This window comes from Mustela erminea, chromosome 1, assembly GCF_009829155.1.
Source record: "Mustela erminea isolate mMusErm1 chromosome 1, mMusErm1.Pri, whole genome shotgun sequence".
In the NCBI taxonomy this organism is placed as follows: domain Eukaryota; kingdom Metazoa; phylum Chordata; class Mammalia; order Carnivora; family Mustelidae; genus Mustela; species Mustela erminea.
The window spans coordinates 103,271,615-103,376,878 of record NC_045614.1 but is presented as its reverse complement, the minus strand read 5'-3'; the positions used below and the strand labels follow the sequence as shown (position 1 = coordinate 103,376,878).

Here is a 105,264-nt window from a genome sequence, read left to right as displayed (position 1 = left end):
AATATGTTGAAGTCCTAACTCCCACTGTATTGGTATTTTTGGAGATGGGAGTCTTTGGAAGGTAATTATGGTTAAAGGACTTAAGGGTGGGGCCTCATGATGGGATGAGTACCCTTCTCAAGAGACACCAGAGAGATGGCTCTCTCCTCATGCACACATACAAGGTAGGAGTCCTGTGAAAACACAACAAGATGATGGCTGCTGATAAGCCAAGGCCTCAGAATGAAACCAACTGTGCCCAACATCTCAATCTTGGACTCCAGAACTGTGAGAAATACATTTTTGTTGTTTAAATTTTTCAGGCTATTATATTTCATTATGGTAAACTAAACTAGAAAAAACTCACAATTAATACATCAGGAAAGATATTAAATTCATGAAATAAGAACAGAAGGCTATAAAAATGAAGATTAGAAAACAAGAATGAGCTTTTGGAGATTAAAAATCTGGTAGTTGAGGGGTGCCTGGATGGTGCATTTGGTTAAGCATCTGACTCTTGGTTTCAGCTCAGGTCATGATCTCAGGGTCATAAGATGGATGGATGGAGCCCCACATTAGGCTCTTAGTGTGGAATCTGCCCCAGAATCTTTCTCCTCAACCTCTATCCCCTTCCACTTGTGCTCTTTCTAAAATAAGTAAATCTTAAAAAAAAAAAAAAAATAAATAGAAGGCAAAGAGGGGCACCTGGGTGGCTCAGTTGGTTGAGCATCTGACTCTTGATTTCAGCTTGGGTCATGATCTTGGGGTTTTGAGTTCAGGCTCCACGCTGGGCTCTGCATTGGGCATGGAGCCTGCTTAGGATTGTCTCTGCCCCTCCCTCACTTTCTCTCTCTCTCCCCTCCTCTCTAAAACAAAAATGAACAAAAAACAAAAGGCAAAGAGATGGAAAAGCAGAAGAGAAAGCCAAAGAAAACAGATGATTAATGCTGGAATTCTAGAAAGAACAGAGAGGAAAAAGTGGCAATTTTTACACAAATAATGTAAGAATTTCCCAGAACTGAAGAAAAGGAGTCTGTTATCAAGATGGCTTCCATTATGCACAAAGCTAATAAAAGCATCTACACCTTCACCAAGGCACTTAATGGTAAAATTTCAGAACAGGTGGCTGAAAAATGGTTACATGTCAACATACTATCAGCAATGGCAGGTATAAGACAATGAGTAGTGACTTTAAAATTCTCAAGGAAGATAATTTCCAACCTAAAATCCTGTGTTATCTATTAAATAAATTTTCTGACATACAAGTTCTTAAATATTTGACCTTTACGTACTCTTTTTCAGGAAATTAGTGGAAGATGTACTTTTTTGAAACGAGGGAATAAATGAAGCAAGAAAATATGGTATCCAAGAAACAAAGGCTCTAACTCAGAAGAAAAGTGAACTTGAGTTTCAGATGCCGGGGTGGTAGGCCGCCCAGCCAAGTTCCAGGAAAGAAAAAGGAACTGTCATTATCTGAGACATTTAATTGTTAGAAAATAGTCTTCAGAGGGTTTTTGCCATTTTGTAGCAAGCCTGCGATAACTTGGTTAATAGGGACATAGGACACTTTGAAGGTGGCTCAGTTGGTTAAGCGGCTGCCTTCGGCTCAGGTCATGATGCCAGCGTCCTGGGATCGAGTCCCACATCGGGCTTGGCAGGGAGCCTGCTTTTCCCTCTGCCTCTAGCCTGCCACTCTGTCTGCCTGTGCTTGCGCTCTGTATCTCTCTCTCTTTAACAAATAATAATAAAAACAAGAAACAATAAGAAAACAGTAAGAAAATTAACAATAAGAAAAAAACAGGAAAAGCAAGAAATGCTAATGTGATGACAATAAATTACTTAAGTGCACAACACTTAAAGTAAAGCTGACTACTGGGGTGCCTGGGTCGCTCAGTCAGCTAAGCCTCTGACTTGGGTTTCAGCTTAGGTCATAATCTCAGGGTGGTTAATATCAACACCCCTACTCCCTGCCACGGGCTCAGAACTCAGCAGTAGTCTGCTTAAGTCTCTCTCTTCCTCTCCCTCTGCTGCCCCACCCTACACCACACCTCTCTCTCTAAAATGAATAAATATTAAAAAAGAAATAAAATGGTTACTTGAATAAAGATTGTTACTTTTTAAAAAATAGTCCACACCCAGCGTGGAGCCCAGTGCAGGGCTTGGACACTCCACCCTGAGATCAAGACGTGAGCTAAGATCAAGAGTCGGGCACTCAACCAATTGAGCCACCTAGGCGTCCGCCCCAAATTGCTACCTCACTTAAATGGGAGACTAGATGGAATGAAATGGGAGAATGGGATGGTGTGACTGTGCCCAAATTCTCAACTGTCATAAGCAATTACTAGATAATGTAAAGTAAATTGTAGAAGTGTCGAGAAATACCTGTTGAGAAATACCTGTTGAAGTATACAATTTTGAAATGTGAAGATTGGGGCGCCTGGGTGGCTCAGTGGGTTAAAGCCTCTGCCTTCAGCTCAGGTCATGATCCCAGGGTCCTGGTCTCCAGCCCCACATCGGGCTCCCTGCTCAGCAGCAAGCCTGCTTCCCCCTCTCTCTCTCTGCCTGCCTCTCTGCCTACTTGCGATCTCTGTCCGTCAAGTAAATAAATAAAATCTTTAAAAAAAAAAAAAAAGAAGAAATGCGAAGATTAATGCCTCCAAAGAACAGCTCATCGTTAAAAGTAGAATCCTCTGTGGAGTTGGACTTGGCAGTGGGAAGTTTAAAGCTGGTAACCAGCACTGTTTATTATAATTCCTTTAAGATTATTTGGATTTTTAATCTATGTACTTTGGTTTGTTAAAAACCTAAAATAACTAGGCCTGAAAAGATACTTCCCTTCGTTCTCCTTTTTGAAAGGTAAAACTTGTTAAATAATGTAGCATAAAAAATATCTCCCTAATTAAAAAAATAAAAGCCACAAACTAGAGGGTATTATGCTGAGTGAAATATGTCAATCAGAGAAAAACAATTATCATATGATCTCCCTGGTATGAGGAATTTGAGAGGCAAAGTGGGGAGCTTGGGGGGTAGGGAAGGAAAAAATGAAACAAGATGGGATCGGGAGGGAGGCAAACCATAAGAGACCCAATCTCACAAAACAAACTGAGGGTTGCCGGGAGAGGGGGTGTAGGGAGAGGTTGGTTGGGTTACTGGGGAGGGTATGTGCTATGGTGGGTGCTGTGAAGTGTGCAAACCTGGTGATTCACAGACCTGTACCGCTGGGGCTAATAATACATTACATGTTAATTAAAAAATTAAAAAAAAAAAAGAAAAAAAAGATTCTTATTATCTAAATGCATTAGAATTTCAGGCCGAGTTACTGGAGGTATTTAAACAGATCAGAAGTATTTCTGTGGGTCTGACAGCCAGAACATTTGTAAGAAACGTATTCTAAACCTGATTTAAAAGAGGGAAGGCTCATGCTACCCATACATTTCTGGAAACTTTTCTAAATTGGAGCTCTGTAATACATTCAAAATAGTGCCGTGTTTAACAAATATTTATTCTTAAAAGTATCAAAATACTTCTTAAAAATCTATTGTCTTTATTCTTTTAAACTATTCTATCTGAAGAAAGAACTGAAGTTTAGGAAAGGGGAAAATGAACATAAAAAAAAAAGTTTATTTCTAGCCCTGAAAGAACAAAATTATTGAACAAAGTCATCAAATACAGCAGTTAATGTCAAGGTAACAATTAAATAATTGAACGGGATTAAATTAAAAATAAAAGTCATTATAAAATTTGAAGACAAAACAGAAAAGACAGACTACTTTCACTTAATTGCATTTCTATCTACCAAAATAAGGGGAAAAAAAGGTAACACATTCCTACCAAAGATGTCCAATTCTAAATAGAATTCTTTGCTTTTCTTAATACACAATGAAAATTTGTCTGACAGAATTACACATTTCTTTCTCCGTTTCATTTGGCAACATTCTAGAATGGTGAGTGAAAAGGACTTCAGCTCTCTCAAGGGCAGGCCAGTGCTTGATTCTCCCTTGTAATTCCCACAATAGCTACCACAGTGTCTTTGCCAAAGTGGTCAATAAATGAGTTCATTGACTAAAAACTGTATCTGCGTATTTTTTTCCCTTTCTTACAAACCCACATATACACACCCTGTGGGAAAACTGATTTTAATTGTCTAGCTTACCTACGGTGGAAGCAAAGGAAACAAGGAAGACAATCTTCATTCTATATAATGATAAAATTCTACTATAAAAAACCCAAAAGGAGTATGAATCTGGATTTTAACCCTAATTCTACAATGGTTTTTTATTTTTGACATTTCACTGGACATGGATATCATTATATTTTAAATTTTTAGATTAAAAAGCTGATGTAAATTCTTTAAGTACCCATTTTTTCTAGCTATACCTACAGCCCAATGAGATCTGAAATTTTTCTGGCTAGAATACAGTATATATAAACAGACATGTATTTATGTGAAGCCTATAAAGAAATACTCATAGGTAGTTTTAAATTGCTTATTAAAGGCACATGTTCATTCAGGACTGGTGGTAACTAGATACACTTTAAGCAGCTTAATATTTATGTGTGGAAGGGAAGAGAATTTATACTATGTGCCAGGCACTCAATACATGAAAAAAGAGTTGTGTTAGCTTTGGTTTCTTACGCTACCACAACTGCTCTACTTTTTTACTAGTCTCAGGTAGGATATAATATTCACTATTTTCATGGTTCCCAGTTTTAACTGTCCCTAAAAGCAGCAAAAGGAACAAGAGGAGAAGGAAACTTTAAGACCACCAGAGAGTTTGAAATACAATAAATAAGTATTATAGTAATATTGTTTTCATAACACAAGAGGAGACTAAGGTAACTTTTAGATTTAAATGGGCATTTTCATTCTAAAGTGATGACAAAAAGGGTGAATACAAAAAGCAGTTATTAAAAAAAACATGAATCTTGATTCAGATGTAATTTTTCTTTCAACAAGATCTGAACATTTTAATTTAAAATTAACTAATAAATCACAATTCCATATTGCCTTTAGGATTATTTTGTTCAAAAATGACACATTTCAGAATTAACCAAAGTATATTTCTATTACAAGTTAGTTTATCCAAGTAAGTAAAGAATAAACCACAGTGTAGCTCCCTTAACCTAGGAATCAGGTTTTAATGACAAAGTCCGTTGCCAGCAATGGACGTGCAGGTAACCCTCAAAGTTGTTGTAAATACAAATCCCAAACTGCTTCTATAAACTGAAAAGACCTTTGTTGAGTCACAGGCATAAAAATGGGGCATTGGCACTGTATTCAATGAACATGGTCTTTATGACATAGGTATGGAAGGGCCTTCTAGAGTTAATCATGACGATCAGTCTTAGCATCTAGTTGGTTTTCTAGTTCATTGGTAGCATCTTCTTTATTGGAATCCATCCAAACAACTACTGACATAGAATGTTCAAATCAGAAACTCAAGAGGCACTGCAGATTTTCATCAGAAATACACCAGCCTGTTTCTGTAATTTAGTAATAGCTGCAGGTGGCCAAAATAATCCAGAGAAAAATGAAATCCAGAATCAAACTGAAAACAGAAACCATTAAGTGCTCTAGATACAAGTTTCACTATTTTACTCAGTTTTATGAAAACCTTCTTGCATTATCAATAAAAAACAGCCACTGCTATCCTTATATCTTAACACAGATGTGATGAAAATGATAGGAAATAAAACTCTATTCGTTCCCCTAATGTATCCAAAATACCAAAATTATTTTTATTCATGACCGGTACTACTGCAGGATGGCAAATAGGTGTGAAGTTAATGATAAGTGGTAGCGCGGAACAAACCGTCTGAACCAAACCAGTTTTTTTTTCTTTTATGCGGCTTGTGGCATGTCAGAAGGGATGACACCGCTTCTAAAAGCAGTAACAAAATATAAGGAGAGAAAAGAGATCAGAAGGGGGCATGGAGAAGAAAGGATACTCTCATAACTAATGCTACAGGTCACAGACCCTCTTCAAATTTTTAAAATAAAAAAAGTATTGCTATCAACAAGCACATTTCATTTTTCTTCTCCAGTTTTTTTACACACTTATTTTTGAAAAAAATCTAAAGTAACTCAACATCTCAAATAATCCACGAATTTATCAAGTACTTAAGTGACTTAAGTTCTCATACATAGTAAAATCTTGGTAATGGGCTGGAAACAATGTTTATAACAAATCTCTACAGTTTACTAGTCAGAAGCTGCATCTCTATGTAACCATCATTTCTCTTTCATGAATATAATCTTATCTAATTATTTTAGAGCTCACTGAAGTTCTCACCTCTTACTTTGTTTCTGCTAGCTCCAAGTATTTTTCTCCTTTAAATGGAAAAAAATTAACTTTTAAATTCTGAAAATTCAATGATTATTATATTAATTACCAGAGGAGGAGGGGTGGAGTAGGGTGAGAGAGGGTTAATTAAAAAACAAACTAACTAAAATTACAACATATACAGAAACTGATTTCCAAAATGAAGGTAAAAGGACAAAGGGCAAAGTAGCGGTAGCAACCAGTCACAAAGCCCAAGTTGGACAAGAAAGAAAAAATCACTTTGGTTCCTGAAGCCCAATCTGTAGAGGACACAGTCAGAAAGAAACAAAATTGTAAGGATGTATAATGAATGGGATTCTTTTTCTGTCTCAATGATTTAGTTATAAATATAGATTATTAGTCTCTCTATACATGTAACAAATGCCAAACAACTCAACTCACTACCAGGAAATTTCTAAAACTGACTCTTTCACATTTGTTAAAAAAGGTAAAAATCACGTATTTTTCTTCCCTTCCTTCAGTTCAAATTATGAACTGAAATACTACATGTAGTAAAAGCTGGCCCTAACTTCTATACATAGCTAAGCGATTTTGAGCTCCTTTGCCAATATAAGGAGCTACATAGTTTTTATTACATCTGCCTTCAATTTAGGCACAAGAAAAATTTCTCAAAGCAACTCAAAGGAGCAAGGCAAGGAAAAAGGCTATGAAGAAGAGAGAAAAGATGACGAGCAGAGGAAACAAATACTCTGAAAAACTCGAATCTGCCATTCAAGTATTGAAAATACTCCCCAAAAGGGACAATGAATGGGATCTATTACAATGAAGTCAGCAAAATAAAATGCAAATCTCAAACACTATAAAATGGCCCTGATGGGCTGTGTGCTGAAAGAAGTTAAGGCTAGTGATTCAGTCTGCAATTCCTTTTGGACCCTATAAAGAAGGGAGTCAATAGAAAGCTGTCATTCTGTTTTGCAATTCTCTCTTGGCTGTCTTCAGGAAGTAGTAGTTTGCTTTTTCCTCCATGTTATGCAGACCATTTCTTTAAACCCCAAAAGAGTAATCATTTTCATATATTAAAAGATTTCTTTTAGAAAATGGAAGAAAGAACACGAGGCCACGACAATGATGCTAACGGTTACTCTTCATTGCTTCTTTAGCTGCCATGATCAGTGGTGTCAGACTGGACAAGGGCTTGGCCAGTTTCAGGAAGGGATGCTGCCAGAGAAGGGAGGGAAATATTTATCAGTGTCACCAGTTTAGAAGCTAAATATTTCCTTTCAATTAAGCCCCAAGACTATTTTATGGATTATAATTTATTTAACAAACATGTATTTCAGGATGTGTATAAAATCAACATAATCAATACATCACTTTTAGTTGAAAGCAGTCCTTTTAGTTAATTTAGTATTATAAAATCTCACCTAAATGACCCAGATACCCACGCCAGCAAATGACCTTGTCTGAGAAGTGACAATATGCAAAAACTCGTATACTTGATTTCAGTATTATAGCTATTTTATTCTCAACAGGTAAAATCCTAAACTACATCAACTGCCACGCTGCTGGTGATAAATTAAGAGTGAAATGTTATTAACCCTATGTAAACTTTGTTGGTTACTCAAAAAAATCAACTTTATCCAAAAACAGTATTACTTCCAAATTCACCTGTAACAGTTCTTTGGCCGAACCCCTTTTCTCCACATCCATCTCCAAACAACGGTTTAAGAAATCCCGAAATATTGGGGAAAGTTTCTCTGGATTCTGAAGTTCTGGAGTTCCATTAGTTGCTATCAGGTACAAGGCCTAAAAATATAAGAGTATCTTTGACATACTTAAGGTAGCACAACAAAGAGACAGCACTTTATAAAGTTTATGGATTTTTCACTTCTTCAATTTTTTAGAGAGTTTTTTTTTTTAAAGATTTTTTATTTTTATTTATTTATTTGAGAGAGAGACAGTGAGCGAGAGCATGAGCGAGGAGAAGGTCAGAGAGAGAAGCAGACTCCCGTGGAGCTGGGAGCCCGATGCGGGACTCGATCCCGGGACTCCAGGATCATGACCTGGGCCGAAGGCAGTCGTCCAACCAACTGAGCCACCCAGGCGTCCCTAGAGAGATTTTTAAAAATAATCTCTACACTCAATGTGGGGCTCAAACTCATAACCCTGAGACCTAGAGTTGTACATTCCACTGACTGCGCCAGCCGGGCACCCCTGGATCTTTTAATTCTTTAAGGAAATTCACCAGAAATAATAAACCGAGGTGTAGTATTATTTCCGCCCATTTGTAGCAGTTCTTTTCCCTTTACTTTTAGATGTTACATTCCCCTAATTTTTTGCGGAAATTAGCTTTATCTTTTTGGGGAGGGGTTATAAATGTAACACATGTTGATAAAAGAACTGTAATACATAAGGGTATAAAGAAAAATAAGCACAATCACACTACTGACATATAGCATCCATTTGCCTTTCTCAAGATTTTATTCCAAGTCACACTAGATTTCAAAACAAGTTTTTATTTGCATTCTAGTTAGTTAACATATAGTGTTAATACTGGCCTCAGGAGTAGAATTTAGTGATTCAGAATTCACAGCTATCCTTTTTTAAAACTAGCTGTATCTTTTTAGTTATACATGACACAGGCAGAACAGGGGACTTTTACGGCAGTGAAAACACTCTCTTATTATAATGGATATATGTTATTCATTATACATTTGACCAAACCCACAGAACTGTATAATACCCAAGAGTGAACCCTAATGCAATCTGCAGACTCTGAGTGATAATGATGTGCCAGCGTAGGTTCTCCAAATGTAAGAAATGTACCTGCTGGTGAGGGATGTTGAGAATGGGAGAGGCTCCTTACATTAATATGGTACACTGGTTACAAGTGATGAACCACTACTGATACACTTTTATTTTTATGCTATCTTTATTTATTTATTTTGAGAGAGAGAGCGAGCTAGCAGGGGGAGGGATAGAGGAGAGAGAATCCCAAGCAGATTCCCCACGGAGCTGGGAGCCAGACATGGGGCTCGATCCCACAACCTGAGCAGGAACCAAGAGTCAGTTGCTCAACTGACTGAGCCACCCCAGGTGGCTTATTTTGAAACCTTTAAACTTTTAAACTTTTATTTTTAAACCTTTTTCTCTGTTTTAAGTTCTTATTTAAACTCAAGTTAGTTAAAATATCATGGGAATATTGGTTTTAGAAATAGAACTTACTGGTTCATCACTTTCATATAACTCCCAATATTCATCCCAATTGTCCTCCTTAATACCCACCACCCATTTAACCCATTCCCCTACTCATCCACCTCCCCTCCAGCAACCTTCAGTTTGTTCTGCACAGTTAAGGGTCTCTGGTACATCTTCATTAAATAAGTCTCTGGTTTACACTGGGGTTCACACTTTGTGCTGTATAGTCCCATGGATTTTGACTAATGCATACTGTCATGTTTCTGACATTATAATATCATACAGTACAATTTCACTGTCCTAAAAATCCCTTATGCTCCACTCATTCATCTTCCCCACCCCACCCCCAAAAATACCTGGTAACCACTGAATTTTTTTTCCCTCCAAAGACACATACATACTTATTTTAGAGAAGAGAGAGCATGAGCAGGAGGGGCAGCCTGAGGGAGAAGGAATCTGAAGCAGACTCCATGCTCAGTGTGGAGCCCAACGCTGGGCTTGATCTCATGATCATGAGATCATGACCTGGGCCAAAACCAAGAGTCAGAGGCTTAACTGACTGTGTCACCCAGGTACCCCCCTCCCACTTTTTTTTTGTTTTTAAAGATTTATTTATTTTAGAGAGTACGACTGATCTTTTTTAGTCTCTATAGCTGAAATCATACAGTATGTAGCTGTGTTAGGCTGGATTTGTTCACTAAGCAATATGCATTTTAGGTTCTTCCATGTCTTTTTGCAGTTTTTGTTTATCTTTTTAATGTCATGGAATGACATTGTACCGTATGGATGTACCACAGTCTATTTATACACTCATGCTTTTTAAATAAAGTATATGTTCTTCACATCTTGGTTGGCTGCTTCTCATTTGTGGCAATTATGAATAAAGATGCTATAAACATTTGTGTGAGGGTTTTTTTTTTTTTAAGATTTTATTTATTTATTTGTCAAAGAGAGAGAGCAAGAGCGAGCACAGGCAAAGTGGCAGGCAGAGTCAGAGGGAGAAGCAGGCTCCTTGCGGAGCAAGGAGCCCGATGTGGGACTCGATCCCAGGACGCTGGGATCATGACCTGAGCCGAAGGCAGCTGCTTAACCAACTGAGCCACCCAGGCGTCCCTGTGTGAGGGTTTTTGCATGAACATCAATTTCCAACTCATTTAGGTAAGTAATAAGGAGCACAACTGTGAACTGCATGTTAGGAGCATCTTTAGTTTTATGAGAAACTGCCAAAATGTCTTCTGAAGTGGCTGTACCATATTCCATCTCCACTGGCTAGGAATGCGAGTTGCTACTGCTCTGCATTCTAACCAGCATTTGGTACTGCCATTAAAAATTTTTAGGCTTGGGGAGCCTGGGTGGCTGTTAGTTAAGCAACTGCCTTCAGCTCAGGTCATGATCCTGGAGTCATGGGATCGACTCCCACATCAGGCTCCCTGCTCCGTGGGGAGTCTGATTTCCCCTCTGACCTGTCCCCCCTCATGCTCTTTCATAAATAAAATCTTAAAAAAAAAAAAAAAGTTCAGGCCATTCTAATAGGTGTGTATCTTACTGTTTTTTAAATTTTGCAATTCCCTAACTGCATGATGTTGAGCATCTTATTATATGCTTACTTGCCATCTGTATCTTCTTTTTTTCTTTTAGTATTTATTTAAGTAATCTCCATGCCCAACATGGAGCCTGAACTCATGACCCGGGGATTAAGAGTCGTACTCTTGCTCTACCGACTGAGCCAACCAGGAACCCCATCTGCGTTATCTTCTTTAACTGTCTGTTGAGATCTTTTATCCATTCTTACATTAGGTTATCTTCTCATTGTTGAAGTTTGAAGAGCTCTTTATATATTTTGGACAGCATCTGATTATCAGATGGGTGTTTTGCAAATATTTTCTCCCAGTCTGTGACTTGTCTTTCCATTCTCTTAATAGTGTCTTTCTCAGAAAGAAGATTCCCATTTTCTTTTTTTTAAATTTTATTTATTTAAGTAATCTCTATACCTGACATGGGGCTTGAACTCACGATCCCAAGATTAACAGTAGCACACTCCTCCAACTGAGCCAGCCAGGATGATTCCAATTTTAATGAAGTCCAATTTATCAATTTATTCTCTCATGGATGGATCATGCTTTTTGATCTAAAAACACTGCCAAACCCAAGGTCGCCTGTATCTTCTCCTGAATTATTTCACATTTCTGCAGTATAACCAAAATGCCATCAAAAAAGGGATACTGACGCTCAAACCATCAGGATATGGGTGTGCCCATTTCCTCGCTATCTGCACTCTAATGCCCATCTGGCACTGCACACTCCCCTTTCTGCCTTCATTTTTTCCATACCATTACCCTACCCCTTCTCTAAACTACCCTTCCTCTAAGTCCTACCTCATCTACTAAGGCTTGGCTCTCCCCTGAAGGACTGCCTCATCCATAGTGGTCTCTAGGGGTCACCGTTCCCTCCCAGACTTTGCGCCACTGCACCTAGAGAAGGAGGGTCCTTGTGGCTTCTTATTGCCTCTCTGAGATACCTACCCTGTCCTGCAGAACTCCCAGGCTTGCAGACTCATCTCCACCACATCTACCAAACACTGCTGTCATCGCCTCTAACAGTACTCATAACTCCCAGGGATTTCAACAGCTTGAGAGGCTGCTGAGAGTTCCTTCCCCTCATCTTCTCCCATGCTCTTGTCTTTTGGTTTCCCTCAGCCACACAAGCCTAGAGTCACAGCCTGTGTGCCTCACCATCAGTACTCATGACCACAAGCCTGAATATGCAGCTGCTCTTTACCTCCTACTTATTTCACTCTGGGCGCCCCCAACACCAGCAATCCCTTTGACTCTGCTAAACATAAATCCCACTGATCTTCCAGTGTTCATCATAATCGCCTCTGATCCTCTTGTACTTCACAGCATTCACTTTGCTAAACATTAAAACTGCTTATCCTTTGCCTGTACCTGTACAGCTAAGGACAGTGGAAGAAAAAGATACATTCCTGATGACTGGCATCATTCACCTCGTCATTAACAGTCCCACAGGACGTCCAGCATTCCTACTACGTATTTCCCCGTTTCACTCACTATCCCACTCTCTGCTCTGTTTCAGGACACTCATGTCTCCTTAGCTCCTCTTGGCTGCGACAATTTCTTCAACTTTCCTTTGCTTTTGATGACCTTGACAGTGTGGAGGAGTACTGGGTCAGTTTTTATACTGTCGAATGCCCGATACTGGAATTTTATGTTTTCCTTGTGATTACAGACTCTGAATATGGGCTTTGGGAACGAAGATCACAGTTAAAGAGTGCCATTTTCACTGCATCATATCAAAAGTACATACTACCAAATTAATTTATAACTGTACGTTGACCTTATCTGAGGTCTGTGCTTGTCAGGTTTCTCTTCTTCTAAGTTACTCTTTTCTCCACTTTTAATACTCTGCTCTTCAGAAGAAAATCACTATGTGCTGTCTATACTTAAGGAGTGGGGAGTTATGCTCTATCTGCCTTAAGGGGGAACAACCACATAAATTATTTGGAGTTCTCATGAGATTTGTCCCTTCTGCCTCACTTATTTACTCACTTACTTATATCAGCACAGACACATAACCATTATACTGCGGGTTACTATCCCTTACTATTTTATTTTGTGGTTCAAACTGCTGCATCTTTGGCCACCAGAGCGCTTTCAGATGGCCCTTGCCCCTTTCATGAATTTCTAAGTGTGAGCTCTTCTCTTTAATTCAGTATGACTTATGATCCTATTTTATCTCCTTAGCTGAATTTTACCAGGTGTAATTCATTCTTTATTTTAGGGCTTGCTGAAGAGGTGAGAGGATGTGTCTTTCCATTTTCACAACCATCTCATTATTACACCAGTTCCCACAGACTGCATCAATCTTACGGTTCTCCCCCTCAGCTTTATGCTTTTGTCATTTTACTTTTATTTATGTTCTTTTCCTCCCCCTCCATTATTACTTTCATGTAAAGTTTTTTTTTCATGTAAGGTTTTACCTTTTAAAGATATGTACAGAAGGAAAAAAATCATGTATTTACTCACAGTTACTATTTTTAGCACTCTTCGATTCTTTTTATAGAGCACTATTACCATTTTCTTTCTGCTTGAAAGACTTCCTTTAGTATTTCTTCTATTGTAGATCTGCTGGTAATAAATGCTTTCACTGTCTGTCTAGAAAAATCTTTATTTCACCTCAGTTTTTAAAAAGATATTGCTGGCTGCAGAAGTCTTGATTTCCCCCCCAAACTTGGCTACACATGTATTAGAACACCTGAAGCTGTCTTACTATTGCTATTTTTCATCTTTCTAAAAATTTCATTTCTGTCCCTATTCGCTCCAAACGCTGCTACCCTTAACATATGGAATGCAGTTACAAAAACTGCTTTAATGACTTTGTGTGCTCTTCTTTCTGTCAGTTCTGGTCTGCTGCAATGGGTTTTCTCATCATGGGTTGTACTTTCCTACTCTTCTGTCTGCCCGATAAACTCTGGATATTTACGTGCTTGTTGGCTGCTGGGTATTTCCATATTCCTGTAAGTATTCTTGAGTTTTGTTCTGCAACACAAGTTACCTGGGATCTCTTCAGGTCTTGTTTTTCAGATGGGTTAGCTGGACTATAGCAGCAGGTAGTCTAGGGGTAATTATTTCCCACCAGTGAAGCAAGACTCTCTTGAGTCTTCTATTCAATATCCTGTGCATTATAAGGTTTTCCACTGTGGCTGACAGAAGCAGGCACTATTCCCAGCCTCTGTGTGAGCACCAAGCACTATTTTCCTCAATCTTATATGGGTATACCCCTGACCTTGGGTAGATTATTCACAGAGATGCACCAGTGTCTGCTGAATGCTCAAGGGGACTCCACAGATTCCGGAATCTTCTATGAGACTTTCTCCTCTCCTGATCTCGGTCTTGTAAACTCTAGCCAACTTGGTCTCCTCAGACTTTAAACTCCTTCTCCTTAATTCAAGGAGGCCATGTGTCCCACCTGGGTTCTTCCTCCCTGCACAGGGCTTAAAACCCTCTCAATACATTAAGCTGGACCAATCACAGTGCTCACCTCAAGCCTTTCCCACCTTTGGAGATCACTTTCTTCACAGATGTCCAGTGTCTTGCAAACCATTGTTTCACCTATGCTAATTTTTGCTGTTTTACTTTAGGCAAGCGTGGTGAATGATACCTGTTACTCTATCTTGACAGGAAGGAGAATTTCCTGCTTGCTAAGCTTCCAACAATTACATTCACACACTGCCAACTTGAATGATCATTTTAGTCCTCAACTTACTTGATTAGCTGTGGTTACTGACAAGCTGGTATCTCCCTTGCTTTTTGCATGGAGAATCAAGAGCATGTATTTATTTGGTTTTGTGTACCTCTCCAGCCATTCCTCCTTATTCTCCTCTGCTGGTCTGCTACATCAAGTGTTAACTATGGATCGAATGCTTCAGGATGCAAGCTGAATCCTTTCTACTGTCTGTCTATGCCTACTTGGCCTGGTGATCTTATAACTTCAATATTCAATATAACTTCAATTTCTGTAGTTAACAAGTCTCAATTTTACACCTCAGGCCTGATCCTAGATGGCCATACCCAACAGCCTATTCAAGATATTCACCTGGATGTCTCTTCCCCCAAATTTATTTATTTATTTTGAGAGAGAGGGCGAGCACTTGAGCCATGTGTGCAAGAGGGGAGGGAGAGGTAGAGGAAATCTGAAGCAGACTCCATACTGAGGCTGGGCCGTTGCAGGGCTAGATCTCACAATCCTGAGGATCATGACCTGAGCCAAAACCAAGAGTTGAATGCTTAACTGACTGAATCACCCAGGCAGCCCCTCACTTGGACGTCTTAGTAGGCACTACAAACTTGACATGTCTAAAACATGCTAAAATGTTACCACCTGATGTCCCACCTGCCACCCCCACACACCACTCTACTTGCAGCCTTCCCCAATTCAGTTAAGGTGAACTTGAATTTCATCATTCCAGTTGCTTAGGCCAAACTCTTAGAGTCATCTCTCTCTCTCTCTCTCCCCCAGATAAGCTCTCCTTTTAAAATATATCTGTAATCCAACTACTTCTACTACTTCCCACCTCTACTGATACGATTCTGGTCTAAGGTACCATTATGTCTTGTCTTCTAACTGGTTTTCCTAGATCTATCTCTGCCTCACTTGAAAATCTTTTCTCAACAGAGTAGCCAGAGTGATCCTATTAAAATACAAGTAAGACCATTTAACATCTCTGCTCCAAACTCTCCAGTTGTTTGCCTGTCTTACCTATGTAGAAGCCAGAATTCTTATAAAGTCCTGAAAAGGCACTACATAGTCTGGTACCATTTCTTCACTGATCTACCTTTTTCCTCCTGCTGTATGCTCCCTGCACACTAGCTACGGTGGAAATCCTCAATGCTCTCTGAATATACCAAACATGCCTCTGCTTCAGGGCCTTTCAGGTGCTATTCTTTCTGACTGGAATGTTCTTCCCTTTGGTAACTTGGTATAACTCTCTTACCTTATATCTTCTAATGTCACTCTAGTGAAGCCCTCTCCAAGTACTCTTGTGAAACCAAACATTCTCTTGACTCCCTCCCTACCAGTCCCAGCACTTAGTCTCTATCACTTAATATATTACATATTATTCTTATTTTTTCTTTCTACTTTCTATGAGGGCAAGATTTTTTAAAAAGATTTTATTTATTTGAGAGACAGAGAGCGCACAAGCAGGGCGAGGGGCAGAGGGACAAGCAGACTCCCCACTAAGTGTGGAGCCACACATGGGACTCCACCCCAGGACCCTGAAATCACAAGCTGAGTGGAAGACAATTAATCCACTGAGCCATACAGGAAATGGTGAGGGCAGGAATTTTTGTCAGTAGAAAGCACTTTGTATGGTGTCTACCACAAAGCAGGTATTTGAATCAATATTTGTTAAATGAATGAAATGAGAGGGTTTTAAAAATTGTCCCAAAAGTGTTCTAAAGCTAATCACCTCTATAGAAGTACTTAATTTCTCACCTGAACTTTTTTTTTTGCAAGGAGATGAAACACATTCAGGAAAAAGAGCATCAAAATCCAATGCCACCCAGAAAGGACCTCTCCTACACATACCAATTACTTGGCCTCTGGAGCCCGCTTTATAGTAAATCCAACTTAGTTGGAAAAAAATTAGGAAAAAGAGAGTCTGACAGTAAGCCTATAGTCATACATGGTAATTTAAGAACTTTTAAAAATAACTGCTTCATTAAGGGGTAAACCACGTACTACAAAAATCGCCCTTGTAAAGTGTGTAATTCAGTGTTCTTAGTGTATTCGTAAAGCTGTACAACCATGACAACTAATTCCAGAACATTTTTATCCCTCTAAAAAGAATACCCACGTGTATTGTAGTTATTCCTTCTTCCCTCTTCTCAGTTCCTAGAAACCATTAATCTCCTATCTTTATGGATCTGCCTATTCTATTTATTTATATATATAGATAAATAAATATATCTATTCAGAGATTTCATATGTTGTTGATCCTCATTACTTGCAGATTCCTTCTATGTAAACTCACCTACTCATGCTAAAATTTGTTTAACCCCCCAAACCAATACTCTCAGTGCTTCTGTGGTCATTTATGGATATGCGCCAAGAGGCAAAAAAGCATGGCGCTGATGTGTCGTCTGGTGTCCTAAGTGCAAGGAGGCTGTGATGCACCTTGTGGAGAAAACACATTTGGAAAGCTTCATTCAGGTGTTACGTATACCAGCTGTGACTTCAACATTACTCAATCAACAATATGTATGAAAATGGCTTTAAGAAGAAACACATCAAGCAAGGTTATGGACTGATCAGTTGACAAAAATTTGACTATAAGCTGGGGCGCCTGGGTGGCTCAGCTGGTTGAGCGCCAACTCTTGATTTCGGCTCAGGTCGTGAACTGAGGGTCATGGGACTGAACCTTGAGTTGGCTCTGCACTCAGCGGGGAGTCTGCTTGGGCTTCTCTCCCTCTTCTCCTCCCTGACACTCACATACTCAGTCTCTCTCTCAAATAAAGTAAGTAAATGAAACCTTAAAAAACAAATGTGACCACAGGCTTGCAGGAACCCAACCCTGTATTTCCCCTAGCAGCAATAGTTCAGCATTTAATTGGTTAATTCAGTTATCTGTGGCTTTGCAAAACCTAATTACCATGAATGACAAAAACTGACTGCAAATGGAGTCACATCATAAGTGATCTTTTGTGTAGGACTTCCTGCATTTAACATAATGCTTTCAGGTTTAATGTTGTCTGTATCTGTCCTTCATTACTTTCACTATGACTAAATAACATCCCATTGCATCGATATACCACTTTTTTTGATGTACCACTTTTACTCACTCATTCATCAGGTGATGCACATCTGGATTGTTTCTACCTTTGAACTATTATGAATAATGCTGTTTCAAATATTTGTGTACAAGTTTTTGTGTGGATGTATGCTTTTAATTCTCTTGGGTATATATCTAGCAGTCAAATAACTAGGTTATATGGTAACTCAATGTTAACTTTTGAAGGAATTGTCCAATTGTTTTTCAAGTGCTGCATGCACCATATTACATTTCCACTAGCAATGTATGAGGGTTCCAATTTCTTCACATTTTTCACTAACACTTATTGTCCATCTTTTTTTTTTTTTTAAGATTTTATTTATTTATTTGACAGACAGTGATCACAAGCAGGCAGAGAAGCAGGCAGAGAGAGAGGAGGGTAAGCAGGCTCCCTGCTGAGCAGAAGACCGGATGCGGGGCTCAATTCCAGGACCCTGAGATCATGATCTGAACTGAAGGCAGAGGCTTTAACCCACTGAGCCATCCAGGTGCCCCTATTGTCCATCTTTTTTTTTTTTTTTTTTTTAAAGATTTTATTTATTTATTTGACAGAGAGAGATCACAAGTAGGCAGAGAAGCAGGCAGAGAGAGGAGGAAGCAGGCTCCCTGCTGAGCAGAGAGCCTGATGTGGGACTCGATCCCAGGACCCTGAGATCATGACCTGAGCCGAAGGGCAGCAGCTTAACCCACTGAGCCACCCAGGCGCCCCTGTCCATCTTTTTGATTACAGTCATTTTTATAGGTGTGGTGTAGTATCCTTTTGGGGTCTGATTTGCATTTCTTTAGTAACTAATGATATTGAGCCATATATGGTCATTTAAAAGTAGAAGTAGAAGGAAAAAGACAGACAGAAAGAAGAATGAATGAACTCCTCAACTCTCCACCTCCGCTGCTGAAACGCCTAATTGTTTCAAGTCTACCAACCCCATTTATAACTCAGGACCCTCGCTCTTTTGTTTGACTGTGAGCTTTAACATTGCCATCTACACAGATTTCTTATAGATGTGACCTTGTTCTCCTCTCCTGTGTACCTGGCAGTACAGGGGCCAAGGTTCAAAGCTGACTATCTGAAGAGTACATCTAGAGATCCTTTGCGGAAAAGTAAACAAAGTCTTACTTAAGTGCAAAATTTAATACCATACAGTTTACTAAAAATCTACAAACTCTTTACGTAACACATTCAACTCAATAATCCAGAAGAAGCAAATATTTTTAGATGCAGAGACTAGGTTATATCGACTTTTATCCTAAATTTTTGCCTAGTGGCTGGTGCAATCAGATTATAAATAAATGTTCTGAAGAAATGTGTTTTTCTAAAAATAAGGCTGGTGTTTAATTGCTCTTACCCTCAAGGGATTTTCATTGAGGTATGGAGGCTCTCCTTCTACCATCTCAATAGCCATGATACCCAGAGACCATATGTCCACTTTAGGGCCATAAGCTTTCCGTGTAACCACCTCTGGTGCCATCCAGTATGGCGTTCCAACCATGGTACTTCTCTTGCTCTGCTCAGGGGTGATCTGGGCGCAGAACCCAAAGTCGGCTATAAAACAAAACAAAACATATCTATAGTTAATGGTGCCCATGGATACTTTTATCTAAGAGCTCATGATAGATGACTTAATTAATTACATTTGACTATCCAGCCTCTTCTTTTTAAAAACTGTATTCAAAAAGTAAACCAAGGGCACCTGGCTACTGAAGAGTCCGTAGAGCATGTGACTCTTGTTCTCGGGTCGTGTTAAAGCCCCACGCTATGCATAGTGCTTACTTAAAAAAAAAAAAAAAAAAAAAGTAAGCCAGAATGGGTTTCCAAGGTACAATGTAGAATGCAGAATGGGTTTCCAAGTATCTTGATGATGTTATATACTCTCACTTTGTTTACTTTTATTTCCCACAAGCAAAGGACAAATGATCAGGTGGTCTTTTATTCTAAAGAATTATCCCAAAAATATTAATAAAGTTGAAAAAGGAAAGTTACCAAAGGTGAGCATCAAAACTAAAATTCTACAAATCAGGTAAAAAGGTCAGGAAATGGGAACTATTTTTGAAGAAAACAAACAGAAGCCAGAATTACTAAGTATCTGACCTAGCAGACAGCCTAGAAAAAGAACAGCTTTAACTGCAACTGTACCTAAAAAGGTCCTCACCAGCTTACTCTACTCATTTTGCAATAGGCACAGAAAGCCTAGGTTAGCAACGAGTGTTAAATTTAGTGGGATGAGAATCTAGAATTTTTTTCCTCCCTTCTACAGACCTATTCTATTTCAAACTCAACTACTACTAACATTTAAGTTTATAAGCTTTGGACTTTTTGTTATGAATTTACACAGGTACAAACATCACCTGTGAACTGAATAGTTTATTCGACCTAGTTAGGACACTCTGTTAAACAGCTTTTTAAAAAAAAGTAAACTCTACCCCCAACATGGGGCTTGAACTCACCACTCTGAGATGAAAAGTCACATGCTCTACCAACTAAGTCAGCCAAGTGCTCCAGTAAATTGTTTTTTAAAATTTATTTTTAGAGATTTTTCCATAGTTGTAAACGTTGATCTACCTCATTACTATAACCACACAGTATTACAAAGTAACAAAATTATAATTTACCATTCCCATACTGCTAGACATTTAAGGTACTTTTTGTTGTTCTTTACAATGTTACAGAGAACAACTTTGTATTTACTGTTGTGCATATGTTCAATAATTTTATCCAAGAGAATACTAAGTGAGCAATTGTTCAGTTAAATCATATTTATAGCTAAAATTGGGTACTTGTAACAAACCAGGTACTATTCCAAGTATCTTATAGGAAATCAACACACCTAATCCTCATGATAACACTGAGATAGGTACATTTATTAATATTATTCTCATTTTACAAACTGGGAAACTAAGGCATACATATTTTTAGGTAAATTATCCAAGATCATTCATCTAGTATGTGGAAAAGCCAGGATAAATCTATCCAAAAAAGTCTAAGTCAGCTTACATGTGTATCCACCAAAAAAGTATGAGAATGTCCATTTCTATTTTGCCTGCTGATTAAGATTAGTAATCATATTTTTTGACCATCTGGTAGAACCCCTTTCCTGTGGTTGAACAATACCCAGAAGAAATATCTTAAAAAAAGAGATATTGAAAAAGGAGTCAAACACTCCAACAGAACAGAAGGAAAAAATTTTGATCTGCTGATCCAAGAAATGCCTTGAATTTTGCATAGTTGGAGGAACCTCAACAGAAGTTCTTCTTGAATCCTCCACGTGGCAGTGGTTGAAACTGACAGATTACAGCCAGCAGAGTCCAGGACTTTCCCCCCCATGATTGTATCAAGTCTGATACAGAAGATAATTAAGAACAGAGGTTTTGTTTCTAGTCATCTTTCAGGTCAGGGTCATAAAGCCTCCCCCAAATGGGCCATGCTCTACCAAATCCTAAGAAAGCTGAAGAGCACAATGAGAAAGATTTACCCTAATAACAGAGACAAATTCAAGCTTATCTTTAGAAGACAGTACCAACATGAGGACAATCCCAGGCACTGTTCCTCAGTGCTTTACATTTTTAGTTCTCAGAGTAACTGAGACAGTAACTATATTATATATCTGAGACAGTAACTATTATTTTCCTTAACATCTGAGAACATAAATACAGAGATTAAATAACTCACCCCAAATTATTCAGCAAGTAGTAGCTGATCTGCTATTTAAACCCAAGCTGTCCAGCTCAGAGTCCACATTCTTTACGATTTTCTCCCTCCTCTTCCATATATTAAGTCACAAAAATATTAATAGGTTTCTTTTTACTTAAACAAAAGGCAGAACTATAGTAATAAATGTTACTTAATCATTTGCTACTTACTAAGTTTAACGGATCCTTCCATCCCCAAAAGCACGTTGTCACTTTTGATGTCTCTGTGGATTACTTGATTAGCATGTAAAAACTCCAATGCCTGTAAACACTAACCAAGAAAAACACCTATCAATGAAACAGTCCCTGAAAAGTCTAAAGGAAGTGAGTCAGTACTTATGGCCTAAAGCATTGCTTCAGAATTCTAATCGAGCCCCTGAAAAGTAGGTAAGAACCTGGGAGGTCCAGTTCTATCCAGCTGTTCACTGATGTGATGTTAGGATATTTTTTTCATTTCTTTTAGAGCAGATTTTACATAAAGTGATTTCGACAACTTAGACACCACTGATGAAAGAGTAAGTTTCCTCTTATGCCATGTTTCAGAAAGCACAGTCAGAAGTAAGGAAAAACTCTGCCCCCTTCCTTAAAATTCAAGAACAAGATTAGAGTTTTAAGATCTGCTTGCCCCTGTTTTTGAATATTAACTGAATATAAAATGCAAGCTTGGAAAAAGTTGTATTTTTATTTCTTACCCCCACTAGAGGAGAACAACAAAATACAGTACTTTATGAGTAACAACTAAAAATCTCATTTAAGATATTCTACTATCCATTCAAGGAAAGACAGATAAACTGTACTACATTTACCAAGCATTTTTTTAAGATTTTTTTTTTATTTATTTGACAGAGAGATCACAAGTAGGCAGAGAGGCAAGCAGAGAGAGAGGAGGAAGCGGGCCTCAGCAGAGAGCCCCATGAGGGGTTTGATCCCAGGACCCTGAGACCAGGACCTGAGCCACCCAGGTAACCCCCAAACATTTCTTTTTTTTTTTTTTTTAAGATTTTATTTATTTGTCAGAGAGAGAGAGAGAGAGCACAAGCAGGGGGAGCAGAAGACAGAGAGAAGCAGGGACTTCTCAGTGTGGGAGTTGATCCCAGGAACCTGAGAACATGACCTGAGCCAAAGGAAGATGTTTAACCAGCTGAGCCACCCAGGCTCAGTTCTGCATATACCAAGCATTTAAGCAGATTCTTGAGAACAAATCCTCCCCAAAACACTTGTACAACAGAAACAAATTTGTCACAATTTGAGGAACTCCTAAAATAATTTTTAAAACAATTATAAAAAGAAATTATTAGAGAAACAAATTAAGTATGGATATATTCTTAAGTTTTTGTCAGCTTTTAAGTGACCACTCTTTGTTAGAGCTATGTTACTAAAATACCATATTCATAACTGTTAAAGAGTTCTTATTTCCTCCCCTCCTGAAACAACCAAATGGTCTACCCCTTTGGTAGAGCATAATTAACTCAGAAATAAAAATTTTTAGTTTTAGTTTTGACTTAGGCAATTTGGCAGAATTCTACTGGCTTAAGCAATGGTATGTCTAAAAATTAAATAGTGAATATCAAAAAACACCTAGCTTTTCACCTCTGAGGAGATTAATAAAGCCAGAAGCAGACTTAATACTTAAGGTGAGCATGTGTCCTGCTTTGTGAGAGACAGTCCTTGTTTCCACTGTTGAGAGGCCTTTCCTTTCACTCTTAAAAGTACTCTGTTGGGATAAGTTCTAATGACGAACTCCCTGAAATATACCTGTGAGCTGGGCTCTTCAAAAATCCATACTTTATTCCACAATTAGCATGCACAGGAAGGATTAAATGGTATAGAGACAACCTGCACAGAGTATGTAGAGAAAGTATTGCACATAGTAAAAATCACCTGTGCGAAAACTCTCCTCGTTTTTTTTTAACCTCCTAAGTACGCATGGCTGTAACTTACCGGAAAGGGAGCGCACTCACCTCTCTGCAGACAGCGGCAATCTGTGCTTCATCCATGCAGGTCTCTGTCACAACATCAGTAAGCGATCCCCCAGCAAGGTACTCCATTACCACAAACAATTCATCTCCCATCAGGTAACTAAAAAAACAAGGAAAAACACACAAAATACACGCGCGTTTTTACTTTCACACCACTCTGCGCTGAAGAATTTAAATGTCAGACTCCCTAATCAGGAAGCTAGAAAGCTGGAAGCTGTGAGGGCCAGGAAGAAAACCGGCCAGCTGCAACCCCACAGTTCAGGAAAGTAACTGACAGGCACTAGGACTTTTCTGAGTGATTTCAGAGCTAGCCTACAATTGTAACTTGATCGTTTCAATTAATGTAACACTGTAAGGTAGGAATCATTTGTTCTGTTTTACAGATGAAGAGATGGAGGCTTGAAGAAGTTACTCATCCAAGTTCACATAGCTAGTAAGTGACAGAACCAGAATCAGAAGCCAAGTGTAATGGATTCCAAAGCTATGGCTTATCTTACCTACCCTGCAATACCCATTTGACATAGTACTTTCAAAAGCAGGGCAACAGACCTAGAAAATTGATTTTTATGAACATGGCCTCCATTACTAGGGCTAAAATCTAAAAATGTATTATCTTTTTCCTGTTCTAAATACATTTAAATGTGGAAATAAGAAAATCACCTATAATCTTCTATCTCCACCACAATCACTATTTTAATTTTCATTTATTTTTCAATTCTTTCATTTGCATATATGTAACTGCTTAACAATCCCCATATAATAGTAGAATATAATTTTCTATTCTGCTCTTTGTTCTATTATTTAACATCAATTCTTAAATGAGGTTTTGACAAACTATTTGCCCATGAAAGACAGGATCTAAAATAGAAACATGATCTGAACGTTTAAAAACCATGTGGCCAGGCACTGCTGTCAGTCAACACATGAATCACAGCTCATTTCCTTAATGTTTCCGATCATTTGTAATTAATATAAGCACCAGCAGTAATGTCTTTCATTTAACTGTTCTCCCTTACTTGCCAGGTGATATACATGTAGAAAAAAGCCTGCTAAAGTACAATGTACCCCCCCAGCCTTTTTTTAAAGATTTATTAGAGAGCTAACGAGTGTGCGCACATGGCGGGGAGGGTGAATAAGGAGGGAGGGGCAGAGGGAGAGAATCCTAAGCAGATTCCCGCACTGAGCATGGCGCCCAAGGCCTGGCTCTATCCAGGCTTGATCCCATGAACTGGAGATCATGACTTGAGTTGAAACCAAAAGTAAGACACTTAATCAACTGTGCCACTCAGGTGCCCCTGCAATGTGCTATATTTTCTTTTACTTCTCTTCCTCCTTCAAGCTTACTTATCAACACTGACACCTACTCTGATCAAGTGCCTGAGTAAGCTCTAAACCACAAGATGTAAAATTTCTACTTTTTCCCCCCACTGTTTAAGAAATAATTGTATTTACCTGTCCAAGAAGTTAACTATGTTGGGATTCTTTAATTCTTTCATCACCAGAATCTCATTAATGATTAATTCCTTCTTTGGCTGTTTCTGTAAATTAATCTGTTTGATAGCAACCTATGATGGAAACAAATTAAAAAAAAAAAATCAGAACAAGTCTCCTAATTCTCTCAGAAAATTACAAACACCAACCAGATAATGATTTACTTTATTGTGTATCTACTACATTATACAATGAGACTGTAACTTACTGACAGGTAATACTTTTACTTCCACACTGCCTATGAACAATACTTTGTAATACTTAGAGCCTAATTACTTCAAGATTACTCCTGAAGCTGATTACCCAACTCAAGGTCATACCAATGCCAGGAATTAATCCTCTTTTCATTCCAAGCTGGAAAAATAATTTTTTAAAGATCTGCTTATTTATAAAACTCAATACATAATTTCTTCTTTTTTCCCTATTAAGAAAAGTGCTATAAAATACAGAGTAATTCTTTCAACATATTAAACTGAAAAAAAAAATTCCCATTGATTATTCATAGGTTTATCTAGTTTCCTCTTATACTAAAAGCTAATGGTAACACCCAGAAGTATGAAAAAGTAGCTACCTCCTGTCCCAATGCCACATCAGTAGCAGTGAAAACTGTACCAGAAGCCCTAGGGGGAAAAAAGACATAGCCAGATTTAAGGTTTCTAAATCACTATCATTTATATATCTGAAGACTTTATACTTAGAACTAGAAAGGGATTAAAGAACATTTAAGACTTAACATTTTTAAAAAGGAGTAAAAGCAAGCACAGAAGGGAAAAAAAATAAGAAAAAGGCAATCCTCCTAGCTGAAACTTGTTAGAAATTTGTCATAAATATACCTACGAAAATGTAGGAAAAAGATAAAGGAAAGAAAAAATACATACTCATGGATCTACATCCATGCTTAAGAAACAAAAACCAATGAATAAATCTGAAGTCCTTGCACGTGCTTCCCAAAGGCATCCTTCCATGCTCCCAAAGGTAATCGGTGTTTGGTGTTTATTCTGCAGTTGATGCGCATCCTTTCCATGCATCTGTCTACACTTTATGTCTATCAATGGCCTAGGTGTGTATCACTATAAAATATATTCAAAGTAATTTTTACAACTTCTTATAAATGGCTTCGTTTTATGTATTTTTCTGCAATTTGCTTTTTAATTTTTTAAACTTATTTTTTATTTTATGTTTTGAGATCTGCTTTCTTAAGTTAACACTGGCTTTAGGGTGGGTCTTATACTTGCTCCCTCATTACTATTATTTATATTATTCAATATATTAATGGATATATTGGATAAATGGATATATTGGATAAATTTATCCATCATAATGCTCAAGAATATTAAGATGATTTTCAATTTTTGTTATTAAACCAGTTATGCAACGAAATTTAGTTTTTTTTTTTTTTTTTTTTAAAGAGAGGTAGAGGTGGAGGAGAGGCAGAGGGAGAGGAAGAGAGACAATCTTAAGCAGGCTCCACACCCAGCATGGAGCTGCATGAGGAGCTGATTTCACAACCCAGAGATCATGAGCTGAGCAGAAATCGAGCCAGATGCTTAACTGAATGAGCCACCCAGGAACCCCACCTAATTTAGTTTTTAGAACAAAATTCATAAAGAGGTTTTCAAAAAAGACTTAAGCTCTCTTTCTAAATTCACAGAATACTATCCAGAGATTAATAATAAAAATTCAAAATGTTCATTTGCTTCCAGGCAACAGAAACAAGTTTAAAAACACAAATTACTGGACAAAATCAGATCAGTAGACTCAAACTTCAATACTCAATAACGTGATTAAATACACAATTTTATTAGGCAATAAAATTGCCTATCATCTTGTAGTTAATGTTCTTATTGTCTTTTTATTATATTTGGTAGTCAAAAAATATATATTTGGTGGTCAATTTTTCCATCTAATCTCTTAACCACCAATGGGAAACAACATTTAAGAAAAAAACAATGTACGTCATTGCTCAATAGGTCAATTTTGTAACATCAGGTAGAAATAAATACATTACTTATTTACACAAATCCAGGAATACCACGCATAGAATGCTCTAAGTGCTCAATGTCAACAGGCAGAAGAGATACACTATACACCCAGGAATTACTACCATACTGTTTAATACAGTCACCAATACTTACCCTTGCCCAATTTTTTCATATCTTGTGTATTTTTTCTTAGGGTCACCTATGCTCACAATAGTTCCTATTTTAAACAAAAAACAACAACAAAAAGTTGGAAGCTCTCAAGCATTTCAAATTGTAAACTAATATCATGACTTCTTTTAATAAACTCTACTGATTTGAGAACACTGGTTTTCAAACACAACTTTCAAACACAACTTTCAAACACAACTTTCAAAAATTACGTATGCTGGGGTGCCTGGGTGGCTCAGTGGGTTAAAGCCTCTGCCTTCAGCTCTGGTCGTGGCCCCAGGGTCCTGGGATCGAGCCACACATGCAGCTAGCTCTCTGCTCGGGAGGGAGCCTGTTTCCCTTCCTCTCTCTCTGCCTGCCTCTCTGCCTACTTGTTATCTCTGTCAAACAAATAAATAAATAAATAAACAAAATCTTAAAAAAAAAAAAATCACATATGTTTCAAACACAGAACACTAAAGAAACTTAAGAAAGTAACAGAAGCAAGAAGACATATTACTTCCATGAGGTTGGACCTCCTAGCTAAGGTCTTAATTATCCTTTTTCTCAAAAATGAACACTTTAAAATGACCAACTGTGTTTAGTCTGCTAAGAATAAAGGGGTTCTCAGGATGTAGGATGTTCAGTCTTAATCGAGAAGTTGGTCATTCTACTTTTCATACTCCAGTGAAATGTACTGAACTAATGGTAAATTATGAAACTACTTATTATCAGAAATAATATATAAATGATATCCAAATAAATAAGCCTAAATGGCTTTTTTGACTCTTCCCACATACCTTCTATCTTCCAATATATTTAGGAAACCACTTATTTCTATAAAGATTACTCTACTTTGGTATTAACTAATCATATCTGTTTTAGGGAAGTTCACAAAGTCACAACTAAGCAACAGTTTTCCGATTAGTATTTGGACATAAAACTATAATATATTCTTATTACCATCAAGCCAAAACATGAGAAAACCATGCTAAGTTTTCACTTGCTCAAGGTAAAAGGAGGTATGATCATCTTACGGAAACTCACACAAATAACCCAGTATCCAATCTCAGGTCTACAGCCACTTTAGTTACTTTTCTTAGTACTTTTCCGTGATCCTAGATCCCTCTATGTCAGTGTTCTTTATAACTATAGTTGCTGTAGACTTGTAATTGGACATTCTTGCTACCCTCTTCCTGGCACTGTATACATTATTTCCAATGGTTGACTCAGTCCAATGACAGTTAATGGATGAAAAGGGAGAAGAGAAAAAAAAATTCATTTAATGTTTGCACATATATCTATACAGGAAGGCCACATTGTTTAGTTTTTTGGGAACATTTTGTATTCTCGTATTGAGAAACTATAAGTATATATAAATGTATACAAATCTCCTTTGATAAGGGTTCCAACCATAACCCTCAGATTTGGCCCTTTGGGAAAAAGTGTTGCTCCCGAAGGTACTTATCACCGCATATATTACCCAACAGTCAATACATAATAAACAAGCATGAATTTGGCTTTACCAGATTTTAACGGAAGTGACCTGTTCCTAGAAGGAAACAATTTATAATTTATGTCTTTTTATTCTTTAAGATTTTATTTATATATCTGACAGAAAGAGAGACAGAGAGAGGGAGTAGCAGAGCCTGATGCAGAGCGGGATTCCAGGACCCTCGGATCGCCACCTGAGTTGAAGGCAGACACCCAACCGATTGAGACACCCAGGTGCCCCTATAATTGATGTCTTAAGCCAAAACACAGGGTATAAATTAAAATCCATCTGAGCCAAATGTGTCAAGAACTGTTAACAATTTAAGAATAATGTAAAATAGGTAACATACTTAGTTTCTCCATAATCTCTTCATCTGTCATTTTGGTCTTCTTTTTCTGTTTGTCAGAAGACTTGGCACCGCTATCAACATTAGAATCACCAACTGGTGCAGGAATAGGGTCAATTACAGACCGTGTATAAATCTGCAGAGAGACAGCTCATTACTGAGATCCGAGGCAAAGTATTTTTAGGTATTCTTACTAGTACACTATTCAGTTCTTTGATTTTTAATCAAAACTAGTTTTCTCCAGTGTTCTGAAGAATGAGAATAATATTTTCAACTTATCTTAATAAAAGACCTGTAACGAAGATGAATAAATGTTAAACACTTTTGACACATGATGTATAGATTTTTAAAGTTGTCTAGCAAAACACCAGATCTCTGATGAAATTTAAGTTTAACCAGATCTAAAAGGATATGCCAGCATTCTTACTACAAAAGAGAAATAAACAGCAAAATTACAGAAACCATGATGTTGAATTAACTATTAATTCTCATAAAAACTTTTACCAAAAAACCCCCAAAGAACAAAAAAACCCTTTTACCAAGGATGATTTTTACCGTTTCATTTTTTTATTATTTTTAAGCTTTTTTATTTAAATTAAATTAACATAAAGTCTATTATTGGTTTCAGAGATAGAGGCCAGTGATTCATCAGTCTTATATATTACCCAATGCTCTACCATTTCATTTTAAACAGCCAATTCTAGGAGGTAAAGCCAGAAAACAAAGCCCTTTACTGTTAATCAGGACCCAGCAGCAGCAGTCTTCAGAGTCCTCCCTGCTGATTGTGCCAGCACTCCACCGCACACCACCTTCCCGCACTTTCCTTGTACTGGCACAGGAATACAGGACTCTTTCTCTAAGATCATTATTTTTTTTTAAAGATTTTATTTATTTATTTGACAGAGAGAGATCACAAGTAGCCAGAGAGGCAGGCAGAGAGAGAGAGTGGGGAAGCAGGCTCCCCGCTGAGCAGAGAGCCTGATGCGGGGCTCGATCCCAGGATCCTGAGATCATGACCTGAGCCGAAGGCAGAGGCTTAACCCATTGAGCCACCCAGGTGCCCCTAAGATTATTATTTTTTAAACTGTTCCCTATCCGGTGGGAATTTCATTCTCTGCAGCCTCCTGAATGACACCAAGACACTAAGAGAAATGTAAAGTGGGAGATTATCTACACAATTTGGGTAAGAAGTAGGATTTAAGTTTTAGATATAGCAGTTATCTGCACTGAGAAAAATAGAGAAAGCCAGAGAAATAGATGAATTCTCTGGAAGAGAAGGGGTAATATAGAAAGGAGAAACAATGAGGTAACTACTTTAACTTTTAAGGAAGTCATTTAATTTTAATTAAAAACAACAACAACAACAACAACAACAAAAAACCTAGTTTTTGATTAACGATTTTTAGGTAAAGATCTCCTCATTAGATTTTCCCATACTGAGGGTTTTTGGAAAATTAATCACTGGCAGACAACTACAGACTGCCGTTTCTTAAAAACACACATGCCCTGACAACCACAGTCCAAGTACCCAGACACGCACTGATTTTGTATGATCTGGTCGTGGGGCAATAACAGGAGGAGCAGCCTCTTCATCATCATCATCTTCCTCTGTTACTACTGCAGAAGTTTCTGATCCCTTGGTACTCAGCTGTATTAATCACATGAACAAAGCAAGGAAGACAAGTCAGATATAACAATAAACATACTTGAAAAAATATATTTCTTTAATAGCTCATTTCAAAATGATAAAACCTCATTGGTTCTAATCACTTAAAAAGTAAAAGGAATCCTATAACTTATAGAAAAGTTTATGAAATGTTTACAGTAAGTACCAAGTTCTCTTAAGAGAAAATCTGTACCTTTTATATGGACAATTTTATGTCCCTTAAGTCGTAAAAGGAACCAATCACTTTGTTTGTTAAAACCAAAAATAAAGATCCTGTAGGATTTGTGTAAGTCAGTCATTTTTGGTCATTTAAGACAGCTAGATTCACCTTCAAAAATGGTGATTGAAGAAATAAAAGACGTTAATTTTTATAAAGAGCTTACTACATGCCAGGTGTGTGCTAGGTAGGTACATTTCTTATTACTGCACTTTGTCTTCATAAAACTCAAAAGAGACTGTTTCCTCCTAATTGAGGGAACTGTTTACTTAATATGGGATCCTTATTTGTTTAATCAAGTGGCTAGCTTAAAACATATTAAGTATTTATTTCTGATGGCTGTAATTTATTTTAGAAAGCTAAATAAAAACTGATATTTGTTTTGAGTAACTTAAGTTAGAACAAGAGCTACAAGAAGTAATATATTAACTTACTGCTGGTGTTCCAGAAGGGAAGCCATCTTTCTCTGAATACAAAACAGAAAATAATGCTAAGTCAACAACTCAAAAAAGAAAATGTCTATATAATAAAGAAAAGGAAAAAAAAATAAGAGGAAGAAAATACAAAGCAGAGCAAGTAGAATGTTCTTAGACTGATTACATTTGAAGATGAAGTAAACCTTGAGAAAAATGACAATACCCGTAGTCAAATATGAATTTATGTGAGACTGTATTAACAAATCTCAAATATCTTAATGGAACTCTGTAAATTTACTAAAAATCACTGACTTGCATACTACAAATGGGTGAATTTTATAGCATTTGAACTACATTTTAACAAAGTTATTAAAAACATTTGTAACTATATTTCTCCATGTGTATATATTAAAACAGAAGTTTATTCATAGCAACACTTTCTTCAGAAAAAAAATGGTCTATCTAGAAACTTAAAGCAACTATTCAGACAACAGCGACTGTGAAAAGGAAAATACTTGGCATAAATTTTGAACAATAAGAAGGCATATTCCTAAGGGCTAAACACAGTTTGTGAAGACTAAACATTGAAACATTCATTCTGGAGTTTAAAAGAGCAAGTTTTGTTTTGTTTTACTTTTCAATAGGCCCAGAGACTTTTACATTTTTATACATATATATAATATCTAGCAATATATGCTAAATAAGATCATTAATTATGTATACATTAATATTATTTAACATATACTATACATTAATAAACATATACAACATACTTATATTTGTTATTTAAGTATATAAATATATATTTATAAATATTATATTAAAGGTATATAGTTAATATAACTTTAACATATATATGAACTACATAATATGAAAAATAGGTGAAAAGAATATACCATTTTCTGGTCAAACACTGATTTAAAAAAATTCTAATTTACAGATGTACTGATACAGAAGTTCTAGGGACAAGTCTGACCTTTTGCTAAGGATACAGAGATCAAGATCTAACTAAAAAAATCAAGATTGTTTGTCCAAGTGCTCTCTATTTTTTCTTTAAGCACAGCCCATATTTCTGTGAAAATGTAATCAACTGCCATTAATTAATACTACATGTATGATTTTAGGGGTCAGAGAAACATAAAGACACCTTGGGGACATAATTAGCAAAATCCATGGGTCCATGGGTCAACAAATAAATTACAAGGAAAACAATGTGAGAATCCATGTGAGGGAGCCTAAACATCAAAAGAGAATCAATAGATACAGCAAACAACTATATTGCATGGTCTTTATTCTGACCCTGATTTGAACAAATAAACTATTTAAAAAAAAAAAAAATCCACTATACTCCAATTCTTACCTAATGATAATCTAATTCCAAGGCATAAAAATCTTCATTCTAATGCTTATTTTATGTTTGTATATTTGATAAGTTTTAATTTTTGAATGGACTTAAACATTTTTTACTTCAAAGTCTGTGTATTTAAATATGCTAACAACGCTCCTCCTGTCCTACTAACAATAAATATATTTCTAGTATGAACCGGTCTATAAATCAGCGCCTTTCTCTTTTATTGCTGGGAGTCATTCCAAAGCAGTGACATGAAAAAACAAACAAAAGACCAAAACATCCACTTTTGGCAAAACTAAGAGATTAACATACTCCCCAGACTCCAAATTATGCATAAAAGCTGCTCCAATTAGTTTACAAAAGGCAGATCTACACAAGGGCAACAATAGAGACAGGAACCATACCACAGCTTTTTACTTTTCCAAAAGCAATCTTTTTATCTAGGTGTGCTTCCCAATTCTGCAATCCCATTTGAATCAGCCTTTTGCCACAGTATGACGTCTTACCAGGAGGAGTAAAGCTCAGATATTTCTGCTTCACTGTGTTGGAGTCATAGAACTTTAAGACATCCAGCACAGCCTGAGGATTCTTCTTTTGCTCTAATTTGGTGATGTTAGAGGTCTGTAATAATCGAGCCCACTGTTCTGGCATGCCCTAACAAAAAGATATTCAGAAATTAGTTGTTTTGAGTTGCTCCAATAAAATCAATTTCCAAAAGTAAAAGACAAAACACAAAAAACAAGTCAATCAACTGTAGCCTTGATTAAATTATAAAATGTCTTTTTTTTTAGATCTATTTTGTGTAATTCTAACTAATGCGCTCAGTTCCCTAAGAAAAAGATACATCCAAACACAAACACTTTTATAAGAAATGAAAAGCACTAAGAATTCACAGTTAATATGTAGATAGAACAGTTAGCTTGAAACTGAATACTGCAAAGAAAGGTTTGGGTGCTGATACATAAATGGGTAAACTTACAGTGAATTCTCCAGTGACCGCATCAAAGCCAACATGAATGGTATGCTCAAAATCAGATGGAGGAGAAATTTCTGGCCGTTCTTTTTCCTTCTTCTTACTTCCTAGAGGGCATTCAAAAAAGAATCAGCTTATTTAAACAAGATTAATCAAGGTACTCACAAACCTGTTTCTCTGAAGAACCAATTAGGAACAAAGTTTTTTTTGAAGAAGATTTCCCCTAAAGACACTGGCTGATGGGAAACTGATAAAAGTAAAGTAACCTATTCTGTCTTCAAGCAGGGGTGGGGACAACCATGTCAGGGTCCTGATTAAAGAGGTACCTGGATTGACCCAGCACCAGGTCTGAACAAAAGAGCACACGACAGAATGAACAGCCCTTTAGAGCACTGGTTCTCATAAATTGAGGCCTACACTTCAGATACTGAGCAATCTGGAAAACAAAGTCTATGAAGTCCTATTTCAATTTGGCTCTATTCATCCCAAAAGAACAACTTACGTTATTACCACCGACCACCTAGATAGTATAGACTGTATAAACAAAGAGTTTACAATAAGCACGCCACCTTTCTTTAGCAACTCTAGCTTTTCCTTTTATTCAAGTTAATAACTGCTACATCTTTTTTTGTTTGTTTGTTTGACAGAGAGCTAGAGAGAGAGCACAAGTAAGCAGAGCGGCAGGGAGAGGAGAGAGAGAAGCAGGCTCTCTGCTGAGCAGGGAGCCTGATGTAGGGCTCGACCCCAGGACCCTGGAATCATGACCAGAGCCAAAGGCAGCCGCTTAACAGCTGAGCCACCCAGGTGCCCCAGTAACTGCTACATCTTAATGCTTCCCAGTTTTTCCATGGTTCCACCAATTATTCCTGACACACGTCTATCAACAGTATTCTCTGTAAGTACCCCCATCCCCACTCCTCAGATCTTCCCGCTCTAATCTGCAGTAGTTTATCCCTAGACTTCTGGCATAGTTGTCCTCCTAGCACATTCCTTCCCTTTTACCCTTGCTAGAATATTTTCTGGATACTTTGTTCTCCTCTTTTTGGTTTACCCCTTGATACTTCTTGACCACAAATATGTATTTAGGTTGAAAATGCTTCCCCCCCCTCAGAACTTCTTTTAATCTCTAGTGTTGATATTTAGAAGGTCAATGACAGAACAGAGTAGAGAGCCCAGATATGGACCCTCAACTCTATGGTCAATTAATCTTCGACAAAACAGGAAAAAATATACAGTGGAAAAAAGACAGTCTCTTCATTAAATGGTGCTGGGAAAACTGGACAGCTTTAAGTAGAAGAATGAAACTCAACCATTCTCTTACACTGTACACAAAGATAAACTCAAAATGGATAAAAGACCTCAACGTGAGACAGGAATCTATCAGAATCCTAGAGGAGAACATAGGCAGTAATCTCTTTGATATCAGCCACAGCAACTTCTTTCAAGATATGTCTCCAAAGTCAAAGGAAACAAAAGTGAAAATAAACTTTTGGGACTTCATCAAAATCAAAAGCTTCTGCACAGCAAAGGAAACAGTCAAAAAAACAAAGAGGCAACCCACGGAATGGGAGAAGATATTTGCAAATGACAGTACAGACAAAAGGTTGATATCCAGGATCTATAATGAACTCCTCAAACTCAACACACATGAAATAGGCAAACATATCAAAAATGGGCAGAAGATATGAACAGACACTTCTCCAATCAAGACATACAAATAGCTATCAGACACATGAAAAAATGTTCATCATCACTAGCCCTCAGGGAGATTCAAATTAAAACCACATTGAGATATCACCTTACATCAGTTAGAATGGCCAAAATTAACAAAACAGGAAACAACATGTGTTGGAGAGGATGTGGAGAAAGGGGAACCCTCTTCCACTGTTGGTGGGAATGCAAGTTGGTGCAGCCTCTTTGGAGAACAGTGTGGAGATTCCTCAAGAAATTAAAAATAGAACTTCCCTATGACCCTGCAATTGCACTCCTAGGTATTTACCCCAAAGATACAGATGTCGTGAAAAGAAGGGCCATCTGTACCCCAATGTTTATAGCAGCAATGGCCCCAGTCGCCAAACTATGGAAAGAACCAAGATGCCCTTCAACGGACGAATGGATAAGGAAGATGTGGTCCATATACACTATGGAGTATTATGCCTCCATCAGAAAGGATGAATACCCAACTTTTGTAGCAACATGGACGGGACTGAAGAGATTATGCTGAGTGAAATAAGTCAAGCTGAGAGAGTCAATTATCATATGGTTTCACTTATTTGTGGAGCAAAACAAATAGCATGGAGGACAAGGGGTGTTAGAGAGGAGAAGGGAGTTGGGGTAAATTGGAAGGGGAGGTGAATCATGAGAGACTATGGACTCTGAAAAACAATCTGAGGGTTTGAAGTGGCGGGGGGGTGGGAGGTTGGGGTACCAGGTGGTGGGTATTACAGAGGGCACGGATTGCATGGAGCACTGGGTGTGGTGAAAAAATAATGAATACTATTTTTCTGAAAATAAATTAATTAATTAAAAAAAAAAAAGGTGGTCAATGACATTTTGAACTACTGCTGAAAATTAATTGTCCATATATGCCTGGGTCTACTTCTAGATACATAATTTTGTTGCAATGATCTCTTTATCTTTATGCCAATACCAGCCTGCCTTGACAGTTGAAGTTATAAAAGTAAGCCTTGAGGGGGGCCTGGGTGGTACAGTTGGTTAAGCATCTTGCTGCCTTCGGCTCAGGTCATGATCCCAGGTTTCTGGGATCAAGTCCTACACTGGGCTCCCTGCTCAGTGGGGAGTCTGCTTCTCCCTCTCCCTCTGCTGCTCCCCATGCTTGTGCTCTCTGTCAAATAAATAAATAAAATCTTAAAAATAAATTTAATTTTTTATTTTTTGTAAACATATATTTTTATCCCCAGGGGTACAGGTCTAAGAATCGCCAGGTTTACACACTCCACAGCACTCATCAAAGCACATACCCTCCCCTATGTCCATAACCCCACCGCCCTTCTCCCAACCTCCCTCCCCCCAGCAACCCTCAGTTTGTTTTGTGAGATTAAGAGTCACTTATGGTTTGTCTCCCTCCCAATCCCATCTTGTTAAAATATTAAAAATAAATTAATAGGGAAGTATTCCTTTTCATTCAATTTTCTGGAAGATCATGTAAAACTGTTGGTATTTCTTCCTTAAACATTTGGTAGAATTCACCAATGGAGCCATAAGGGTCTGACATTTTCATTGTGGATGGTTAGTAACCACAAACTAAATTTTCCTAGAAACACTGTTTTCAAGTTACCCATTTCTTCTTGAATGAATGTTGAAAATCTGTCTTTCAAGACATTTTCCCACTTTATCTAACATGTTTGAATTTGTTCCCTAATCATTTTTAGTATCTATAAAAATGTGATCTCTTTCATTTTCAATATTGGTAGTTTGTGTCTTCCCCCTACCCCCCTTCAGTCTGCGTAGAGGTTTATCCATTTTATTGATAATCTCAATAAATCAGCTTATGGTTTCATTGATTCTTCTATTTTATTAATCTCCATTTTGAATTTTGTTATTTCTTTTCTTCTACTACTTTGGATCTTACTCGCTCTTCCTTTCTAGTTTATTAAGATGGCTTTGCTTAAGTCACTGACTTAACATCTTTTTCTTTTCTCATACAGATGCTTAATACCTAAAATTTCTTCTAAGTATTGCCTTAACAGCATCATACAGATACTGATGCTTTGAATTTTCATTTTCATCCTATTTAATATACCTCCTAAGTACCCTTTTGATTTCTTCATTTATTTGCAAGTGGGTTTTTGTTGTTTTTTTTTTTTTTTTCAAATATTCCCAGGGATTCTTCTGTTATTGATTTCTAATTTAAATACACTGTGGTCATAGAATATATTTTATGTGAGTTGAATCTTTCTACATTTATTAGGCTTTTAAAAATCTCCCTACAATGTGATCTAGCTCAGTAAGTAGTCTATGTTCACTCAGAAAGAATGGGTATTCTGCTAGTGGAGTGTTCTATAAATATCAACAAGTCAAAGTCGAATAACAGCAATTTTCTGTCTACTTGCTCTACCAATTACTGAGAGAAGTGTACTTGCATCTCCAACTATAACTGGAATTGCCTATTTCTCCTTAAAATTGTATCTGCTTTTGCTCTACTATTAAGTGCATAAATGTTTACTTCTATTACATCCTGATGAACTGACCTTATTACTATTCTAAAATAACCTATTCCCTATCTTTATCCCTTAAATATTTAGGGCATTAATTTTTGCTCTAAAATCTACTTTATCTGATTTTAGTGAGTCCAGGTTTCTTTTCACTGTTAGCATACTTTAAAGAAAAAGTCCTTTTATTTTGACCTATTTTGTAGCTTTATATACTTAAGTGGATTTTTAAAAAGATTATTTATTTATTTATTTATTTGACAGAGAGGGAACACAAGCAGGGGGAGTGGGAGAAGCAGGCCTCCCGCCCAGCAGGGAGCCTGATCCAGAGCTGGGTCCTGGGATCATGACTGGAGCAGAAAGCAGACACTTAATGACTGAGCCACCCAGGCACCCCTTTAAGTGGATTTCTTGTGGACAGCATATAGTTAGTATAACCTCTGCTTTTTATTTACTTTTTAAAAAAGATTTTACTTATTTATTTGACAAAGAGAGACACCGCAAGAGAGGGAACACAAGCAGGGGAAGCGGAAGAGGGAGAACCAGGCTTCCTGCTAAGCAGGTGCCCCTGATACAGCTGGGTTTAACCCTACTATTTCATCATTTGTTTTCTAATACTCTCTATTGTTTACATTTTTCCTCGTTTTGATTAAATATTTTTTTGGTATCTTTAGCATTTATTTATTTATTTATTTGATTAAATATTTTTTATAATTCCCTTTTATCTCCTTTGTTGGTTTTTAAAAAAGATTTTATTTATTTATTTGACAGAGAGAAAGAGATCACAAGTAGACAAAGCAGAAGGCAGGGGGGTGCGGTGGGAGGGTGGGGGGAAGCAGGCGCCTCGCTGAGCAGAGAGCCCAAAGCGGGCCTTGATCCCAGGACCCTGAGATCATGACCTGAGCCAAAGGCAGAGGATCAACCCACTGAGCCACCCAGGCACCCTCCTTTGTTGTTTTTTTAAAAAATAACTCTTTATATACCATCAAGTTCATCTGGGTTTTAGTATAGAGAGAGAGCGAGCGAGCGAGAGCTGTGCAACCATCACCACAATCTAACTGTGGACATTCTCATCATCCCTAAAAGAAACCTTGTGCTCATTAGCAATCACTTCTCATTGTTCCCTCTCCCCCTCCCAAACTCTAGGCAACCACTAATCTTTGTTTGCCTATTCTGGCCATTTCATATATACAGGACCACACAACGTGCCGTCTTTTGTAAATGGGTTTTTTAACTTAGTTTTTGAGGTTCATTTATGTGATAGAATGTATCAGAATTTCATTTCTTAAAAACTAAGTTATTTTTTTAAGAGATTTAGACAAAAAAAAAAAAAAACTTTTACCATTTCCACTGATTTCCATTCCTTTATGCAGATTCACATTTCCATCTGATAACATTTTCCTTCTGCCTGAATGGTTTGGCTTACCATTTCTTATAGGGCAGGCCTGGTGATAAACCCTTTCAGCCTTATATATTTAATATATATATACTAGGCTTCATATATTTTAAAAAGTCTTTGTTTCCCCTTCATTTTTGAAAGATATGTTCACAAGATACAGAATTCTAAGTTGACAGATTTTTTTTTCTTTCAGTACTTTAAAGATGTTCCTTCTTATCTTCTGAGATACACTGCTACTTCCATGAAATCCACTATCATATTTTGTTCCTCTAAATGTAAAGTGTCTTTTCTTTCTGGCAGCTTATTTTTTGGCTTACAACAAGGTTTTTTTGTTGTTGTTTTCTAATAGACTATTTTTTTGAGCAGTTTCAGGTTCACAGAAAACTGAGCCAAAGGTCTGAAAGCTTTTTAAATGTTCTCTTTATCACTAGCTTTAAACAGTTTGATTATGTGTCATGGTGTAGTTTTCATCATATTTCTTTTGCTCTGGAATTCACTTAACTTCCTGAATCTATGGGTTTATAGCTTTCGTTAAATGTGTAAAGTTTTCAGCCATTTTTTAATAAGCTTTTTTTTTTTTTTTTTAAAAGATTGTTAAAGTCTCCAGTTTTTGGAGACTTCATTTGCACTTATATTAGCTCTGCATGTAGTTTGTCCCACAGCTATTCTCTTTTGTTTCACTTTTCTTCTCCTAAGTTTCATTTTGGATGGTTTCCATTGCCATGGTCTTCAAATTCACTTATCTTTCCTTCTGAAATGCCTAATCGATTGTTAATCTTGCCTACTGGATTTTGATTTGTTCTTTTTTTCTATTTTCCATTGCTATTCCTAAATATGCTGAATCTTTCCTTTGGGTTCTTCAACATATGGAATATAATTTTTCATTTTTTTTTTTAAAAGATTTTACTTATTTGACACAGACAGAGAGAATGCAATAAGACAGAAGGAGAAGCAGGCTTCCGGCTGAGCAGAACACCCGATGTGGGGCTTTATCCCAGGACCCTGGGATCATGACCTGAGCTGAAGACAGACGCCAAACCAACTGGGCCACCCAGGTGCCCCAGTATTTCACTGCTTTAATATCCTTGCTTACGAATTCATCATCTGTGTCATTTCTGAATTGATTTCAATTGATGGATTTTACTCATTATGGGTCTTTGCAGGCCTGGAAAATACTAAATGGATGCCAGACACTGAAAAATTTTCCCTGGTAGGTACTAGATATTTTTGTGTTCCTATAAATGTGAGCTTGTTCTGAGACACAGATAGGCTATTCTTATTCCCCCCTCATATGGCGGAGAAATAAATTTATGAAGAGTTGATCCTTTTAGGTATTAAAGTTTTGTTAGGTAAAATTGGAGCAACATTTAATATAGAGCTAATTCTACCCCATTAATGTTTTTCTGAATAGTGTGAACAGGAAATATTCTAGGCCCTGTGGACATCGAGGATAGTTTCCTTTCGGCATTTCCAGTGATTCCTTTTCCAGCTCTGGGTAGTTATTCGCACATACAAGTGCTACTGAAGACTCAAGGGGGACTTCTACAGATCTTTCTCTCTCTTGGGTATGTGTGTATAAAAACTAGTTGCCTTGACCTCTCCCAACTTCCAGTTCTCTTTCTTAGCTCTAGGAGACCATTTAATTGTCCTCCCTTTGCTGCAGCCTGACAACTCACAGCAGACAGTAAGCTGGATCAATTGTAGGATTTACCACCATTGTTTCCCATTTCTCAGGGACTGCTTTTCTTTATTATCTGATGTACAACATCATGAAAACCATTGTTTTGTATATTTTTTGCCAGTTTTTAGTTCTTTCACATGGAGGGGTAAATCTGGTCCCTGTTACTCCATCTTGACTGAAAGTATAACAGGTTTTGCTGTCTTATCTGTGGTATTATGAAATTTCAGGATGATACAATTTGATGAGGTCTTTATTCTTTCATTGAGCTGAGTACTCAGTGAGTCCCTTCCATCTGAAAATCATATTCTTCAGATCTGGAAAATTTTTTTCTTTTATTCCTTGGATAATTTTCTTTGTTCACTATTAGTTAGATCAGTAAATCATACATTTCCTCTCATATTTTCCATCTTTGTATTTTTGTCTAATAATCTGGGAGAATTTTCTTGAGTGTCTTTCAAATCTTCTACCGACTGGTATCTTTGGTTTGGTTTGGTAATTTTAAATGTTGATTTCCCAAGAATTACTTTTCATTGTTTTCTGATCATTCTTTCTCTGAGAATATTTTCCTTATTTCACGGACGCCTTTTTGATCTTTTCGAAGATTATATAGTTTACTTGCATGTATAGGTTGGTTCCCTTTACCTCCACTGTCTGTTTCTTCTATATTTCTTTTTTATCCCCTTTGTTTTGTACTCTCTTATAACAAGGGTGTTTTTCAAATGTCTAGTAATCCTCTGCTGTCTACTCATACAGAAAAGTCTTAAAAAGTTAACTAGAAGATAAGTCAGCCTTTCACTTAAAGGTGGGGGTGGGGTACCTAAAGTATTTTTTCCCAGGGCATTTGTTTATCCAGAGAAAAATCTTCCAATCTCTGTCTGGTCCGAGGGCTTAGAAACAAATTTAACATGTTAACACGCTTTCAATCTGCCTTTCTTCCCCCCCCCCCCTTTTTAAAAAAAGTTTCAGAGATAGAGCTTAATGATTCATCAATTGCACATAATACCTAGTGGTCATTACATCATAAGGAGTGCCCTCCTTAATGCCCAGCACCCAATTACGCCATTCCCCCACCCACCTCCCCTGGTCCAGCAACGCTGTTTGTTTCCTATAGTTAAGAAATCTGCCTTTCTTACTCTTGTGCTACACCTTTCACTGACTCCTCTGACAAGGATGAGAAGCCTCGTTTAATTTCTCCTCAAATACATATGAACATTAGTTTGTTCTTTTCTTCTACTGGAGGATGGGACTTAAAACATTTCACTGGCTGTATGGGGTAAAGAAGGGATCCTAATGGGCCTCTGACACCACCTACATGATTTTCAATTAATCCCCCCCCTTTCAGCCTGAGTATTATAGCTCCCCACCCCACCACACACACATGATGTTGTGTGTCCCTAAATCCTACACCTCTGAGATTTTTACAAGGAAATGGGTTCACTTCTCACACACATTCTCATCTGCAAATGCTTAGGATAGGTCCTCGTCTATTCAGTTTAGTCAGATGTCACTTTTCCATCCTTCTTTCAAATATGTATACTATGTCTCTTCTTCTATTCTCTTTGCCCTTGTTATATTAAAAGCATCTTTTTAACTGTCATTTTACTTGGGTCTGGGGAGGGATAGTAAATAGAGGCATGTGGTCAATCTGCTGTATTGTCAATCTGCTTTGTTAACCAGAGAAGTCTTCTACTATAAATGAGCTAAAAGTCATGTTGTTTGATAGGTCTGCATATCTACAGTTGAAAGGTCACTGTACACACTATTCTTTTTTTATAAGATGCTACTGACCCAGCATTAGTAACAAACGTATTATATTTTTTTACTAGTGATGATGCATTTGTGCTCAACTGTCCATCTCCTTTTTAGGTCTCGTGACACGCAGTTATTTACAAGAGATATGACTATGGTAAGTGGGCAGGGCAAATTAGGTGTAGCAAGGAGCAGAGGGAAACGGAACTGCAAGGCTAGTATAAATTTTGCTATCTCTACAGAAATCACAGTTTCATCTATCATAAACAACCTCTCATTTTCAACTACACTGTGAGTGTTCAGAGGTCATGCCCTCTACTTCTCTTTGGAAGACTCTTTAGAAATCCCGAGACTTCCAACTCCATATCTGCAAATAGGAGGAAATATTTTTTAACCAACTATAAACTAATAGTTTACTTTTTATACGGCTCTGAATTGAAGACAGAAAAACAATTTCATACACTAAGTACTTTTTTCCTCTTCTTTTAAAAAAATCTGCTGAGCATCCCACTTTTGATTTGCATATGGTTGGCAAAGATACTATTTTCTTAAATGACCTTGATTACAGATCCAAGATTACAAGTCCAAGGTAGGCATGAAATTCAAGCCAGGTCAGCCCTTGTTCCCCCCACACTCCCAGCCAATAAGCATGGTTCAGGAGTGCATATCTAAACTAAGCCCAACTTAACACCCGAAAATCAGTCTCTCACTAGTGAATGAAGTTATAAGAAATAAACCTCAAGAACTGTTGAGGGCTGTTTCCTAACACGCAGAGGAAAAAAAAAAAAGCCAGGTAACACGGAAAAAGAAAGACCAGACATATAGCTAGAGAATTCCTGGTTCCACCTGTATCTAAGGCCCAACCATATTTTTCAACTTGGGAATGCTGAATTTAGAGACCTATATTAAAGAAAATTTCACCTATATTAGGAGTACAGAATAAAAAGTTAAAGAAGTAAAAACAATTAAGCAGAACTTGAGACACATTTAAGTACACTAGTCCACTATAAAGGAAATGACCCAATATCTTAAAAATCTATTTAATTTCATTTGTTTTTTATGTAACACACACATACATACATACAAATACTCCCCGCATTTTAGTATTCTTAAGAAGGGAAAGGGGTTGTTTTAAAAAATATCTAGAACAAAAAGATAGTGAAGCAGGTCTCAAATTAAACCATCTGTGGGAAGGCTACTATTACATAAAGAGAATCATTCCTTTATAACTCTGGAAACCAAGAACTAAAAGGACCACCACCAAGAAAACACCCCATGATCACTTATCAACAGATGTCCACCAGACAGCTGGATCACTTGCTGGGAAGTAATGGATCAAGGAAAGAAACTTCCAATAAAACCCACAACTTGTTAGTGTAGGGGGCAGAAAAAAGATTCTTAGAACCACCTTCCAACTTTATCAGACAAAAGAAAGTAAGCAGGCAGGCAGCAACTTTCAGCTAAGAGGTGGGGCCCTTATGTGATGTGTTAGTTACACAGAAGGTGCTTTAACAAGAATCCTAAGTAAATAATTGCCATATTCTTTAAGGCCACCACCTTATAGGCTACATTAGAACTGCAGTCTAAGGCTAAAAAATCCCCATCTCTTTAAAAGGAAGAGTCTTTCAGAGCACCTGGGTGGCTCAGTCCATTAAGCATCTGCCTTCAGCTCAAGTCAGGATCCCAGGGTCCTGGGGTAGAGTTCTACATCAGGCCCCTCAGCGGGGAGCCTGCTTCTCCTTCTGCCTTTCCCCCACTTGTGCATGCTCTCTCTCTGTCAAATAAATAAATAAAATCTTTAAAAGGAAGACTCTTCTATTTCTACTCTAAAAGAATCAGTGATTCTCAGCAGCTTCAAAATTAGTAAACAATTATTTCATCACAGAGAAGGGTATTCTCTAAAAAAATAGGAAGATGGGTATGGGCTACTCTTATTAATCTTAGAATTCAATTTTTAGACCAGAAGGGATAGTTACAGTTCTGTCATCTTCATCACTAACCAGAGGTGAAAGCGTGCACAGACTGAATAATTAGAAAATCACCTTGGGGGGCACCTGGGTGGCTCGGGTCATGATCGCAGGGCCCTGGGATCGAGTCCCGCATCAGGCTCTCTGCTCAGCAGGGAACCTGCTTCCCTTCCTCTCTCTCTGTCTGCCTGTCTACCTACTTGTGATCTCTGTCTGTCAAATAAATAAATAAAATCTTAAAAAAAAAAAAAGAAAATCGCCTTGGTTAGTAAGTACTATATACCATTCAACACTTATCAGTTTTTATTTTTTTTGAAGATTTTATTTATTTGACAGACAGAAATCACAAGTAGGCAGAGAGGCAGGCATTGAGAGAGGGGGAAGTTGGCTCCCCACCGAGCAGAGAGCCCGATGCAGGACTCAATCCCAGGACCCTGGGATCATGACCTGAGCTGAAGGCAGAGGCTTAACCCTCTGAGCCATCCAGGTGCCCCCGGAATAGAGCTTTTTAAAAATAAGCCAAGACAGTGGCTCATTGCCACTTTTTAAGAAGATTTTATTTGACAGACAGAGATCACAAGTAGACATAGAGACAGGCAGAAAGAGAGGGGGAAGCAGGCTCCCTGCTGAGCAGAGCGCCTGATGCAGGGCTCGATCCCAGGACCCTGAGATCATGACCTAAGTCTAAGGCAGAGGCTTTAACCCAATGAGCCACCCAGGCACCCCTCATTACCATTTTTATTAACAAAACTACTGGCCTTGTTAAGCCATTTCTCACCTGGACTACTGCAAAGTCCTCCTAACTAGTTTCCAACTTCAGCCTTAGGCCTCCAACATACCTACTTTCTATACAGCTACTAATCTCTCCTATTTAAGACAGAAATATGTCCAGGTCTTTCCCCTATTTAAAATTCTGTAATGGTTCCCTAGGAAACAGGATAAAATCTGAGCTCTGTAACATGGAATACAAGGCCCTTTATGACCTGATCCCTGCCCACCTGTTTAGCTTCTTTTCCTGCCTGTAGTTTCCTCCACACATCATGCTATTCTTCCTCCCCCCTCTGCTTTCGAGTCACAATGGACCGTGCGCAGCTCCATGAGTGTGCTATGACCCCTCCTGGATGTGGGCCACTGAAACCTGAAGGCACAGGACACACATTTTAACTATTATAATCCTCCTACCTATTTTCACTTATTAATTCTTTAGTCTTCAGCTCCACTGTCACTTCTTCAGGAAGCTTTCCCAGAAAGGACAGACATCTTACACTATCCCTACCACCACTTTTCACAGTTCGTAATTTTATGCTGTAGTTCAGGTGTCAGGAGAGCAGGGACACCATGTGCTTTGTTTATCTCACTATCTTTGATCATGCACAGGATTCCTACGATACATCTGTAACAAAATGTGAAAAGATTTGTTCAAGTTGTCATAAAACGTCTAATTTCTAATTTTCTTAACTCTTTCAGTGACACTGATTAACCAAAAATGAGTAACTGAAGATAGTCCAGCTTTTTTTTTAATGGAAACATTAGCTATCTATTAGTAAGGACAGCAATAGAGATGTAAATTTGAGTAGCATAAAATGAGTATCTCTAGATCAGGCTTTATAGTAGAGATCATCATCAAAGCAAATCATCAAAGCAAAAATCTTAGGGTAATTATGATTTCTTTAAAATAAGAATGCAGGAGCGCCTGGGTGGCTCAGTCCTTAAGCATCTGCCTTCAGCTCAGGTCATGATGCCAGGATCCCGGGATGGAGCCCCATATCAGGCTCCTGCTCAGCGGGAAGCCTGCTTCTCCCTCTCCCACTCCCCCTGCTTAGGTTCCCTCTCTCTCTATGTCTCTGTCAAATAAATAAATAAAATCCTAATACATAAATAAATAAGAATACAGGGGCACCTGGGTGGCTCAGTGGGTTAGAGCCTCTGCCTTCGGCTCAGGTCATGATCCCAGGATCCTGGGACTGAGTCCAGCATCAGGATCTCTGCTCAGCAGGGAGCCTGCTTCCCTTCTCTCTCTCTCTGCCTGCCTCTCTGCCTACTTGTGATCTTTCTCTGTCAAATAAATAAATAAAATCGTAAAAAAAAGAAATAGTTTTTCCCTTCTAGACTTCTGTTTCAAGATGATAGACTAATGAAATGCTGTAGCCCTCCTCCTTTAGAACAAATGTTTTTTTATTTATAATGGAAGAAAAAGAATGAGGAATGCCTCAAGATGAAGAGCAATTCAGATAACCAAGGAGAGAAACAACCGCTCAGGATATAGGCAGGAGAAGACCAGTTCAGAAATCTTGGGGTTGATTAAGCAGGTAGATCTCTGTGTTCACTTAAGCATGAAGCTGTGTACACACACAGGGCTCTCCTTTCCTCCTAATCATCAAAGCTTCAGGTCATAGTTGTGTTGGAAATGTCAGCTTCCAGGAAGAACAGTACGTGTGGGAAGCTGTGCTGGAAAAGGAGGGACAAGCCCCCGGGAATGAGAGGAATTAAGGAGCACCCAGCCCTCCAAACATTTTACCTCTCTCTCTCTCTTCCCATGTCTCGATTCTTCCCATGTTGCTCTGCAAATTCAATCCAATTGTAATCAAAGTATCAACAGTATTTTTTTCCCTTGAGTACATGATAAATTCTAAAATGTACAGAGAAGAGCCAAGGGTCAAAAGATCATAAAGAAGAACTTGGTTGGTTTGCTCTCTCAGATATTAAGAATTAGAAGCTATAGTAATTAAGGCGGTACAGTATTAGCTAAGGGACAAATAAGCCATTGCAATAAAGAGGACACAGAAACAGGCCCCGGCACACCTGGAAACCTGATCAACAATGGCTCATACTGCAGGTCAGTGGGGAAATGATAAAAGTGCCAATGAAAGATCTGGGTTACTGGTTTTTTTAAAAAGTGAGTATGTATCTCTACAGAAATATAAAAAACAAATCCAGATAGTTCAAAGGTTTAAACTGTAAAACTTTAAGGAAAGCATAAGAAAGTATCTTTGACCCCTAGTTTAGCAAAGATTCCTTTCTTTCTTTTTCTTCCTTCCTTTCTTTTAAGATTTATTTATTTGAGAGTGATAGGGAGAAAATCTTATGCAGACTGTGTGCTAAGCACAAAGCCCGGCATGGAGCTAGATCTCACAACCCTGAGATCATCACCTGAGCAGAAACCAAGGGTCTTATGCTTAATCAACTGTACCACCCAGACACCCCTTGGATAGAATTTTTTTAAGAAAAAAGAAAAATCAGAATTGAGTAAGAAGGCAAACTTTTTTTTAAAAACAGTCTGTAGGGGTTCCTGCCTGGCTCAGTTGGTTAAATGTTGCACTCTTGGTTTCAGCTAAGGCATGATCTTCAGGATCATGGAACTGAGTCCCACATGGGGCTCAGCACTCCCTGCTCAGCATGGAGACAACCTGGGGTTCTTTCCTTCTCCCAATCTCTCTTTCCCTGTCAAATCAATCAATCAACCAATCCATCTTTAAAACAATAAAATAAAATAAAAAAGAGCCTGTAAAGTTTTAATATTAACACTAAAAAGTTATTAGACCTTGAATGTGATTAACAAAAGAAAAAAACCGGAACTCACAAAATAAAATTTAACGGTTATTAATTACAGATCTCAAGAGCTGATAAATATAAATGCAATCAGAGCCATCCTATGTACCTTCACCCTCTCTTTGTATTGGGGGGACCCTGAGTTAGTAATAGCTGATGAGTAATGGAGGGAAAGAAAGGGAAAGTGAAGTTAAGAAGAAGGTAAAATGAGAAGATTCTCAAAATGATCAGAGAGATGAGTATGCTCTTGCCAACTTATGTAAATGCACGTTCACCTTGTTCACAAACCCTACCATTAGCCCATTTCCTTTTGTGTGCTTTCTGCCTTTCCAAGGCTGTCCCTAAGTCCCATCATGAGCATTCCCCTCCCCCACCCTTTTATTAAGATTTTATTTTTTTAAGTAATCTCTACATACAATGTGGGACTAAAACTCACTACCCTAAGAATAAGAGTCCCATGCTCCACAGACTGTGCCAGCCAGGCACCCTTCCCCCACTCCACTTTGCATTCTGTTCACTATAGGCAAGTCATTTCAACCCTGTCAGCAATTTGGTACTAACCTGCATAAATTTGTTTTCTAACCTCCATAATTATAAATACTGTGTTTACATGGACATTTTTGGGTTTTCCTACTCCATACACTAACTTACTACCATGGAAGAGAAGCATTCAGTGCTCTCCAAGACACACAATTGTCTGCCCTCTTCCCATACAGACTTAAAAAACATACTTCCGTGAGGGTTTTCAGTTACAAGCCCACATGAAATCTTGAAAGCAAAATGAGAAATAAGAGGTTTACCACAGAAGGAATAAGTTTTCAACTGTCCCATGATTATATCCTGTCTGCAAATCTAATTTCTCAAAGATCTGATTCTTTATTAGTATTAAACACATCATTCATATTTTCACTGATTATGTAGCCTTAACTCTCAAGTTAAATGTGCACTTACTATTATGTATAAAGCACTAATCCTCTTCCACTTGTGTTTACTTCTCAATGTTAACCTAGCTATAAAAGTGAAAATATATCTTTATCTTCACTTAGATGTATTACTGGCTATCAGAGCCATATGGTCATGCTTAATGTAATCAAATAAACTAATCCCTAATTCTTTTTTCTTTATTATTTTTAAAAGATTATTTATTTATTTGAGAGAGAGACAGTGAGAGAGAACATGAGCGAGGAGAAGGTCAGAGGGAGAAGCAGACTCCCTATGGAGCTGGGAGCCCGATGTGGGACTCGATCCCAGGACTCCAGGACCACGACCCGAGCCGAAGGCAGTCGTCCAACCAACCGAGCCACCCAGGCGCCCCCTAATCCCTAATTCTTACTCTGAAATCCACTACCAGTCCATAATCCCTATCTAATTCTAAAGTTGAAAAAGCTCTGAAAACCCAGGTTTTTTCTTTAGGTTTGTTATCAAGACAAATTCCGTGACTTCAACTTAGATGAGATGACCATTTAATGCAAAAGACAGAACGAAAAGTGTTATTTGGCCCCCAAATGCCAATCTTACTGAGGTTAAGAAACTCTGGACTGGACTAATGTTTGCAGAAGACACAGTGATGTACTGATCACTGAGTGCTGCCTCTGATGCTTCTCAGGGCATAACAGAATACATGATAAAAAGTGCAAGTATTACTACTACTGAAAAATCAGAAACTCTCTTTAGATCTTTCTCAAATATCCAAATCTCATTAATGTTGGGAAGCCATAAACTATGGCCCAAGTCTTAGAAAATGAAGGTGAGGATTACAGAAATTCACTGGATGTAACAAGTAGATAAGCCAACATATTTAGTTTAATTCTTTCCTATCACAGGTTAAGAGAAATTCACCTTTCTAATAGTGCCTATATACTACCATTAATAGTTTTCTCGTATCTGTTTATTGCCCTCACCATAAAAATCTCAACTGTCTATATACTTCAATTAAAAAGACATCAAAATCGGTAACATAAAATAACTGAGACTCTTGAAGTGATAATAGGTATTTACCTTTCTCCGTGCCTGAGAATATAGAGATGATTTTATTCCTGGGCTTTTTTTCTTCTGGAACAGAGGGCAATGGTTTCAAACTGTGATTGGCTGACAAAGGGTCTTTGCCTCCGGTGCTAAAAATGGTACTGCTCATTCGCACAGGAGGTGCTGGAGGCTTGTCTTCCAGTTCTCCGTTATCAGACATGATGTGGAATTATGATACGGCCTGAAATAGAAAGGCAAAATCATACAGTTAACAACAAGTTGACAGCAAGGTAAAAAATAGTACAGACAAGCATAAACAGTAGTAATTATCCTCCTTCCAACTCTGAATTAGAAAAGGTTATCCATATAGGGTGCAATCTGCAAAATTTGTAAGACTCAATGAGTAAGAGATGAAATTAGTTATTAATATAGGTAATCTCCCCTAACAAAGTTGTAAATGGTTAGTTGAGGGAGTGTTTGAAAAGCCACGTCCAGTTAAGAGGACGATGGTAAGTTCTGGGAGAGCATGATGATACCAACATATCAAAATATTCACCTGAGTCTAAGAGTATATATTCCAATGAAAAGACAGACAACATGGGAGTCTTAAAAAGAGAGAGATTTCTGCAGAGGAAGACTATGTTCTGACTGATCAATCCAAAGACGAGTCTCTGATAGGTCCATTTTTAGAGCAGAGATAGAATACTCGCTATTAAATATATCCACCAACACCACTCTCCATGAAGAATCTGACTCCACGCTCACTAGCCTTGTGATTACAACTCAGCCTTCACATCAACTTTCCTAAAGGATGAGAATGTGCCACTGATGCGATATTTGGTTTCTCTGAAAATCTGACACTCTAACTACATGTGTTAGTCCCTTTAAGCTTTGCAGATAGTCCCACAGAACCTGACCCATCTGGGAACACTGACAAGTTAAATCCAGAGTCTGGCTGAAAACCAGAGTATGGCCAAATCCCAAGATTTGGTTATCCTGTGATGCCCTGTCCAGGCAGTCTAGTTACCCCTCTTAATCCACATGTGACGAATTCAGTGGAAACTTCAACACTGTTTATATATAAATTAATATTGTAGGAAATATATATATGTACATATATATATGGCCTTTAAAAACAATAGATTATATACATTTAAAGTCAGCAAGAAAGGGAAGGAGATGCTTAACTTCCAGGATGAGTTCTTTTTTTTCCCCAGATGAGTTCTGATACAAAAGTATACATTAGGAAAACAACACATTTCCCCAGTGAACAAGATTTTGATTGGTAATTAGATCCTGACTTGATTATGATTATTTAATGCATGTAAGTGAAAACCCTGTATATGTACAATGAAAAGAAGGCCAACTGTATCTAAATAAAATTAAAATTTTAAATAATTTTTAAAAAAAATTTAGTTTGAATGTTAGTGCCTAAAAGAGAGTAGGTATCATTTGAGGAGAACTGAGGAATGAAGAGATTATGGTACCTAATTCCACTTCTAATCTTACAGCTTTTGTTTTCCTTGACAAGAGTATGTGTCCCTAGAACTGCCATATTTTATCTGCCATAACAACAGTTATTTCAGCCTACAAAAAAGGAAGGAGAGAAGGTAAAGGGGGAAAATGTACTTTTCCAGGAAGAATGAGCTACAGGAGGCCTGGGAGAAGAGAGTATAGAAAAATATCTCTCATCTGTGAGAAAGACGCCTGAAGTGAAATCACTGTTGGTGGTCAAAAGATGAAACCGGGCTGGAATCTAGGGACGTGATGCAGAAGACGCAGTTAGGTGATTCATGGGGGCGGGGGTTCGGTTTGCTCTGGAGGGAGATGCACCTGGTTGTTCTTCAGTGTGGGCTGTCACGTATGTATCATCAGAGAGGAATTACCTACTGCTACAAATGGAAGAAAGGTAAGGCTTAGTCCTGGTACTTGCAGGACTACTTGAGCACACGATCAATCAAGACAGATGTTTTTTTCTAATGTGAACATCTAGCCAGAACATCAAGACAAACCAGATGAACCCTGTACCAGCTCACTTTCATCTTAATCACCAGTTCCAACAGACACAGCATGTTAGGGTTTTGGTTACACTGTGAATGCTCCATATTTATGCATATGAAATCTGAAAAATCAGGGTAATATCATGTCTGTGTGGCATGGTCAGTTTTGGCTCAGGTGGCAATCTCAGGGTCATGAGATCCAGCCCTGCATTTGGCTCTGCATTCAGCACCGAGATTGCTTCAGATTCTCTCTCCTTTTCCCTCTGCCCCTCCCATTCATGCTCGGGTATTCATGTGCAAGCTCTTTCCCTCCCAAATCAATCAATTAATCTTTTAAAAAAATCAGGGTAAATATAGCAAAATTTCAAAATACATTTGCATAAATTCAAAGAAAGAAATGCACCAAAATATTAGTAGTAGTTATCTGTGACTAACAAGTAATTTTTAGCTTGAATATAATCATCACAGCTGTGGTTAAGAAAAAAAAATCAATATAAAATGGCACAACAAGGGTGCCTGCATGGTGCGGTTGATTGACTGTCTGACTTTTTGTTTCGGCTCAGGTTGTGGGTTGGTGATGTCCAGCTGCATGTCTGGCTACAGGCTCAGCATGGAGCCTCCTTGGGATTCACTCTCTCTCCCTCTCCCACTGCCCCTCCCACTTATGTTCACACTTTGTCTCAAGATAAAATAAATCTTTAAAACAGGGCACAAGGGCACCTGGGTGCCTCAGTCAGTTAAGCGTCTGCCTTTGGCTCAGGTCATGATCCCAGAATCCTGGGATCAAGCCCCACATCAGGCTCTCTGCTCAGCGGGGAACTTGCTTCGCCCTCTCCTACTCCCCCTGCTTGTGTCTCCTCTACTCACGGTCTCTCTCTGTGAAATAGATAAACAAAATCTTTAAAAAATAAAACAAAACAGGGCACAATAATTTCTTAATGTAAACTGACTACAAATTCTGTCCTTAAGGCTGGCTCATAGATGGATCCTGACTAGACACTGCCAGTACCCCTTCAGCCGTGTGCTGCCCAATGTCGTGATTAAGAACATGGGTTGTGGAATCAGATCCCTCAGTTGGAATCCTAGTTCCACTATTTACTTCAATTTGTGTCCTTGGACAAATTACATAACTGTATCTCAGGGTTCCGTAAAAAAACAGCTGGTTCTAGGCCTGGAACAGGGGAAATACAAGATGAGCCAAGAGTATCTTATATTGTCAGAAGGTAGAAGTACTTAAAAGGGATAAGGAACACACACAGGAAAGAGTTTTCTTTTCTCTTCTTCTTCTTTTTTTTTAATGATTTTATTTATTTGACAGAGAAAGAAAGAGAGAGAGCACAAGCAGGGAGAATGGGAGAGAGAGAAGCAGGCTCGTTGCTGAGCAAGGGCCCAACAAGGGGCTCAATCCCAAGACCCTGGGGTCATGAGCTGAGCTGAAGGCAGCAGTTAACTGACTGAGCCACCCAGATGCCCCAGTAAAGAGTTTTCAAAAGCCAGTGCTGGAATGGTTCGGAGCAACAAAATTAATAAAGTAGCATTATATTTGACCCAATGTATAGAATAAATATACACAATTCATATCAATACAAATAAATGAATAAATAAGGGGCACCTGCATGGCTCAGTCAATTAAGCATTCAACTCTTGATTTTGGCTCAGGTCATGATCTCAGGGTCATCAGGTCAAGCCCTGTGTTGGGCTCCACACTGGGCAGAGACTGCTTAAGATTCTCTCTCTCCTAGGGCACCTGGGTGGCTCAGTGGGTTAAGACTTCTGCCTTCGGCTCAGGGCTTGATCCCAGGGTCCTGGGATCAAACCCACACTGGGCTCTCTGCTCAGCAGGGAGCCTGCTTCCCCCTCTCTCTCTCTGCCTGCCTCTCTGCCTACTCGTGATCTCCATCTGTCAAATAAATAAAATCTTAAAAAAAAAAAAAAGATTCTCTCTCTCCCTCTCCCTGCCCCAAAAAGAGTAAATAAAATCGTGGGGTACCAAATCATCCTCACAAAAGAATTCCAAATAATAAATGTAGACAAATCCTCTTCTAGCAGTCAGAATTTTAACTTCCCTCCCCACTTGAATGTAGGTTGGACCTAGTGACTCATTTCCAAAGAGCAGTGTATGGAAAGGGAAAAATAACTTCATGGCGGAAAAATGTGGAAACACTGCATTAACCAAGTGATCAAAGGATAACATCTCCAATAATAACTTATGCTGACATCACTCACCATGTGATCTAATGTGATGAGAAACATGCTTCACCTTTGCAGTATTCTTCCCCAAAATCCATAATCACAGTCTAATTATGGGGAAAACATCAGACAAACCCAAACTGAAGAACGTTTTACAAAAATTCCTGACCAATACTCCTTAAAACTAGCAAGGACATGAAAAACAAAGAAAGACTGAGAAACTGTCACTGAGCAGGAGTCTAAGAAGACATGACAATATCATACTCTGGAACTAAAAAGGACATTAGTGGAAAACTGGTGAAATTCAAATAAAATGTAGAATTTAGTTAACAGTAATGGACCAATGTTGGCTTCTCTACTTTCACTGACATTTTAAGGCTTATATTAACATTAGGACAAGATAGCTGATAGATATACAGGAAATCTACAATCTCTGGAACTTCTCTATAAATCTAAAATTATTCCATGATAAAGCCTATTTAAAATGAAATTGTGTAACAAAATAAGACGAAATCAGAGAGGGATACAAACCATAAGAGACTCTTAACTATAGGAAAGAAACTAAGGGTTGCTGAATGAGTTCGTTGGGGGGATGGGGTAACTAGGTGATGGGCATTAAGGAGGGCATGTGACATGAGCACCAGGTGTTATATGCCAACTGATGAATCACTAACCTCTACCTCTGAAACTAAAAAGAGAGAGAGAGAGAAAAGAAAAAAGAATTATGTAGTAAGTTCCTCAAAAAGTTACAGAATTATCTATGATATTACTTGGCAATTCCACTCCCAGAATATACCTAAGAGGGTGTCTGCATGGCTCTGTGGGTTAAGCCACTGCCCTCGGCTCAGGTCATCATCTCAGTCAGGGTCCTAGATCGAGTCCCGCATCGGGCTTTCTGCTTAGAAGGGAGCCTGCTTCCCTCTCTCTCTCTCTCTGCCTACTTGTGATCTCTGTCAAACAAATAAATAAAATCTTAAAAAAAAAAAAAAAAGAATATACCTAAGAGAACTGAAAATATATGTCCACAAATAAATTACCTATGACTGTTCACAGCACTATTCATAATAGCCAAAAGATAAAACAACCAAAATATCTATCAACAGATGGATATACAAAATGTGGCATTTGCATACAATGGAATATCTGACCACAAAAGAGTAAAGTACTAATAAAAGCTACAATATGGATGGAACCTTAAAAACATAAGTGGAAAAAGAAAGGCACAAAAAGACCACATACTGTATGATTCCATTTATATGAAATGTTCTGAACATGCAAATCCACAAGGAGAGAAGGTAGATTAGTGATCACTGAGAAGGGAGGGGAATGGGATGTGATTACTAATGGGTGTGGAGTTTCTTCTTGGGTAATGAAATGTTCTGGAATTAGGCACTGGGTAACAGTTGTATAACCTTTTCAATATCTTAAGACCACTGAATTGTACACTTTAAAATAGTAAGTTTTAGCTATGTAAATTATATTTCAATTTTTAAAAAGGAATTTTTACTTTATAAAGATTAAGTGAGCTAATAAAGATTGAATGTTGCTGTTACAATCATGATCACTAATATTTATAAAACTCTATGCTATAAGTTAGAGAAAAAAAAAAGGAGGATCTAGTTCTTTTGCAAGAGTTCATAAGCTACTAGGGGAAAGATCACATATCTCAACACATGCATATCAAAAACCACTTAGTTTCTTCAAAAGGTAGCAGTTCTCAAAACATTTTGGCCTCAAGACCCCTTTACACTCCTAAAAATTATTGGGACTCCCAAATAATTTTTGTTTATATATCCATATTATTTATGTATTTTCTATATGAAAAATTAAAGTAAGTTAAATATTTCATCAAAAAATACTCATCACGGGCTCCTGGGAGGCTCAGCTGGTTAAGCGACTGCCTTCAGCTCAGGTCGTGATCCCAGGGTCCTGGGATCGAATCCTGCATCAGGCTCCCTGCTCTATGGGGAGTCTGCTTCCCCCTCTGACCTTCTCCCCTCTCATGATCTCTCTCACTGTCTCTCTCTCAAATAAATAGATAAAATCTTAAAAAAAAAAAAAACCTTCATCATATGTTAATATAAAGAACACTTTCATGAAGGATAGTATTTTTTGAAACAAAATATTTAGTGAGAGAGTGGCATTATTTTACATTTCTGATAATTTTTTAAATGTCTGGCTTAGTAGAATACTGTCGGACTCTCGTATTTGCTGTGTTCAATCTATTATGTTTTGGTTGACAGAAATGAAAAAAATCTGATTTTACACAGATATGTAGTGGGGAAAGATGTATTTTAATAGCTTACAGTTAACTGTGGATATTCTTTCTTTGATATTACACTAAACTCAACCTTCGTAAAGGTAGGTTGTGTAATCTAAAATCCAGCAGTAAATTTGTACTCTTACCTTAAACTCGTTATTTTTTTTATACTTTGAATGGATCTTTTACCCATTCATGAATTTTATAATGTTATAAATTGATTATTTGGAAAATATTGGTTACTGAATTATGAAGCTACTACAAATGTTGACACATTTTATGACAATAAAAATCATATTCATTAATATGTGATCTCATCAGAAAACTGTAAGTATTGGGAAACTATAAAATTCGAGAGAAGTAGATATAAGTTTTCGAGAGAAGTAGATATAAGTTTATTATTTTTAATGTAGGCTCTACACCCAGCATGTAGCCCAGTGTGGGGCTTGAACTCATGACCCTGAGATCAAGACCTGAGCTGAGATCAAGATCAAGTTGCTTAACTGACTGAGCTATTCAGGCACCCCTAAGGAAATTCCAACTTTCACTTGCAAGCTTAAATTTTATCCATTACCAGGGTAATTTTCAGCTCAGGTCATTATCTCAGAGTCCTGGGATTGAGACCTGCAGTGGGGTCCTTGCCCAGCGGAGAGTCTTACTTGAGGATTCTCTCTCCCTCCCCCTCTGCACTCCCCTTGCTCTAAAATAAATAAGTCTTAAAAATATTTTTAAAAAAATCACAACAAATTCTAGCACTTCATTTTCAGGAAGTGTCTTCTAAATACCTAGTCTGAACAACCAGTTTGTAGGCCAGCTGTTCTTTCTAATGAAAATGGTGTTCCATGGAGCTAGAGTGTATTATGCTTGTAGGGGCCTATTTAGCCAGAGCAGCCTCACCTCGGTTGAACAGCCATTTTGTTGTTATGCAGTAAAACTCAAATTGACCCTGCCCCACCCCCACCCCACCCCCACCCCACCCCCGCCCCGGCTTACTTAAAAGCAAGTCCAGGAAACCAGTCCCAGGTAACAGCCCAAATACAAGGGTGGGTCAGGTCAGGTGGAGATAAGACATTCAATCAGTGGGGGCGCATACTGTCTCCTAGCTACCAAGGTGACAAGCTAGTTTCCATAGCTATATGGGGTGAACTGTAATTCAATTAGCTACCTGTGTGTGGCCAGGCCCAACCACATGGCCTCTGCTCTATAAAAGTTAGTCTGGAAAGCAGGGAGGGGCTGCCCGCTCTGTAAGGGGCAGCCCCGACAGGTCTGTTTGATGGCTGGTCTGATTATTTATTTATTTATTTATTTATTTGACAGAGATCACAAGTAGGCAGAGAGGCAGACAGAGAGAGAAGGAGGGGAAGCAGGCTCCCTGCCAAGCAGAGAGCCCGATGCGGGGCTCGATCCCAGGACCCTGGATCATGACCTGAGCTGAAGGCAGAGGCTTTAAACCACTGAGTCACCCGGCTGGTCTGATCCTTGATGCTTGGCGTGAAATAAAGCTTTGCTTGACCTTCGCTTTTTATCAGTCTTGCTCCTCTGACCATGGAGCCATTCATTACTGGGGGACCAAACACTGGGGACCCAACAACGCTAAGTGAAACAAGTTAGTCAAGACAGACAAATACCATATGATTTCACTCCTATGTTGAATTTAAGAAACAAAACATAGGACAAGGAGGGGAAGAAGAAAGGAAATCAAACCACAGCAGACTCTCTTAACTATAAAGAACTGAGGGTCACTGGAGGAGAGGCGGACATGGGAAAGGCCAAATATGTGATAGGTATTTAAGGAGGGCACTTGTTACAATGAGAACTGGATGTTACATGTAAGTGATGAATTAACTCAATTCTACTCCTGAAACCAATTATTACACTCCATCTTAATCAGAATTTAAATAAAAACTTGAAACAAAACAAAAATAAAAATGGCATTCAATGAAAAAGGGGCTCAATCACCACAGTGCCCTCATCAAGTACATTCTTTCTTTCTTTTTTTAAAAAAATATTTATTTATTTATTTATTTGACAGAGAGAGAATGAGAGAGAGAGAGAGAGAGAGAGAGAAACAGCAAGAGAGGGAACACAAGCAGGGGTATTGGGAGAGGGAGAAACAGGCTTCCTGCTAAGCAGGGAGCCTGAAATGGGGCTCAATCCCAGGATTCCAGGATCATGACCTGAAGGCAGACACTTAACTGAGCCACCTAGGCGCCCCATCAAGTACATTCTTCAGTAAAACTAGCTTTAAAAAAACAAGAAACAAAAAACAAAAACAAAAACGAAAAACCTCCAAGTGGTGGGGGGCGGGGGAGTGTCTGGATAGCTCAGTTGGTTAAGTGGCTACCCTCAGCTCAGGTCATAATCTCAGTGTGCCAGGATTGAGCCTAGGCTCCATCAGGCTTGTTGCTCAGCAGGGAGTCTGCTTTTCCCTCTCCCTCTGCCCCTCCCCGAGCTCATGCTCCCTGTCTCAAGTAAATAAAAATCTTAAAAAAAACCCAAAACCCAAAACCGACAAGTGGGAGTGCCTGGGTGGCCTAGTCATTAAGCGTAGAACTCCTGATTTCAGCTCAGATCATGATCTCAGGGTTGTAAGAATAAGCCCACATAGGGCTCCCCACTAGGTAAGGAGCCTGCTTATCATTTTTTTTTTTTAAATTTTTTTTTTAAAGATTTTATTTATTTATTTGACAGAGAGAAATTTCAAGTATACTGAGAGGCAGGCAGAGAGAGAGAGAGAAGGAAGCAGGCTCCCTGCTGAGCAGAGAGCCCGATGCGGGACTCGATCCCAGGACCCTGAGATCATGACCTGAGCCGAAGGCAGCGGCTTAACCCACTGAGCCACCCAGGCGCCCTCATTTTTTTAATAAAACATTTTTGGGTAATGATGGAGCAAAACAGAGAGCCCAATGCGGGACTCAATCCCAGGACCCTGAGATCATGACCTGAGCTGAAGGCAGAGGCTTTAACCCACTGAGCTACCCAGGCGCCCCCTTTTTAATTTTTTTTTTAAAAAGATTCTACTTGTCAGAGATAGAGGGAGAAGGAGAGCACACAAACAGAAGGGGCAGCAGGTAGAGGGAGAAGCCAGTTCCCTGCTGAGCAAGTAGCGGGATCTGGAACTCCATCGCAGGACCTGGGGTCAATGACCTGAGCGGAAGGCAGAGGCCCAACTGACTGAGCCACCCAGATATCCCTGATGCTGTTTTTTCTCAATCATTTTAATAAACTGGACCATTCTGGGGGATGTGGGGGTGGCATGTGGTTGGCTTAGTCAGTAGAGCATATGTCTCTTGATCTCAGGGTTCTAAGTCCAAGCCCCACATTGGGTAAAGAGATTACTTAAGGGCAGAGGGTTGTGGGGGGTAGAGGGGGAAAAAATGAAACAAGATGGGATAAGGAGGGAGACAAACTGTAAGAGACTCTTAATCTCACAAAACAAACTGAGGGCTGCTGGGGGGTAGTGCAGTGAAGATAGGGTGGCTGGGTTATGGACACTGTGGAGGGTATGTGCTATGGTGAGTGTTGCGAAATGTGTAAGCCTGATTGATAATTCACAGACCTGTACCCCTGAGGTAAATAATACATAATATGTTAATAAAAAAATAATAAAATAACTAAATCTTTTTAAAAAACCCAAATCTTAAAAACAAACATATACATACGGAATCACTATGACAATGAATTTTAACTGTGCATCATTTATTATTTTAGGTGCCTTTCCTGGATTATACCACCATCACTATTACTATTACTATTATACATTATACTATCTACTACTACTACTATTATTATACATGGTACTACCTCCTTTAATGTATAACACAGATCGTTGCATGTATTAAGACAATAATTCTACTGATTTATGGTACTCTATTGCCAGATGAAACATTATCCTTCCTAAATTTGTTAGTTCTCTATCAAACAGCATTTCACTTGACAACATATAAACTACCCAATATTAACAAAAATATCACTGGAAAGATTTATACTTTTCCTCTAACAGCTGATTCATGGCCTTAGTCTTTGATCCTTTTCCATAAGACAGTGTTATTTTTTTGTGTATTGCTTCTACTGATGGTATCAAATGCCTAAAAAGTGCTAGATCATGATGCAATAAGGTTCTTTACATCTTATATTTTAGTCAGAAGCAATAAAGAATATAAAGACAACTCATGATAAAATTCTGATTTACTAATGTTTCGCTCCATCATTACCCAAAAATGTTTTATAAAAAAAATGATGTGTACAGTGTCTCTCTCCAAATCTGCTCACTTTTTGCTACTTTTCAGTGAAAAACAAGTAGGCGAAACAAAAAGCAAGCCCAAAACACACTGTACTCTTCTAACAGGCCCATTGTTTAATTGTGACACGACTCAAAGACAAACAATTCCTCATTGTCTACTGAAGGAGATTAGGGGAAGCTAAATATACAGCAGAAATGAAAAAAGGAGTGGTGTCTGGGTACTAGTCAAACTAGTAAAAATGACTAATTTTTTTACAATCTAACTTGGATCAACTATTGTACTTCAAGTATAAATCATATTATTATGACAAACATGACAATTTAAAAAAGCACAGTTTGCTTTATATTTTCACTTACATTTTATATAAATAACAAATGAACCTTAAATTTTCAGTACCTTATGAATGTAATAACAAAACAGTATTTGAAAAGACTTCTAGCAACCTCTAATAAGCTAAGAGCTCCCAAACCACTGGCCTCTCTTCCCCTCCCATTCCAAAAAAACCTCAAATGCCTTTAAGAGTAAAAGTATCCACTGAAAATATCCTAAATCACCTCAAATGGACAACACACACTATGGAAGGCAGGTCCACAAATTAGAAGGTAAGGAATGTTTTTATTTGGTGGTAATGGCCATAACATTAGGCCTATTTAGTAGCAAAGCCAGAAAGGAAAAGGGAAAGAGGGAAACAGATGTAGAAAACACAACTGGGACACTGGAAAAGAATAAAGAAGGAAAGTGGAAAGAAACTTTGCTTCGAACTCAAATAAATGAGTGGATAACCTATCAAAGGTATAAAAATGCAAAGATAGGCTAGTTAAGATGAAAAGGATGTTTCCATAGAGCCCAAGGCCGAGTGAAATCAAGAACAAAAGAGTAAGCAATTTACTAAATCCAGTTATTCTTGGGGATTTTTTTTTTTTTTTTTTTTTTTTACTAACTCCTAAAGACCTTCAACTTCCACTTTGATGGCTGTCATAGGGAGCAGGTAATAAAACCGAGTCTGCCTAAATTGAAAAATGTAATAGAAGGTCCTTCCACGTAAGACCAAGACCTAAAAAGTATAATCTATTTAAGACTAAATCAGGAATAAATCTCTCTGGGTCAAAGGGAACAAGAAAATCTTAAAATTTGGGGTCCAATATTTTTGGTTAATATGTGGGTGGGGGATGAAGGTGAAGATTTCTGAGTAATCCTAACAAGAAAATGCACATTTTTTGGTCTGAATTCATCCTACTTCTGAGGTCCCCCAAATTCCCAAACAGGTATAGTTGAATATGGTCATGCTAATAAGTGGCAAACTCAAACAAAAAGAACTTTAATACAGGTATCAAATAATAACCAAAGGTAAAATTCTGAGGAAAAAGAACATCTCACAGTTAAAATTCAGAAAATGAAACAAGGCACTGGGATTGAGAATGATCCAAAACTGACTGGTGAAATAAATGTGGAATGATCTGACAGAGAAGATGTCAAGAACCCTGAAAAAAAGCAAATATGAAAAACCACCACAGACTACTTTCAGTAAGAAAAAACCATAATAACTGAAAATGGGAACAAGACATTTGCAGTAAAAATTAGTACAGATGCAACAGAAGAAAGAATCCGTGAACTGGGAGATGTATGTATCTTTAGAAAGTCACATTAGAAAGCAGCACAGAGGCAAAGAAATAGAAAATATGAAAGAAAAGTAAGATGAATAAGTTGGATGATCTAAGATATAACTACTGGAGTTTCAGTAGGAAAGGACAGAATAAATGAGGGACTGGTTTACTAGATAAATCAGTAGCTGAGAAATTTCTAGAACTGATGAAGGACATGAATCCTTAAGATAAAGAAACCTAATAAATCAAAAGCAGGATAAAAAAGTACCTGAAGTAAAGACACATCATAGTCAAAACTAAGGTCAAAGACCAGAGTTCTTGGGGCGCCTGGGTGGCTCAGTGGGTTAAGCCGCTGCCTTCGGCTCAGGTCCTGATCTCAGGGTGCTGGGATCGAGTCCCGCATCGAGCTCTCTGCTCAGCGGGGAGCCTGCTTCCCTCTGTCTCTCTCTGCCTGCCTCTCCATCTACTTGTGATTTCTCTCTGTCAAATAAATAAATAAATAAATAAATAAATAAAATCTTAGGGATAAAAAAAAAAGACCAGAGTTCTTAAACTCAGCCAAAGGAGGAAGGTAAAAGGGCAACTGGACTTCAAGCTTACTTCTTGATACCAACGATGATAGCCAGAAGACACTGTAACATTCTCAATCTTCTGAGAAGAAGCCAACATACTGCAGATTCAACAAAACTCTTTCAAGAATGAGGACAAAATAAAAATATTTTGAGACAAAGAAACTTTTCAAAAGATTAAAAGTACTCTATACTCTTAACTGAAGTCAGTTGTTGGAAATCAGTAACAAAAATATTTAATTAGAAAAATACTCTGTTAAGTTTGGAAATTTAAAAACACCTCTAAAAAACTTAGGTTAAGAAAAGAGATCATAGTATTCCCTCTCTCACTGTCTCTGTCAAATAAATAGTAAAATCTTTAAAAAAAAAGAGAGATCACAAAGAAATTAGAAAATACTTATTAGAATTGAATGAGAATGAAAAAGCTATGTGTCAAAACTTAACAGGATTAGATAAACAAAATGTTGTATATACCTACCATCCAGCATGTTTATCTTTAAAAAAGATGTGAAGGGGCACCTGGGTGGCTCAGAGGGTTAAAGCCTCTGCCTTCAGCTCGGATCACGATCCCTGGGTCTTGGGATTGAGCCCCACATTGGGCTCTCTGCTCAGCAGGAAGCCTGCCTCCCCATCTCTCTCTGCCTGCCGCTCTGCCTACTTGTGATATGTCTGTCAAATAAATAAAGAAAATCTTTAAAAAAAAAAATTGTGAAATTTGGTATGTGCTATAATAAGGATGAACTTTAAAGACGTTAAGTAGTAGGAGCCAAACACAAAAGGACAGATACTGTATAATTTCACTTCCAGGAGGCATCCATGGACCACTTCCATGGTCACATCCATAAGTGACCATCCCAAAGTGGTCAAATTATTCATAGAGATAGAAAGATTAGAGATCATCAGGGCCTGATGGTGGAGTGAAGTGGAGACTTACTGTTTTAATAGGTAGAGAGTTTCTGTTTGGGGACAAAAACAGTCTTAAAAATGGCAAGTTTGGGTGCCTGGGTGGCTCAGTTGGTTAAGCAACTACCTTCTGCTCATATCATGATCCTGGAGTCCTAAGATCAGTCCTGCATTGGGCTCTCTGCTCAGTGGGGAGTTTGCTCCTCCCTCTGACCCTCTCCCTTTTCATGCTCTCTCTCTCTCTCTAAGTACATAAACAAAATCTTAAAAAAAAAAAAAAAGGAAAACGGCAAATTTTATGTTAAATGGATTTTACTACATGTACACAAACTTGTAGGATATGATTAAAGCACTTAAGGACACTTACAGTTCTGAAGTTTTTACTTTAAAAAAGAACTAGCGGCACCTGGGTGGCTCAGTGGGTTAAAGCCTCTGCCTTCGGCTCAGGTCATGATCCCAGGGTCCTGGGATTGAGCCCCGCATCGGGCTCTCTGCTCAGTGGGGAGCCTGCTTCCACCTCTCTCTCTCTGCCTGCCTCTCAACCTACTTGTGATCTCTGTCAAATACATAAATAAAATCTTAAAAAAAAAAAAAGAAGAATTAAAAATTAATGATTTAAGCATCTAGCCTAAGAAGCAAAACAAAAACAAACAAGAAAGTAAACCCAAAAAAGTAGGAAGAAAATAATTCAGATCAACACTGAAATTGCTTAATAGAAGACTATTATACATACGGTGGAGATGAATAAAGCTAAAAGTTAGATCTCAGATCTAACAAGAATACCTCTGACAAATTTTATCAAGAAACAGAGAAAGCACAAAAAAAAAAAAACCTATAGGAATGAAAAAGGGTTTTAGGGGCTCTGGGTGGATCAGTCGGTTAGGCATTCAGCTCTTGATTTTGGCTCAGGTCATGATCTCATGGTGGTGGGATTGAGGACCTGCTGGGCTCCATGCTCAGAGGAGAGTCGGCTTGGGTCTCTTTCTCTCCCTCTCCCTCTGCCCCCTCCCCCTCCCCCTGCTTATGCGTGCTCTTTCTAAAAAGGATAAATACATCTTTTTTTTTTTTTTTAAAGATTTTATTTATTTATTTGACAGACAGAGATCACAAGTAGGCAGAGAGAGATGGAGAAGCAGGCTCCCACCAAGCAGAGAGCCCGACGCGGGACTTGATCCTAGGACTCTGGGATCATGACCTGAGCCGAAGGCAGAGGCTTTAACCCACTGAGCCACCTAGGCGCCCCTATAAAAGACATTTTTTTACACAGTTTCAACACACACTGAATTTTCCAGCTGTGCAACCACTATGAAACCAAGAGGAGCCTGGAATTCATCTTGCTCAGTTTTACTGAGAAGTTACTGTTATTTACTATTTGGAATATCTTATCATTTAAAGGGACATGCTCACGCCGGTGGAGTTATCAACAGCTGTACCTCTGCATGAGACTGTATTAAGGCCAAGCCTTAATGAATCTAAATAGATAGATACAGGCGTTTCAATCTGATTTTTATAGTATGTCGTGATTAAGCATTTACAAATATATATTTACAAATAGAAATACGTATTTTATTACAGTTTTCCTTTATTTTTTCTGTTGATTTCTCCCTCAAAACTGATTTGGGGAGGTGAAGTAGGGCATTACATTGATTTTTTACCCTGAAAAGAGGACTGGTTTAAATAATCTCTAACTTTTATTTCATAGGAAAGCGGTACAACACAGTGTTTTGGAATACAGATCTAGATATCCCATTTCTAGGAATCAATCCCAAAGACACAATGGCAAAAATACAGACAAACATATATAAATGGACATACATAAGTAACAAGCTGTATTACCTGTAACAGCAAAAGACTGTAAGCATCTCAAATGGCAATAAATATGAGACTGGTTGAATTAGCTATGATGTACCCTCCACTCAAGTACCAGGAAGCTGTAAAAATGAGTGAGGAAATTAATCTATCCCATGGAATGATCTCAGGGTATACTACTAATGAAAATCCAAGATCGGAGAAAAATATAAGTATGATATGCTACCTTTTGTCTAAGTGGAAAGGAAAGGCATGTCAACACATACACACACATACACACACAACCTTATTATATTTTTTAAAAGAAGCATAAACCATAACTTTTCTCAATGGTTACTTTCGGGGAAAAAAGGGAACAAAATGGAGGGGACTGAATTAACAAGTCGGATTTCTCTGAATATATCTTGCTTTGTATATTTGATTTTGGAACTTTGGAAGTTATATATAATCATCAGCATAAGTAGAATGAATAATACTACTTGAAATAAATAAGATACCACAGAGACCCAATCACATAATTCACTGGACACTAAAAATATGCTTGGGTACTGATCCCTCCTTAATACTCATCACCACCCATCTAGCCCACCTCCCACCCAACCTTCCTCCATCAACCCCTCAGTTTGTTCTCAATCGTTAAGTCTTCTACGGTTTCCCTTTCTCTCTTTTTTCCCCCTCCCATATGTTCATCTGTTTTGTTTCTTAAATTCCACATGAGTGAAACCATACGGTATTTGTCTTTCTCTGACTTAGTTTCCTCAGCATAACATACTCTAGCTCCATCCACATCATTACAAAAGGCAAGATTCCATTTTTTTGGTAGCTGAATAACAGTTGTATATGTGTGTGTGTGTGTGTGTGTGGACACCACATCTTCTTTACCAATTCATCAGTCAATGAACATTTGGACTCTTATCATTGTTTGGTTATTGCTGATAATGCCACTATAAACATCAGGGTGCATGTGCCCCTCGAATCTGTATTTTTGTATCCTTTGGGTAAACACCTAGTAGTGCAATTGTTAGATCATATGGTAGTTCTACTTTTAACTTTCTGAGGAAACTCCATACTATTTTCCAAAGTGCCTGTACCAGTTTGCATTCCCACAATTGTACAAGAGGGTTTCCCTTTCTCCCTTTCTTCACAACCTCACTAACACCTGTTGTTTCTTGTGTTGTTAATTTTAGCGATTCCAACAGGTATGAGGTGGTAGCTCAAAAACTACAATAAATTAAGATAAACACAAATTTAGCAAATTTTGCAAGATAAAGAGGACTATCCAAAATTCAACTGCATTTTTGTACACTAAACAAAATCAAACTGGAAGGGGAAAAGATACCACTTATAACATAATATAAAAAAACATGAAGTTCCTAAAACAGAAGTTCCCAAACCTTCTCAATTCATGGTGTCCTTACTATTCTCAGTGATTATTCACAATGCTAAAAGAAATTCTTAAGTTTCATTTATTTAGTAGGTAGGTCCAAACAACTGTATTAGTATTTATCTCCCCAAAACTTAGTAGTTATTTTAAAAAGCAATACACATAAACTGAAGATTTCTTTTCTTTCTTTCTCAATCACTTAAAAACTGGAAACATGCACCTGATTGGCACTGCATCATACAAGAACTCAAGCACTGCTAACCCTCACTTTGTTCCACATTGATTTCTGTACCTTTAATCACAGCAACTGCTTCATAAAAACAGACATTATGAAAGGTATCAGAACTTAATGTTCAAACTGTGGAACTCCCTAGGACTGGAAGACCCCACAAAGTGTTCAACAGGTGTCGATCACCGATACTCTCTAAAATTTAAAATACCATGGTGCCTCTGAGTTCAGGGGGTATCTCAGGGTACACTGGCACGGTTTGGGAACCATGGAACTAGAATCTTTATACAGGAGGAAAATATATTAAAGATATTAAGGAGAACTAATAAATGGAGAGATACTAATGTTCAGGAACTTAAGACTCAAACTGGGCACCTGGGTGACTTGTCGGTTAAGCATCTGCCTTCAGCTCGGGTCATGACCTCAGGGTTCTGGGACCCGGCACTACATGGGGCTCCTTGCTCAGCGGGGAGCCTACTTCTCCCCATCACTTTCCCTGCTTGTGCTTGCTCTACCCCCGTGTCAAATAAATAAATAAAATTAAATTAAAATGAAGAAAGAAAGAATTTGTAAACAAAAAAAAGAAAAAAATTTAAAAAGACTCAGAACTGTAAAAATGCCAAATTTCTTCAAATTAATCTAGATTCAGAGTAATCTTAATCAAAATCCCAGATGAGTTTTATGAAAAATTGGACAGCTAATTTTAAAATCTATGTGGAAGAGCAAAAGCCCAGGAAGAGCAAAGACATTCCAGAAATAGAATAATGTAGAGAGACCTTGACAGGAACATTTTTTTATCTAAGAAGCTGGATCCTGTACTAGATACCATGCCCTTTGTTTATCTTTTCGGATCCTTTCAGCCTCACCTATCTCTTACTCAAGCTGCTACTCCACCTACCAGTTCTAGATTGGACATGGCCAACTTTTAAATGGAGGCACATGACAACGCCTCACTTCATTCCTGAGCTGCACACCACCCACTCAATTGCAACCTGGTAGTGCAGGGCAGTTAACTGTGGGATCTGTTCTCCTCATGCCGGAGAGCCTATGACCAGCATGAGGAGAACAGATCCCATCTCATTAGATATATCCTTTTTCTTATCCCCTGTTGGATGATCCTGAGAAAGACTTTCTGTAATTTCCTGGGAGGCAACACAAGGAGACTGAGCTATCAGTTCCACTTCCATACCAAAAATATCTTTAGATGAATTAAAGATTTAATGTGAAAGGCAAAATTCTAACTTACAGAAAATCATATAGGAGGGTATCTTTATGTAGAGGAGTTATCTTTATGATATAAAGGAAAAGACTGATAAATATGACAACATTAGATATGCTGCAAACCAGGAGATATCTGCAAAAGCAGCAGCTGACAAAAATTATATTCAGAACATACAAAGAATTTCTATAAAGAAATAACCTAAGGGGCACCTGGGTGGTTTAGTCGTTAAGCAGCTGCCTTCCACTCAGGTTGTGATACCAGAGTCCTGGGATCCAACCCCAGCATCAGGCTCCCTGCTCAGCCGGAAGCCTGCTTCTCCCTCTCTCACTCCCCCTGCTGTGTTCCCTTTCTTGCTGTGTCTCTCTGCCAAGTAAATAAATGAAATCTTTAAAAAAAAAAAAAAGGAGAAGTAAAAGACAAGCCATCCAATAAATAATTAGCAAATGACCAAATACCACTTCGCAGAAGACAAAGTAAATAAATAATTAAGAACATGCCCAACCTCATAAAAAAATCATGGAAATGTAAGCTAAGGCCACTAGCAGATACCATTTTTTTTTTTAAAGATTTTATTTATTTATTTGACAGAGAGAAATCACAAGTGGATGGAGAGGCAGGCAGAGAGAGAGAGAGAGAGGGAAGCAGGCTCCCTGCTGAGCAGAGAGCCCGATGAGGGCCTCGATCCCAGGACCCTGAGATCATGACCTGAGCCGAAGGCAGCGGCTTAACCCACTGAGCCACCCAGGCGCCCCTAGCAGATACCATCCGCCCATAGCAGATACATCTTCTAGATTGGCAAAAATTAAGAAGGCTGACCAAAATCAAGTACTATCCAGGATGTAGAGCAAAGAGAATTTTCCTAACTGCTAGCAGGAGTGCAAAGTAAAAACTACTTCAGAAAACAGCTTGGAAAGTTTTTACATTCTGCAACTCACCAATTTTACTCCTGGATATAAATCCAAGAAATTCTTACATGTGTGCAAATTTAAGAACATTTATAGTAGCAATGTCATACCAATAAAAGACCAAAAACAACCCTTTATCAGACCAGGCTATTGATAACAAATATATCCCCAAATCCTAATGTTTTAACACAATGAAGGTTTATTTCTAGTGGATACCAAACATGAGGAAGTTAGTTCCTCTCCTTGAGATGATTTATGGATCTAGGCTGCTGCGATCCTCAAGTTCCACTATCTTAACAAGTCACCAGCAAAATGGAAGACAGAGACTGAGAGGGCATGTGGGCCTCTAGAAGCGACATAGCTCACTTCCCACCTTGTGCTCAAAAGGCCTGCCATATAGAAGGCCATCCATGAATGTCCGCTAAATGAATGCATGTGTACAGAGGAGTGACAGATCACATCTACCCCTTCAAAAGAGCATCACTGTAACTTAAAAAATGATGTAAAGAACAGTTTGCACAGATAAAACATGGGGACAGGATATTCAGGTACTACCAGAGATGCTGACAGCCAGCAGGCTTCACTTCACAGAGCTACTCTGAAGGCTTCCGCGCAGCTGGATGCCATGTCCTGTACGCTGTGATGTGAATTCTGAGGCTGCATTCCTCTTATGGGAAGGAATGAAACAAAATAATCCAGCAAGGACAGAAAGGAAAAAAAGAAAAAAAATCCCTCCTTGCTTTAAGAAAAATGTTTTTTTGAGAAGTGAGATAAGTTAAAAAATATATATATATTCCCAGGAACCTGGGCAGGTCAGTGGGTTAAGCCTCTGCCTCTGGCTCAGGTCATGATCCCAGGATCCTGGGATTGAGTTCCCCAGCAGGCTCTCTGCTCAGTGGGGAGTCTGCTTCTGCCCATCTCCCCCATTTGCTCTCGCTCTTTCTCACTCTCTTCTCTCAAGTAAAATCTTTAAAAATATATATTCATTTTTAATGTATTTTTATATATTTTATATGTTTCTTCTTTTTTTAAAGGATTTTATTTATTTATTTGACAGAGAGGCAGGCAGAGAGAGGGGGAAGCAGGCTCCCTGCCTAGAGCCCAATGCGGGGTTCGATCCCAGGACCCTGAGACCAAGACCTGAGCCAAGGGCAGAGGCTTTAACCCACTGAGCCACAGAGCTGACCCTATTTTATACATTTCTATATTAAAAATATATTTTATATATTTAAAATATATTTATACACACACACACACACATATATATGTATGTATGTATATATATATATTTTTTTTTCCTAAACAGTATCAAATGGCATACAGAGGTTTAAAAAACCAATCACTTAAGGGGTACCTGGCTTACTCAGTCAGTAGAGCACACAACTAACTTTTAATCTCAGGGTTCTGAGTTCAAGACCCATGTTGGGCATGGGGCCCTACTGAAAATCAAAAACAACAACTAAAAACTGAACACTAAAAAGTTTTTCTTTAACTCCACTTCCCTCTCCCTTAATCCCAGCTAGACTGAATGGCTAATGACAATTATGCCGTTTTAATCTTTGTACTCCTAGCACACAGTACAGAGTATGGCACACTGTATGTGCTCAACAGATGCATACTAAAATGAATCAAGACTGGGTGTGTAAGTAAGGCTATAAAAACAAACACCACTGAGGGATATGCATCTTTATTTTAATGTTTTTAGTAATCTCTATGGCCAACATGAAGCTCAAGCTCATAACCCTCAATTAAGAGTCATATGCTCTACTGATTATACCAGCCAGGCGACCCAGGATGTGCATTTTTAAGATACCTTTAAAGAAGAAATGGATCGCCGTCACATTTTAGTAATTACATTAGTGATACAAAAACATTTTCAAAATATATCAAATTAAGATATTTGGGGAAAATGGAATACTATCAGGTAGAGAAGCTGACCACCTCTAGGAGTTGCTCCTAAAATCATCTTCAAATTACTTGTTTTAAAACTGGTTTCCTTGTATTCTGTAAACGGTGCTATCCAATATAGGTAGACATACTAGCCATACATGCCTATTTAAATAAAATTCAGATACTTAATCACATTAGCCATATTTCAAGTGCTGAGCAATCACATGTGGCTAGTGGTTGCCATACTGGACAGCACAGATACAGAACATTTCCATCATGGCAACAAGTTCAAGCTGAACAGCACTATTCTTTTTTTTATTTTAAAGCTTATATTTATTTATTTGAGAGAGGGTAAGCTTATACAAGCATGGTGGGGGGAGGAAGAGGGACAAACAGATTCCCCACTGAGCAGAAAGCTCAACATGAGGCTCAATCCCAGGACCCTGAGATCATGACCTGAGCCAAAGCCAGATGCTTTACCAACTGAGTCAACCAAATGTCCCAAATCCAGCATTATTCTAAACACTTCTACACAATTACTCATACATAATCAGAGGAAGAGTGGTTATTTTTAAATTGGATATTTCTAAGTCAAAGCTTATATCCAAAAGGTTTAAAAATGTACTATTAGGGTTAAAGCCTCTGCCTTCCGCTCAGATCATGATCCCAGGGTCCTGGGGTGGAGCCCCCGCATCGGGCTCTCTACTCAGCGGGGAGCCTGCTTCCCCCTCTCTCTATGCCTGCCTTTCTGCCTACTTGTGATCTCTTGTCTGTCAAGTGGATAAATAAAATCTTAAAAAAAAAAGTACTGTTAGTAGTTTTCTTAAATTTGTCAAAAATGGAAAGCAGGGCGCCTAGGTGGCTTAGGTGTTCAGCAGCTGCCTTTGGCTCAGGTCATGATCAGGTCCTGGGATCGAGGGCCACATCCGGCTCCCTGCTCAGTGGAAGTCTGCTTCTCCCTCTCCCGTCCACCTGTTTGTGTTCCCTCCCTCTCTGTGTCTCTCCATCAAATAAACAAAATCTTAAAAAGAAAAAAAAAATGAGGGTGGCTCAATGGGTTAAGCCTCTGCTTTCGGCTCAGGTCATGATCTCAGGGTCCTGGGACTGGGCCCCGCATCGGGCTCTCTGCTCAGAAGGGAGCCTGCTTCCCCGCCTCTGTCTGCCTGCCCCTTTGCCTACTTGTGATCTCTCTGTGTCAAATAATAAATAAAATCTTAAAAAAAAAAAAAAAGAATGTTTTTAAAAAAATGAAAGCAAACAATTCACTTCTTTACCAACCTGGTTAAAAGGTTAATAAGTCAGTAAGACTAGTCTAGAATGTAGTAGCAGAGGATTTTTCTCTGAAAATGTACCTAATATTATGTATCCTGACTATTTATATGAGTGCAGTTGTGGGTTAACAACCAAGAACTTCATTTTCATTCTCTAGAATTACTCTCCAACTTTTAAAGTATAAATGCCAATAATCAGTAATATGGTATTATAAAGTCTTTCTCTTTTATGAGAATCCTTCAGTCTTTGACAACTAGGGAGGAATTAATTCCTAAACCTCAAGAAGGGCAAGATTTATTTTTCAATTTGTTTTCTCAGATTAAGTCTGCTAGAACCCTGTTCCTACGAGGAGCATTCATATGACAATATTTGAACAAAGAGGACTAAACCATGATGACTTATAAGATGAAACAGTCCATCAATGTGATTATCTTCCTAAAGGTCATTTAAAGAGCACCAAAGTGATGTCTAGTGATTGTCTATTTGACAAACTTAAGTTACATAAATACTACATCAAAATAAAAAGCTTCTGCACAGTAAAAGGAAACAAACAACAAAATTAAAAGACAACAAAGACAACCTACTGAATGGGAGAAGATATTTTTAAATGATCTAAGTGATAAAGGGTTAGTATCCAAAATATATAAAGAACTTACACAGTTCAACACCCAAAAGCAAATAATCCAATTAAAAAATGAGCAGGGGAAAAAAAAGCAGAAGAGCTCCCCCAGCTTGTGCTCCAGCACAGGTGTGTTCTCTCTCTGACAAAGAAATAAAATCTTTAAGAAAAAAATGAGAAGACATGAACAGAGATTTCTCCAAAGAATACCTACAGATTCCCAACAGACACATGAAAAGATGCACACCACTAATCACCAGTGAAATGCAAATCAAAACCATGAGATCTCATCATCTCACACATGACAGGGGAAAATAAAAAACAAAAGAAACAATTGTTGGCAAGGATGTGGAGAAAAACGAACCCTCATGCAAACTGAGTGGGAATGGGAATGCAAACTGGAGCAGCCACTGTGGAAAACAGCATGGAAATTCCTCAAAAAATTAAAAATAGAACTACCATATAATCCAGCAATTCTACTACTGGATATTTACCCCCCCAAATTAAAAAACACTAACTCAAAAAGATATATTCACCCCTAGGTTTATTGCAGCATTATTTACAATAGCCACATTATAAGAGCAATCCAAGTGTCTACCCATAAATGAATGGATAAAGATGTGGTATACACATACAGTGGAATATTGCCCAATCATAAAAAAGAATGAAATCTTGCCATTTGCAACATGGGTCAATCTAGAGGGTATAAAGTTATGGCGGAATAAGTCCGTCAGAGAAAGACAAATACCATATGACTAAACTCATATATGGAATTTAAGAAACAAGACAAAGGACAACAAAAAAGAGATAAACAAAAAAACATACCCTTAAATACAGAGAAAAAACTGATAGTTATCAGAAGGGAGGTCGGTGGGGGGAGGATGCGTGAAATAGTTTGTGAAGGGGGTTAAGAGTACCCTTATTGTGATAAACTCTGAGTAATGCATAGAATTGCTGAATCACCTGAAACTAATACAATACTGTAGGTTAATTACATTGGAATTTTAAAATTAATACAATTCAAATATAAAAAACATTTAAAAAGAACTTACACAAACGTTTTCACATGAACACCAGACAGAAAGTTCCTCAAAATGCTAGTATATATCATTTAGCATTATTGTATTTCTTTTTTTTTTTTTTTTAAGATTTTATTTATTAGTCAGAGAGAGAGAGAAAGGGAAAGAACACGAGCTCAAGTAGGGGGAGTGACAGGAAGAGGGAGGAGCAGTCTCCCTGCTGAGCCAGGAGCCTGGTAACAGACTTGATCCTGGGATCCTTGGATCATGACCTGAGCTGAAGGCCACCCAGGCGTTCTTAACATTATTATATTTCAAAGCCAATTTTTTCTGTAAACAAATACACAAAAACAGCAGCAAACACCATCATAGAAAGCTTTTCCTCCCCACTATCTCCTCTACCTAGCTATATTTTATCAAATGATTAACAATGGTTCTCTTAAGGGTAATAGAGCTGATTGCTTTTCCCATCCTTTTACAATATACACAAGGACAAAAATAACTGTCCATATTCTAATTAATTTAAAAATGAACATGTACTGAACATGTACTGTTTTTGTAATGAGGAAAAAACATTTGTCCTCTTCAATTAAAAAACAACAACAATAAAAACAACCAACCCTGGGCAAATGGTGAAGGGGATTAAGAGGTACAAACTTTCAGTTACAAAATAAATAAGGCACAGGGATGAAAAATAAAGCACAGGGAATACAGTCAATAATATTGTAATAACCTTGTCTAGTAACAGATGGTAACCACACTTACTATGGTGAGCATTTCATAATGCATAGAAGTGTCAAATCGCGGCTCAATTGGTTGGGCAGCTGCCTTCCACTCAGGTCATGATCCTGTGGTCCTGGGAGTGAGCCCCATGTCCGGCTCCCTGCTCAGCAGGGCAGTCTGCTTCTCCCTCTCCCTCTGACCCTTTCCCTGCTTGTGTGCTCTCTCTCTCACTCTCTTTCAAATAAATAAATCTTTTTTTTAAAAGTGTCAAATCATTATGCTGTACACCTGGAAGCAATATAACATTGTATGTCATAGAAGTTCTACTCCTATGAGCTCTGACAGCACTAATATCATTCCCATGCTAGTTACTGATTAAGTATCTCTCAATTCCAAGTTCATCCTTTTTGTCTACTCTGAAAATAGATCTGGGACCTTTCAGTGTTTTTCCCTGGCTAGCTGGCACGATATTAAGCTATATCAGTAGAGGGCGCAGGAGACAATGTAGGAGAAAAGTTCTGCTTCCTGGTTCTGGTGTGTTTGCTCCCCAAACTCCTCCAGCACCAGGCTTCTGTACTGCTAGGCAACCAGCAATCACATCCGGCAGCCCACAACTTCTCCCACTCTCTTTTTGGGAGCTTCTGTGGTGGAGTTAACATATCCCTGTCAACAGCTTTCTCTGGTACCCTAGAGAGCAGATGTCCAGCAAGTTCTGCCCACACAGCACCTCTACCATTCAAGGATCCACAGCCATCCCTGCCCAACAAGATCTGGATCTCAGCTCTAGGGGAAAGATGGCTCCTTCCTGGGTGCTGAGATATTGTAAGAGCCTGCCCCTCCCAGAGGAACTTGCCTGTGGACCCCGGATGTAGGGGTGGGGCAGGCCAGGTGGAGATGTCCAATCGGTGCAGCATGTGTATATCCACTAGGGTGAATAGAGATCCGACTGGCCACCTGTATAGGGTTGGGGCTCAACCAACCGCATAAAGGTTGTTGTGCGAGGCTAGCAGGAGAAGACGAGAGCTGGGACGGAAGCAGAAGGAAGAGTCCGTGGGAGCGGAAGGGTCAGCGGAGTGGAGGAGCTGTAACAGCTCTTGTAAGAGCTATAACCACTGCGAGGGGTCCCACCACCGGCGGTCCCTGGGCCGGCAGTCGCCATTCTCTGACGGCCCTCAGCCGCAGCCTGCAGCCTCCAGCCGCCTGTGGCCCCGCCTCCAGAGGCCCCTAGCCGCCGCCTGCAGCTTCCAGGGGCCCCGCCTTCAGCAGCCCGGAGCTGCAGCCTCCGGCAGTTGTGCTGACGGTGGTCCCGAGATGCCAGTGGTCCAGTGGTCAGCAGTCCCGACGCCTGCAGCCCCTAGACGCCAGTGGTCCTGAGACACCAGCGGTCCAGTGGTCAGCAGTCCTGATGCCTGCAGCCCCTAGAGGCCAGCGGTCCTGAGACCCAGTGGTCCAGTGGCCCAGTGGTCAGCGGTCCTGAGACCCCACTGGTCCAGCGGCCCAGCGGTCAGCGGTCCCGAGATACCAGTGGTCCAGCGGCCCAGTGGTCAGCGGTCCCGAGACACCAGCGGTCCAGTGGTCAGCGGTCCCCACGCCTGCAGCCCCTAGACGTCAGCGGTGCCGAGACACCAGTGGTCCAGCGGCCCAGCGGTCAGCGGTCCTGACGCCTGCAGCGCCTGGATGCCAGCGGTCCCGAGACATCAGCGGCCCCGAGACACCAGCGGCCCTGAGATGCCAATGGCCCCTAGGCGCCAGCAGCCTCGCCACAAAATGCCTCGCCACCCCGAGCCACGAGCGGCCTTGTCCGCAGCGGTGGCTACCTCTGGGTGGCAGCCTTGTCAGAGTGGCATCGTGGGGAGCAGAGTCTGTGTCATCTGGGTTGTCCTCCTTGTCATCATCGCTGTCATCGTTGCCTCTTTGTTGTGGGGAGCAGCCTCGTCCAGAATGGCCTCTTCTTGGGAGCGCCTTGTCTGGGGAGCAACCTCATAGAGCAGCGGCCTCATCTTGGGAGTGGCCTCCATCATGGGGTGGCCTCATTTGCTGAGCAGCCTCATCTAGAGTTGCCTTCTTGGGAGTGACCTTGTCGGGATCATCGTCATTGCCTTTTCGTAAGAGATAGCCCTGACCGGTCAGTTTGATTCTTGATGCTTGGCGCGAAATAAAGTTTTGCTTGACCTTCGCTTTGTATCAGTCTCGTTCCTTTGATCACGGACCCTAACAATATAAGCTCTAGGGTTAGCAGCTGCTCCTTACCTGCTACTGCTATTTACTTCTTACTAGCTCATCCCTCATTATTCTATATTCTACTCTCTTGTTAAAGTCAGTAATTCTTTCCATGTTCAAATTACTGTGTGGTTTCTCTCCTCATTGGACCCAGAATGATACAGTGCTATCCGTAAGTTTTACACTTACACACTTCTTTGTACTTCAATCACCGGCATCTTTCTTTTCTTCTATAAGAATTTAAACTTCTGGCTTGCAAGGAACACTTTTCTTAATTTGCTGTATCCATCTGACATTGTCCAAAATAATGCTTTTAACACAGAAGGAGTAACAAATGTTCAAACTCACTTCAAATGCTTCAAAAATACTCTATCCACCCTCATTAGTTTAAGGCCACTATAAACAAATAAAATACTTTCTAATGACCCACAACTGTTTCAGACTTTCACCACCCAAAACATAAAATAATCACGATAGTGTAAGAATGCATTCCTTGGTGTCCCTAGACTAAAAGGTTTCAGAGACAGAACAGCCTGCATGCTTAGACCTCCTATAACTTTTAAGACATGCGATAATGAACTGCTCATGCTCACAGATTGTTCATGGCTACAGGGTCAGAAAGAGGTTGAGGATGAATAATGCTTATTTCCGTATAACTATAAATAATGAGGTAAGAAATTATGATGTTACAGAACATCAGGACAAGGATGTTACAGCCAAGTGGTAAGTTATTTTTACAAACAAGGAAGATAACTACGTTGGAATTTCAGGGTGACATGACTGGAAGTATATGAAGCTTTATGGTAAACCTGCATTCCGTGCTTCTGAAAACCTAGCAGGAACCTCCCCTTCACAAGCACAGTGTCGTCCACACTGAGGGAATCTCCTGTAAGGAAAACTGGGAAATGGTCAGAAGGCTGTCCTCACTGGCTGCAAATCTCAGGTGCCTTGTTTTCTGCTGAAACTGGACCCTCTAGCTTATCCCAATAAAACGTAACTTGCTTATGTAAAATCTGTATGAAATGCTTGTTTTCATCAAGCCTCAAAACCAGCCCTCTGGGGGACTACCTCAATAGCAAGTTAGAATTGGGAGTCAGAGCTGGAAGTACAGAATACACAAGAAACAAGCTATGCCTTAGTTCAAACACAGAAAAAGCTGCACTGCTTTTCAAATGCCTTTTAGTAATTTAAAGCAGTACCACTCAAAGAGTGCTACATGGACTATTTCTTTTATCAGTACTCAATGAAATACGGAAATTAAGAAAAAGTGTTTAGAAACTTTCAGAGCAATCTGACGCAATAATTTGCTGTTGACCCTAACAACAACAGCAACAACAAAAGGGGCTTATATTTTGTACGTCTGGTTTTTCTTTTATTTCCACTTTATAGTATTTTGCAAAAGTTTTTAGTTTATTACCAAAAGATTCTGAGAGGCATTGCTCTAAATCAACTCTGAACATAAAATTCTTTCCCAAAGGATCTGAGTACCTATTTCTCAAAAGATACACAAATGGCCAATAAACCCATTCAAAGATACCTGACATCATTAGCCATTAGGGAAATGCAAATTAAAACCCCAATGAGATACCATTTCATACCCAGTAGGATGGCTACGTTCAAAAGACAGAAAGTAACAGGTGTTAGTGAGGACAGGGAGAAATGGGAACCCTCACACACCGCTGGCAGGACTGCAAAATGGTACAGTTGCTCTGGAAAACATCCTGGTAGCTCTTCAAAAGGTTAAACATGAAGTTACCCTATGACTCAGCAATTCCATTCGTATGTATATACTCAAAAGAAGTAAGAATATGTCCATACAAAAACCTATAGACAAATGTTCACAGAAGAACTATTCATCTAACATGTCAAAAAGTGAAAGCAACCCTATTTCCATTAACCGATGAATGGATTAAAAAAATGCAGTAAACCCATAAAATGGAGTATTATTTAGTCATAAAAAGAAATGAAGTATTCATACATGCTACAACCTTGAAAACACTGTGCTAAATGGAAGAAACTAGTCACATAAGACCACGTTTTATGTGAATCTGCTTATGTGTCCAGAAAAATTCACAGAGACAGAAAACACATGAGTGGTTGTTTGGGACAAAGGGGGAGCAGTTGAGGAAAATGAGTGACTGCTATCGGATACAAGATTTCTCTCTGTGATAATACATTCTAGACTTAGAGAGTGATGATGATTACACAATCTTACAAATACAGAAAAACAAAATCCACTTAGTTGTATACCTTTTAAAGGGTGGATTTTATCATATATGAATTATCCTTTCTCTCTCTTTAAAGGAAAAGCAGTCACAGTGGGGCAGATGTAGACACAGAAAGAAAGGGAGTGATGGAAACAGAGGCAGAGGCAGACGGTTCCCCTCCAGGGAAGAAACAACTCTGAAGCAATTGCTGCAGTCTCCTACAGTACTTTAAAAAGATGACTTCTAAACAAATGAAGAATGGAAGCCCGATCATACAGCCTTGCAGTGGGACTACTCTCAAGGTGACAAATGACCTAAAGTCACTTCTTGCTGTGCTCGGAAAAGGAATCATCTTCAAAAGTTCAAAGCTACGCTTCCTATCTTCTACTCTGCTGGTCTTCATTTGTGGAAAAAAGACCACTGTCATCATTTAACAAAAAACCAAAACTGCTCTCTGGATTATGTGTTCTGCTGGTAAAATGTCTATCAGGTGACAAAAATATGGAAGTAAAAATGGTCAGTTTTTCCATTTTAAGAAATCAGTGTTCACAGAGGTTTTCACACTCTCTAAATATCCTAATTCTCAAAACTATCCATGCCTCTCAAAACGTCTAAGTCACTGCAGCCTACGACTTAGTCACTGTTATTTATTATTCCCAAATGCACTCTCAGCCCCTCCCAGTCTATTCTTCACACTGCAGGGGGAACGACTTACAAGTACATTAAACTCTGCCATGTCAGTGTCCCACTTAAAGCCTTCAAGTGAGAGACTGAAGACAGAGCTCAACAGTACGTGCATGAGCAGGCCCCTAACTTTCCATACTCATTTTTGTAGTTTTAAAGAGCTCTCCTGTAGCTTTGTCCATTCTTTCACTTTTTCTAACAGCCATCTCAGGCCTTACATGGGACCTTCTGGGAAGATTTTCCATTCACTAACCAATCATTCCATCTCCCTGGGACACCCGACTTTCAGCACTAAACCCAGGAAAGGCCTCAGCAAACTGGTATTGAGTTGGTCACCCTACTTTCTGTCTACCAGCTCTACCTGTCAAACACTCACTTCAAGTACTGACTAAAGGCCACTTTCTCAGAACACCTCTCCTCACTCCCAACCCATGCATATTACTTTATTTCCTTTAACATTCATCACACTGGATTTGCTTTAATGTCTATCTTCCTTAACTATGTCATAAACTCCACAAGCATGGATCCACTGAGTATTTTGTGGACCACTACATCACTAACACCTAGCATTGTATCCAGTTCATCTGTCTATATAGTAACTGCTGAATGAATAATCAACCAGTGAAAGGTCTATCTGTGATGGCATCAAAGTCAAGGGAAGGTTTTTTTCCTTTTTTAGGCCAGAGGGAACTCAGCAAAATTTGAAGTAGCAGTCACTACTCTGTCTTCTTTCAGATCACTATTCTAGAACTAAGACAATTAAATGCTCTATTTATTTTGATCCTCACAATTGATAAAACTGATCCAGGAACCTCATTTTAACCATCATATACTCAATGTAAGACCAGCACAACAATAAGCAGTCTAAATTCTGACTACCCAATCCCTACTACAATCTCAATTTACAACAGGGCACATTCCCATCTAGAAGGTGGGATTCTGGACAACAGGAATGAGTAGGAACAAGTATGATCTAGTTCATGAGACAGCAAGAAGACAAGAGGGCATATGGCAGACTTTTCACAAGTAGTGAAAAATCAGATTGTGGGGTAGGACCAAAAAGTCACAGGTGCTGGGCAACAGGGAGCACCTGGAAGTTTGAGAGGTTGGTTCTGAGTATTTCCTATTCTCAAAAGTAGTGCCCGATCATTACTGAAACAAAAACAAAAAATCCAGACCAGAATAAAATCTAAACAAAAAAATATTTGTAATTCCACTTCCCAGAAAGATCTGTTTTTTCTATTTACACACTAGAAGCAGGGAAATGACACAGTTGAAGGAAAAAACCTTAGTCTCTCCTAAGTCAGTCAAATATTTATTTTGTGCCTACAGTGTGTCAGATGCTAGAGATCAAAGATAACTATGATTAAGTGTCCCCTTTGAGCTGGCGTCAGTGGGAAAATAACAGACAACTACTCTGAAATAAGGTTAAGAGCTGATAGGGATGTGTGGAATACAATGGAAAAGAGGAACCACAGCTCCCATTTATATGAGTTATTAGGCCAAGAAATCAGACTCGACTTTTGAAGGATGAGAAGGAATTTACCAGGCAAGGAAAGAGAGGAAGGTCTCTATATAGAGAGGAAGCAGGGTGTGTAAAGAAACGTAGTAATCTAAATGTGATCCTTTTTTTTTTCTCTTTTTCCCCTTGGCCTTCACCCAATTTCCACAGTGAAAAAGTGAAACAATGACCAAGCATGAAAAAAGGGACAAGACTCAGAAATGCTTCAAAATGACCGTAAGGTAGGGAATGGGGAAGTAAGGAACAACTTAAAAAAAAAAAAAAAAAAAAAAAAAGGTGGCTTTGGTCACAAAACCCAAATGGCAATTCAAAAATGAAAAAGGGCGGGGGGCAGTAGATTTATGAAATGTGTTCAACTTCAGAAGAGATGCGAACTGAAACAAGGTAACATTTCCTACTATCACAGTGATAATCTAAAAATAAGATCTTTGACTAAAAAATGGTTAACAGCAGACAGATTACTTGATTCCTTAAACAAAAACTGGAGCCGGCTTATTCTCATAAAACAATGGTATCAAACCAGAAGCCACCCACGTGGTCTATCACAAATTTCCAAGAAAACAATTTATATCAGATCTCTGAAGGATATCCACAACAATAAGGTCAATCTTAACTAAGATTCATGACCCAGCCATGCTCTGCTTCATAAAACTAAGTTCAACCATGTGCCTAAAAGAAGATATGAAGACATGTTGTCCCTCTCTACTAGCCATCCTTTTATTTAAAGACCAAGTCAGCCTCAAAGAACTGAACTAGTCTCCCGCCCTTGCTAAGCTATTTCTTGCTATGCAGGGGGGGGTTTTCTGGCAACCAGAGATCCTTATTTTCCCCTCTGATCTTTCTACATCCAGTTAGGATTTTACCATGCAAGTTCCAAAACAAACAAACAACAAACAAACAAAACAAAAAACAAACAAACAAAAAAACCAAGTGTCTATGTGCCCATGTGTCTGTAAGGTTCACGTGGAGCTATATAAGCACAGAGAAACATGGACTAGCACATGGCTTCCTGAGAGGTGTAATCATATAAGCAAAGTGCTGTGTTGTGGATGTAAGACTAGAATCAGGAAGAGCCCTCACGGCACAAGTCAGAAACCAGGCTAGGATAAGATCCCACCAGAACTACTATATCAGATGAATGTCTATTAATCACCGGAACTCGGGCTAGGAGGTATGTATTCTTCGGCAATACACCTAAGAGGTATCATCCAGAAAACCAGCTAACTATAGCAAGGGTAACCCATGAACACCTCTAGCAAATATACACCATATAATATGTAACAATTAAAATTCAAAGATAAAGAAGCAGAAAAAATATTCAACAATTTTTGTTGATTCCAACAAAAATTTTTTGTAACACAAGAAAAGATAATACCCATCACATAAAGCAGTCTGACTTGAATGATGAATCACCTCAAGACACAGAATTAATTTCTAAACAGTATGGCAAACTAGGAAACAGGCATATATGGAGAGAAAAACCAAAGGAAATATGAAAGTAATTTAAGGAAAGGGAGTGGCACAGGTTTTTAAAGGATATAAAGAAGCTAAAATTTCAATAGCAGAAATAAAGCCTACACTGGAAGAGATAAAGGAAAATCAAATGAGTGACAAGACAAATATTTGAGAAGCTCACATAAGGGACAGAAATGACAAGCCAACCTAATTACTGTTAAGTATTTTCAAGAAAGAAAACTGAAACAAAATAACCAAAAATATTTCTGGAAATGAAAAAAGAACCAAGTACATGGACTGTAAGGAGCTAATGTATCAGGCAATATTAAGGAACATGTATAAAAGACATGATCTGTCAAAATATTTCAAACAAAAGAAAAAAAGGAAAAAGAAAAAAAGGGGCACCTGCTTGAGGATTCTCTCTCCCTACCTCCACTCCTCCCTCTGCTTGTACACTCTCTCTCTAATAAATTAAACTTAAACAAAATTTAGCTGAAAATGCTTGTTGACAAACTTAAATGAATGAATCACCTTAAATGTAAGCCCGAGTAAAACTGCAATGAGCACCAATGCCATCTAAATATTATTTAAATAATTTGTGTTAACATTGAATGTAATTAACAAGATGAAAGACTTGAAAGAAGTTGAAAACATGAAAATATGAAATAGGTAAAAAAATATACGAACAATACAAAGTTCCAAGTTCCAAGTTCACCATGGAGAGGAAAAGCAGATAAAGTGAGGGTGGATTAAGAGGAGAAGCTAGTCTTTTTTTTTTTTTTTAAGATTTTATTTATTTATTTGATAGACAGAGATCACAAGTAGGCAGAGAGGTAGGTAGAGAGAGGGGAGGGGGGGAAACAGGCTCCCTGCCACGCAGAGAGCCGGATATGGGGCTTGATCCCAGGACCCTGAGATCATGACCTGAGCCGAAGGCAGAGGCTTTCACCCACTGAGCCACCAGGCACCCCTAGTCTTCTAATTTAGGGGTAGTCAAAGTACAGTTTTATTTCAGACTGACAAACCAGAAAAATTAATTTTTTCTAATTTAGATTTATACTTGAATTCATTTAAACTATAAATCAGTGGACTTAAAAACAAGATAAATGTATAAATTCCAAATAAGTGAGATAAAAGCAAGAAACATAATTTGCAAAAACTAGAAAACACCAACAGATAACTGGATAAACAAAATGTGATATACAGCTGACCTGTGAACACCACAGGTTTGAACTGTGCACTGTATGCCAGTTTTTTGATATAGTAAATATCTTATGATTTCTGAGTAACATGTTGTTTTATCATAAGACTACAATCTATAACATATATAACATGCAAATTATGTGTTAATAATTGTTCATGTTATTGGTAAGGTTTCTGGTCAACAATACGCTATCAGGGGTGCCTGGGTGGCTCAGTGGGTTAAGCCTCTGCCTCTGGCTAAGGTCATGATCCCAGCATCCTGGGATTGAGCCCCACATCAGGCTCGCTGCTCAGCAGGGAGCCTGCCTTCCCTTCTCTCTCAGCCTGCCTATCTGCCTACTTGTGATTTTTCTCTCTGTTAAATAAATGAAATCTTTGGGAAAAAAAAAAAAACAACAGTAGGCTATCAGGAGTTAAGTGTTGGGGAGAGTAGTTACAGTTGGACTGTGTGTGCAGGCGCTGACACCCCTAATCCCCACATTGTTCAAGGATCAAACATATATATATACACACACACAATGGAGTATTCTGATTCAGCCTTAAAAAAGAATGGGCGCCTGGGTGGCTCAGTGGGTTAAGCCGCTGCCTTCGGCTCAGGTCATGATCTCAGAGTCCTGGGATCGAGCCCCACATCGGGCTCTCTGCTCAGCAGGGAGCCTGCTTCCTCCTCTCTCTCTGCCTGCCTCTCTGCCTGCTTGTGATCTCTGTCTGTCAAATAAATAAAAAAAAAAAAAAAAAAAAGGAATGAAGTACTAGGAGCACCTGGGTGGCTCAGTGGCTTAAGCCTCTGCCTTCGGCTCAGGGAGTGATCTCAGGATCCTGGGATCGTGCCCCACATCGGGCTCCACTCAGCAGGGAGCCTGCTTCCCTCTCTCTCTGCCTGCCTCTCTGTCTACTTGTGAATCTCTCTCTCTGTCAAATAAATAAATAAAATCTTAAAAAAAAAAGAATGAAGTACTAATACATACAATTCATAAAATACACCAAGATGAAAACATCATGTGCTATGTGAAACAAACCAAAGGCAAAAGGGCAAATATTATGATCCACTTACACGACTCATCTAGAATAGGCAAAATCTAAGACACATAAAGAAGATCAGAGATAGGTTACCAGATATTGGGAATAAGGAAGAATGGAAAGTTAGTTTTTAATAAGTATACAGGTTCAGTTGGGGAAGATGAAAAAGTGGTTGTGATGGGTATACAACAATGTACCTGTACTTAATGCTAAAGAATTATTATGTAAAAATGGTGAAGATGGTAATTTTTATCTTATGTATATTTTAAAATTAAAGAAGCGCAAGGAATCATTAAAAAGCAGAAAACATTAAGTAAAATGATAGAAACACACCCAACAGAATTCATCTTGACAATAAACAAATGTTTTAAGCATTCATTTTGAATTAAAACAAAAATAAACTACAGGGGTGCCTGGCTGGCTCAGTCAGATAGGCATTCAACTCTGGTTCTGGCTCAGGTCATGACCTCAGGGTCATGGGATTAAGCTCCACATTGGATTCCACATTCAGTGTGGGGTCTGCTTGAGCTTCCCCTGCTTGCTCAAGTGCATTCTCCCAAGTGTACTCTCTCAAAAAAATAAATAAACAAATAAATAAATAAAATCTTAAAAAAAAAACCTACATGTAATTTTAAAAAGGCACAACTAAAACAAAATGGTATGGAAAGACAAAGTTGGATAATTTACTGAACAAAGACATTTAGTACAGACAGGAATTTAAGTAAAATACAAGATTCAGAAAGTATGATGATTATTTTTATTAAGTATAATTCACAATGAGACCTTTAGCAGTAGATAACTTACATATACATCAAATAATACTGCATCAAAATACATGACAAAAATCATTAGAGTTGGGAGAATGAGAAACAAGTCACAGACTGGGGAAAAAATACCTGCAAAAGAAATATCATATATAAAGGACAGTTACCCAAAATATACAAAGAACTCTTAAAACTCAGCAATAGAAAAATTAACAATCCAATTTAAAAATGTGCATAACTTCTAAAGAGATACCTCACCAAAAGTGATACACAGATGGAAAAGCAGCATGCATCATTAGTACTGATGCTCAACATCAGTCATTAGAGTACTGCAAATCAAAAAAATGAGATACCACTACATATCTATCGGAACAGCTAAAATCCAAAACACTATAAACATCAAATGCTCGTGAGGATGCTGAGCAACACGAACACTCTCACCCATGGTTGGTGGGAAAGCAAAACAATAAAGCCACTTTGAAATTCAGACAGTTTAGAGATTTCCTACAAAACTAAATATACTCTTACCATACCATCCAGCAATTATGCTCCTTGGTATTTACTCAAATCGGCTGAAAACTTATATCCATACAAAAATGAAGCACAGATGTCTACAGCAACTATATTCATAACTGACAAATGTGAAAGCTATGAAGATGTCCTTCAGCAGGTGAATGAACTAACTGCAGTACATCCAGTCAATGGAATAAAATTCATTGCTAAAAAGGATTCATCAAAAGATGTGAAGGAAACTTAAATGCATACTGCAAGCTGAAAAGGTTACATAGTCTACGGCCATACCACCCTGAACGCGCCCGATCTCGTCTGAAAAGGTTACATAGTGTATGATCCAATTACAGGACATTCTGGAAAAGGCAATATTAAGGAGTCAGTAAAAGCACTAGTAGTTGCCAGGAATTAGAGAAAAGGGAGGGCTATGTGGAACACAGGAGATGTTTAAGGCTGGGAAACTGTTATGTATGACACTATAATTAATGATGGATACATGTCAACATCCACCATTTGTCCACACCCATTAAATGTATAATATCAAGAGTGAACTCTAGGGCGCCTGGGTGGCTCAGTGGGTTAAGCCGCTGCCTTCGGCTCAGGTCATGATCTCAGGGTCCTGGGATCGAGTCCCGCATCAGGCTCTCTGCTCAGCAAGGGAGCCTGCTTCCTCCTCTCTCCTCTCTCTATCTCTCTGCCTGCCTCTCTGCCTACGTGTAATCTCTGTCTGTCAAATAAAATAAAAAAATCTTTAAAAAAAAAAAAAAAAAAAAAAGAGTGAACTCTAAACTACGGGATTTGGTTGATAATAGATGTGTCAATGTTGGGTTTATCAATTTAAAAAAAAGTATCACACATGGTGAGATGTTGATGGAGGGGGTAAAGGGAGTAAGGGAGAGCTTGGGATATATAGGAACTCTGTACTTTTTACTCAATTTTGCTGTGAACCTAAAATTGCCACATAAAATAAAGTCTATTAATTAAAAAATTAAAAATCATTAGAAATAAAAGAAACTGACATTCAACCAACATATACTTACTGCATGTCCATGTGTTCTAAGTTCTAAATAGAAGAGCAGCAAAGAAATAGAGAAACAAGAAAATGAACAAAGCCAAATGGCTTCAGAGGAAAACTGCTATACAGACAGACACAGAAGGGCAAGAAGTCATAGACCAAGTGGGGTAGGTGGAGGCTATTTTAGATGACTGATCAGATCCCTAATCATCAAGAGAAAAGCAGAAATCAGGGAATCAGAAAACAGAAAACCAACAGGATAAATCTGAAAGCTGGTTATTAAAAACTGAATAGATGAACACTTGGCAAATCATGAAAAATTTAAAAAATCACTAGTAAAAGATGGAAATAAACACCACAGACTTTAAGGTAAAATATTACATATATTCATCAATAACAAATTTAAAAATCAAAATATATATATAATCCGGAAAAATACAAATGATTAAAACTGACTCAAAAAAATAAGGATTCCTCAAGATTTTACAGAACTACAGAAGTTACCACATGGCCTGTATACTCCTATTAAACTAAATTTCTAAGTTTTTTTTTCTATTCTTTCGATAACTTCTGTACACTTGACTAATATGAGTGGGATTCTGGTTCCTCATAATACGTGCCTTTGGCTATTAGCAAATTTATTAATATATATCCTTATTAGTAGTTAAAATAAGAAAAACCTTATTAGCATTACCTAAAGAAGTATTACACAAACATTTGTTAAAATTCAGAAGCCATTCTTATTTTTTGTAAAGTCAGAACAGAATCTCTCCCTAAAGAATCTCTCTCTGGTGCTCCTGGGTGGCTCAGTGGGTTCGAGCCTCTGTCTTCAGCTCAGGTCATGATCTCAGGGTCCTGGGATCAAGCCCAGCATCGGGCTCTCTGCTCAGTGGGGAGCCTGCTTCCCTTCCTCTCTCTCTCTCTGCCTGCCTCTCTGCCTACTTGTGATCTCTGTCAAATAAATAAATAAACAATTAAAAAAAAAATCTCTCTCTCTAAAACCAACAACTGCCATCATTGTTAATTGTAAAAATATCAGAGATACTCTAAGACAATTATCACCTCTCTTATTGAACCATGTCTTAGAAATTCTGGCCAATGTAATAAAGCCCTAAAACAGAAATCAATATTGTGACTATTGGAAAGCAAGGAAAGGTTACTCTAATATTTTCAGGAAAGACAATGAACCTTGAAAACAAAAGTAAGTAAAATTTTATTGAAGACCAGTAAAATAATAAAAATATTAGACACAAATATCTAGTTACATCTGTGTACTTATCAGAAGTAAATCAAATTAACTAAAACAAAATTAAAATTTAAATGAGAAAGGCAAATTAAACTGTATTTTTATTTTCCTAATAAGCAAATTTTATTAATGTCATTTAAAATGATGGCTGCTTCACTGAGGATAGCAATCAAATATGATACAAACTGCTTCTGATGACACACAGCAAACTTCTCTGAAGGATGATTTAAGACTGTTATATGCTTATACCTTTTCATTCAGCAACTCCACTTCTAGGAAAATATTCTACATAATCAGGGATGACTAGAAAACCATTTATTATAACATTTTAATAAAATATATATATTTATATACATACCAATATAAATATATATACCAATACATATCAATATAATTGATATTATCAATTGAAATTATAATTGATATCAATATATTGACATATCAGTATATATCAATATAAAATATTGAAAATAAGTTACACATTCAGCAATAGGAAAAGAGCAAATAAGGCACAGCTGTACAATGGAATGTCAGGCAAACATTAAAAGATGATTTTAAGAGAATCTTGAAGAACAAAGGGACACTTTCAAGATTTAGGACGGTAACAAATTACACAGAACAGGATTCTAATTTTATAAAAGCAAAGTATGTACACACACATATATAAAAGAAGAAAAAGTACTGGCAGGAAGCATACCAGAATATCAATAGCAGTTATCCATACATAATGGAATATGGGGTTTAAGAAAAAAAAAAAAAAAAAGGCAACTTTATTCTTTTCAAGTATTTAGTCAGGAAGGTGAAAAAAGTTCAGGAAGAATTTACAATAGAGACACCTTATCAAACATCTAGTTCTATTTCCACTATTTTTTGTGCCAATGTACCTTCTCCTTCTTTAATACTTTGCACTTTAGAGCACCTGAAATTTTGTTTAAATGCTTTACCCACCTCTTGCTGCTCACGTTTATTATACAATAATTCTGTTTCACTTTTAAGCCTATAAATCACAAAATAAACTAAAAAAAAAATAAACAAACAAACCCAGTAATTCAAAATTTAAAAGCTGAGAATGTATCTTAAAATTCACCTTGCAGAGCGCCTGGGTGGCTCAGAGGGTTAAAGCCTCTGCCTTTGGTTCAGGTCATGATCCCAGGGTCCTGGGATCGAGCCCCACATCGGGCTCTCTGCTCGGCAGGGAGCCTGCTTCCCCCGTCTCTCTGCCTGCCTTTCTGCTTACTTGTGATCTCTGTCTGTGAAATAAATAAATAAAATCTTTAAAAAAAAAATTCACCTTGCTCTCCCACTCTCTGTCCTGTGTGGAGCCCAATGTGAGGCTTGAACTCAGGACCCGAATATCAAGACCTGAGCTAAGACGAAGAGTTGGATGCTTAACCAACTGAGCCATGCAGGTGTCCTAAAATATACCTTTTCTGATGAAATAAATGCAAGGCAAAAATAAAACTTTGTAGCTTTCCAGAACCTATTAAGCATTTACCTGAAAAAATTTCACCAATGTAAATACTGGAATACTGAGGAAGAACTCAGTAATGAGTTAAAAGTGCTCTGCATGCATATGTGTGTTTATCACTTTTAACCAACATTAAAGAGTTCTTCCTCACATCTCCCAGTCTGATTAGTTTCAACTGGCAAAAATTGAGAACTAACTCTCATTTCCAGATAAATAATTCATGCTTTCCATATACCGCAAATAAGGATTGTGTTTTAAACATGTTAAGAAAATATGTAAGAAGAATATTTATATCACAGTAGATGATCAAGAAAGACTCCCCAAAAGTAGACTCAATGGTGGAAATTTGAAGGATAAGGATGAAATCAGTAGATGACAAGAAACAGGGATGAAGGGGCACTTGGGTGACTCTGTCAGTTAAGTGTCTGCCTTCGGTTCAGGTCATGATCCCAGGGTCCTGGGATAGAGCCTCACGCTGGGCTCCCTGCTCAGTGCGGAGCCTGCTCCTCCTGCTCCCTCTGTCTCTCCCCCTGCTTATGCTCTGTCTCTCTGTCAATAAATAAATGAAATCTTAAAAAAAAAAAAAAAAGGAAAAAAGAACAGTTAAAGGGGGCATTTTTTTTGTTTGTTTTCAGATGTGAGCTTACAATGAAACCATTACAATATTATTCCCTAAATGTCTATAATCGATTTATTTTCACAGCAACCTACAACTCCTGAAACTTTTTCTATACCCGTATTTCATTTCAGTAGCCAAGCTATTTTATATTGTTAAAACTCTTACTTGCCCCCACACATATTTCAGAAGGATTTTTTTTTAAGATTTTATTTATTTATTTGACAGAGAAATAGAGAGCACAAGTAGACTGTGGAAGGCAGAGGTGCTTAACCGACTGAGCCACCCAGGAGCCCCCATATTTCAGAAGGATTAAGATTAAAATACAAGGGGTGCCTGGGTGGCTCAGTGGGTTGGGGCCTCTGCCTTCGGCTCAGGTCATGATCCCAGGGTTCTGGGATCAATCCCTGTGTCGGGCTCTTTGCTCAGCGGGGAGCCTGCTTCCTCCTCTCTCTCTGCCTGCCTCTCTGCCTACTTGTGATCTGTCAAATAAAAAAATAAATATTAGGAAAAAAAGATTAAAATACAATTGTTAGGGTGCCTGGGTGGCTCAGAGGGTTAAAGCCTCTGCCTTTGGCTCAGGTCATGATCCCAGGGTCCTGGAATCGAGCCCCACATCAGGCTCTCTGCTCGGCATCTGTTCCTCTCTCTCTCTCTCTGCCTGCCTCTCTGCCTACCTGTGATCTCTGTCAAATAAATAAATAAATAATCTTAAAAAAAATAAACAAAATACAAAGTTTCATTTATTTAAGTAACCTCTACTATCAATATGTTTAAATTTTTTGAAATTTTATTTAAAGCTTTTATATTGTTATTTATCTATTTAAAGTTTTATTTATTTAAGTAACCTCTACACTCAATATGGGGCTCGAACTTACAACCCTGAGGTCAAGAGTCACATGCTCCTCCGACTAAGCCAGCTAGGTGTCCCAATACAACAATTATTAAGAAGAATGTTTTTTTGATAAAGGTGAAATGGGAAAGATCTTCCTAAGAGAAGGTGAAGGATTACTACCGATGACATATGAAGAGCTTCTACAATTTGATGAGGAAGTATAGACTGATGTAGCCTTTTGGACAGTTAATTTGGCATCTATCAAAACTTAAAATGCTCGGGGCGCCTGGGTGGCTCAGTGGGTTAAAGCCTCTGCCTTTGGCTCAGGTCATGACCCCATGGTCCTGGGATCGAGCCCTACATCAGGCTCTCTGCTCAGCAGGGAGCCTGCTTCCTCCTCTCTCTCTCTGCCTGCCTCTCTGCCTACTTGTGATCTCTGCCTGTCAAATAAATAAATAAAAATCTTTAAAAAAAAAAAAAAAAACTTAAAATGCTCACTGAAGAAACTTTTTTGTGGAAATACTGGTGCACAAAGATACACTGAAGCCCAGTAAAGCCCCAGTTCTACTTGTTCAAAATTGAGAGAATAAAGACTGTCCCTGACTTACCATGGTCTGACCTACAGTTTTTCATCCTTACAAAGACATGAAAGTGAAGTTTCCACACTCAGTAGCAACTGTATTTTGAATTTTGCTCTTTTCCCGGGGTTGGAAATATGCAGTACCATACTGTCTTGTGATACAGGGCAGTGGCAGCGAGCCACAGTTCCCAGTCAGCTACGTGATCAAGAGGATAAACAACTAATACACTTAACGCCATTCTATTTTTCCCTTTCAGTATACTACTCAATTAAGTACATGAGACAGTCAACACTTGAAAATAAAATAAGTATTATTTTATTTAGAGAGTTCTGCCCACCAGCAGTCTAACCTAAAGTGTCCTGAGCGCGTTTAAGGCAGGCTATGCAAAATGATGATGTTTCGCCTTATGCCATTTTCAACTTACAGTGTTTTTATTGGGACAAAATCCCCTTGTAAGCTGATGAAGATCTGTACAGTAGTCCCCTTTTACCACAGTTTCTCTTTCTGCAATTTCAGTTACCAACAGTCAACCACTGCCTTGGATCCCATGGCTGAAGTATCATCCGAAAGTCAATGGTAACCTATCCTTACATCACACTGCCTCTGCCATTCACCGCATTTCATCTCATCATGTAGGGATTTTATCATCTCACATCATCACAAGAAACATGAGTACAGTCTAATGAGATATTCTGAGATAGATCACATTCACGTAACTTTAATTATAGCATATTGTTATAACTGTTCTATTTTATTACCAGTCACTGTTATTAATCTCTTACTGGGTCTAATTTATAAACTAAACTTTATCACAGGTATGTTATAAGGAAAAAAGATAGTTTATACAAGCTTTACTCTATCTGTAGCTTCAGGCAGCCACTGGAGGTCTTGGAAATACCCTCTGTGGATAAGGTGAGATTACTGCAACATAAAGAACCATGAATAGGGCACCTGGGTGGCTCACTTGGTTAAGTGACTGCTTTCAGCTCATCCCAGGGTCCTTCGATCCAGTCCCACATCCCGCTCCTTGCTCTGCCGGGAGCCTGCTTCTCCCTCTCCCTCTGCCTGCCACTCCCCCTGCTTGTGTGCATGCGGGCGCTCTCTCTCTCTCTCTCTCTCTCTCTCGGCTCTGTCAAATAAATAAAATCTTAAAAAAAAATGAATAATTAAAAGACAATGGACTATATCATGACCGTTAAAAAGATGAAGTACAACTGTATATATTGAGATGGAAAAGAATATGTAATTACCAGACCTTGTATTTTTAAAAATTGGTTAAAACTACACAATGCTTATTTCTGCATAAAGAAAACAAAATTGTTAACAGTGGTACCAGGGAATGGAACTAGAAAGTGAGGAAAGAGCAAGTTTTACTTTTTTATTCTAAATAACTGGGTTGCCTTGAATCTTTTATAATAAGCACATGCTGGGGCGCCTGGGTGGCTCAGTGGGTTAAGCCGCTGCCTTCGGCTCAGGTCATGATCTCGGGGTCCTGGGATCGAGTCCCGCATTGGGCTCTCTGCTCAGCAGGGAGCCTGCTTCCTCCTCTCTCTCTCTCTCTGCCTCTCTGCCTACTTGTGATCTCTCTCTGTCAAATAAATAAAATAAAATCTTTAAAAAAAAAATAAGCACATGCTACTTTTGGAATTTAAAAATAAGGGGAAAACCCCTAGTCCATTATGATGCTTATTTCTGGGGGCTGAGGACAAAGTGATTTTTGTCCTGTCTCTCTCTTTTTTTTTTTTTTTAAAGATTTTATTTATTTATTTGTCAGAGAGAGAGCAAGAGCGAGCACAGGCAGACAGAGAGGCAGGCAGAGTCAGAGGGAGAAGCAGGCTCCCTGAAGAGCAAGGAGCCCGATGTGGGACTCGATCCCAGGACGCCGGGATCATGACCTGAGCCAAAGGCAGCTGTCCAACCAACTGAACCACCCAGGCGCCCCCCTGTCCTGTCTCTTAATAATCTTCGCTATTCTTCAAATTTTCTGAGAAATACAAATACTTATTAAAATTTGAAAAACCTGTATTTTGTATCAGTGGCAAAGCTTTTTTCCCCCCAATATTTTAACAGTTATGGTCTCAGAAAATTGGTCCTGACATCCCAATCTCTTCCAGAAAGCATTCTTTTTTTGAAGATTTTATTTATTTATTTGAGAAAGAGAGAGAGAGCATGCACAAGGAGGGGGAGATGGAGAGACAGACTCCCCAGTGAGCAAGGAGCCCCATAGGGGACTCATTCCGGGATGATGACATGAGTCAAAGGCAGACACTTAACCAACCGAGCTACCCAGGCTCCCCTCCAGAAAGCATTCTTAAATCTAAGTTTGGAAGCATAATATTTGCTACAGTAACAATTAAATGTAAAACCCATTTTATTTATTTATTTATTTATTTATTTATTTATTTGACAGAGACAGTGACAGAGGGAACACAAGCAAGGGAACTAGAAGAGGGAGAAGCAAGCTCCCTGAAGAGCAGGGAGCCCAATGCGGGGCTTGACCCCACGATCCTGAGATCATGACCAAGCAGAAGGCAGACACCTAACGACTGAGCCACCGAGGCGCCCCAAACCTATTTTAGAATGGAATAATAACTAACCTTTATTAAGAACTTAAGCACTGCATTTGCAAGGTACTTTACTTGCATTATCTCATTTGCTTTAAATAGCCCCATGAAAGTTGTATTATATTATTATTATTATCAATCCCCATTTTACAGAAGACGACAACCAAGTCCTGGAAGGAGTACATGTCTTACCTAGGGTCAGGTAGAAGAACCATGATTCAAATCCAGGTCTCCAGCATCTAACCATTCAAGACACATGGAAGGATAAGTACTAATGTACCTCAGAGATAATAAATAGGCTAGAACTCTGAAATCCCACATGAGTGTTCAGAATGGCTATCCTTAAATAGGTTAATGACCCTAAAATGAAAAAGTAGTGAAAATTCTGATTACAGAAGAAAACAATCAGTATTTCTTCAAGGCAAGGGGGCTATTTTTCCTTCTCTTTCTGCTTCTACCAAGGTTCAAGAAGGATACAAGGGACAACTCCGATTTTTAAGTAACTTATCTGCCCTCTGACTAGTCTGGAATTAGCCCTCTTATTTAACTTGATGGGCTTCTGAAAACAAACTGATCAGAATCCTGAAACCTTAGCCTTGAACAAGACCTAGTTTCAAGTTTTAATCAAAAGGAGAAATTTCGGGGCGCCTGGGTGGTTCAGTGGGTTAAACCTCTGCATTCCGCTCAGGTCATGATCTCAGGGTCCTGGGATTGAGCCCCACATGGGGCTCTCTGCTCAGCAGGGATCCTGCTACCCCTCTCTCTCTGCCTGCCTCTCTGCCTACTTGTGATCTCTGTCAAATGAATAAATAAAATATTTAAAAAAAAAAAAAAAGAGAGAGGGGCGCCTGCGTGGCTCAGTGGGTTAAACCTCTGCATTCCGCTCAGGTCATGATCCCAGGATCCTGGGATAGAGCCCCGCATTGGGCTCTCTGCTCCTTGGCGAGCCTGCTTCCTCCTCTCTCTGCCTGCCTCTCTGCCTACTTGTGATCTTTGTCTGTCAAATAAATAAATAAAATCTTTAAAAAAAAAAAAAAGAGAGAAATTTCAGGAAGTCAAAAGAAACATTATACTTGATTAATAGAATAATCGATATTGACAGAAGAAATATAGGAATGACTTTAAAGTACCTACTTATTTTATCTTTATCTATTCTAACAAGTTCTCTTTTTTAAAAAGTATAATTGAAAGTTTATCCTTAGCTATCCTTTATGTTTTTTCTTTAAAAAACTATAGTTAAAAAGAAATATACACCACTGTAAACCATGCCAACTTGGAAACCTGCCTATAATAAAGATCAGAGAACCAGGGGAATCCCTATTCATCTGTTTAGCAGATACACTCCAAATACAAACTTATTTTGGGGTTTGGATGGTTAGTATTAAATGCCACAAAGTCCGGAAGAATAATTCTCTTTTTGAATAATGGTAAACCAGGAATCAAACCCCTTCTAAGTGAAGAGGAATATCCAGTCACTCTTCCTTGGTAAAAGTATCTGCTTATAGAAGAACTGACAGAGAGACTGACATCAACAGACCAAATTTCACACTCCAACATTTCTGTACATTAGGCCCCTTTGACCAATAAGACCTCTCAAATTGACAACGGACACTATCAAATGATGATAGTATTAAAGCTCTGTACAAAGTCACTTAGGTAAAAGTAGAGTATTTAGTGAAAGTAAAATTCACTGAATTTTGATCAACCACTTTCACCAAACCCTGAAACTGGGCTTAACAACCTACATATATTACAAGTCAAAAACATTTTAAGAGGGCACCTGGGTGGCTCAGTTGGTTAAGCAACTGCCTTCAGCTCAGGTCATGATCCTGGAGTCCCAGGATCAAGTCCCACATCAGGCTCTCTGCTCATCAGGGAGCCAGCTTCTCCCTCTGCCCCTTGCCCCTTTCATGCTCTCTCTCTCTCTCTCTCTCAAATAAATAAAATCTTTAAAAAAAAAAAACAAAAAAACAAAAAAACATTTTAAGATTCATTTTTCACAATGTAAATCACTTTTCTTGGGTAATTAATAGATTTAAAAGCTAAGGATTAAGGAACTGCCTTAATCAATACCCTGTATTAACAGAATATGAACAATGCTTTCCATTCATATGTATCTGTATGTGTGTATATACATGTATGTTTCCACATAGCCATAAAAGATACTTAGGAGTTAGTGTAAGTGTGTTTCACAAATGCCATTGAGCTTCTGGCAAAGTTGACAAGTTCTAACCTGCTTTAAAAATTACTATTCACTGTCTTCACCCCAATCTAATTTTATTTAATGTTATTCTTTTGAACAATCCTACAAAAAACAAAACCCCACAAGCAAATTCTTGTAAATTTCAATATCCTGCCTACTTATAAGAGCGGAAGAGTCAAACAGAGAAGGGGAAAAAACGTGACGTGCACAACCTTGATCCAAAACACAACTCGTCGTTGTCTAATTTTAGGCCTAACCATTTTGATTGTCTTTTAGAGGTTAAAAAGAAAACAAACAACTACAGATAACTTGTAAAGTAGAATTGAAACAGTTATATCAATGGGAGTTGGCATGATTTATCAAGGAGGAAACAAATCACGCTCACGACTTCCAATTAAAATGAAGCTACAAGGAGGATATGGCCCCGCACCAACCAACAAGAGAAATCACTTTTCACACTTTAGCTCTGGGATGACTTTATCTTTAAAGAATCAGTCAAAAGGCTGAGTCCACCGAAGACTGTAGCAACGTCCTATGTGCGTTGGGTTAAAGCCAAACACGGTGAAAAGCCAACCTTCGCCTAAATTACCTAAAGAAGCAACTATTCACCCCCTGGCTGAAGACCAAACAAGAATCACGAGAAGATCCGAAAGTTCGGGTATTAGGCGAGGCCCTCAAACCCTCGGAACACTATGCGTTCCCACTAACGCGGAATATGGAAGAGACCGCACACTGCAGTTTAGAACAGAGTACAGGGACGAGAGACAATATGCCTAACCGATGAAACTAGGACGACCGGAGAGGTAGCAAGGAGGGACTCCGTACGACAGGAAAATCGAGGACGAAAAGCCGAGACGTGAGGTCGACCACTAAACTGAGAACAGGAGGACGCTGAAATGCGAGGGAAGGGAGACCGAGAGTGGGCAGAGCCTGTGGCGCGGCACGGCCCTGGGCAGGGCTGGGTCCAGGAAGAGTTAGACTTCGCCAGCCTAGCGAGCTTCCCATTTCGGGCTAAAGCCGAAGAAAACAGCCCTAGGGAGCAGACAATGAGCCACCGCCCCAGGAGCCGCGGCTCCCGGAACGCAGGTGGCGGCTGCCCCGGCGCTGCCCCTGGCAGGTAGGCTGCTGCGGGCCGCTCGCGCCGGCCAGGCCGCCGAGGAGGAAGGAGGAAGAGAGCGACGGCCCGCGTCCCGGCCTGTCTGCACACTTACCCCAGGCGAGGAAAGGTCCCCGCCCCAGCGAGGCGCCTCGGTCCGAGCTCCCGGCGGGCTCCGGAGCCGCCCCGGGCAAGCGCGCGGCGCGGGGCAGGCGGGGACGGAAGGGGAAGCGGGGCGGGAAGACAAGCCGCGCTGGAGCGCAGCCGCTGCTACCGCTAGGCCGAGCGGCAGCAGAGCCCCGCGGGCGCCGGCAGGGGAGGGCAGGGAGCCTTCGGCAATGGCGACGGCCCGGGCCGGAGGGGAAGCGGAACAACCGCCGCCGCTGCGCGTGGCCACAACCCTGGGGGAGGGCGACGGCTGGGAGCGGGCAGGGGCGGGGCCAGAACACCGCCCCTTTCTGGCCCAAGCCGGGAGCTCCACGGGGCGGAGACCCGCACCACCTCCGGATGGGCGGGCTCGCGCGAGGGCTGCTGGGAGTCGTAGTTTGGACACGTGCACCCGGCTCTTCTCGCTTTCTTTCACGTTTTTTTTTCTTTTCCTTCTTGGCGGTGGGAGGGGCGGGGAGAGTGTTCTTTAAATTGAGAAAGACAGGGACGCCTCGGTGGCTCAGTTGGTTAAGCAGCTGCCTTCAGCTCAGGTCATGATCCCAGCGTCCAGGATCGAGTCCCACATTGGGCTCCTTGCTCGGCAGAGAGTCTTGCTTCTCCCTCTTATTCTGCCTCTGCCTGCCATTCTGTCTGTCTGTGTTTGCTCTCTCTCTCTCTCTCTCTCTCTCTCTCTCTCTCTGACAAATAAATTTAAAAAAAATCTTTAAATTGAGAAAACCAGTCCCTCCTTTGAGCATTGTCTCCATTCGGGTCCTTGCCAGTCAAAGATGCTGACCAACATTGCTGTATAGAAATCTGCTTCCGTATAGAAATCTGCTTCCGCACATTTGTTTGTGATAACAACTACATTGTTATCCATTTTGCATTTTACTTACAAACTCTTACTGTTTTTTTGCTGCTAAATGAAGTCCCACCTCCTTGAAATTAAAGCCTTCATGTTTTATCCAGGGAGGAGTTCATCAGCGTATTCACTAATTCTACAAACATTGAACATCTAAAATGTATCATTTAGGCATCAGGGATAACGGGTGGACATGAATCACTTTGCCTTTGTGGAGCTTACATATATGCGAACAAGTAATTAAACTCATGATATCGGGTATGAGAAGAAAACTGGGGAGATTATTTTAGATTGGGTGGTCAGAGAAAGCATCTTTAAGGAGACAACATTTAAGCTGAGAACAGAAGAGAGACATAAGAAGCTCCTAGGAGAAAGCATTACAGGCAAAAGGGTCAAGAAAAAGGCTTGCTATGATCAGTAAAGAAGACCAGTGTAGCCTGAGCTTAGTGCAAGAGCAGTGTACTGTGAAAAAACATTAGAGAAGATAAGATTCAGGTCAAGAAGAATCTTGAGTGCCATACTAAGGAGTTTGGATTTATTTCAAAAAGCTATTAAAGAGGGGCGCCTGGGTGGCTCAGTGGGTTGGGCCACTGCCTTTGGCTCGGGTCATGATCTCAGGGTCCTGGGATCGAGTCCCGCATCGGCCTCTCTGCTCAGCGGGGAGCCTGCTTCCCTCTATCTCTCTCTCTGCCTGCCTCTCTCTGTCTACTTGTGATCTCTCTGTGTCAAAGAAATAAATAAAATCTTAAAAAAAAAAAAGCTATTAAAGAGTTTCAAACAGGGAAGTGAAGTTATCTGGCTTATACTTTAAGATCATTAGATTGCTATATGGAAAATGTAGTATACAGATGCAAGAATAGAAGGGAAAATTCCTGGGATCAAGTCCTGCATCCGGGTCCCTGCTCAGCAGGGAGCCTGCTTCTCCCTCTCCCACTCCCCCTGCTGGTGTCCCCCCTCTCCCTGTCTCTATCCCTCTGTCAAATAAATAAATAATCTTTTAAAATAAAATAAATTTAAATGATTAAACAAAATAATACAGGAGTAAGAAACAAGATATTGCTTTTTAAAAAATATGACCACGCAGCTTTGAGAAGTAACAAGTAGATCTTCTACAAATAAAGAATTTAATAATTGCAACCAAAGCCAATGTTTGGGTTAAACAGTAGATTACACATTGAAGAGAGAATTAGTAAACTGGATGACAGATCTAAAGAAATTACTAAGGGCAGCCCAGAGATAAAGGAAATATGAAAGAAAGATCGAGAGACATTAGGGATATATTGTGAGGGTCTACCATACACCTAGCAAGAACTCTGAGAGAAGAGAGAATACAAAAGGGACAGTATATGATGAGATAATGGCTAAGAATTTTCCAGAACTGAGTAAAGACAAGAATCTTCAGATTCAGGAAGCAAAATGAAGCCCAACCAGGATAAGTAAAAGGGATCTTTTCAAACACAACAACGTCAAACTGCAGAATACCATAGAAAAAGTAACCGGAAAGGAAAGACATATCCTACAAAGAAACAACTATTAAATTTCTGAACATTTCTGAACTGAGACAATGGGTGCCAGTTGACAGTGGGAAATATTTTCAAAGTACCAAGATAAAATAACCACACTTACAAATGTAGACTGAGCTAAATTATCAGTCATATGAAGGTGAAAGAAAGATATCATCAGTGGCACCTGGGTGGCTCAGTCATTAAGTGTCTGGCTTCGGCTCAGGTCATCATCTCAGGGTCCTGGGATCAAGCCCCACATCAGGCTACCTGCTTGGCAGGAAGCCTGCTTCTCTTTTTCCCACTCACCCTGCTTGTATTCCCTCTCTTCTGCTCTCTCTGTCAAATAAATAAATCAAATCTTTAAAAAAAAAAAAAAAAGGAATCAAACAAAAGCAGAGACTGTTGCCGGTATTGTAACAGTGTTGTATGGTGACACTTTTGGGAGGCAGAGCAAAACCATAGACTTGTGGAATCACTATGCACTATGCAGTACACCTGAAACTAATGTAACACTGTGTGTCAGTTATACTTCAATTTTAAAAAAGACAAAGACCTACTAAAGGAACTCATTCAAAAGATATATTTCAGGAGGAGACTGATTCCAGAAGTAAGGTGTGAGATGTAAGAAATCAGATAGCTAGCTAAACCTACCCATCCTATCACTGGTTAGGACAATCCTGAAGAGCATATTTAATCCATATTATCTTATTCTCTCACAGCCTACCAAACCCTACATTCAACTACCTGCCAGTAGTATATTTTCTAAGTTTGGAGGATAATGTGGAAAGATGTTAGTCATCTCACCCTAATTTATCTCCATATCTTGAGCACCAATTATCAAAATATGAGTAACTAAAATAAATAGAATATCTTCCTCTAATCGTTCTTAAACTCATTATATTCTGAAATCAATAGAGCTGCATTAGATCTTTCTAGTTTCCAAGCCATACATCTACCATCTTCCATGAAACCTAGCTAAATAATCTAAATTCCTGGTAGAGTGGCTTAGATACATACACACACACGCACACACACGCCCGCGCACGCATCTCTGCCCCATCACCACCCTTAGCTGAGGTAACTCATATCTCTGTTTATCTGAACAAACATAACCTAACACTTTAAGAAAAATAAACCATATGGGCGCCTGAGTGGCTCAGTGGGTTAAGCCGCTGCCTTCGGCTCAGGTCATGATCTCAGGGTCCTGGGATCGAGTCCCACATCGGGCTCTCTGCTCAGCAGGGAGCCTGCTTCCTTCTCTCTCTCTCTGCCTGCCTCTCAGTGTACTTGTAATTTCTCTCTGTCAAATAAATAAATAAAATCTTAAAAAAAAAAAAAAAGAAAAAAGAAAAATAAACCATAAAAGTTCAAATACTGGAACAAAATGACCAAGAGGACAGTACCCATTTTCTTCACTTTAAACAAAAAAGGCCATACACGGAATTACAAAACTGATTTAAAAAATACAGTGCTTGGTGCGCATGGGTGGCTCAGTCCGTTAAACAGCTACTTTTGGCTCAGGTCATGATCTCAGGGTCCTTGGATGGAACCTGCTTCCCCCTCTCCCTCTATCACTCCCCCAACTTCTCGTGCTCTTTCTGTCAAATAAATAAAACCTTAAAAAAATAAAAATTAAAAAAATTAAAAATACAGCGCTTAGGGTGCCTGGCTGGCTCAGTTGGTAGAGCATGTGACTCTTGATCTCAGGGTCATGAGTTGAAGCCCCATGTTGGGCACAGAACTTGTTAAAAAAATAAAGTGCTGGGCACCTGGGTGGCTCAGTGGGTTAAGCCAGGTCATGATCTCAGGGTCCTGGGATCGAGTCCCGCATCGGGCTCTCTGCTCGGCAGGGAGCCTGCTTCCCTCTCTCTCTCTCTGCCTGCCTCTCCATCTACTTGTGATTTCTGTCAAATAAATAAATAAAATCTTTAAAAAAAAATAAAGTGCTTATTCAAAGTATCCAAAGAAGATAATAAAGAGTTCAAAACCAGAAATATTCTATCAAAAGTAATGTCAAAAAAAGTGACGTCATCTGCAACCATTTATTAGGCAAAAAGAGTCATATCAAAGTACTCTTCATTCACTTTCACATTTTTATTACACCCTTGAATACCTGTGTAAATGAATAAATGGCTGAATCATATCCCAGGCCACCCTCTCAAATATTAACTTGAAAACTCATTTAAATACTGATGAAACTTGGTTCTGATATACAAAAGAATATGTATATATATAGAAATATATATATACTATATATAAATATATATAATATATAATATATAATATATAATATATGATATATATCATATTAATAATTAATAATTATATAACATAATATATAATATATTATATAATATATAAATATATATTTATATATTTATATATAGAAATATATATTTCTATATATAAATATATATTTTATATATATATAGAATATATATATTTTATATATATACAAATACTGGACCAAAATGACCAAGAGGACAGTACCCATTTTCTTCACTTTAAACAAAAAAGGCCATACACAGAATTACAAAACTGATTTAAAAAATACAGTGCTTGGTGCACATGGGTGGCTCAGAATATATAGAATATATATATATATACACACACACACACATATATATTCTTTTATATATATTCTATATATATTCTATATATATATAGAATATATATATAGAATATATATATTTTATATATTCTTTTATATATATATATATATTCTGCCCCCCCACATATACTTTCTTTTTTCCCCCACATATACTCTTAAGAGGTAACACGTTCCCATCCAGTCATACTTCAATATGCTGTCTGTTCATGTTACTGATTTTTAACTGACATATAATTTCATTTCAGTGTCCCGATACTAATCCCACTGTGAAAGAAATGCTTGTAAAAAACAGGAATTCTTTCTTGTAAGAAGATATTAAATAAGTATAAAATTAGATTGGGTTTGAAATATTAGTGGTCTCTAATATTTCTTGTTTCATGGGATGCCTGGGTGGCTCAGTTGGTTAAGGTGCTGCCTTCAGCTCAGGTCATGATCCCAGCGTCCTGGGATTGAGTCCCGCATTGGGCTCCTTGCTCGGCGGGGAGCCTGCTTCTCCCTCTGCCTCTGCCTGCCATTCTGTCTGCCTGTGCTTGCTCTCTCTCTGATAAATAAATAAAATCTTTAAAAAAAAATATTTCTTGTTTCATAGCACTCGGTTGCTTTTTCAATATTTACATTCTTAAACACACCTTCAAAAAGAACTATTATGACTCATCAAGTCATACATGTCAAATTATAAAAGATTTATTCCCATAAAAACACCAGAATGTTTTAGGAAGCTAAGTGGTGCTAGTATATATAAATATGTATCATTCCATTATTCTATGAAACAAACATTGCAAACAAACCCTGGTTTACTGGCTTCTGTTTTGGAACATGCTTGTCCTCAAAGCATTGCCCCATATAAACAGAAGGACGTGCTTGCCTTTTTATTTATTTATTTAAATATTTTATTTATTTATTTGAGAGACAGAGATCTCAAGTAGGCAGAGAGGCAGGCAGAGAGAGAGAGAGGAGGAAGCAGGGTCCCTGCAGAGCAGAGAGCCCGATGTGGGGCTCGATCCCAGGACCCTGGGATCATGACCTGAGCCGAAGGCAGAGGCCTCAACCCACTGAGCCACCCAAGCGCCCCATTGCCTTTTTATTTATTTTTTTTTCAAAGACTTTATTTTTAAGTAATCTCTACATTCAACATGGGGTTCAAACTCAAAACCCTGAGTTCAAGAGTTACATGCTCCACTGACTGAGCCAGCCAGGTGCCCCATACATTTTTTATTTTTATTTTTATTATTTTTTTAAAGATTTTTATTTATTTATTTGACAGAGAGAGATCGCAAGTAGGCAGAGAGGCAAGCAGAGAGAGAGGGGGAAGCAGGCTCCCTGCTGAGCAGAGAGCCTGATGCGGGGCTCAGGATCCCAGGACCCTGAGATCATGACCTGGGTGGAAGGCAGAGGGCCAACCCACTGAGCCACCCAGGCACCCTGACCTTTTTATTTTTTAATTAGCTTATGGCACTTTATTTTCTAACTTTTCCCCAAGAAAAACAGTAGAATAAGAACCTTTGTTTAAAAAAAAGTCAATGAAGATACACAAAAGAGGGGTACCTGGCAGTAGTCGGTAGAGCATGTGACTCGATCTCAGGGTCATGAGTTTAAGACCCAAGTTCAGCATGGAGCAAAAGATACAAAATTTTTTTTTTTCATAAATGTACAACTTAATAAAACATACTCTAAAATGACAATCTGAATTGTCTTCCTGACAAATTCAGAACTAAACAAAAACTGTGTCTTAGTACTTAGTATTTAGTTTCATCTAGCCATTCATATATTCAAAACAGTAAATAAAATACAAAAAGAGAATAGAAATGCTTTAAGGAATAATCAATCTTGATATTAATAATTTCTTAGCTGTCCTACTTTATTTTCTTTAAACTCTGGATGAGTAACTTTAATATTCTTATATCCAAAATATTTTATTCTCATTTAAAGTGATTTTCTCAATTTTTAGCTGAAATTAAAATGTTTCTATTCAAAAAATAAGAATAATTTGTCTCTAACACATAAAGTACTCTTTTCATGACCGAAATGAAACTGAAATCACTTCT

At 38.7% G+C, this 105,264-nt stretch overlaps 1 protein-coding gene and 1 non-coding gene across 3 annotated transcripts; one reads left to right on the top strand and one right to left on the bottom strand.

The window, feature by feature from the left end:
- Positions 1-3,580: 3,580 nt before the first annotated feature.
- PAK2 (p21 (RAC1) activated kinase 2) lies at positions 3,581-98,317 on the bottom strand. 2 transcript variants are annotated; one of them, XM_032336833.1, is made up of 15 exons: positions 98,210-98,317; positions 50,077-50,284; positions 33,568-33,668; positions 33,095-33,242; positions 31,256-31,287; positions 30,479-30,586; positions 28,942-29,074; positions 27,104-27,167; positions 25,540-25,588; positions 24,930-25,042; positions 23,460-23,577; positions 21,670-21,769; positions 19,158-19,354; positions 7,932-8,069; positions 3,581-7,481 (listed from the first exon to the last, which is right to left on the bottom strand). In XM_032336833.1, the coding sequence occupies exons 2-15, from the start codon at positions 50,261-50,263 to the stop codon at positions 7,395-7,397; spliced, it is 1,575 nt and encodes a 524-aa protein (XP_032192724.1). In that variant the 5' UTR covers positions 50,264-50,284; positions 98,210-98,317; the 3' UTR covers positions 3,581-7,394. The 2 variants fall into 2 exon arrangements, with proteins under 2 accessions (XP_032192724.1, XP_032192730.1); XM_032336839.1 differs by lacking the exons at positions 50,077-50,284; positions 98,210-98,317 and adding an exon at positions 45,308-45,455.
- Positions 98,318-102,271: 3,954 nt separating this feature from the next.
- TRNAK-CUU lies at positions 102,272-102,344 on the top strand. The gene has a single exon. It is a non-coding gene; the product is annotated as a tRNA-Lys (tRNA).
- Positions 102,345-105,264: the final 2,920 nt, after the last annotated feature.

Excerpts from the sequence above, each read along its gene's own strand:
- PAK2 (XM_032336833.1), bottom strand. The coding sequence starts at position 50,263 with ATGTCTGATAACGGAGAACTGGAAGACAAGCCTCCAGCACCTCCTGTG. Across the intron at positions 33,243-33,567 it reads CGGTCACTGGAGAATTCACT|GGCATGCCAGAACAGTGGGC; the intron begins GTAAGTTTACCC and ends TCTTTTTGTTAG. Across the intron at positions 7,482-7,931 it reads CGGCCAAAGAACTGTTACAG|CATCCCTTCCTGAAACTGGC; the intron begins GTGAATTTGGAA and ends CTTCTCTGGCAG.